This window comes from Hirundo rustica, chromosome 5 (assembly GCF_015227805.2).
Source record: "Hirundo rustica isolate bHirRus1 chromosome 5, bHirRus1.pri.v3, whole genome shotgun sequence".
NCBI classification, from domain to species: domain Eukaryota; kingdom Metazoa; phylum Chordata; class Aves; order Passeriformes; family Hirundinidae; genus Hirundo; species Hirundo rustica.
The window spans coordinates 27096830-27241008 of record NC_053454.1 but is presented as its reverse complement, the minus strand read 5'-3'; the positions used below and the strand labels follow the sequence as shown (position 1 = coordinate 27241008).

The 144179-nt window shown below is 41.2% G+C and overlaps 1 protein-coding gene across 1 annotated transcript; it reads right to left on the bottom strand.

Moving 5' to 3' along the window:
• Positions 1–24191: 24191 nt before the first annotated feature.
• KIT (KIT proto-oncogene, receptor tyrosine kinase) lies at positions 24192–79185 on the bottom strand. Its single transcript, XM_040064210.2, has 21 exons — positions 79070–79185; positions 60738–60977; positions 56890–57168; positions 54185–54321; positions 51345–51504; positions 48380–48569; positions 47585–47700; positions 42236–42350; positions 40832–41025; positions 39649–39755; positions 39431–39557; positions 39081–39185; positions 38883–38993; positions 37138–37288; positions 35248–35336; positions 34772–34899; positions 32093–32215; positions 28340–28451; positions 28147–28246; positions 27408–27513; positions 24192–26289 (listed from the first exon to the last, which is right to left on the bottom strand). Exons 1-21 carry the CDS (start codon positions 79143–79145, stop codon positions 26164–26166), a joined length of 2892 nt encoding a protein of 963 aa, XP_039920144.1. The 5' UTR covers positions 79146–79185; the 3' UTR covers positions 24192–26163.
• Positions 79186–144179: the final 64994 nt, after the last annotated feature.

Here is a 144179-nt window from a genome sequence, read left to right as displayed (position 1 = left end):
TGAACAAATGGGTTCTTAGAAACATAAGCATGCTGTCTCTGGAAGTGACTGACCTGCCACCCTATATATACACATCTACTTGATGATAATGTGACTAGAGAAACAAAATGTAAAGCATACAGGATTGCCAATAAATGTCATTTATGTGTCCTGGTCAGGAAGGAAACCAGCTATTTTTAAAACAGGGTTTTATAAAAATAGCCAAATGCAAGGCATGCTCTGAAGAGGAAAAGGAGGAATCAAAAATGCTCAGTAGCTTTCCTGTAGTACACGGCTTATTCACCATCTCTGCTACAGGCCCAGACCCAAGTAGAACAGAGCTTTCTAACTCCTATTAATGAGGCTTCTCCTCTTCTAGCTAATAGTATGAGAACATGAAATATATATATATATATATCTGTGGAAATATGCAGGACAGGACTTAGGATTTCTGTTCATAAGGGTTGTGAGCAGATGTTTCTGTGTTTCTACCTCATGGTGTCATTAATAGATCTTCACCCTGTTTTGTGGCATACATGAACCTGAAGCTGGTTCTTCGGAAGATGGGCCAAGACAGCAACTCTTCATTTTTCTCTTTCCTTTCTTTCAGGAATGCAAAAAAACCAAAACAAAATCAAAAACTAACTAAAACAAACAAACAAACCAACCCCGAATGAGTTAAATTGTCCTAGCAAAATCCCAAAGCAGGCACCTGTGCCCGGAGGCTCGTTCAGCGTTCCCAAGCCTCCAGCAAAAACTCCCCTGGAAGATCCTGCCCTGCAGCCCCTGGTAAGAAGGATGTCCTGTGGGAAGGTGCATAAGCAGGATGCTTGGATGGGCATCTTTTGGTACCTTTTGGTACCACGTCTGAGATTCAAGAAGCTAGGAAACTCAGTGCCTGGAAAAATCTGTGCTAAAGAACAGGAATGTAAATAGTGTATTAAGATCTTGTATTTGATATCTGTGATCTCAGCAGAGGGGAGGAGAAGGAGGAGGAGGAGGTTGTCATGAAGAAGACATCAATGCATACTACCTGAAGGTTTCTATTTCAAAGATTTTTCAAAATGTTTTATGTGTTATTTGCAAAGTTGTATACTATGTAAACATGAACTGAAATATTCATTAAGGCACCGCATATCCCTCTTGGCTCTCTCTCTCAAGCTTGGAACTGTTATATCAGATTTGGGAGGCTTGTGTACAACAAACAGCCCAGAGGCTTAATTTTGTGCAGCGGTTCCCAAACAGCTACAGCTGCAAGCTCTGCTTCAGCAGAGTGTGAGGTTGGAATATAACAAGATATTGCTGTTTTACTGCTCCTGTCACAGGAGTATATAAGGAATGGGGGGTAAACAGGAGATGGTTATTAAAAATCAATTTACTCTGGTGTGTAGTGGACTCTAAAGTGCAGATATCCACCATTATAAGTAATGTAAAAAATTCCACCAACTTTATTGTGAATCTCCTAGTACTTGAGGTACCTTTTTTCTTTTTCCTTGGTGTTGGATCTCCTGGGAAAAAGGAACTCATTAGTGAATTTACTTGTGCATTTTTAGGTTTTCCAGTTCCACATGCATTGACTTCATGCCATAATTACCAATTAACATGATACTTATGTTTCAAGGTGATTTTTTTCCACTCTTTCAAAATTTGAAGTCTTTATTTTAGTCTCTAAATTCATTCGAGATCATAGCATAAGCTTTTACTGGGGCTATTCAAGAACTGCATTTTTAATATCTGTTTTCAGTAGCTTTAAAGACTGTTGAATTTCAATGAGTTTGGGAATGCTGTTTCCCAGTGTGGGAGTCACTTTCCCTGAACAGTCTGGAGGAAGAGAGGAAGTGTTTGCTTTCCTTACTGCAAAAAGATGACGTCCTTCAATAAAACCTGTTGTCTTCATGCTTTGAAATGACAGCTTACTTTCACATACATAACCCTGCCATGTGTAAATGGCATTATAAAGATGACAGTATCTGACAATGCCTCACGCCATTCACGTGGAAGGTCAGAAATACCAAAATTATATCAACATATATTCTGGGGGGTGTTCTTTGCATGCTATGATGTTGACCCTATGTAGAGGACCATGTGCTATTTCTCTGTAGATGCTGCATCTTGCCCAGCAAGTTTCTTTCACACGACTCAAATACATCTGATTTAGTGATAAATGCTGGAATAGAGGAAGAGAAGCTTCTATCTTTTCTTCTGCGATGCACTGGACACCCCTTTTCATTATTTTTATGAATATCCAGTAGTATTATGTGTCCAGTAGTATTCATGTGTCTCCATTTATTGTGAAATCACAGATGTCCATTTAACAACAATAAGGACATTCAGTATTATAAGACCTGGATCATAGCAAAGTAAGTAAAATTTTTTTCAAAGTTATTCTAGATCCACATTGGTGATAGTTTGGGGAGACACGAGCCTTGGCTACAGGCTCCTTCAAGGCATCCTGAAAGCCTACAGCTTCAGAGGTCCTTTGGCTTGTGTGCTCTCCACAATTTTCCTCTTTAGACAAGGAGCAGGCACTGCAACCAGTGGCCAGATATTCTCCCCCTTCTTCTGCATTCCCAACACACCACCAACCTGTCAGCTGAGCAAGAATTGCTGCTGCACAGGATGGGTTCAGTGGTCACATGCCTGTTTTTTTCTCCAAAAGCAGTCTCAGACTGATCACCAGTCTGAATAGCAAACCCAAAACCTACAAGTTAAGTAGGAATAGCAGGAACTTCACTCAGAGGCAGAGCTCAGATTTTGAAAAGCAGCATGCCCCTGCCTCCAGGTTGTGAGGATTGTATGGCTGCATGTGCACGCTGGTTTTAATTGCACTCCTTCACAGAGGACTTTTTGCTGAGCTTAGTTAAATGGCAAACAAAAGACAAATGAAGTTTCATTGCAAAAGGTACCAAAACCCTACTATTTTCCAGATGCCTTGTGATTAGAACAAGAAGCAGTACCAAAGGAAACAGGAAACTTTTTTCTTCACTTTCTACCCATGCAGTGAAGTACTGTAGTATTAATGTGGGAGGCTGTGGAAATGCCATCCTCTGGAACACTTTTAGGACAGGTTAGAAAATACCTCCCAGAAACAGGTTAGGAATAGCAGATCACACATGAGGGTAGAAGAGCTTTCCTGGACACCTGGGCAATACTGGCTCATGTTCAGCCACTGTGGACCAGCACCTGCAGGTACTTTTCTGACAGGCAGCTTTCCAGCCACTCTGCCCCAAGACTGGCCTGACACTTGGCCTTGGTGAACCTCATACCATTAGCCTTGGTCCATCAACCCAGCCTGCCCAGATCCTTCTGCAAATCATTCCTGCCCTCCAGCAGATCAACACTCTCACCCAAGAGTTCCAGCTCTCCCTGATCAACTTTCTGCTTCATCACCTGTGCCACTGTGGCTGTTACGTGGCACACACAAACAGAGACAATTACACCACACTCAAATGTGTTCAAGCGCATTCGGCATCCCCTGCTCTGCATGGCACCACTGACCCAGCACAGGAAAGACACTCTGGAAGAGTGAGGTAAGTCCATCTCGCTTTGCCTGCAAACTGGACTGGTTGTCTTCCCATAAGAACAACCAAAACTCTCTTTCAGGAACTGAATTTCAACACCTCTTCCACCACACTCCATCATCCCCACAACCACTGAGATAGCTGGTAGTGTAAGGAGGCAGAGAAGCCTTAGTGTAACTACTGTGCCATGCTAGCAGTAGACACAAGTGAAAAAGAATAGCTAACAGATTTTTTAACTCTATTAAGATCTCATTTTAAGATTTCACATCTCAACAGAAAAAACAGTGAGAGTGTGGCTCACACCGTCTTCAGGGGACAAATGAGCTTAGACAACTCGGCAGCCAACGAGCAGAAGATGGGGAGCTACCGAGCAGGACAGCTCGATGCCAAGAGCAAGCAGGGAGCTGATGTGCCACCAGCTTCATCTGAATATTCAGGGAAGTAATTTAAATGGTGACACCTTGTCCTGGCACATATCCTATCCTCTCCTGTAAAACAAACCCTGGCACACAGCACATGTCGTGTCACTTTCTTTTTTCTTTGGGAGGAAAAGTGAAAAAATTCTGCACATTTGTGAGACATCTGCACTTAAAGCCACAAGAGCAGGGTATGTAGATGACTCTGCCCTTCAAAAAAATAAACCTTTGGGTGTATTTTCATGGAGTGCTTTGTGCCCTGCCCTTGCTAGACCATGAAGTCTTAAGATTATGGTCACCAGGATTAATGCAGAAGCATTGCACAGACTGAAGGTATCAACCACACTAGGAAAAGCTTTCTAAGTTGAGTAAAAGTCAGTGGTACCTGAGATGACAGAATGCTCCTAAAATTGGCTATGTGAGTTTCCCGGCTGTTCATGGCATGGAGGGAATGCTTTTGAGGATCAGGGTGGTGTGTGTGAATCAGCAATTCTTCCTGCCAGAGAATTTGAGGGGAGAACTCTGTAAAAGTGGGATGCATTTGGCAAGCTGTGGGGTGAGGTGGGAGGCAGTAAGAGCTGATGGAGGAGTGGTTGGGCAGCACACAGGGAGGCTGGCAGAAGAGAGAGGCTCCTTTTCAGAAACAGCTCTGAGGGGCAGGTCTTGGTGGGGCAAAGAAACCCCTTTGATCATGCAAAGTGAGGGCTACAGGGAAGGTGGTAGCTTTAGAGGAGCTCACCCAGACTTCATCCCCCTTTTGCCTCATCCACCATTTTCTCTTGCAAATCTAGAAAGTGCTTGGCAGTGCCGTGTTGCCCCTCCTCCAACTCACCTGGGAGAAGCCCAGTCAGCAGCCACTGAAATGCCTCCCACAAACCCTCCCTCATCACTCTGTGTGCCCATGCGTGCCCCCAGGGCAGCTCAGCCTGCCCAGTTGGCTTCTGTGGTGGCTGGACCCTGCACGGGTTGCTCAGTCACTGGAGCCCATCAGCTCCACAGCAGCAGCTGCCCAGCCTGTGTGGCCAGCACTAGCAAAGTAGACTGAACTCAGGAGCAAAGTGTTTTCCAGGGTTGTTATTTGGCACTTCGTGGTTTGCTTCTCAGGTAACAATGTTGGTTATGGTATCAGGAGCTGTGAATTAGCTAGTTTCAAACACAACATTCATCTTGCAAGTTAAAAATGAAACCAGCAAAGGTGATCAGAAAGAAAAATTCCTCAAAACTTAAAAGTCATGTCTCTGTCGTGATGAAGAAGTGGATATTTCTCTGATTGTTGGAAATTATTCTTCTGTGGAGTATATATTTTGTGAAACATCATGACACACTGGGTTCAAGCTTCCCCTAGAAATTTATCCCTCTGGCTCTTTGTCCAGGCCAAATCCAGGCTGAATAAGTGCCCACGTCAACCCATTTAAGAGGGAGGATCACAGCAAACATCTCATGACAGCAACTCACCTTACAAGGATGCCCCTTCACTGTGGCAGACACTTGACATACATCCTTGAACTTGCAGAACATTCATTGTTTTGAACAACCACATTGGGACATGGCATTCCCAAGCCTTGTTCTCTATTTGCTCTTCAACCTGAAATTCAGTCTGTTCTGAAGAACTCAAGAGAATGTTTTGCAGTATTTATTTTCAAATATTTGAGCTGGCTTGAGGAAAGCAGGATCGTATCATCTCCACAGTAGCCATTTCTCAATGGAAATACGAGGGAGTTGCTTTTAAGGTAAAGGAATAAATTGGTTTTGGCTGGTTAATAATGAAAAGAAATTACATTCGAGAGTTTGCATTATCAAATCCTTCTATTAAGCATAGAGCGGGAGCACATCTCCAGGCTGGAAAGGTAATATAGCATTATTCCTATTCCCTCTCTATTACAGCTCTTAAAATGGTCTTCAGACTGCACCTCAAGACAGCTTAAGACAAAGAGTTTCACAGAGCCAGAGATAAGCATCATGTTTTATCACTGCAGACTCCTTTGGTTTTCTTGACTTAAACAGATGTAATCTAGACTGGGAGCCTAATGTTCATCTACCTTTTGATATCTTTCTGACTGTATAAAGGGACCACAAATGCAGCATAAGTATAATTTATACATACTATAGCCTCACTTTTTATTGCCCCAGTGGAGACTTGGTAACTGTGGGACTCAGGCCCAGAAAGCTCGCATTAATTCATGCATTTGTTGTTTCTTCAAAGTGTAAAATGGCAGTAGTGTAGCTGAAAATACCCGTGGCTGCACTGTAGCTTCATAATAGGAGACAAAGAAAGCATTAAGTGTTCAGAAAATACCGCAAGGGCCAGTCTTGGTGAATCTGCTGATCACCGCAGCATTCATCAAGGAGAGCCTTTTCAGATAAAAAGCATCTGTGTTTGAGACTTCTCATCCATCTGATAGCTCAGGAGGTGACTCACATACCGTGGGATGGGGGCTGGTGTAGAGTTAAGATGGCCAGCTTTGGTCAAAATCAGCTCTGAGAGCAGAGGCATGAGTGGGAAGAAAAAACAATGGCCCCACTGTTAAGAGTCATGCCCACTCTGAGGCCAGGGCAACAGGAAGGCTATTGCCACTTTTTTTTGCCTCCGCCAAGAAAACTTGGGCTCCCCGTGTTGTGATTTTCCCCACTGAGGAGCAGTCAGTGCCATCGGGCGGGTGAACATCTGAGTCTGCGCATCCAGGGGATCGGCGGTCATCAGAGGCAGCCAGTGATCGCTTACACCCCACAGCCGCTCTGCCAGGTGGTGCCCGGGGTAATGGCACTTGGTGGTTTGGTGTCAGTAGAGTTAGCACGTAATTCAGTCACTGTACCCCACCTGTGCTACCTGAAGCAGGGGCAAGGAAGTCCATGACAAAAGGAGACCCAAGTGGCCAGCACAGAATGAGGGAGCCTTCTTGGGTCTGATTCTGCTCCCCTTAGAGCATCCATCTCACCCTCCTTAGTCCTCTGCACCAGAAATGCTCTCAATTCTTAAGGCTAACTCTGCTGTTTAATAATAGTTAATAGCAACACAACTTCTCTTTATCTTCTTAATCTCGCATTAATCCAGGAATGTGTGTTTACATTTAGGATTTCTAAGTATCATGCTTCCCATGTGTGCCTGATTCTTAATGACCTTCTGAATAATTCATTCTAAAAGCCTCTTTATTTTCTTCTCTCCAGTTTAATTAACCTCTTGGTGCAGTTAGTGGGATTTTACCATAAAAGCATAATGCATTTTGCATTAGTGTGTAACTCCTACTGGAAGAATCTAAGTCCAGCCGCTAAGGAGTTAATAGCAGATTCTGACTTAATACCATTTTATTATGGATGATGAATAATAACAGATGTTTTTCTTTATAGGCCTGAGCACTGCCTTAGGATACCAAGGAAGGAATACTCATCCTGCCCAGCACCTTGGCACACATCTGCTACCTCGCTCTGAGGAAAGGACAGCATCCTGCATTAGTTTTTGATAGAGTTCTTCCTACCCTTGCCAAAAGGCTGAAGAAGGCTCCCAAATCTGTGCTTATCCTCTGCCAGAGCTTCAGGGACTAAATGTTATGGGCAACGCAATTACCAGGTCAGGAGGATCTTGACTGCTACGAGTTCCTAGGTAGTGCCATTTCAGGCTCCTGCCAATAGACTTCATTGACCATCCCATCCCATCCCATCCCATCCCATCCCATCCCATCCCATCCCATCCCATCCCATCCCATCCCATCCCATCCCATCCCATCCCATCCCATCCCATCCCATTCAAGATTTGGAATTCATCAGCAGAAAAGAGTGGTTTTCCTTTGTGTTGTAAGTTGGCAGTGCTTTTCAAGAGCTGTGAGTTACAGCTCCTTGTCCAAGGACTTCGATTACTTTCTTCAGTGAGAAATCTTATTTTAGTTTGCAAATAAAAGTTGCTGTAGCGTGGTAGTGGACAAGTTTTTATAAGTGCCCGTGTGTGAGTTATCTTATTTCCAACTTGTTATCTATTCTAGGCTTTCTAACTGACGTGTGACTACCTGCAAACTCACCTGCCTAATTTCAAGAAATTTGGGGATATTTTTCTCTCTCTTACAGAAGTTGGGATATGGTGATACAACAGTGAACAAAATAAAAATAAAATCGTCTCCAGTTCTGTCATCTGGGCGGGGACTGACAGAGAATCTTTGCTTGCTCATCCTCCTATGGTACTTTACTTGCAAAGTCAGATTTTCTGCAACATGTTCCCTGTGATAATAAATCCTCTTAGCAGCTACAGGGGAGTTGTTCTCTGCAGCTACTTCAAGTGGGAGAAGACCCTCCTGATGCCATTTATCCCATCTCTGGGCGAGTTTCTGTATCTCTTCCTTAGTAAAAAGTTGTACTTGACCAAGTCATGGTTGGGCACCTTTAGTGCAATAATTCACAGTGGGCCAACTAAGCATCACTTTGGTCCTGTAGTAAGGGATGAGACGGGGACACATCGGGCTGTGCTGGGCTAGAACCCAGGAGATGTGCAAGTGGTCACAAGAGCAAGGATCTGTGTTTTCCCTCGGGCTTGCGAAAGGTGACCAACATCGGATAAAGAGGCTAATGATTAAGCCCCAGCTGGTTTGGTCTAGACTAATTAAGGCTGAATCTTTAGTTGGAAAAACTGACATGGGATTTAAATCAGCCGTGCACCATTTCAGGAAACAGGTTCTCTCGTCCTTCTTTATTTTGCCCCAAAATATTGTCCGGGTTCAGATTGTCAAAACACGCAGTGGCAGTTATTAGCTGTTAATTATTTGATCCTTTCTTAAGATCCTCTTATGCAACTGCTCTGTTGTGCAATGAGCAGCAGCAGGTTGCCCCACAGGCGGCGGGGTGCGAGGAAGCGGCCGTACCTTAGATAAGCGGCGGGGGTTGGCGGGCGGCGGTGGGGCCGCTGGCCAGGGGCGCCGGGGGAGCGCAGCGCTTCCTATGCAGGAGCTGCGCCAGCGCTCCGGCTTCCTGAGCATCTGCGGCTCACGGGACAGGCAGCCCCACCGCCTTCCCAACAAGGGCCGTTTGCTTCCTTTCCACCCAGACAAAAATATAATAAACCACCTACGTTTTGCAATGGGGCTAAACTGAAACCGCCTGGTTCGGGAGGTTTCTCTTCTTCCTCTCCCCTTGGGTGTACATGTGTGTATACACACAAATACACTCGAAAGAGTGCAGCGTAGCGGTGATTTTCTCAGTGGTGGGATATATTTTTGAGAAGAGATGGTCCAAATTCTACACTGTTTTTCTCTGTTTGAAATCTTTTGTAATTCTCTTTACCAGACATTTTAGACCTTTATTCTTTCCTCACTGCACAGCACAGCTCAAACTGTAACCAGAGTGGCAACCACTGCCCCCCTGAGAGAAGCAATAACTCTACATTATTTTGCTCGCAAGGGTTTCTGAAGATATTTGAGTGATTTGCATCCTGGCCTTTTCTGAGCATGGATGAAAAGCCAACATTTTTAGAGTCTTTGATATTGAAGGCTGCAAAATGTCCCATGTATGGACCACAGAGACTTAGAAAGGGACAGAAATGGGCTCCATTCCCTGTGATTTAAGGGAGCTCAGAGAGGGGATCAGAGAAGCCAAAGCTGGGTTACCTTTTGGTGCTCAGGCTCTCAACACAGGGCTCTTTGACCTTGCCTTGGAATGAAGATGGCAGTGACACCCCAGCTGGAGATGGGGAGAGCCTGACTGCTTTCTGTCAGGTGCTCATTCCTGGCACATAAAGCCTCGTTTCCAGCTTATTTAAGGAGAAGTTTAAGGGATAGCTTTATCTGTGAAGCCTGAAGTGGTCTCTGGGCTCTTGCCTCGCTCCTCACAGTAGACCGTGGTCGGCCCAGGCGCTCCTGCTGGCAACCAAGTGTTTCACGGGGCCAGCAGGCGGCATCTTCAACAGTCCCTGGCACCTGTTTGTCACACTAATCCACCCCAGCCTGAACTCGTGCCTCTCAGCCCCCTGCCCTTCTGAGAAGAGAGGAGAGCCTAGTGGGCAGGGAGGATGGTTTTAGATATGGGCATTTGCCCAAAAGTTTAATGCCAGCGTTTAGGTTGTTAGGATACCTATATGTTCAAAAGGGCATTTTATTATAATATATTTTAATACTTATCTAAACGCTTACAGCTCTTACGATTTCTCCAAAGACTAACTTAAATTTTTTTTGCATTGTACATGAAGGCAATCATATACTTCATAGAAGGGAAGGTACCCACGAGAATGTTATGATGAGCTGTCTCTTGGGGTCTCTCAAGTTTTGGTAAGACATTTTCTACTAATGCATGTTAGTTAAAAAAAAAACTGGTGTCTTGTACCTGGAGTTTCAAAATTAGGAAAGTATTCAAATACTATTTTCCTCTGAGAGTGTCAGAATGATCTCAAGCAGCAGTTCTCTGAGAAAAGAAACCAGAAATTTGTATTTTTAACATGTTATTTATTATTAAAATTTAAGGAACTGCAAAATTTAAGGGATAAACTCATTGACTCAGAAGCATAAAAGCTGAACTAGGCATAAGAAATATAGATGTTTTCAGTCTTTTTCCTGTGTAATGAAGTAATAATCATGCAGCCATAATTCAGTCTGATTGTGCTTTTGTCTTGTAAGATGCTTTTCTTTCCCCCAACATCCTAGCGTTAGAAACATATACCAAAAGTATTGCTTAAATTCCAGCCAATCTAGATTGCTTGTTGTTTGCTCCAAAGCTGCATTCTCAGTCAAGAAAGCTGGATTTGTGTGTCCTAGTAGATTTTGATTTTTATTATCAAAATTATTTGCACTGAATGAAAACATACAGGAAATGCAAATAGCTTTTGGGCTTTACAGATCAGTATGGGGGAAATTCAACATGCAATCTGTCTGTCCAGCTGTAACTTGCAATGTGTTGAAACCTTTATATGCTAAACATATGGTATATGGTTTAAGTCTCCTCATGCTATGGATAGCACGTCCCTGAAGGTATGACTTTAAAATATTCCTTTGCTTGGGAGACTTACCGATGTGCAGCAGAACTCTGAGCTGATGGTCATCGAGTCTTTACCAGCAAATAAACTGGGGAGGGGAACAGGCTCAGGTACTGCATTATGATTTACATGCTGCAGGGAAAAGCCTATTGCCCAATCAGGGACTGTTTTATAGAAAAACCTCAAAAGCTGAGCAGAGCTGCTGTTTACATACCTAAAGTGTGAATTTTCAAAGGAAAAGACACTCGGAAAGTTTCCATTGCTGAAAAGCAAGCTTTCCTTACTGACGCATGTGTGCCAGCATAAACACTACCGTGTTGTGTATTTAGAGGTTTTCCAGCTCACCCCAACATGAACCTGCTTGCTGAATTTTCTGGCTGTAAATCAGCTTCCAAAATCTCTGACTACCCCATGCACTTCTTTATGAGATAGTGTTGCAACGTTATAAGAAATGTCATTTAAAGAGCATAACGTAATCCTCTACCATAAATTATCTTAGTCAGTCTTCTGTGAAGCTGAATTGCCGAGGGGCAAAACATCACCTCTCTGTGTCTGTCAAACTGGGGTAATAATAATACTTACCTATATCACAAGGGTGCATTTAGGATTAATTACTCCTCTTCATGCCAAGGATAAATTTATCCCATGGCGTTCAGTGCTGCCACCCATTAGTGGTAATTTGTATAACTAATTATTGTGATGCCTGCCTGCCTGCCAATGTTTTCACACACACACACACACACACACACACACACACACCCCTACCTCTACACCAACTTCCTTCTAGAAGACTTCTTGCACTAGCACAAGTTCTGAGCAGATCTTTCCCATCTAGGTCTTATGTTTTCTTTATCTTAAAGCAGTCTCGACAGATGAGTTCCCAACCAACTTGAGCTATTTGACCGTACGGCAAAAAAGTATTTCCTGGTGCCATTTTAGGACACACTTTCAGGCGTCTTTTAGAAAAGGAATTAGAGCAGGATCCAGAGAGAACCTGTCCAAAACCAGGTTGTGAATCTTTCTGTTCTAGCTGGTGACATTAGGTTATGGTACGCAGCTCAATAAGAAGAACGTACTGCTCGGTCATGTCAGGGCTGAGGTAATCCCCAAGCCAATTGGAAAACTAAGTTCTGTTTCCAAAAGTCATTTACAAACTGGCTGAAACTGTTAATGTTTAACGGATTCACCTCCCACAGCCTCAGCAGTATAAATGCTTCCTTTGTAAGCTTGAGTGATTCATCCTGTCACAGGGTAAGCATCCAAGACAGGTGAAACAGCCTCTGCTGGCTGCAGAAATAAATTGGGGTGGGAGCTTGGCTAGGACGCTTAGAAATCAGGCAGCCAAAATTAACTGAAAATAATCCTACTTTAATATGCTTTTGAAGATGGGAATTAGTTTGTAAAGTCATGGCAGCCTAGAACATCAAAGGTCAGGGAGCACTTTTCTTGGGCTCTCCTCCCTGCTCTGAAAATGTTCTCTCTGTATCACATGGAAGTCTGGAGCTCAGTGAAAAATGTCTTCCATGAACATATAAATACAAAGTTCTGTATATAGCACAGCACACTATACTGTTTGCATTTATTAAATCCTTTTCCACTGGAAAATTGGCTCTCTGGCTTTGGGTATGCATGACACATAGGAAGGATGTCTGTAATCACTTACACAAATGTCCATATCCTTCTGCTCTTCCTGCTCCCTCCTTACTGTCTCTCATGTCCAACCGAACTGCACCTTAAACTGGAAAATGAAAAAGCCATGAAGTATTTTCAATCAGCTAGAATTACGTCTGAGTCTTGAGTACCATAAAAGCCAGAGAAACTGCATTTACTGAAACCTTTTTCTATGAAAATGTATTAATAATGTATGATCATACTTTGTAGATAATGCAGTAATTGCTTGCTTGATTATGTAGCCAAAATAATAATTTTCAGAGATGCTTGATTTTTGCCTGGTGACTGCATTTTGTAACATTTTCAGGGTAACAGATGCTCAGCTATTTGTTCTGGTTCAAAAAACAGCCTTAAATTGAAAGTGAATTACTGCAAACCTTCCACAGATATCTAATTTTACTTTAAAAATACATGCAGCCTAAATAGTCTTATATTCAGGAGGGGGAAATCCACACACAAAGCCCATGTTCAAAGAACTCAGCACACTGCAATTAGCATCCCACCCTTCCAAACCAGACAAAATACGCACCCAGGGTGCACCCATTCATACACATACACACACACACACACACACACATATGCAAAAACACGTGCTGTCTTTCAAACCTGGTTTTTAAATGTTGATTCTGCTTCTATGCCCCAACATAAGAGTCACTATTTCATGTATTTTTTTTAAGTATGTGCTTATTTCATAAAATAAATAAAGGTAAATAAATACATATAAGTAAATAAATAACTAAATAAAAGTTAATAAATAAAAGCTGTCATTTTGGCTAGGCTCAAATGCATTTGAAAACCAGTTTGGGTGGGTAATGCTTTGGAAAGTAACAGACGATGCAAAACCTGGCCTCCAAAATAGAACCAGTCCAAAATACATCTAGGGATAAAAAAAATAGTAAAAAAACCCCCAAACTAAAAGAGCAAAACTAATGAAGAAAATGAAACTTCGAACTGACTGTTTCCACCAACTTCGTAGACTCATAGAATCATTTAGATTGAAAAAGACCTTCAAGACTATCTAGTCCAACCATTAAGCCAGCACTGCCAAGATCACCACTAAACTAAATTGTAACCATTCTACATCTCAGCCTATAAGCTTTTCCATCGTGATTTGTTGCCGTTCGCCAGTACCAGTATGACCAAGGCTTTGTGAAGGTCCCAGTTCACAGGTCTGTGCAGACCAGCATTCTTACTAAGGGCATAGGTATCCTTTTACTCTTCAAATTCAAGAGCAAAGCTCTCTGCAGATGGAGCTTTCCCACCTCTGGTGTGGTGCCATGCAGCAAGAGCATCAAAGAGAGCATGCTGCTGGTGGGCAAAACATGAACAGAGAGGGCATCCTCTCTCATACCAAGGCACAGCATGGCTAGTGTGTCACCTGGTGAAACCTCGAACTTAAAGGCATTGCTGCCCCAAGGAGGAGGTTATTTGGAAATCAGATCTCACCATGGACTGCTATTTTTTTTATTGTTTGCCAGATACTTTTTATTAAACACATTAAAGCGCTTTATCTCACTCTTGACAACTTCCTGAAGGGTGGTTGTAGTCAGGTGGGGTTGGTCTCTTTCTCCAGGCAGCAACTGACAGAACGAGAGGACACAGTCTGAAGCTGTGCCAAGGGAAATATAGGTTGGATATAAGGAAAAAAAAATTACAGAAACAGTGATAAAGTACTGGAATGATCTGCCCGGAGAGGTGGTGGAGTCACCATCCCTAGATGTGTTTAAAAAAAGACTGTGGCATTTGGTGCCATGGTTTAGTTGAAGTGTTAGGGCATGGGTTGGACTCAATGATCTTGAAGGTCTCTTCCAACCTAGTGATTCTGTGATTTTTCACAGATATGGGCACTGTCTTCTCCCTTGTTCACATTTTCACTATGGCCAGGCGTGAGGTGGGAGGCAATTGGGAAGTGAGCTGTGACCAGTAGTGTAAATGGGCTCCCTGCTACTCAGTCCCGCATATCAGATCCTCATTCAGGGTGCTGCAATTAGATGAAGTAATGTCTGAGACTAAAAGTGGGAGAATGATCTTCTCTATGGTTAGTTTTGTAAATAAGACATTGAAATAAATGCACAGCAATGTCACACTGAAGAGGAAAACAGAAGAAAGAAGTGGCCAATATGGTTAGTGATAGGCTACTTAAGATCTGTTTCTAAACAGGAACTTGGGCTGGAAAAGCAGAAGAAAATGTCCCATAAGGTACGGCTGGTCATGGCGTGCAGACTAAAGATAAGAGCATCAAAAAGAGAATCTGTGCTCAGTGTAGAAGAGGTCAGTGCTCAGAAATGGCTCCGTACATTTCGTGTGGGAAGAAATGCAGGGACACTCTCACCCCTTCTCCTGTGGGCATCTGTCCCAGCCTGGCAGCATGGTCTCCTCCTTGTGCTGCCTCTGCCCAGTCCACTGAGGACATGGGAAAGATTGCAATAAAAATGCCAAATCTTGGGAGATAAGCTTAAATAAAATAAAAGGTAGAGACAATCTACATGGTTATTAACCAACTCATTTAAGGGGTAATTTCGAAGTCATTATCTATCTGATTTTGAGTCTTAGAATACAATTCATATGGTTAAAAAAATTCCTTGAATGATCTGCCTCCAATCACAGCTGCAGGTAGCTGTTTCCTGAACAACAGGCAAATGCAGATTAGGGAGCAAACTGGGAGGCAAGAGCTGTGATACTTCTTCATTTCAGCTGGTTCTTCATACCATGCAGCACAAAATCCTACCTGCTCAAGCACCAGATGCTGGTTTGTGCGGTCCCTAAGAGTGAACTGAAACCTTCTTTAAACAAAATATAATGAGAACTACCTCTGTTTCAATAAAGCCCTTAATGAAATGGCACAAGCATCAGTATTAGACATGGGCTTATTTAATACATTTCATAATTCATGATGTAGAATTTTACAAAGGAGTAAATTAATTACAGCCGAAGAACAAACAAAACTGGAAGGTACATACCATGTTGCTGCCAGTAGTTAAACTATTTCTCTGGCAGGAAGATTTTTTTTCCTTCCAGCCAAAATTAGCTGTGCAATTACCCCAAATTGGTCTCTCTCCCTGTCCTGGGAGGAACTCCTCCAGGCAGTAGAGCTGGGTGCCATCAACCCTGTGGAGTGCCTCCCAAGGGAGCCGTATGTCTGACAGTGCTGCCTGCGCCAGGCTGTTTCAGGAGCTTGTTCAGATTGCGTGGACAAAATGGCACAGAATCCGTGCCTTCCACACATTTAGCCTATCTACTTTTATCCTTTCTATACACTTCTTCCCACATACTTCTGTGGTAGACACGGAGGAGAAGAGCAGCTGCGCAAGGACTACAGGTGGCTGCTGGAAAGCACTGATAAGGACGTAATGAAGAAGATGCCTTGGCAGGAGCAATCCTAGTAACAATGAGTATCTTCAGAAACAAAGAGTTAGTTTAGCAAATTGCATCTGCAGGTACTTGGTAAAATAGTTTTCTTGACAAACTTGTCAAAAATAATCAGATTTTTTTTCATGACAAAAGGCCTCTTGACAGCAAGAATAAAAATGCTGCACAAAGGATAGGTGAAAGAATAATGCAAATTCCAAAGTATTTCTTCTTCTTGTAAAGTCTCCATGGTTAGTCTGTCATGCATAGTCATGTCATAATATGCATAATATGCATAAGTCATGATGCATAGACGTAGAACTGGCTGTCACAACAGCCCTGTAGAGCCCACTTTCTACACTTGGGGTAAAATGCTAACATCTATTTCAAAAGAATTATATTGAGTCTGTCTGCTTGTAAGTGATAGACTTTCTGAAGCTTTACGGATGTTCAGGAATGCCCTTTTCAAGTTCAGCATATACTTAGCCAGGAGGGAGATTTTGGACATCATTAGACAAAATGAACCATATTCATATGGTGTTTATAAAATACACATGGTTGTTATTTCCCAATGCAGCAGATGGTACCCAAAATAAGAAATGACCTGGAACCTCATTACCAACTGCATCAAGTCTGCAAAGCACTGCTTAGGGAAGTAGGAAAATACTTGACTCATTTTCTTTTGAAAAAGGTTTCTCTTACTTTTGGGCTCTTAAAAAAGAAATTTAGTGGAAGAGATGAATCACAAATATTCACCGTGACACTGGGCAGGATGGAAAATTAGAAGAAATATCCAGCCTTATGGTACAGAGAACCAAATATCAGTCACTGCTTTGGGTTAAGAAGGTACATCCCTGCCATGAGGCAGCTACTACCGAGCTGCAGGTGATGGACCACTTGTTTCCAACCTCCCCTGAAGCAGCTGATGGGGCTGTTGTCCCAAACTGCAACACCAAATACCAGAAATCATTTTTCAGGGAAATAGATGAATCCCTATAGATGATCACCTTTGAGGTTGGATCTCCCCATGTTTGGGGTCTTTGTTGGATGTCTGACACCACATTCTCAGTATGGCTCTTACAACTCAGCCTTACTGCAGGGCTCCTTCATAGCTGCCAAATGCTGCTGTCTTCCCTTCCCTTTGCATGTGAATTTGCAAAAAGTCTGTCCTGGCCTTCCGACTGAAGGAATGACCTCCAGCTACGTGGGATTTCATAGCAGGTACAACTGTCCCCTGAGAGGCACAGCCCAGCCCAGCCAGTCAGCTCTCACATCACAGGCTTTCCTGCCTCCTCTCCTTCCCACTTTTTGATGCATTGAGCAATTTCATATTTCGATATGAATTTGAACCTAGAAATACGTGTGCTAGTGTGCAATTCATGTTTAATAAGCCACCAGAAAAATCACTCTTTCTAATTTAAAATAACCATTTACTTGATGGTTAAGCTCTTTAGTTTTTACTGGAAGAAGACATCCCAGAGAGTAATATTGCTTCAGTATAGGAAAGCTGGTTTAACTTGTTTTCTAAAACTGCACTGAGCCCCAGAGGCTCTTTTTTCGTCATGGCGGAGAAACAAAACAGTTTTTGTTCAAGTTCCTGTGGAGAGGAGTAGATACATTTCCTTCTCCAGCTAATATGCTGTAGATCAGCTTTAACCATATTTGCAGGTATTGCTGTGTTTAGGCTTGTATTTAACCACAGATTACAATTTGGGTGCCGTACAATCTAGATCATATGATTAGATCATATGACATCATATAGATATATGATAGACATATGACATCATATGACTGCAATGGTCTCATAGCACAGCACAAGTGGGGTCTGTGGTTCTCTGTGCCGTCTTTGCTCTAGAACTGGCTGCACACAAGTATGAAACGACAGCTTCTTCCTATCTGTTCTTGACTGGAAAGAGAAGGCTTGGGTAGAAGGCAGGCAAGGGGTCCAGATACTTGTCCACAGTTTTAATTTGTCCATATCCATGGGCTTGGGCATAAATCAGGCTCTGCTTCTGAGAGGCTTTTGATATCAGCAGAAAAAATCTTGAAAAGATGACGAATTTGCATGCGCTCTCTGGGCTAGCGACACCAGCTGTGTGTGTTGCTCTACCAGATGTGTGGACATCAGGCCAGAAAACATCCTTGGTGATTTTACTTCTGAAAATGTTTCTCTTGTGATATAAGTAGTGCCTTGGACTGTCCAGTTATTCAATGGTAAATGAAAGCATTAAAATTCTTACTTTCCAGCTGGTTAACAGATATTTTCTTCATAATTTATAACTACATTACAAATGATCCTGTAATGTATGATGCAAAATACTTTGACCTTCTATCAAGACCTTCATTTTTCTCTCTCTAACTCTGAACTAAGGGCAAAGTGTAACAAAGCAGGTATGTTTTCAGACTGAATTATTTTACTGCCATGAAAAACATGAAAAAACATGGTTCTTCCTTCCCTCCCCTCCTTCTCTTCAGGGGGGAAAGCTCTTTGCTTTGAACAAACGACAAGAGCAGGTCCAAACACAGTCACGTGGTTGTTCACGCAGGCATTGCTTGGGGCAGAGCTGACAGCACCGCTGTGATCCCAAGGAGGTGGATCAATCTATTACTTGTGATTGGAAAAGTGCCGGGGTGGTGATGGGCACACATGACTATCACACGGCCACAGGAGCCTGTGTAATTGCAACAATAGCTTACAAAGATGATTAAAAGATTTGCTCCTAAAGCCGTTTCAAAGAAGAGGCCAGAGGGGCTTGAGTCAAACAATGCTGTCTGCCCTGGCAGTGTGTCTGCCTGGGGAACAGTGCTTGCTGCAGCTACAGCCCTACACAACACACACGCCCCAAAGAGAGAGCTGAGCCTCCTCCTGCTAGAGAGAGGCCTTGAGCAGTTTGCCTAAAACCAAGATCTTCTCCAGTATTGTACTCCTTCACAGAAAAATCAAAAATACTGAACTCAGCAAGAGCTGAGGGGAGCAAGGCAACTTTATAAAAGAGCAAGAAAAAAGCCAAACCAAACCAACCAACCAACCAACCAACCAAACAAACAAACAAACAACGCCCCCCCAAAAAAAACATGAACAAACAAACAAAAACAAAGAAAGAAAACCACCAAAACCAAAGAAGGATAAAAGATCCTAATTTTTTTTTCCCAGCTCTTTGAGGCAGAGGCTGTAAAGAAGCAGGTAATAGGCTTCCTGCTGGAATTAACTGTCAGAGTTACAGAGACTACCTGGGAAGAAAATCCTCTGGGTTAACTCCTCTCAGTGCCAGAGAAATTCCTGCCCCCTCTTAAGTGCTGGTGGCTTCCTCGTGAGGGGCCAATGAGATACAGTGCAGATGTTCTTCTTGACCCTAGAAGTGCCATATGTGGCTCCACAGAGAAGCTGCCTGGTGAGCATTGGTGGGGATGCTCATCCCCATGGTGGAATCCCACTGCTCTTGCTGCCTTGATCCTGCTGGTGCCCCCCAGAAGGAACCACACAGCAGAGCGCAGGCAGCGCAACACTACTTGTGGTCAGTGGAGGAATCTTGAAAGAATGTTTTTTTGATAAAAAAAAAAATTGTGGGTTTTGTTTTTCTTCTACTCAAGTGACCAAAATCAAATCAGCTTGGTTGTTTTTCCTGTAACATTTCATGTGAAACTCAAAACAACTGCTGCCTTTTAAGGGAGTCTGAGAAACGCTAGCTGACAATCAATGGCCAGACAGGATGCAGCAAGGCACTGGTCAGCCATATCCCCTGGCTGCTGCAGGAGCTACCTCCCTGTAACCTAGTGCCCTGCTTCTCCCCATTACCAGGCTCAGGTATTCCTGGTTCTGCCCCAGGTCTCTCCAGTAGTTTAACAATAAATTTCTGAAACGTAATTATAGTCCTTATGTTCTATTAATTTCCTTGGAAGGGAGGGGTTATAAGTACAGCTCATTTTTTATATTTTCTAAATGCCCCCAAATGCTAGAAGCTCTAAAAGGAAAAAAATAAAACTTCAAAATTTAGATAACTACTTGTAGTGAAACTATCTGATTTTATCCTACTTAATTTATTTTATCAATATAGTTCAAAGGATGCTGACAAACATCCTCTATAAACATTTCTTTTCATTATTAAATGAGAAGGTATTGTAAAATACACTTAATTCCCTTTCTAGTGTCAGTGTTTTCAGATTGAACAGCTAAAATGTATGATACCAGTAATTTCTCCCTCTTCCCTCAAAAGGAAAGCTTTGCAAACACCAGGATTAGAGAAGAAACCTTTACAGGCCTGACTTCTGAAGGGATAAAGCCAATATTTCTTCCTCTGCTGCATCCAGGCTTGCCCAGGTCCTGGTATCCAGCCTAAGAAGCTTGACAGGTTCTCTTAGCAATGCAGCAACCCCAGGCTGTCCTCAGACAGCAGGGGTTGTGCAACTACTTACCGCTTTTGGTACAACATTTGCCACTTTTTGTAGATCTGCTGTTTCTAGTACAAGTCCTTCCCTGAGTCCTTTGGCTCAGAGACGTCCTATCAATCAGAGTAGATCAGAGATCAGAGTAGAGTAAAAACCCAAAACATGTTACACAGGAATATGCTAAATTTTAAATAGCGCTAATTTCTGGAAGTAACTAGCTGGTGTTTAGTCCCAGCAAGAGGAGAAAAATGCAAACAGCTTTTGAATGAAAAATGGCTGAAGGGGAAAATACAAATATGCTTTTATCTCATAAAGATGTTTGAATCGGCTTTGCTATTTTAACTCAAAAGAGAAAATGCCAAAACCAGCATCTGTGAGGTTGCCACTGCCCTTTTTTATTGCACTGCTGTGAGGAATTGATTTAATTTTAAAATATTAATGCTTCAACATTGTTTAGTTTTATTTCTTGAACTGTAGGTTATGAATCTGCTATTTTATTATCAAATGGAAAAGTACCAGAAGGACACATGCCTTGGCAGTAACAGCACAAGTAGCACATGCACAGAAAGGCTCTCTTGCCGGGTGACCCCCCTGGAGGGGAGGAGAGAAGCTTTCTCTCTAAGCAGGCACCCTTTAGGCCACAGAGAAGGGGTTCTGATGGCCACACCAGCTCCACCCACAACCACACACTAAGAGCAAGGCCCCCTGCCCAGTAATGGTACTTGAATCAGTCAGAAGTATGTGCAGTATAGTTTGCAGAAGAGCAGCCAGCCACTGGCACTCCTACGTCCCAAAACGCACAAATTTTGCACTTTCTGCAGCTAGAGAAAGTCCTGGGGGATGTTTACTGATCTACAAGGGAAGCTACATGCTGTGCCTTCCCGTGTGGGGACCTGATGGTTGGATAACGCTAAATGTGCCATGCAAAGCCCTTATCTGATGTTACTGGCAGCGCTTAGTGGGGAACACACGCTCAAAGCCCAGCGGGCCCTTTGGGGTATGCTGGTTTCTGCTGCCTGTCACAACCTAGCTAAAATGATTTCTAGGGCACAGACAGAAAAATCAAGTGACTGGAACTACTGCTGCTAGTAAATAATCTCTGCTGCCGGGCTGGCAACTGACAGATAATGATCCTCACCAAGAAGAGTGAATGATAATCAATTTAAGAAATATGGACAATCTTTCAGGAAACATAGCTTCAGAGCAATTTCTGGACAGAAAATTACGAGTTATGGCATAATCTTCTAAGAAATTAGTGTGCAGGAAACATGCCAATTGAAGGTCCGTTACTCATAGTTACAGAAGTTTCTGGAAGCCATGACTGAACTGCAGAGTAGATTATCACATTTTTGTTACAACTTAGGTTCTAAACCAGAAGCCAAGAAGTCTGTGCAACTGTTCCTTCTCCTCTATGGAGACTCAGACCTCCCTACCGGACAAGTAGGAAGTTCCCTAATCCATATACAAGAAGAGGGAAACATTTCACTCTCTGGGTTTCAGCCTACAACGCACTAGAATTAAGGATGCTGCTGTCCAACTTCACCAGCGATCAGTGTGAACATTTTGGTCCAGGGTGTGAATGGTCATTCCCTGGTGACTTGGCCCAGCAACATTATGTCTCCATTTGCCTTCCCAAAGACTTATGCAGAGATGTAAAGAACCATAAACAAAGAAAATGTGGTGGTGATGTATGTGATACTGATCACTAACTCCATGTATACCCCAGTGTTTCCATGATCTTTCCTCTTCTCTCCCACAGAGCCTACAAGTATTTTCTTTTCTAGCTAATAAAGGGAACAGAGGGCAAGTCACTCTCTAATGTTCAGCATAAGGGGGGGATTTTCTTTTTTCCTTCTGACCAAGCGCATGCTACAGCTGAGATTCTCCAAAGTGCCCTTGGCTGACTGCAAAATCACAGAAGGGCTGAGGTTGGAAGGCAGGTCATCTGGCCCAACTCCCCTGCTAAGGAGGAATTCCTAAAGCCCATTGACCAGGACCACGTCCACATGGGTTTTGATTATCTCCAAGCACAGAGACCTCACAATCTCTGGGACAATCTGTGCTAGAATTTAGTCACCCTTACAGTAAAAAAAAAAAATGTTTCCTGATGTTGAGGAACATTTACACATTTCCATTTGTGCCCAGTACCTCTGGTCCTGTCACTGAGCACCACTGTGAAGAGCCTGAACTAATCTTCTCCAGACACTTGGTCCATGATGGTCCATGGTCCCCATGGTCCATGATAATAACATGGGGCTGGTTGCTCTTTATAGCTGGGTACAATAATGCTCTGAAGGGCAGATAAAATACATATTAAATGCCAATATGTGCTTTTCCATGACAGCTATTACTTAAAACTGGCACAATAAAATAATTCAGAAGGAAATGGGCTGTTTGACCACGAACAGGAGTGAAGGTGGTAATCACTGCAAGCCTTGTAATAAGAAAATCGGAGCAAGATTTTTTTTCAGAAAACAGAGACGCAATATCCTAGGGTGTTTCAGAATGGGAAACATTTCAGGAAAATAAAATTAATGATGTGCTAACCAAATAAATACATAAAATAGTCCCTTCGGCTATGCTAAATGAGAATTCACAAATTATTTGTACAATTCAGCTGCAGGAATCCCTCAGTATATGAACTCTACTCTGCTTGAATGTGGGGGTGGACAAGATAGGAAAGAAAAAAAAAGGTTCCATATCAGACACCATCTTGTTATCTTCTGGAACATTATTAAAAACAATGACAATGCCAATTGTAACAAAGCTCGTACCTCATGGCTCCTGACAAAACTAGGTTATAATTTCCTTAATTAGTTTTAACAAGCAAAATGAAGAACTGTGTGGAAGAAAAAAGAAGAAGGAGGAAAAAAAAAACACAAAAGAAAAAAAAAAAAAAGAAAAAAAAAAGAAAAAAAAAAAGGCTGTTGTGCAAAGGAAGCTGAAGGAGGGGAGTTTTTCAAGGTGGCCAACGGACAGAACAGGAATGTTTAAGGACCAAAACAGTTGAGGTCTGTCCCTCATATAAGTTAGCAGGGGTTTTAGTAGGGTAATTCTAGAGACTTATAGTCTATATTAACTACTATTAAACCACATAGCAACCAGGCAAACCCTTGGACAGCACAGGAACAAGTGTGAGCAGGAGAGTCACAGATTTCAAACATGGAGTAACTACATCAGAGGGTCTACCACGAAGACACACAGTACCTGCTCAAGCAAGGGAAGCTTTCCCTTTATGACCCCCTTCCCACCGCAGCAGCCCCAGGTATCCCCTGCTGCTTCCCAGAAGTGCTGCACTTGGCTAGTCCAGCACAAGCTCTCGTGCCAGCCTGAAAGAGGGGCCAAGAGCACGTACATTTGTTTAAGAAAAGGGGAATATTCAGCATCTCTGCAGCCTTTGAGTGGCTCCAACTGCCTCTGCAAGTATACCCTTAGCAACATCAAGATATCTTCATTTTAAAAACTATTCATGATATATAAACTGCACCAACAGTGTACAGGATTGATCTTCTAACTGCAATTTTCTTCCACAACAAAGCTGCATTGAAATTTTCAAGTATTTGTCCCACATATTCACAGGTAAAGAACTTACATAGCAAACAAAATTTTTTGGGATGTATTTGCAAAAGTGTTTCAGAATGCTAGACTTGGCCTGTGTGTGGCCAGCCACTGAGATTTTGCTTCAACCCAGGAATTTATTAAGACGTACATTAAAATATTCCATCTTAACATAATACACTTTGGTAGCATTTTAATACATATTTACAGATTTATTTGAACTTTTCTTAACTGCAATTCTACAACTGAGCAACATATCCATAAGTGTTTCATAAATGTTTCATAAACTTTCAAACACTTACATATTTATACATATATTTTTTGCATATATATATATATAAAAATATTTTTGAGACTCAAGGACTGAGAATAGTCAAAAGGACATTATTGCTACATTTCCATATTTACAAAAACAATGCATAAACCCATTCAAAACACCAAGCCATTGCAAAATAAGTTTCAAACCCCCCCAAATTATAAAAATATAAATTTCAAGAACGAAAAAAACCCAAACCTCTTTCAGCTAAGTGTCTGTAAAGTACCGAGACATCTATAACAACTAGTTTGTCTACAGTTGCTCCAAAAGCCAACACGTTACAAAAGAGCTTTTATAGCATTAAACTGAAAATGCTCAACAACTAGTATGCATAAGAGTGCATCCAAACAAATGGCTAACTTTGGAAAGGTGCAACAGCCTAAGTAAGTTCAGTGCAAATGGCTAATTTTTTATTTAACTCTGAAAGGCGGATTCCTGTAACATTAAACCAAATGCACAGTCATAGAAGGAGCGCGGTATTCTATGTAACCCAAAATATACTACCAGTGTGTGTATTTACAATTACCTTGTATCTGGGCAGTTAGTAACACATTTGAATTGCATGTAAACTCAACCAAAATCCTGGTAACGTAAAAGTTACAGAGTGCTTAAGTGCATTGTAAATAAATAGGTACTCAAATAGGACTCTGCCTCTGAGAAATGCCTCTCTCAATGCTTTTACTGATTTTCAGAGGTCAAAAACAAAGGAAGAAAAGAACCAGAAGTGTTCCTGGTGAGAAGAAAAGGGGTTAGAAAACACTTTTAAGCACAACCCCAGGCTCAACAAAGGCTGACTCCAAAGTTTCACGTCTGTCAAAGAATGAAAGGATTCTTTCCTTTATGCCATTTATAAATTTGGCATTTCTCAGTTAAGACTCTTCTTCATTATCATCTCTGGACTACCACAGAAACCACTTGGGGTAGAGGAAAATAGCCCTTTCCAGTTAGCGCTATCCAAGACCGCCTGTGGGAAAGATTCACCTGGGTAGGACAAGATAAAGAGAGGGCCCCCAGGGGAGCATTTTTTTCCTCTGCTCTCCCTTAGATAAGATGACTCGTTAAACGGCCTCCTCTCCAGCCACAGAGTTTACTGGAAGCAGCCTTCCTCCTTTTTTTGACCAATTTGGCAGGGCCCACCTATCTTCAGTGAACACCTTCAGCTGCAACTATAAGCAAAACAAATGTCAAAGTCTTTAGGCACCCCAGGCAGAGGGCCACAGGAGCAGTTCAGGCTCCATGGTGGAGTGAGACCCAGCAACGGACAGCTTCATCCTGGCAGGGAATGCACTAGTGGGAAGCAGTGCATATATCCATGGAAACCGTGCAACTGGTCTGCAAGGGTGACAGCGCAGGTGGGAAATAAAAATGAGAATCCATGCTCTTCCTCCCTTCTCCTCTGGTTTAAAACCCAGAGCTCCCAGGAGGGTTTCCAGCGGTGCAGATCAACTTTGGAAGGGTCTTGGTTCCTCCATTTCTTTTTCCCAGTTAAATACAGCATCCTTACTGACCTTCAACCTGTGATACCTGCCTGGGAAAGCCTCTCAAGCTTGGCTGGATGTGGAAAGGGGTTTACAAAACTATTAACTTAATACTTGTTTATTTCATAAATTCAGAAAAACAAGATTAACTAGAAAATGACTGTATGCATTCCAGGCACAGATCCAGAGAAGAATCACTGCAGATTTGGTTTGATCTACAGACATCTCATCCCACACTCTGGCTTAGGATTTCTTTTGTCGGTGGTTTTTTTTTTTTTTCCTTCACATCTGGCTCTCTACTGCAAATACACACAATATAGCGAAATATATACAGCTTCAATTAACACTGCAATGATTCCTGTAACCGTGCTCAGCAGATTAAGTTTATGTGTAACAGTGCATGGCAAAGGACAGTATTACAACACATTTCAGCTACACAGTGGTAGTAGTGAGTAAAAGAAAGAGAAATTATTGAAGTTGTCCCTCTCTCAGCCCCTGCACAATACAAACAGCTAACATGTCTGATCCCCTCTTCTTCACATGCCACTCAAACATCTTCGCGTACCAGGAGAGGCTGAGTAGATGAAGCGCTGCTGCCCACCGAGTTAATCCTCACTGAGTGATCTGGAGCATTTCCTTGACTGGAAGGTGGGGTTGAGAAGTTGGCATAAACCTGCAGAAGCCAAAAACTGGTGTCAATACTCTGCAGACTGCTCCCTTCACACATTCTTGGGGAGCATTCCTTTCTTAGCCTTTTCTCACTGTGTATTACACACTGCTGTAAAAGGGTTCCAACTCCGGAGCTTCTTTGCAAATCAAAACAGTTTCAAAAGGTCTTGGGCTTAACTGCTATTTTAAATAATCATGAAGTTCAGTCTCAGTTACTAAAAACCTTGATGTTTCCAACTGCATGCCAAATTTCATCTGAGCTCAAAAAAAAAAAAAAAAAAAAAAAGGCTCAGGTTATTACTAAGCTCCCCAAGAAACCTCACTAATAATTCCTTCAGATTCTTGCTTTTGTTTTAGTAATGCCTGCACCTGCCAAAAATACACAACAGGATGCAATCGAACACCAGCAGCTTTCAGTTTCCTCTTTTCTCAAATTGTCAGGAAGCCATGTACTCTCTGCCCAAACGAGGCATCCAGAAGGTAAAAGGAAGTTTTATTTTTAAATCAGGTTTAAATGGACCTTTGTAAACTCTAGTAGCACACAAAGTTATGGAGAGGGAAAATTCAAGTTTAAGATGTGCCTCCAGTTTTTCTTTGGACTGTTTTGGCCAGTTGCCTGCTCAAAATAAGTTTTCACTATGGAATGGTTGAAAGAGCAGCACATACAATTTGTCACAAGGTACCTTCAAAGTTATGTAAGTGGTATTAGAGGAGGCAAGTGAGAAGACAAAGAAGTGCACCAAAGGCTCCACCCCTTCATCCAATAGCTTTCCTAATAAAAACTAATTATACTTTATTTCTGAGCTATTACCCAGACTAACAGAATTTTTCACAGCTTAGGATAAGTTGAATTTATGCAGTACCATTGCATTTTGTAACATGAAAACTGTGACAGGAATATTCTGAGTGAGAAACATCAGTAATGCAAAAAAATGTTCTGCAGCTAGTAAAATTTAGGTAGGGGGTTCCATAGCTATGTCTAATTGAATAGTCCAAACATCATTCCTACTACCCGACTGATGCTGCAAAGCTACGTAATACTAGAAAAGCAGTGCCTGCACTCTTTGCTTCTCACAGCTCTAGTATAACGTCTTGCTTGAAACTGCTTAATCCGTAACTTACCCGGGGGGCGTTATCTGAAAGCTGCTGCTCTATCATCTGTACAATTTGTTTAAATGTGGGTCTCTGTAAAGGATCAGCATCCCAGCAACTCTTCATTATGTCATACCTGTAAAGATACCAGAATTAAGTACTGCTCATGAGGAAGTCCATAGAGTTCTTACCTCTCTTGCATTATTATTTGAAACTAAAGTGTCACATCTTCTTTAAATAACTTCAAGAACAGGAATGAGGCTGCTAACATCTGTGTTTGTGACAACAGAGAACTCACTACTAATGGGAGGCCCTGGACACAATGTTCTTTGACAGCTTGTTAAATTCCAATCCACCTACAAAATGGTGAATTAGGAATGTCTCATAAAGAAGATTAGTAGCCAGTCCTCTCACTGTCACGAAGTACAGCACAAATGCAGATGCTGTACAGTCTGGTGATACATCTCACTGACTTCTTTATCTGTAGTAAAAATGTTTAATTATGTGATCTGTCAATAATTTATTGACAGAGAGCAGGTGCCATGACAAAGTGATCAGATGGCACAAGGCATGAGCGTATTTCATTGCTTGTAACAACACAGGCGCGTATTCTGCTAGTTAGAGTACATGAATTATTTAAAACATGAAAAGAACTTCAAAAAATTACAATGGAGCAGTGCAATGAGCCTCAGTGCAAGAAGCTTCTACCTCCCTTCATTTGCACCTTTACCGATGTTTGAATGATTGGAGGTACTGGTGGCTCACTTACATTTCGGGCGGTGCACACTCAGGGCTGAACATCCTGTATCCCTCTTTGATCATTTTATAGAACTTGGAGTCCACAGGTATCCCTGGATAGGGGCTGCTTCCTGTTGAGAGAGCAGGTGAGCAACATGATTTCTGCATCTACAGTAAACCCCAAAATGAAGCAGATATGAAGTACACATCTCAAAGGAGCTTACCTAAAGAAAAGAGCTCCCAAAGCAGTATCCCGTAAGACCAGACGTCACTCTCAAAGGTGTAGACACAATTGAAAATACTTTCAGGTGCCATCCACTTCACAGGAAGACGAGCCTTTCCAGGGAAGAGGGAATAAATTAAGACAATGGACATAAGGCATACGGAATTGAGAAGTTTAAAACCACTGCTTGTTCTGTTTTTTTATGTGCTTTAAATACTTTTAAAATCAAGAAGTATCCAACCAAAAATGAAACTTTTAGCATTTTAGTGTCTCAAGGTACTGCACTGCTACTGATCCATCTTTCTGTGGGTCTATCAAGCTAATACAGTTCCTTGCACTCTGATTTTCTGAATACTGTTTGACTCTTTCTGTCTAGTTAATAAAGGATATCAAGAAGTCAGAGGAAAACAATATAAGTGATCATGGCACAGTTCCTTAAGCATGTAAGCAAATCTGCTTTGGTGGACTGGCTGGCACAGGCAGACAACTAAGATTCACACAGTCAAGATGCCTCAAAGCTTTAGTCAATACATCTGCATTAGCTCCTCAGTCTATCAGTAGAAAAAATTAAATTCAAATAAAAGTAATATATATTAATATATATATTTTGGGCAGAAGGGTTGATCTGCTGGAGGGTACAAAGTCTCTGCAGAGGTATCTGGACAAACTGGATTGATAAGCCAAGCCAGTTGTATGAGGTTCAATAAGGCCAAGTGGTGGATCCTGCCCTTGGGTCCCAACAACCCCCTGCAGTGCTACAGGCTGGAGTAAGAATGTCTGGAAAGCTGCCCAGTGGAAAAGGACCTGGGGGTGCTGGTGACAGAAGCTGAACATGAGCCAGCTGTGCCCAGGTGGCCAAGAAGGCCAATGGCACCCTGTCCTGGATCAGCAATGGTGTGGCCAGCAGGAGCAGGGCAGTGACTGTCCCCCTGTGCTGGGCACTGGTGAGGCTGCACCTCAGATCCTGTGTCCAGTTCAGGGCCCTCACTACAAGAAGGACATTGAGATGCTGGAGTGTTTCCAAAGAAAGGAAACGAATGTAATGAAGAGTCTGGAACATAAAGCCCTACAGAGAGCAGCTGATGGAGCTGGGATTGCTTATTCCAAAGAAAAGGAGCTGGGAGGGACCTTAGTGCTCTCTGCAACTACCCAAAAGGAGGATGTAGCAAGTTGGGGATCTGTCTCTTCTACACAACAAGTGACAGGACCACAGAAAATGACCTCAAATTGTGCCAGGGGAGATTTGGATTGGGTATTAGGAAAAATTATTTACCTAAAGGATTGTCAAGCATTGGAACAGGCTGCCTGGGAAAGTGATGGAGTCACCATCCATGGATATATTTAAAAGACATGTAAGTATGGGGGTTAGAGAAATGGTTTAGGGGACTTGGTAGTGCTGGGTTAGCAGCTGGAGTGAATGATCTCAGAGGTCTTTTACCACCTGAACAGTTCTGTGATTCGGTGATTTTTTGTAAGTAAGTGTGGGAATAGAAACATCCCTTATGAATGTTAATGGGAGCAGAAGAAAGGACACAGGAAGCCTTTGCACTTGCTTCTACCTTCCTCTCTCTGGTTTGTCCTTTCCCTGTCTGATTGTAGGAGCTGGTCAGGCCTTGGTCCTAAACATTGGTCCTGCTTTGGAAGAAGCCAGACCTCTTTCTTGCAAAGATCAGAGAGCTTGAACACATCTCATGTGAAGAAAGTTTGAGAGAGCTGGGGTTATTCAGTCTGGAGAAGAGAAGGGAGACCTCACTGTGGCCTTTCAATATATAGAGAGGACTTATAACAAAGATGGAGAGAAACTTCTTACTGGGGCCTGTGATGATGGAACAAGGAGCAGTGGTTTTAAACTGAAAGGGCATGGATTTAGATTGGAAACAAGGAAAAAAATTATGACAAGGGTGTGGAGACGCTAGAACAGGTAGTCCAGAGAAGTTGTGGATACCTCATCTGGGCAACATTTCCAACACTGGAGATGTTCAAGGTCAGGTTGGACGGTGCTCTAAGCAACCTGCTCTAGTGAAAGATGTCCTTGCCCATGGCAGGGCGGTTGGACTAGATGATCTTAGGAGGTCCCTTCCAATCCAAACCATTCTATGATTCTGTGATTCTATGAACTCAGGAAACTTAAAGGATGACCTAGACAAATAAAACTCAATTGCACACTTCCCTCCTAAGCTGCTGGTCTTAACTCCCAGGACCCTTTATGATCAGGCAGCTCTTAGCCTGACCCTGAGCCTGAAAGCAGCATAGTTACACTAAACGCTACTCAGCATTTTGTCACAGCTGTTATCCATGAATTATTTCAACTCCTATTACTCCCTAACCTCAACTTCTAGACAAACAGTGGATGGTACTGACATTGTTTGAAGAAAACCAATAAACATGTCTGTCCCACAGCCTAAAATAAGGATGCTGTAGGTACCTGAGACACCAAGGCCTGCTGAGTGACAGCACAGCAGCAGAGTTATGTCAGATGCTTGAGGTACCATGGGTTGACTGAAGTTAACTGAGTGGCAAACCCCTTCGGTGAGAGATTCTCAGGTGTGGGATTTTCTCTCTTTATCAGCTTGCCAAAGGCAAGACTGGTTAGCTTCAGTTCATGTGTTGTCAAGCCCCTAAGTAATGACCAGCCCCTCATCATTAAGATCATGGAGCCCTCAGCTGAACTGGGGACAAGGGCTGTCTTGCTGAACAGGATCTTCTCCTTTGAAAAACAGTGCAAGTGAAAGCATACCTACTCTGAAGGCAGCAGCTGGCTGCAGCTATCTGACACAGACTTAAAACACTAAGCCAGGCAGCATAAATCAGTTTGAGATGAAAAATACCTATACTTCACAAACAATTCTCCAGCTTAACCACAGAAAAGCTCGGTTTTCTTTTGTAGTAGGGCTCTTTTTACTGCACTGGCACTTTAAAGGGGACTGCAAGTGCTGCCAAGATAATCTGCATCACTTCAAAGCGCCTTTGTACCCCTCCAGAGGTTTAATAGGTACTCGTGAGATTGGTACTCTTCTACATGGGTGGTTTTAAACTTTTCTCATCAAAATATAGAGTCTTGTTCCAACCCTGTTACAGGGTTTGAACTACAGCTGCAAGCTAAAGCTGTGTTTATTACACATACGAGGTTAGGTTGTATATATGGAATCAGAGAAAACAAAGATGTTTTTGCCTCCCATTGATGCTCTAATCAGTAAATTCACACTTCTGTTTTCATTGTCTGAGTGATCCCTTACAGAAAAGGATCGCTGCAGTGATCAGCTGCAATTCCCTGATTATTTAGATATTTTTAAAATAAACTATTTCAATAATGGACAAATTGTGGAATACCTAGGGAAAAAGTCTCCAAATAATTCCAAAATTTAGGACTGGGATACCAGAGTGTTTCCATGACAAAACTAGCAATTACTTACAGAGCAGGAATTTTGAGTACATTCATGTATAATAAGACTGGACATTATATTGGTGTAGCAAAAACATCTTTTCCACTACAATATACATGCAGGTATGAGCACCTGTTTTCCAGTATAACCAGTATAAAACAAGGATTTTGTCAGCACATACATCTATGTCAGAAATTCCCCCTCCTAGCCAACACACACACACACACACACACACACACACACACATATATATACACCAGGACTGGAAAATCCAGATTTTCATCAAACTAAGAAAGACTTTTCTTTGCATGTCAAGACAGTAGGAACTCACTTAACTTAAAACAAATGTATAAAGTATCATGTATACTTACATTTCCTTTGACCACGTAATTTGAGTCATTCCTTATATCTCTTGCCAGGCCAAAGTCACAGATCTTTGTAATTCGACCATGAGTTAGAAGAATATTTCTTGCAGCCAGATCCCTATGTATGCACTAAATAATAGACAAACAAACAAAACCAGTTAATAATGTTCCCAACAGGCTATTGCTTGGTTACATGTTTACTTAGCTATGTAACTTATTGTATTATGCATTTTAAGGCAAGCTATAAATCACTATGAAGCCATGTGCTAACAGCTTTCCCAGATGAGCAAACATTCTGATGTTGTATCTTTACAATAATTACATCAATTCACATTAATAAGGTTGTCAATGCATTTATTTTAGAAAATGCCAGTCGCAGTCATTGAATCTTGCAGTGTTTCACATTCTCAGCTATAATTTATTTTTATCTGATTTATCAAAATCATCACTGGCTTGTTTCCTAATATAGGACAAAGAAAGGGAAAATGTGGTTTGTTTCCAAAACATTTCCAATACTCTATTAAGTAACTACTGTTGTTGATAGAAAAATGCTGAAAATCTGAAAATACGGGAAATTATGGTAACAACTTCAAAGCACACAAACACAGAAAATGAATCCTATAACAGAAATACTCCTCTGGAAAATCTGAATTATACCTATAAGAGCTTAAGCAGACTTAAGTATTTTAAAACAGTGGAAATTCTCACATGCCAGTAACTTTCAACAGTCAGTATTCAGTGACCTAACCACCTTATACTCCAGTTTTTTCTTTATAAGTGGGCATGTGTTGGTAACTGCAGTTCCAGAAGGGTGCTTGAGCTTCCCAGCACCCATGTTTCTTTGTATAAAACTGAGAGCTCATGTGTGTTTGTTAGAGAATGGAGGTGGTTCTCTAACAAAATGATTTCTTTTTCATCTGGAAAGGAGAGTATTAAGCTTCAGCTTTACTGATGGTATTTAGCACACAGGCCACAGCTGTATAAAAAATAACATAGTTCAATTTTCCTTTTTTCCTTGAAATACAGAACTTTTGGAATTTCTAACCAAAAAATTACTTAAAATATCAAAAGTTATGAAAATCAAGCTGAGAAAGTAACTACAGATTGCACAATGTCTGTCCACTTATCATGCTTACATGAGGAATGATTTTTAATAGTTCCACTGTTTTGGTAGGCTCTCATACACCTCTGTATACAATACATTCTGCACATTGCATATGTAAAGCTGTCGTGCAGCACTGAAGCAGTAAGGTGAAGGAAAGGGCAAGAGTCAGTATGACTCTGCCTTGTTCCACCAGAATCAGTGGAGTTTGCATTGAACAGAGACTTTGTCCAAGGGAGGAAGGTCTGTCTTGTGATTAAGGCACCGAGCACTTACGGCAATTGCCCTCCCAGAATAAGCTCCTACCTATGCATTAATTAATTTAACAGCCAGAGCCAAAAGAGTGTAAGTATACAACAACTGAAGAGAACCAGTATCATATTAGTGCACTGCCATTTAATTGTGTGATACAGGTGTTAACTGGGCACTGTCAAAGCAATACTGTGCATTACTTCCCATCCCCAATGTGAGGTGATGTTACATTATTTACTGCCACTGTGTCTGCAAAAATTGAAAGACTATAAAGAAAACGTCACCAGGAATAATACATAGTGGATCCGAGGGCTACTCTTTAGGAAAAGAGAAGAAATACAGAATGTGTGTGCTAAGCACTGGATGTCCTCAACAGTGAATGATGCAGGAATGTGGTGAATCTGTGTATCGTCTGTAATATGATATGTTTGCATGTCAGGCCTGCTTTGAATGTGTTGACAGATGAAAAATAAACCAAAGGGAAACTTACGGTTTGGATTGGAGTAAGGAACAATGGGAGAAAAAAAAAAAAACAACTGTAAAAGGAAGTTTTAATGTGCACTTTCCTCAGAGCAGAGTTCAAGACACATTTCCCAACAGTAACACAGGACACCAGGACTGTCTTCCTCTCCTTAAATTGTCTCAGTTTGGTTTTGCACTTTATTTAAGGTGCACCTGTAGTAGCTACATTAGTTATACTGTTTACGTATTAAATAGCATTTTTGCAATAAAATGTAGGAATAACCAGAGGAAGATAGTAACAGTACTAATAGGAAGATGATATGCTTAAGACTTCTTGGTAAATCCCCTCCTGTTAAGCAATACCTTTCCTATGAAACCAAGAGGAATGCCTATTACGTTCAGTGTAGCCAATGAAGATTTTTTGTGAGTCTCTCAGGTGATTTTATCTTTCCAGAAAATTAAAAATCAAGACATCTCCTGTGAATTAAACCATGCTTACAAAAAAGAGCACAAAATGTGGTATCTCCCCCATTTAAAGCAGTATTTGGCATAAGAGAAGTAGCAAGTGCAGCATTGTTTATAACTCATGCAAATAGATACCTTCACACTGAATCTACTATCCTCAACAGTGGATATACTGACTTCAGTTTTAGGGGATATAAGACATCACTTTTGGCCAGTACACATAAGCACAATACACAACTCCAGCATCAGGTAAAGCTCCAGGTATGAGAGGAAGCCTATCAGTTTGCAGTGCTTGTTGAAAAGAACATAGAAATGCTCAGCATTTAAACACACAGATCATTAAGACAGTGAAAGTGACGAAAAGTCCACTAATTCTGTCCATCTTTGAAAAATTCTTAACTTACATTTTTGGAGGCAAGGAAGCTCATGCCCTTTGCCACTTGGTAAGAAAAACTTAGCAGATCTTCTACATCTAAAGCAAGCTCATCATCTTCCGGCATAGAAAGGGTAACATCTTGATCAGTGTAGGATCCTACACAATATAAACAACAACAGCTTTTGAGTTAAGCAAGTGTCATCACTCAGAAATCATGTAGAGTTGTTTTGACATTAAACAAACCTAGTTTTAGTAAGTACCAGTCTAGAATCACATAAATAGCCCATCACCAAAACGTAAAAAATAATCCTGATACTCCATTTAAGTGTGAAGAAATGCAAGACACTAATTTAGCATACTGTTTTTTCAAGCCTTTTCACATCAATTAATGAGTTTTAAGTGTCCCCATTCACAAAAGAAAAATCTGCTAAAACTGAACAAATCCATGAAGACCATCTTCCTGTACTCCCATCAGCACACAGAATTCCTTGTCACTGAACTCACCAGACTTCACAGGTCGTTTTTTGTCAGCCTTTGGTGGGACTGCATATGACACTCCTGGTTTCATGTCCATGTACTCATTGGCAACATCACTGTAGAGGCAACAACAGAAAATAGTGTAGTGAAAAAGGTTTCAAAAGCTATCCAAACAAAAAGCCAGTATCAGGCCAACCTTCTGAATAATTGCTTTACAAATGATCACTTGACTGGAATTTCATGGATGTGTGGGGAAAAAATGAGGAAATGCCTCAGGAAATGTACAGAGAGAGAGGTTTGTTGGTACAGTTAATGGTACACCTCCAAGTCTGGAGTTTGGCTCAGGCGAGCAAACAAAACCATTTACATGAATACTATTTATACAGACTACTTTCTCTCTAAATTAACATCCAGATGTTTCACAGGATCTGCTAGTGCTTCCTTTTTCTGCTTAGGCCAACTTCTACCAGAATATTTCAGCAGCTCAACTGGCAATTGAAATGCAGAAGACAAACAGTAAAATATGTTAAATTCAGAAATTCCCAAGTTCCATAGGGGATTCATATGTATTTCAAAAAAATCAGCCAAGGCTTGGGACAGCCATCTGCTACATTCTTTTAAGTTTAAATTTTCTTATTGCTATATATAATTCAAATGTACATATTTTCATATCATATGGTTTATAAATATACAGTTAGGCACCTTTAGAAATGATGGATGTACTTTGGCATTTTTCACTTCATTGCCATTAGAATTCATATACTTCCTTAGCCTGAAACATCTGCTTAGTTGAAGAACAATAAATGCAGCCACTGACCTAACATGGGAAGGAGCAATGAGATCACCAATAGCTTTAGCTACCACCAGAAACCCATCTGACACATTCAGCAGCAGTAAATACTAACATGAGAATTTTGTAAATACTCTGCTGTTAACAACTCAATTTATAATCTGTAGTTTGTAAACTCAATTTACAATAACTCAGTATGCTTAAACAGCAAGAGCCCTTCACTGAACAGAGGACACACCTCCAATAGCAAATCAGCCTTACATTCATCACCCCAGTGGTCCCAGCCTCTCTAGGGCATCACCAGGTACCCATTTATTGCTATGGCACAAACAGCTTCACCAGTGCTATGCCTTGCTAGGATAAAGTACTTTTCCAACTCCTTGGGTCTGCCTGGTTCTTTCATGACTGCCAACACAACGTAAAGGGCCCACTGGGGCAATAAGAAGACTAAAATTTAGAATGGGCAGGTATTGTAATAGCCCCCAGGCTTTGGTACGCTGCCTCTCACTTTGCAAATGGAAGGAAATCTGCTTGGAAACGCCCTTGGAAAGAACTCTGGGATGGTATATAAAACACACCAGTTAAAAATATACAGATGAATTAAGTACAAGAGCAATCTCAGAGTCATGACACAGGCTGTTTCACCACAAAACACTGTGAGCTGTCAGTGGCAGCCTACTGCTGACATTTTAAGACACTGGTTTGATATTGTAAAAAGTCATTTCTGAAGGCAGGAATTTGAGAGAACTCAGGGTACTAACAGCCTGACACTGGGGAAAATTGTCATTCAAGCTGCTAAATAAGAACTACCAGAGTTTAATAACAATAAACACAAACATGTACAAAGACTGGAGCCAAGAAGGTGCATGAAATAACTGCAGAAAATTTGATAAAGAAGCAAAACCAAGAGGGCATACAACCCACTCTGTATATAATGACACTCTGATAGAATAAACCACCCTCTGAACAAACAGCCTCTTAATTAAATTGTTTTCTTGTGCAGCAGAGAATCTTCAAAGCCTGCTGCATTAAATGTTTCTCCACACCTCTTACCCCTAATAAACTTTGATTTCTCCTCCTTCCCAATCTTTTAAAAACACAAATACATTTCAGCAGGTCATACTTACGCTGCAGGCTCTGACTGATGCAAAAGGTTCTCATAAACAGCTGCATCTGCATGTTCTTCATGTTTTGGACAAATAAATGAATCTCGTTTCCGTCTCAGAAAATTTAAAAGATCGCCATAACAGCAATATTCTGTAATGACCAGAGTGGGACCTGTAGATGCATGTAAGATTTAGAAAGCTGGTGAATATTTTTTTTAAAGCAGAAAACCTTACATAAAGCTAGCATTCAATGAAGCACACAGGCTGGACTATTAAAAAATCACACTGCCTAGCACTGTCTAGACTTGAAAAGTTATAGAAAAGTAACCCAGCATCTTCCCTTTCATAGATGAACAACTATAGTCCAGCTAAAGCTGCGTCCCAATTAATGTTCTGCCCCTCAATAGCATTGCATTGTACAAAAATTAAACAAATAAGTCTTCTTCTCTTTCTTCACGTGATAATGTTTCTGGCCAGACACATCTGTTTGATTTTGCTCACTTCCTGAAGGAAGTTATTTGTTCCAAACGTTAAGAGTAATTCAAGCTTCAAACATTAATCCTTTTGATTCACTTCTGTTTACAGTAGAGCTTCACACTCCTTCAGTAATGTTTTGGAAATGATGTAGAGTGTTATATTCTGCAGTATAATAGGAAAAATCATTCAAACAGAACAGCCTGCTGCGACAGAAAACTACATCGCACAAGGTCTTAGAGATGAAATAACAAGCAGTGTAATTACATATTCAAGGTCCATAGCTGGAGTCATTCACTCAAAAGACGTACACTTGATCTATAAACATGTATGCTGAAGATGACTTGATTCCCCTTTCTGATTTAATTTTAATATTCTAAGTTTACTCTGTACCATCCTTTCCTAACCTCACTGGCTTATTTCCGTTTTTCTGCAGTTAAAAATTATAGCTTTCACAATAGCAAAAGACATGTTTGTGGTGTGATTTTCTTACAGACACCACATTTCTTCCACTGAGAGAGACATGCACTCAGGCCAATGAGTCTACTTAATTGGCTGCTTGAATAAAATTGTTTAGTCCTATTTTTAAATCATTAATTGTGAGAAATGTTTTGCCTTTGTCTAAAACCATGATTTTTACAAGCTCCTTTTCTTTGAAAAATGTGTAAGAAGCAATACTCTTTTTCATACTAAAATGCATACAAATTAAAAATACAGGTTTCTATCACTCTCTATTGACACTACAGGAGGTTTTGTAGCTTTTATTATAAAGAAAAACTTATGAAGTTAATACGAAATGTGAAACATTAGGGTTGAGCAATACTTTATTTAGAAAAATTACTTTTCTCAACTTTCTGTTGCTTAGAATTTGTACCTTTAGTGGTGCCTTAACAGATATATTTGCAATTTAAACAGAAGGCTGTAAGACTAGACAAGACAAACCTGTTCACCTTGGATAGCAACAAGGAACCAGTTCTCATTAATGAGGAACAGTGTAGTGAAGGTAAAAATTTATACCATACGTTTTTGTCATCTCTCAAGAAGAATGCACCCAATGGTTCACATGAAAGAGAATAAAAGCAACCTTCCTGTTTAGCTGCAGCTACAGTGTTCTTATTACTGTTTTTACAATGATAATCATGATGATCTGTAACCTAAGCATGAAATTTAAGATTTTAAGATGAAATTTATGATTTCTACACTTAGATCTGCATCTTGGATTCTTCTTCACAAAGTTCATCTTCCTGGCAATAAAAAAAGAACAGAAACAAACGATCTGCAGATAACCCCACCTCCAATAGTGCAAGCTCCAAGCAGATTCACAATATTAATGTGGTTTCCAAGGTAACTCAGGACTTTAAGCTCTGACATCAAGGCTTCTCTCTCCGTTAAATGGGCACTTGCTGCAAGGCAAAGCACAGCATTCAGTACGTAACACACCAACCAGATGGAAGAGAGGAAACATTATACAGCGCACTACAGCAACTTACTTTTCAACATCTTTACGGCTACTGTCATAGCAGCATCAGACTTAAATAAACCATAAGCAGTGGCTTCAACAACTTTCCCAAAAGCTCCAGCGCCAAGGGTTTTACCTAATAAAGCAAACAAAATACTCTGTAATGACTTTGAGTACTTCCTCCTGTAGGGCTCAACATTTTATTTTATTGTATCTAGGAAGCTATTGCAGACACGCCTGCTTGCCTTTTGTCCCAAGGCAAGAATGAGCAAGTATCACTATCTGTATTACTGCACAACACCTTTGTGACAAAACCCTGCTGTGTTTGACCGAAGTCTCATATGAGACCTTGCAGATGAAGTTAAATAAATCTAAACTAACCAAAACTCAAACGGTTTCTAGGAAATTCCCATTTGTGATCATAAGGAAGTTGTGTTGGATCTATGTAAACATAGTTGTTTCCATTTATTTCTTCAACAACTTTCCACTGAACTTCATACTTGGGTTTCTGGAAAAGAAAGAGAATGGCTGTTACTTCTGAAGACTCCACAAGTAGCTCATGCACTTTTTAATTCGGGCAAAGGGGCTTCTGATTTTACCTGCAAATATATGTACACCAGGATCACGACTACAATGCACATCAGTCCTGCAGCAACTCCAAATGCAGTTAGTAAAGGGGTGAAAAGGGTATGTGTACGGATTTGCTCTGGAAAGAAACAGAAAATTCTCCTAAAAACACTGAACAAGAAAAACTAAATTAAAAAGATACAGGTGGAAACCTTTCCCTGGTTCTTCTTTGTGAAATACAGTTTGGGGTTTTGACTTTCCCAGATGTGCTCCAGTTGTATCAGAATGTCTTTCCTAATGAGCTGTGGGAGATGGAGCTGGCACAGAAACCATGCAGTTCGATGCCTTCAGAGTCTCAGCTTCATTAATTCAGGAGGTTTGGCACTAAGATCAATTAATGCAAGGGGTTCGCATGATCTCAGTCAAGTTAGGTTAAAGAAACTTCTATCTGAAGTCCCAATTTCTTCTCTTCCCCTTTGCCCCCCCCACCTATGATCACTACAGCACAGTATTTACAAGAAGAGGTTGTACCAAATAGTGAAGAAATACCATTCTACTACAACCCATCTGCCCCAAATCTGGCATATTTGTTTGTATGTTATATCTGGGTGTAACATTAAAAAAAAGAAGCAGAACATTTGGTTTTGCAAAGAGGAGCACAGCTTTACAAACACATTTCAAATCATCTATGTTCTAGTGGGTTTTTCTTCTCCCCCACAAACCTACAAATACCACTACAAAACTCATAAGCCCTTTCGCAGAATGTTGTTGTTGTTGCTTCTTTTATAGCAGCAGGACATTTAGGCTCCAGGGAAGTTGGGGACCGCATTTTTCCTGAGACATTGTAAAAACCTAAAATAAAATGCAATCTTTCTCTGAAGAAAGAAGTGATGGCCTAAATAGTCAAAACAGACAATGATGGGAAAACAGAAGGGAGAGAGAGGGAGAAAGCCAGGGTAATGTTGTAGGTGGTTTTTCTCTGTGCTGCACAGGCAGAAGAAGCCCACCTACCTACTGCACTGCAGAACAGGTGCCATAAAAAGACAGCACCCCAACAGTCATTGAAAAAGTAAAGCAAGACTTTGACAGGCAGAACATGTAACGTAGTATGTTATCACGTGCTCAGCCACAGTACAGTAAACTTTCTTATGGCAAAATCACTTGAAATCCTTTTGCAGAAAGAGCTGAACACCATGCATGTTTTGAGGACATTACCTTTAATAGCAAAGTTGAAGAAAGCAGAGCTCCTGTCCCCATTGCTGGAGGCCTCACAGCACACGGTGCCAGTGCTCCCGAACATGCTGGCGTTAATGGTGCTTTCAACTAAGATTCGTTCAAATGATGGTGCTGATGAATTTGTGTAACCAATTTTGACATCCATGGGGGATATTGTTGGTGAATCAAAACACCTGGAGAAACAATATTGACATTTACCTACAATGGATTGCTACCTGAAGTGCCAGACCAACAGAGAACTGAATGACTCTGGTCTACAAAGGGATGCAGCTGAAGATCTTAACCCTGAAACAGCCTACTTATGGCATGTCATGGTCTTGTACATAGTGGGAGAAACATACATACACCTAGCCTGGCCCAACTGAAGACCATGATGTCTTTGCATTTGCCTTTGGTTAGACATACCTACAGGTCTTTAACTTCTCTCTGGGTTTTATACCATTCGACATGCATTTTCAATTCCACTGTCAAGCAGTTGTGGTCTATTACCCTCTTCTGAAAATACTCCCCAAGCATCATCTTACTACAGCACAAAAGAAGTCCATGATATACATAAACACTATTAATCTTACATGCAATCAGAAAATAGCCAGTTCTTTTCTCTCAAGATGTTGTTTCTCCTTCGTATGTCACATATTTACTACATGAGCACACATTTAAGATTTTAAAAAAGGTACTATTTGAAACCATTACGGAAATAACAATTATTTTAGACATAAACAGATTACACTGGAAGGAAGGATATTGATAGCTAGTATGATAACTATAACCGTTACTTGCTAGTATGGCACCTATAACCATGGAGGAAGTCAAGCAAAACCTTAAAACTTGCTTCACAAATGCTCCCTCACTTCACAGTGAAACTCCACAATCTTCTTATAAACACCTGGTTTTAAAAACATCCGGCTTTATTCACAACAACACTGGACTTGTTTATTTGTCATATGTTTCATGGGAAGAGAAATCTAATTACATTATGTCTGGAAAAATTACTTCATTACACAAAAAACCAAATTTTAACAGCCATATTTTTAAGTGATTCTGTGATTGCCGTTCTGTGAAATTGCATACAGAACATGTCATTTGAGGCCAAGCTGATACAATCCATAGCTAGCTTGCACCAGAAACTTTGGCTTTTACTTTTACACAGCAGAAAGTGTTGGCTATTCCCCTTTCAAGGACAGAATACAGAGGAAAAAATTAAATGTATCCCTGCCTTCTCACAGACTACTACAAATAGTGCAATGCCAAGAAGGATGAAAACCATGATGCAACATTTGAATGTAACTACTACTGAGTCACTTCATGTTCTTAATTTGTAATTAGCAATTGGATGTGTTGCACCTAAAATAACTTTCAGAGACTCTCGTTTACTTAACTTACCTCTGCTCAGTCCCTGGGCAAAAATACCAGTATATGGTAGGGGCTGGGAATCCAGCTGCCACGCACTGGAGAACACCATTGCTAAGTATATCCAGAGTGAGAATCTCAGGCTTTGCTGCAATAAAGAAAAAGATGTAGTCATCAGTTACTGCAATACAGAATTTACACTGCTATTTGCTCTTCACACCAGCAAACTGTGTGCCTCATAATCCATGGAATCACTCAGGTGAGCAAGGATGCTCCTTCTTATGCTCAAGGATGCCTGGGTCTGAACTGGTGAACTTCAAAAATCAAACATCTGTGAAAATACTAGTTCTTACACTGAATGCTTGGGCTGGACCTTAGAAGAATATCTCATCTCACCTGAGGATTTGATTTGATTTGATTTGATTTGATGAAAGATCCTAAATCAGCAAAACTAAGCTTAAATAACCCAAAGAAACGTGTGCTTGGAACAAAAGTAAAGTTCCCATTCCTGCACAGCATGACTTTACCCATCTGCAAAAAGGACAGTTTCTTCCCAGTTAAGAGTGTACTAATTCTGTCAAATCACATCCCTCTTACATCTGCCCTGTGTATTCAATATTACCACTGCAGCCAGGAAAGGAACTACAATGCAAGGCAGCCAGCGCAGACCTCCCAAGAGAGGACACACATCCCTCTAAGACACTGAACTGCCCAACTGCCTGATTCTCTGAAACGCTGCAGGTAGAGGAAGCCAACTCTTGGCTGAACATACTAGCTTTCCAAATGAGAATTTGTGATCGCTCTAGTAGTTTAGAAAGCAATTCATCCAGCCAATGCCTTCAGTCACATCCTGCACAGGAGTTAGTCCTGCAGCTGGTTTAGGGGCCCCTGTTTCAAGAATGGCAGGAAACCAGTGCAGTCGGGTGGACTTCAGAGTCATCAGTCCAATGTCATAGGCTTCAGCCAAGAGTACCACCAACACAGCAAGGTTTTTTCCTGATGAAATTGGAATTAGTTACCTTACTTCCCTTAACAAGATTAACTTCCTTGCAAAATCACCTGAACAGAAGCTAATGAAAGAAACTATGAGGGACTACATTGCAATGATGATGTTTAATGTCTAATAATGATAGATACAAGTTAAGAGCCCATTATCAGTTAATACAGCTTTATGCAAGATGAACTCATAATTCTAGAAAGCAGTGAAGCTGTATAGACTGCAGTGGGAAAACACACATTCATTTCAGATAAAACCCATATATGAAGGCTGCAAAGCGTTAGTTTTTAATGAATATTCTACTCACTGATTAAATTAGAGTTAACAAAGCACACGTATATTCTCAATAACATACCACCTCCTCGTGACTCATGTTACAGGAACGAAACATTCTTTCATGTCTAAATCCGCATGTTGTATTTTATGCAAAACACCAAGAATCAAACACTGTTGCAAAATGTTGAGACTGGCTTTCAGCATTACTCATTTGGTGAGGAACTTCCTGAGAGCACACAGCATCTCACCCAGCCTCAATGCTCAGAGAATACATGTAATTCACATTTCTGAAATTCCAATCAAAATGGCTGGATTGTGAAATTGTAATTAGCTAAATTATAACCCATGTGCTATTTGTTTAGGTATATTCTGTGTTTTAGACAACATTACAGCAAAATGTAACTCAAGAAATTAGAGAACTAAGAAGTCAAATATAAGAGGCATCTGTGCATTAAGCCCTGGAAAAAACACTGTACCAGAGTTGGTCGCCACGTAACAACTGAAGCCGAGTGAGGGAAACAAAAATGCCCATATGAGTTAACCTCTTTCAACTGTAAAAGCCTAGTGAAATAAAAGCATTTCTACATGGCCATGAGCCCACATGGACTCATCCTGCCAGACTGGACGGAGATGACAGGCTATGCAGCCCAGGCAGAGCGGTCCAGCCTTGGCGCCACAGGAACCAAGCTGCAGCAGCCTCTCAGAAGCGCTGACCTAAGAGAGCTCTGCCTGTCACGTGCCTGGTGAAGCACTTTGATGTGGCAATTAGCATGATCAGCCTCTCCCCAGCAGCACTGGGGGCTCCCAAGCCTCCCTGGCTCCGAGATATTAAGGGATGCATTTCACTAGAGGCAGCAAAGAGCTCCCCATGCCAGTACCCAAGGGGACTGAGACGCCTGCTACTGCAGCCCCCACTGGCTGCTCCTCTGCCAGCTCAGGCCACGCACACACCTCAGCACCTGTACCCCTTTCTGGCAGTCAGAGCACCTTCCTCAACTACCAGTGTAGGTACTTCAGGGGATGCTGCAGCAAAGATGGACTGGCTTTCATGAACAGATGCCAGGCTGTCACCATGCATCTTCTTTTTAAAAGGAATTTTACTCTGCTAGATTTTATGACTTGCACTGCCTAATTACCCCTCCTGACAGACTCTTAATGACTAGATGTTGCTAACTGTTCTGACTTTAACCCTTAAATATTTCACATTTTGTAACACTGTTCAGCATATATATACATATATACATACCTCCTTCTGTAATCAGGCATTAAATGTCATAAACTTCTAATTTCACTAAGTTTATTAATTGTTTTTCAGTTTCATTAATGCTGACTCTGACTATATCAACAAAGACTTATAAGAGGTCATTCCTATTTTAATTCAATGTTCTGTATAATGAAATTCTGTGTTTAATTGCTTTCTATTGCCAGTTTCCCTTTCTTCATTGTTAACGAAGTAAATGTCTAAAAAGCAACACTTAACAGGTATTGTCTGTCATCCCAGACAAAGAGAGAGTTTTTTTCCTGCTGGAGCTCCATTTTCTGGATTGGAACAAATCTTTTTACAATATCATGGTGATTCCTCATTGTGTGAGTGAACCACTGTGTAGTTCAATGACAGGAAAACAGCTGAGTTTGGCTTCATGGGATCTATAATACCATGACCAGTTTTCTCTTTGCAGCAGGAGCCCCAACTGCATAGATAATGTTTTGTTGACTATAATTAAGCTGAGATATTATTTTGCACTAAATTCAGTTACTAGTTGGAAGGTTTCTCTGCTAATTGCTAGATACACCATACCTTGCCACTCTGGAGATTTCTACAGTTTCTTAATTGTAACTGTATGCTGCTCGTCAAGCTCTAATTTCCTTTTTGACTCCTGATTTTAGAGCTGCTTATCTCTATACTTTTATTATGAATTACTACACTATTTAAAAAGCAATTTAGTATTGTTTCAGATTAGCATATGCAATTGCTAAATATGTTTAAATACAAGGCAAGTACTACTGCACTGGGTTTTTCATGTCTTTCAGCAAATGCTTCAGTACTGGTATTTGTTTACGCGAAGACATTCTCCTGATTATGAATCCTGTTTTACCTGTTTGGTTATTTTCTGCTGATTACATGCCGAAGCTAGACATATAAACATCACAAGCTACATCCAAGAAATTTATGCAAAATCCCTGACAACAATGTCAAGTGGGGACACACCATTAGATCAGGATCTGACCCACCCATACATGACTCACCCATGGCAGTTACTCTGCTACGTCGTATAATATGGTATGCTGTCATACAGTTTGTGTTTCACAGCCAAATGATAAGCATTTTAAAAGCCAGAGAAACCCCCTTTTCTAGAAAGACCAATCTATTAGTCTCCTTTTTCAAAATGAAAAAATATTTACAGGAGCTTAGTCAAAATGCCGAAAGAAACTTTTTGAGTCAAGTGCATCAAATCCCATTGCTTCAGCAATGGCTGCAATCCACCCAGGGCCACAGTGCATGATAACATGGGCTCTATGAGTGCTTAACTGTCCTCATGGCACCCCAAGACTGATCTTGCTACCTACAAGAAGAAGCAGTTGAAGAAAGAAGGAAGGAGACAGAACTGAATGCTGCTGGTTGTCTGGACAAGCCATTCAGAAGACCAGAAGTGTCTATGCTCCCTCCTGCCTTGTCCTTTCTGCTTCTCTAGTCTCTTCCTGGTCTGTTTTCCTAACCAGGATCCACAGGGATTTTCAGCTTTTATTAAGCAGCACATGCCTCAAAAGCAGCAACATGGAGATCTGCACTGAGATCTGACATGTGATGGTGCCAAAACTGCGAGAGAGTGTTTTTTCAGTTCTTGTGCCCAGACTATAGACAACCTGAAATTTTTCCCATCGCTTCAGAGAAATAAAATTCTGGCTCAACATTTTGCTCCATTAATCTTTAAAACACTAGAATTATTCCTCATGACTGCGACCCACACTCACTCACTGAGATAAAGGGCATCTGAGATCACAGGTACCCTTATCTCAGAAATCAGAGCTAGGAAACAGAAGGCCCAATGCAAATGTCAACATTCACAGATGAAGGAAGAAATACCATGTTCTGAAAGGAGCCCAAGAGACTTTTCTAGATCCAAACTATGTCATCGCTAATAGAGCTGCTGTAAATGTTATCTTCAATGATAAATGAGAAGAATTCAGAAATTAACAGCAAGAACTTGATGCATTTGTGGAAGTCTTGACAGTCCTCTTCATAAAACTATGCCTAAAAAAGGACACACTGCTGCTAAAGCACTGCAGCAACACAAAACTGCACTTGCATCACATTCCTTTACTTTCCATACAGCTCATCCTACTGGGCTCAAAGACCCTCTTGGTTTAGTTTTCCTTAAGTTTAGCCTTTAGCAGCAGCCAGTATTTGTCTGCTGAGTGCAAGCTCTAAGAGGACGGCTCTGCTAAGGATAGGGTTTTCTAAAGGTTTCATTAAATTAATTTTGAAGTTTAGCTTTTGTCTTGAAGAATGGTATTTGGAACTGAGGCCAGTGCTCTTTCTTAAGAAGCATGTCCCAAAGATGACAACCCACACATTTGTAAAGCTATGCAGATTTCTCTAAAAAAATGGTGATTTATACTATTATACAGAAGTATTTAGATGCCAAAAGGAATCTAAATGTGAGTAATTCTCCTGACAAGCTTTCAAACTCTACATCCAACTTAAACAAATTAAGAACAATTATAAGATTAACTTGGTTGCCAAAAATGCAAATTATAATCCCTGTGTATCCTGCTCCACCTCAAATTATAAAAGGTTTATGATACATACTTATTTGTGAGATCATGTTTCCACGTGCTACAGGGTTTTTTTCTGTATAAACAACCTAGCTGCTCTCTGGTAATCTCTGGAATACATTTGCTAGAATATAAGGTCATGCTGGATAGTAGGTGGATTTGTGTGAGTACTCTGCACTTTTATATCTTGACATTTAGTTTTCCAGCATGTGCTTCACTTCAGAAAGCCTCTCATATGCTGAACCACACTGTGACATCTTGTGCATACATTATGTTGTATAAAATACAATGACTGTGATAATGAAATATTTCAGACTGTTCACTTTACTTACTTTTCACATAGACATTAAATGTTACAGAGGAGCTGGCATCTGAGTTGGACACAAAAAATGTGTAAATGCCTCCTTCTGTTCCTTTTAATCGTGTAAGGTGAAGTTCACTTGTGTAACTGTAAAGAAAAAAATTTAAGCATTACTAAGACACACGACTTGCTCTGAGCAGGCAATTGCTGCATGGAAAAGAAGGAATTTTCTTCAGGTATCATCCATGCAAACACTCTTACCTTACATTATGGCTGCCACTGCACTTCCAACATCCCTAAGTTTTGCCACTCCTAACACCCACATGTGTGCCTGGATGGCAGCTGAGCATCAGGCTCAGACTGTGCATGCACCACCACCTGCTCCACCTTTCACTGAGGAGGGAACCCACATTCACAACCTAGGCCACATGTTCTAGGGGCTTCACTGGATTTTTGAAGACAAGGGATCAAGAGAGAACAGTGCCCAGCAGAAACAAAAGCATAAGCTTTTATCCAGAGCACTGGGGTCTGCTGTGACAGTGACAGCAGTTTCTGCATACAACCGATCTTAATTCTCTTCTTTGCTTATTGGACAGGAATGTAGGTGAGTCGTGAGTAAACAGCATGCTGGTCCTCAGATGGTGTGGTTAGCTCGACGCCACTCCAAATGTAGGTCGGCAGACTTTGCACCAGTTACTGTGGCAAGCCACACGTACTATATCTTTTATAGTCACGATTTTCTCACCATCCCCACTCTCCTCTTTCCAGAGCCAACTCTAGTCTGCTGTTCCAAAGTGAAATCGACACCTACAGCCATGCATATTACCTGTTATTGCCCACAGTCTTGAACTTGACATCATGGTCTGAGGAATTCTGTAATGTTTCGTTCATGTACATCCAGACTTCTTCCTTTGGCTTTGGATATGCTTCATATTCAACTGTTAAGTTTCCATTTTGTCCTGCATTTATATCTATTGTGGTATTCATTGTTGCAAACAAACGGACAAATCCTTTAGCTGATGGTCATAAGAGGAGAAGAAACACAATTTCAGGGCCTTTTAGAAGATTGTGAGTACTCTAACCACACTTAGATGCCTTCAAGATCAGTGATCAAACATTCAGCTGTGGAACAGGAAACCTTATCTGCAAAGCAGAACTTAAACCCCTACCTACCAAAACCAAGGCTACCAGCTACATATAATAGCATGAGGCACAGGACTTAAAGCAGCCTTGAGTGCCTCAGCACAAATAATTCCATCTTCTGGTGACAAATACCTTTTATATGCTTTTGGGAAAATGCAAGCATGTGTTTGATTCTACTCAAGTATTTATATTTTTCCAAAAATTTGACTTGCTAACTGCCTGGTGTGAAAGAAACATTATGAAAAAAGCAAACTAAAATAATTTATTACAGTATACTAGAGTATTAAATGTTTCGTTGTCAAGTGTAATTAAAAACAACATTACAAATGAAGCTATTAGAAGCTGTAATTAGAGAAAAATGTGCTAAGTCCACAGGCCTGGATACCAATCATCTTAAACTAAGGCATTTCTGTACATCTGCCGCTGGGACTTAATCTTTCATTTGGCAGATACCATTTATCACTGCACAGTTCCGTTCCAAAATATCATGTCTAACAACATCCTTGCTGTAGTGGTTTTAATTTCATTAATAAACTCATCAGATTGAGGATTCACTTCAAAAAGACAAGTTTTTCAGTCCAATTACAGAAATTCATAAGGGAATTATCAGTTTGACAGGCAGATTGCAATTACAAGGAAACACATTTACTGAGAGCTTGAATTTAGACCTAAAGTCAATCTCAAATCCCTGCTTCTTCCCACTTTCTAGTAATCAAACTGCTGTGGCCAGCTGGGCACCCAAGCTTGGGAAAACCAGAGCCAGTGGGGCTTGGTGAAAGCATATGGATCTGCCAGAGCGCTTGACAGACGCTTTGAAGAAGAAAGGATGAAGTAAATTCACAGCAGGCAAGTATGCTCTAAAATGGTCTCCATCATTAGAAAAGAGGAAAAGATTTCAAATCTGGAAACCGAAGGTTTGCAGTTTCTTTGCAGAAATTTTGTATAAACACAGGATTCCCTTTGCAAGCTATATTCAAAATTAGACCCAACTCTCTTCAAATAAAATCTTATTATAATGCTATTGGTCCCTGTAATGCAGTTACAGTACCTTCTACAGTGAGATAAATTAACTGATAGAAAAAGTAATTAGGAATTTTATAAAAAACACACGTTACTTCTTGTAAAACTTTTGGCTAATGTTAAAAGCACAGTGATTTAGTACCTATTGCAATCTCAGATCTATCTCTCTATGTGCACACCATACACTACTTCCCAGGACCCTGGGAGCTGGCACAGTTCAAGTCAATATAGTCAGTTTGACAATAAATGGTGAAAGGTATCCAAAAGTTGGGAGATAATTTAACTCAAATTTGGAGAGAGAAAACTATCTCAGAAAGAGAAGATTCCACCCTTTCTCTGGCATTTTTATTAAATACAAACTTTGTATTTTACTAAACAAAAATTTTATTTCCCACTTTTTATAATGCCATGCCTTATTTTAAACCCCAGACTTTCCAAAGTCAATCCTTTTTAAAGCTACATTTCCATATGTAGTAGTACTAAGAATTTCTGTAATGAAGAACTTCCCTCCCCTTACAATAAAAGCTTTCACATTGATCCCCTTAGGGAGAGGTTTTTCTTTCATACTTCACACTGTTTCACTCTTTTACATATGAATGTAGTCTCTCCTGTAAAAAAATGAGGAAAACATCCCTGCACTGGAGCCCTACCCCCTCGACTGGCACAGTAAGGTTAAGGGCACTCAAGACTCTGCCTGTTTGCTGAAGATCTGACCCACGCAGGTCAAACACTTCTGTCTTCTTTACGTTACCAGGGAAAGCAAAACAAGCAGTGTGGCCAGAGTGTGTCTCTGTGCAACAAAAAAATGGACTTGAAAAGGAAAAAAATAATCCAGGAATTGAAATGGTTGTAGCAACTACACAGACCAGAATGATCTTATTAACTATACCAACATGTCCTTAATTGTACTCAATTTATCAAATGAGCAGGTTTCAGCAGCTTTAAAATTCAAAAGGCACTATGTGTCACCCAAGCCAATATATAGCAGACTCTAAACACATCTGTTATTAAACAGGAGGAAGAAGGGAGTTTGCTCACTGTTTAGGGACATGATCCATAACATGTAGAAGAGATGGATAGTGGGTTTAACAAGGGGGTGACCTCTGGAACAATTTCATGCCATGTGCACCACAGTGCTGCTCACAGCATCATTTTAAAAAGAGGTACAAATACAGCTTCTGCTTAAGAAACATTGACACACTGTCAGTGAAATTCCCCATGCTTGGAAGCCAGTTATTGGAGATGTGCTTTGCAATTGTGCTGCCAAATTACTTAAGCACAGGGACAGTACCAGGAGATGGTAAATTAGTTGCTTTGTTAAACACAATTTAAATTTTAGATTAAACCAGGAAGGGTGAGACAAACCAGAGGGACAGAAACACTGTTGGGTGGTTGTTCTAGTATCACTTTCCAATAACAAGCAAAGGGTTATAGAAGTTAAAGCAGTCATACACACCACAACTTCCTGAGCCATCCCATACGGTACCAGTCAACAATAACCTTTACAGAAAACCAATTTTACTTGCTGAGGTTTGAGGAAAAGGAGAGAGAAGAAAGGGAAGACTCCCCAGTGTTCTTACTTTTCATCTCCTGCTTTTAGAATTGTTAAGATTTCTACAAGTACTTACCTAGGGCTTTCAAGGTTACTGTGGCATTGGTTTTTCCGAACGGGTTTTCTGCTTGGCATGTGAATTCTCCAGAATCATTAACTCCCACTGAACGGATGTTCAATGTTAATTTCCTTTCGTATCCATAATCACCCAAATTTCTGCTTTTGCTTGTAACAATCTGTCGGTAAAAAACAATTAACATCTAAAACACTGTGTATGCATCATCGTTCCTAGATAAATTAAAAATAGAAGTAATTATAACTTTGCTATATTAATATTCATAACTTTAAAACGGAATTGTAAGCCAGCACGACAAACCTGTCACTAGAATCTCTCCATGCAAAACAAGTGTGTGATCAGATGCCTTTGGTAGATAATGCCCTCTTCTAAGTCCTATTCCCCTCTGCTTTTTTTTTTTTTTTTTTTTTTTTTTTTTTTTTTTTTTTTTTTTTTTTTTTTCCCCTCCTCAAGCTCCCTTCTAAGGCAAGAATGTGGAGGGACATCAAGTGGGGGGAATTTGGGGCTGCGCCCATCTGCCCCAAGAGAGCCAAATGGAGGAGACCAACCCAAGCCAAAAAACTAGACCTCAAGCTTCTTCAAATGATCCCATTACCTGATGACAAGGCTGTTGTGCCCAAGGTCAGACCCCGCTCATTCTGGCTAGATTTCCAATACTAAGGTGAGTATTGGTGAGAGGGTGGGTAACCAATCGAAGGTTTTGTTTGCACAAACAGCATTTCTAACTGTAGGGCTTGATGCAAAATGACCACTGGGTCCTAACTTTCCTAATGCTCAGAAGCTGAAGCTATTGTATGAAGTCACTGCATCTCAGAATGGTGCCTGAAGTTCAGAAACTCTAATGGTTGCAATGCTTCCCAGCAATGACGAGGGAGAAACTAAGGTCCTGGGGCTTCATTTTATCCACGTTACTCTATGTTCCAAGGCCACAGCATCTCCTGATTGCAGGCATGCTGCAGAGAGCCCTGCTGGCAGCAGGCTATACAGAACATACTCCCTCTGGTACCCTCTCTGACTCTTGGTCCATAGCAATCCAAATTTATTAATCTTAAAGGAAACTGGAAACTTCATTCTCTTAAATATGTCATGATTCTACACATATGCATGGAAAAATAAATGCTTTGAGATGCTGACATTAGTCTCTGTGAGAATGTTCGGTATGGCTGGAAAGACTGATAAAATTTACACTGACTAAACCAAATGCAGACCTGGACTTCTTATGATTTTCTAATTGAATTACTGTAATTCTTAGATGTTCCAAGAGCTTCTAGACAAATAAAAGCTTCTGAATGCAATTTTGATTCCTCCTGACTTATAATTATCACAAGAGAAGTATATTTAGTATGGATGTGCTTGCTAATAGCCAGTCTCTTAATTTTCCAAAGTGGTGGTAACTTCAGTCATACATGGAAAAAGCATTTTGGTTTTTTTCCTCTCATATAGTCAAGACAAAATGTAATTCTGAATCTACTTAAATATATGTGTTCTCTTTCAATACAAAATTTAATTTGATAGTCAGTATTCCAAACAGCAGCTCCTACTATTTACTAGAAAGGACAGAAAAGTCAAACTTATTGGGAAAATACTTTCCTTGTGGCTTTTACACATTAAATAAAAGGCTATAAAGCACAAAAAAATGAAGGGAATGCCTCAATTTCATCAATCTGTACTATAGGAAAGGGAGGGGAATGAGAGAAAAAATTAAATTCTCAGATGGACATCCTGCACAGGAACAAAAGCAGATCTGCATGTCCTAAGCCCCTTTCCTGTCACTTAGACCTTCTCAATGGTCAGAGCTGTGGGGTGGGATTTCTGGAAAAGCGAGCACTTAGCAAGAATTGCTTTGCCAGAGCAGGTGGATTAGCTAAGCACAACATGCACAGCCCCAGGGAACAGGACTCCTGTTTGTTATGTGCCTGAGGAGATGTGATTTATCCAAATATCACAGAGTCTTTTCTTCCATATACATGGGCTGAGAATTATGCATTCTGGTCACTACCATTATCAGTAAAAGATCAGTCAATTAGCATGGGAGAGTATATGGTAGGAGTTTCTGAAAGGTCTTTACAAGGGCTTTTGATTAACTTAAATTTCAGGGTACACTCAGAAGATCAAGAAGCATTCTCAAAAACAACCCAATGTCTGTTGTTCATTTCAAAGACAGAGCTGACAGCACACTGGCTTACCAGGGAAGGGGATCTCTCTGCCCCCCTTCTGCAGAATAGTTGTGCTGCCATAATCAAACTCCTGGAGCACTGAGCCTCTCAAGAATTTCATTTGGTGATTCCAGTCAGTAACTATCACCTATCACTGGCAGACAGAAGCCAGTTCACTGGTTCATTTTTCAGAGCTTTTCCAGTTAGTGAGGCACACCATGTAATTTAAATGAATTAATCATTCCTGCGAATGCTTACTACTATTCCTGTCACACACAACCCCATGCTAATTAGTAGGTATTTTACTGTTAATGATAACGACTAGAATATGTAATTTGCAGTCCATGTGTTGATATTTGCAGCTCCCATTGATTGCAATGTGATGTGTAGGCACTCCACGCTTCCATATTTAGGAAGCTCAACAGAGGTCACCTAAACTTAACATTGAAGAGCCTAACTTTAATTTCTTTTTGTGAAGAAAGCCCATGCAGATGTTTTTCCTCCCAGCCATCCTCATGGGCACAGGACAGTTGCTGCCCTCTCACCAGTCTGTGGGACACTGAATCTTTGTAAATGAAACAAATCCAAAGTAACACAGCATCAGGTACCCAAGACAAGCATGTGAATGTCTACAGAGTCTGTGTACCCTGCTGAGGCACACATAATACAACTGAAGGAACTTACCCCACTTTTGTGAGAAATCCAACTAGCTTGTACACTGCTATCCACATCCGTGATTATGCATGTGACTTCAAATTCTTCCCCTTCTTTGAGAAGCTCATAGCTTTTTGATAAGGTGATGACAGGAAGAGTTTTGTGAACTGGAAAACAATTTAGAAGTTTATTACTTTTCATTAGTCTCACCTCTTCCGGGGGGGGATAAAAATCAACAGCCATTAATTAACTTTCCAATAAAATCAAGGCTCTGAGATGTTTTCAAATTTTTTAACATATTACACAGTTGATCTTTTACAACAAGCATATTTCTGCTTCAACCTCACTGAAAATTACACTTAAAAGTTAGATAATACTCGTTAGAGCACAGCAACTTTCTTGAAGAAACCTGAATGATGTTGAACCATCAATGAGATGATTCGGTTTTTGACAGTGATTAAAAAGTAGCACTCTGGAACTGAAAACACCATGAGGATCAGTCACTGAAGAACAGCAGCCCAGCACTAACTGAAGATTTTAATTACAAAACATTACAGCCAACAGAAAGTACTGTCTGACAGGTCCCTGAAAAGCTCCTGATGGACAGACTAGGAAGGACAGGCACAGATCAAGGATTTCTGCACACCCGTGCCTGAAAGCAGCACAACCTCAACAGTGATGGCTCGTAGTTTGTCACCGAAAAACCAGGTGGTGACATGCAGATGTGGGGTACTGTACCCTGTTCTGCTTCAGAATGTCTTTTGTCAACACTCAGGTGTATCGGTGGACTACGTGGCTCCTGCTTCTGCAAAGCTCTTCAGCTCTTCCTCTGTTCCCTTTGTGGTTTGTTTTTCTATTTCCTTCATCCTTTCTTCAAATTTTCCTCTTTTATTACACTCCAGTTATCTTCCCATTCGGGCTTTTACACAGGAAGACAAGCTGTGAATGCAGCATGTATCAGATAAGATCTTTCAGACTCTCTCTGACACAATTTTTGCAGTTGTCTTATATGAATTGTACAAAACTTAGGAAAACCCCACGCTTCTCAGCCACTGGTACTTTAACAATAATGTTTTCCTCATGTTGCCATTAGAAGCTCAAGAAGAGAACAAAGAAACATGTTTGCTCTCTTCACATATAAAGGCTCTCACAAAAATCCCCCTCAGCATTCAGCGGTACGCAAGTGATAGGAGGATGCCAGTGCAGAAGGCATTCTGTGTCCTCATCTGCCAGAAACATCTCTGGACATCCAAAAAAAAGCCGTGAGTCCATAAAGCCCCTCCTTGTTTTGAGAAGGGCTGTACATAAACACTCCCTGTGCTATCACAGCTGTTGTGTGTCGCAGTACTCCTGCATAGCTCCCTGTTACAGAGATGCCTCTTCAGACTTTCTGCACCAGAAGCTCACATCTGAGGGTCTGAGTGCCATGGTTCTAACTACAAAAACATTACCCACCAAAGGTCTCTAATGCATTTAAATGTAGAGCCAAGGAGAAAATGAGAGTTTTACTTGGTGAACTCAGTAAAGACCAAACACTACAGCACAGTAATTACAATACTGAGAGTGACAATGCTGAATTTCCTAATCATCAGGAAAAGAAGAATTAAATTTGCCACAGCAAACTCTACACTTGAGACGGTCCTCACTCCTCAACCTCTTGCCCCACCTCTAAGGAGAATGGGCAGGTCACACAGACCCTGCCATGGAGCAAACACCAGCGTGTGCCCTCATCAGGCCACAGGGCAGCCCTCCTTCACCGGCATAAGGTGACGCGCTGCTGTGGCCTGGCCTCAGCTCCCAGCCCCTGGCACGATGCAGGCAGCGGGGATGAGCACACCAGCCTGCTGGCCCCAGCCGTGCTCCCCCTCTTTCGGCAGCAGCCTCAGCTGCAGCAAGAGGTGGCCTCATTCCCAGTGTCCAGGGCAGTACAGAGAACAAACTCTTCTACTTGCCTCTGAGGAAATGCCAAGCCAGCCTGGCTTGCTGAACTGCTCCCTCCACTTCCCTCCTGGGTACTTACCCGGCCCAATAATGACACACGGGGTAAGCGCAGGCTCCAAACTGCCCCGACAAAACCAGCTTGTAAAGCCCAGCAGACAGACACCAGGCTTCTCCTCCTTCCCAAACTCAAGCATGCAACCCTGAGACACAGGGGTGTGTGAAGGTCAAGCGTATGGTATCACCAACAGGATTGCCAAGTGAAGTGCTGCATTTAGCAGCTCAGCCACAATGCATTCCCCAACATCATCATCTGTGCACATGGCTGCTGTTGTGACCATCTTCACTTAATAAGATGAAGACCTTCTCCTTCCACAAGCTCTGCCTCTCCACCAAATCCTCTTCTTTAATGCCATCAATCAGTTCCTTCTGCTGTCACTTGTGGGTAACAGACACAGGAGTCAGGCACCAAAATAATTTTGCCTGCACAAACCTGTACAAACCTCAGGGTGCTGGTTTACCCTCAGAGTTTAACAGCATAACCCACATTTCTTATAAGGATGAAAAAAATGCTTGGAAATCACCAGGAACAGAAAATAAAGCTCATCATGGCCAAACCTTCTGAGAACAGCCACAAGCTACATGTCACGAGATCAATCTGTGCCCTGACACAACTTGCCCAAAACAAGCTTTCTAAGCTCACCACTTTGCTTTGGACAGCAGCGAGGCTTCACAGCCCTTCTCTACAACTCCTGGGAAACAGGTTCTCTACAAGAAGGCAAAAAATCCTGTGTTACCTGGTATCACATTCAGGAAAATCTTCTCTGATATCTTCTCAACTCCATTGTGCTTGGCCAAGCACTGGTAGCAGCCCTTGAAAGACCTCTGTACGTTCTTTATAACAATGCCTTTCTGGGGATTGGGAATGAATGTCATATTTTTGGGGAGACGTTTGCCATCACATTTTTTCAGCGTGAAATTCGTAACATTTGGATCTGTTAGTGGGCATACTAGCAGGATGTCACTGTCTTCTTTTCCATAGATCAGAGAATCAACAAGGAAGAGCACATTTGGATCTGTGAGGAAACACAAAGATCTGTCAGACAAGCTGGCACAGGAACTTCTGATTACCTTAACTCTACAATTGGGCACCTGTCAAAGAAAGTTTTACTTTCACCCAGTAAAACTGAGTATTGCTTAATTCATGTTTATAAAGAGACATTAAATTTTCTCCTCAAAGAGCAGCACGACATGAGACGTGCACTAGTATTCAATACCAGATACACTAAAGAATCATGTGCACTAAAAATAATATTACCGCTTTTTTATTTGGAGATGGAGGGCATTTTTTGCCTTGTTTAGGTCCAAAATACCCCCACACCAGTAAATAGATTTTCACAGACCACTAGAAGTAATTTGCTTTTAGCTAGTGGTAGGGCTGTAAGGTTTCAGGCCCACGGGAGGATTTGAAAGAAATTTATGAGCAAATGGAAGTTGAAAAGCACCTAAATTATGGTTTTCACTTCTGTAAAATACATAATCTAAATGAAAACACATTGCTACCAGAGGAAGCAGCAAACAACTTCTCTCTTTCTCTCCGCTCCCTGAAAGCATAGATTATTTTTAGCCTCCTTAGAAGAAAAACTGATTGAAAAATCATCATGCAATCTTTCACAAGGTAACTTTCCTATAGCATTTCATCTCAGCAAACCACAGCACACAAACATATAGTACTTTAAACACTTCTACAATGAAAGTTGAAGCCCACGATATGTCATGACCTTGAAATGCAAAGAAGCCACCAAACACAAAAATAGAGGAATGCATGATGACAAACACTCTGTAAAAGTTTATTTCTGATTCCATCTGCCCTCTCTACAGAGTAGAATGAATTAGAACAAAAAAAAACAGAGAGAAAAGTTTTCTTTCTTTTTTGCAAACATGCTTACAACTTGAATGATTAGAGATCAATAAACCATGGCTCACCAAGGAAAACTGAGAGAATTTAAGATGATGGACAATGTGTATTTGGTTTAAGACAAGTACCAGGCTGAAAATGAAGCCTGGGATGTTTATGTAAGCAATTCACTACATCAGGGGTTCCTCATCACCGAACAGAGAAGTTGCTGGCTGGTTTCTAGCTTAAGAGAGAGTGTGTAGCTTTAGCTGAATTTGATATTACCACACAAGAAGCCCCTACAAGCTATAAATTTTGAAGCATCAGACTAGATTTAGAGGATGGAGACTACAAAGAAATGGGGGGAAAAAAGTTAGTAATTTCTGAACAGAACCAAAATGTGACATTTTTCACACAGAAATCTTTAAAGAAATGGTATGACTAGCTGTCACTTCCAAGCCAGAAGAGGATGGTTTAAAAGTGCTCATCTAAATGTCCCTGCTAACAGGTATAACTGATTGCTTCCTGCTCAGTCCCCCTTTCTCCAGTATGGACAGAACCAAGTTATCTTCATTAGGCAGAAAGTATGGCTCCCCACAAATACAATTTTTTTTTTTTTTTTTTTTTTTTTTTTTTTTTTTTTTTTTTTTTTTTTTTTTAATAGCGGGAACGAAGACCTGTTTCACTAATAGCTGAAATTGCAGGGAAGGCCTTGACTGGAGCAAGCAGAATTGCAGAGGTGCTCCCCTTGCATCTTCAATCTCTGTCTGGAAGGGAAGAGCACAGTGAGAAGAGATGAAAGGAATTCCTATAGAGAATCCAGACACAAACAAGGCTGCCCATGGTCATGTTCCTACTTTCATGGCCTTACACCACATGCACATCGTGGGTTGCACTTGCCTTCTGGCCATACCACAGATTTCCAACACAAGTAACGGTAGTGCTTATCAGTGCCTCCATATAAAAAGACTTGAGATCAAAATCAAGAGATTTTTCTCTCTTATGCAGGAGTCTGAGCTAGACTTGCTTGGATCAGGAAAAAAAGTGTTTTTATAGGTACAACACAGGTACTTTCTGCCAAAACAGAAAGATAAGGCAGGTACACATCCACAGTCTGTCAACACTGATTCATTCTTGGTCTCAGAAACAGAAGAAATTGGGATTTAGTAGGTTCAGAAGAATAAAATATATCAACAGATGCCACCATTGTAGATGTCACTATGCAGGATCGAGGTTCTTGGTCCTGTTCTCTCTTCACTCCCATCTTTACAAGCAGAAAAGTATAATGGGGTGTTTGTGGCAACCCCAGAAGCAGCAGAACATATGGCAGCATCTTACAGGTGATGTAAGATGTCATTAAACCACGCCTGATGCAAAATGATGGTCAGCCTCACAAACATACTTATTTCACAGCCAGGAACTTATCGAAGTAAAGGCTGCATGTTTTTCACACAGCTGAGACAAAGAATATAACAACATGTTGCATGAGGACCACACAACTTCCCTGCTGCTTTGGTAAGAATGCTCAGGAGAGCTGCCTGCTCATGTAACAGAAGGCAAAAACATCTCTATGACCATAGCTGTCTGGGATAATTACCGTGACCTTCAGTAAAAAAATCAAGGTAAAGTCAAGATTGTTTACCACATAGAGGTAAAATGCATGTCAGATTCATAGTAATCATAGTCATAGTCTCAAGAGATAAACAGAAGTCAAGAAAACGTATCCATGGTAGCTGTATGGCTATTTGCAGAACTCAGGAGCAGTTAAAGGAGCACTCTCAATTGTGTGGCCAGGTATCTATGTACTATGCCAGGTATCTTCCCTTGAGAAAATAATCTTCACTGTGCTGTGCTGGAATCTCCCTGTCTCGGACAAAAACCTTGCAGTACTTCTCAAAGGACTAGCAAGGTTCAGAGGAGGCTCTTTGAGACAACCCCTATTGGTCAAAGAATGCTGCTTTCAAGAAAGTGGATGCAATAGAACATTTTTCCATCAACAAGTTAGGAAGACCACCAAAGCTATGTGAAGGAGAAGCAAAATAACCGTTTTCCTCAGACAGTAAATTGAATGCCAGGCATGGTAAACTGTGAGCTCGGGGGCAGCTGATATAGACATACATCAGCAGAGAAGAAATCTGAAGAAAACACTGCACAAAGAAGAGTAATAAAGGATTGAGAAATGTGTCAAAGCAGAAGCACTATTTTTCCTGTCTAAGACATTTCTGAGCAGTCACAAGGTAGATAAGAAGCTGAAGGCAGAGGAATCATCACTGTTTGCTGGCTTAGGCCTGGGAGCACAGTCTCAAAAGACCAAATCCCTTAGGCTGACTGCCTCAGTAAATTAAAAGCTTAGGACCAATATATGACTCTATACTGATGGATGGCATAGAATTAAAAAGACATTTCTACATATTTCTTGCTTCTTCAATGTATAACTGACTCATACAACAGAATCAGGTCACTTAGGTAGCATCTAGAAAGGGAACTTGGATAAACTTCACCAGAAAATTAATGGGGATGTAAAGAGGAACTCATCAAGGACTGTGCGCTGCTGACAAAGCCTAATGCAAGCAAAAGAGAGAATGAGATTTCTTCCTACTGGAAGAAACCAGACTGCATTCTCCCGCTGTACTTCAAATTCATTCTGTCCTCCAACATTTATTATCCTATTATTTTGGGAGTGGAGATGGGGGGTAGGGGGGAAGGGAAGGGGTGGGAAGCAAAAATAATGCCTTCATTGATATTTACCTTTAACAAAAACATAGTAAGAGGAGACAATACTCCCTTTGCTTCTGCATGTATATCTGCCTATGTCTCTGACTGTTGCATTTTTGGTGTACCACACTTTCTCATTGGAACTCCTTGCTTTTGCCGATGGGTCTGAGCTCTGGAAATTCCAGGTCACAGGTCCCTCCTTGTTGCACGTCAGCCTTAATTCCTCCCCTTTATTCACAACATGTAAAGACTCTACATGGGACAGTGCACCGCCTGGAAAAAAAAACAAAACACACAAAATAGAACATCTGTCAATATAACATTTTTTTTCTGCAACAAAATTATTCTTTATAGCTGTGTATGTGCAACTAATATTTTGGGAATTATTTCTTAAAAATACCAAGCTGCAACGGCACTGTGCAATTTTACAGACACCTTTTGGCTTGTAAGACCTTTGGCACACAGAGAAAATAACCAGTGCAGGTGGAAACTGGCCTCTAAAAAAGCTTTTAAAGTTTCAGATGCACCACCTTCTGCAATGTTTTGGTTTTTGAATGGGAACAGACCCAAGCTATTTAAAAATTAAATTCAAGAACATATGAGTCTGATCCTACATGGCAGCACTTTTAATCACTCTTTGTCATTTACTCAGTATGTTGCCAAGAACTAAAGTTTCCTTGCTCAACAGTTATCTTTTTATAACTGCTCTCTCATGTATTCATATGCTTCATGCATACTCTTGAATTAGAAGTGTCCAGTTCAGTGAAGGCATCAGTATATGATTTCCATACTTGCTTGTTTCTTTACCTGAAGTGCCAATTCAACATTTCTTACATTAAAAAAAAAAAAAAAAAAAAAAAAAAAAAAAAAAAAAAAAAGAGCAAAATATTCTTCAAGTTTCCATCCCAATGCTACCAAATTAGTTTCACTGAGGCACCAACCAATCTCCCAGCCACCAGAGCTGCTCTAACTGATCATTTGGCTTCTTTTTCACTGAACATGTTTTAAACATTCTCACAAAATAAATCTCTGTAAAATTAGCAGCCCCAGTTCACAGTTCCCAACCACTTCCTTGTAGGCTTCCTTGTCTATACTGTTAGGGCAAGCCGATCAGGAGGTTGCTGAGTTAGCATACCCATGATTTGAAAGTCTTAGTGAGCCTACAAAAACGGAGTTCATAGTCAAAAATCCAAGTAAATTCTCACTGTTTCCAACCTACTTGAATGTCAGAAGAACGTATTCAAATACTGAGGTGATCTTGCAGTAACAAACCCTTCCCCTTTCAGAGCAGCTATTCAGTGCTATGAGTAATCCTTAGATTACAATAACTATTTGCTGTTTGCTCCTGTCACACAGCTGTACAAGACTCTACAGCATCCACGTGTAGTAGCAGAGTCATGCCAGTGAAAATACTACTTGCATGTAAAAACACACTCTGCAGCTCAATTCAGAGGCTGAATTTCCCTACCCACACAGATAACAACAGACGTTCAGGAAAAACAATCGGATAATTACTTGGGATGAGGTTATACACTCCAGACTTAATTCACTCATCTCACAGCTTTACTTGTTCTTAAGGAATATACTGGATTAAGACCAGGTCAGGTAACTGCTTCCCTTCCTGACAAATCCACCATAAAGTAAGAAGCAAAGGATGGTCAGACCACCTGCAGAGACTAATTACTTTGTTCTGTAGTCTGAAAGAAACCCTCCTTGGAATTAGAATTTACCAGCGCTAAAGTCAACTGGCATTCATTCTTCCAGTGTCACCAAGCAATTTTCTACATGAGGTCCACTAATCCTGCATATATGCTTCCATGACTGATCGAATAAACAACCATCCTAGAAATAAAAATTGCCAGAAAAAGGCAGAAAAACCCCAACTTTTAATTTCAAATCTGCTACCTCAAAGTACAGGTGTGTGTCAGAGCTGTGGTACAGTAACTCAAACAAGAAGAGTCAAAGTCCAAGGTCTCAGAAGAACAAGCCCCAGCCAGCAGTGGCATGGTAAACAGAAAGCTGGAAAATTCCCTTGCCCTGAGCAAAGAGGTGCCTGATAATATGGTTGAGGCAAGAAGACCTCTGATTTTCAAACCCCTCAGATCAGAGCCAGGGACTGTTGGCATGTGAGAAGACAGAGGGCGAAGACCTCTGAGAAGGGCTTCTGAAGAACCATGCAGGTCCTTCCTGGGGACCTCTTTGGAAGACTACTCTGCTTGCTTCCCACAGACCACGGGGCAGTTCAAGTGACAAATTACATGAGCTGCATAAAACAGGAAAAGTGTGGCATGGTATAGCTATTCTAGCACTAGCTTAACAGACGGGTCAGGGAGGATTGAGAAAGCCGAAGATGTGGACAACCTTCACCAGCATCACTCCATCTGCAGCCAGCAAGGTCTCAGCTTGGGCCCTGCCAGGGAAGTGCACATGGAGCTGGACTGGGATGGCTCCCACTGCCCACTGTCTCAAGGAGCAGGTCACACAGACCCTGCCATGGAGCAAACACCAGCGTGTGCCCTCATATCAGGCCACAGGGCAGCCCTCCTTCACCGGCACAAGGTGACGCGCTGCTGTGGCCTGGCCTCAGCTCCCAGCCCCTGGCACGATGCAGGCAGCGGGGATGAGCACACCAGCCTGCTGGCCCCAGCCGTGCTCCCCCTCTTTCGGCAGCAGCCTCAGCTGCAGCAAGAGGTGGCCTCATTCCCAGTGTCCAGGGCAGTACAGAGAACAAACTCTTCTACTTGCCTCTGAGGAAATGCCAAGCCAGCCTGGCTTGCTCAACTGCTCCCTCCGCTTCCCCCCTGGGTACTTACCCGGCCCAATAATGACACACGGGGTAAGCGCAGGCTCCAAACTGCCCCGACAAAACCAGCTTGTAAAGCCCAGCAGACAGACACCAGGCGAGTTCTCCTCCTTCCCAAACCAAAGCATGCAACCGTGGGGCACAGGGGTGTGTGAAGGTCAAGTGTAGGGTATCACCAACAGGATTGCAAAAGAAAATGGACCCATAGAGGTAGAAGCATAAAGCTTAATCTCATAACTGACCTGCTACCTGAGGACGGATTTGTCAAACCATACATATCACTGTGTTGTGTATAAATGCTGACAGGCTCTGCAGTAACAAACCCTTCCCCTTATGAAAGGTAGCTCAATGGTCCTACAAATACCGCCATGTCCCTCTGATGCACAGCACAGCTTTGCACAGCTGGACTGGAGGTCTAACAGCCATGCCTGAGCTGGGGGGAACATTTCTCAAAACGCAACGCCACTTGTATGCAAGAACACACTCTGCAGCTCAATTCAGAGGCTGAATTTCCCTACCCACACAGATAACAACAGACGTTCAGGAAAAACAACCGGATAATTACTTGGGATGAGGTTATACACTCCAGACTTAATTCACTCATCTCACAGCTTTACTTGTTCTTAAGGTACATGCTGGATTAAGACCAGGTCAGGTAACTGCTTCCCTTCCGGACAAATCCACCATAGAGTAGGAAGCAAATGATGATCAGACCACCTGCAGAGACTAATTACTTTGTTAGTGGTCTGGGTTTTGGAGGAAGCCTTTGTTCTCCCCCCATCTCCCACATATGAAGATTTACCAAGTGCTAAACCCAAAAGACAAGTCCACCAGCACCACCAGAAATTTTCCATGAGTTCCACTAATTCCCTACATAAGCTCACATGACTGAACAGTTAAAAAAGTATCCCACAAAAAAAAAAACTGCCATGAAGATTAGAAAAACATAATTTCATATTTTTATCGAAGATTTATGACTTTCACCTACTCTTTCCCCTAGATCTCATCCTATCCATTCTGGTTAGGAGTTCAAGTTTTTCCAACACATACTGGCTAGACTATCTAGCAAGTTATTGAAAAATTTTTAAAGGTAGTAAACAACACAGCAGAGCCTGACCTGTCCAGAGGCACATGAAATACATTACACAGCAGAACTGGAAAAGAAAAAAGAGGAAACTAGCACAATGTGGTGAAGTACCACTCATGTTTCAAGATTATTTTGCTATGGTTCCTTTTACGCAGTCTATGAGCTCTCAGCAAAACAATTTACAAATTGAATAATGCCTTGTGCAAAGGACTCCCAGAGTGTAAAATGTTTTTTTTTTTTTCTTTTGCCTTCTGAAAATAATGCCTCTTCAAAAAACCCACGACAGTGTAGGGACAACCAGTTGTAAACACAGTGACTATTAGATTTGCTTCATATTATACACCAAAATATCATCTGTCTTTAAAAACAGAATTAAAATGCTGCTTAGAAAGATGAGAATGACTCTGTATCTTCTTTTTGGAGGAATAATTAAGTGACAGAAATCTGAGTTTAACTATCAACTTGTAATCCGGTGCACTAATCTCCACAGCATGCGTCCATCTGCTCTCTCCTCATCTTTTCTCAGACTCATGTCTAGGACTGCTCCATTTGTACAGAACCCAACTGAAGGGGCTCTTTCCAGGCCCCCCTGTTGCTCTTGGGGACTCCAGTAACACCAACTATGTAATCACAGCCATGACACCAAGACTCTCATAAATGAGGAATCAGTTGTGTTGACAGTATATATGCTAGAGATAGTGAGCGATCTCCAAGTGCCAAACCCCATGGTACAGTGATTGCTGTCACCTCCAGAGCTCTGTGTTCAGCTCAGATGGGATCATGGCTTTACCAGTCACTATCAGGACTGTAAACTTTCTGAGCAATGGGATGGAGGATCCCGCTACTATGTCCCCACTGAAGTTTTCCAAGCGTGGATATGCATCCTTACTTTGGATGCATACCCACCCCTGGGCATGCCTCCACCCTCTCTCCATCTCTTTACAGCTTTGAAAAGGAGATGGGAGTACTACTTCAATATTTAGTTGAGCATCCCCATCTCAGTGAGGCTCACGTGATCATGGGAACAACGTGGGACAATGAAAAGAGAGGAAGCCTGTCTTCTGCCCACATGGGCCCTGTGGTTGCAAGTGGGGCAGATGATCCCACTGCTCATCACAGATTGTGGATCCCACCATGACATTCAGCATTCCCCACACACTGCATAGCCAGAGTACCACACTGGGATTCTGGATGACCCTCTAGAGTTGTCCTCAAAGGCAACTAGAGGGTGTAGTTATTATATGCTAACAAAAATACACTGATAATGGCAAATAAGTCCCAATTAAAAAAAAAAAACCCACAAACAAACAAACAAACAAAAACTAAAATAAACTAATAAGCTCAGAGTTGGACAACCCAAGTTCCATTTTGGATATACTACATTTGAGTCCTACAGCTGAAAAGCTTCACTTCCACAACGCTAACTTCTTGTAACATAACAAACTTGAGTTAAAAACTACGATGCTGGAATCACTTGAGAGCAAGAGAGTGTAACTGAAAAAAAGAATATATGAATATATTAAAATGAAGGGAGAGGGAGGAAGGAGGAGGAGTACAGCAGCTGTGAATTCTGCATGCAGAAGGAACATCTGGGAAAATCAGGCTGGACGAATTAGAAAATCAAACAGCTGTAGATAATACTGATAGGAAATGCAGGTCAAATTGCAGGGATATGATTAAGGACAGCAGAATGTTCCTGTAACAATTAAGGGATGTGCAAACAACAAAAAGTCTGCCGAAGGAGTGAACCATCCTGGGTAAAAAATAGTAAAAAATAGCTGGAGCTTTTCAGCCTCAGCACAACACTCTTGTAGCATGGAAGAGCACATCAGGTGCAAGTACACATTAAGCTCGCAAGCAACTGGAAACCATCTCCAGCTGCCAAGCAAACAAAGGATATGGGACCACCATGGAATAAGATGAAGAGTCAGACACTGTGTATTTTATTCCCAGCTCTGCCACAGATTTCCTGCACAACCTTAGGCTGACAGGTTAGTCTCTCTGTGGCCACTTCCTCTTTCAACTCTTATCTAAGCATTAAAAGGAACAAGAAGTTTGTGACAGCTCTATAACACAACAGATTGCTTCCAAAGAAAAGTAAAACAAAAAACCCTGTGCCTTATCCCATGCCCTTCCACTTTCAAGCTGTATCAAATATCTCCAAGGCAGAAGCACGGTGTGGCTTCACAGCGCAGTCACAACCTGCTCACATCCAGTACCAGCCTCTCTGCCAAGCCCACGGGACCGGCAGTGCCCTGCCACCAGGTTCACTGCTGCTCAGCAAGGCAAATCCCTCGCCCTGCCTCCCCAAGGGCTGGGACACATTGAAAGGGCATGGCAGGCTCTTCTCAGTTTCTGCCTTTTCCCCCTTGCAGTTGTCCATAACCTTCATACTCATCATCATTAAGCTGTACAAACACGGCACAACGAAAACAGTGACCTGACCATGACCTGATCCTGACCATGATTTCTAAAGCAGTTAACGTTCTTCTATCACAAATGTACAGAGGAGCTAAAACTTCAAATGACAAAATGTCCACAACTTTTGTGTAAGATTGTGGGGATTGGATACAAATGGAGAGACTATTTTTTTTTTTCACTGCCTATGCATTCTGGGCACTGGCTTTATTTCAAAGGCTATCACACAGACCTCACTCACCGTGGTTTTTCATCTACAACAACATAAGAGAGCAGAAACAAGAGATATGCTTTATCAGTTAAAGGAGAGGCACTGTTGTAGATGCAATGGTCCAGAGATATCAGCAAGACATGCCTTGCAGGGAAGTAATATTCTCTTTCAGCATACCCAGCACTGCTGGAAAAAATGAACATGTTTTCAGACACACAAGTCCCCTGCAGGTCTGAAAGAAAAGCAGAAGCAAACCTATCTCTTTTACACAAGTGCAGAGGTCCTAGCCAGAAGCCCGCTCAATCTTCTCTAGAGTATTTATACACAGGTCTAATTGAGGAATATCACCTTTCCAACTCTGTCTCTTATTTGTTAAAGCCACTATGACAGTTCACATATGCTATGATGGACATGAATGTAAGATCTTTCCAATTACATTTTCTTTGTCCTGCCATTTCATGCCCCAAGGAAAAATATAAAGTGTCAAACTTGCATGTTAATTGCACTGGAACAACTTGAATTTGCTCTGATGTATAAAATTCTCCCAGATTTTTCAAAGGAGAGATGCCATCATACGCTTACTTGTTTTGTTCCCCTTCACTAAACAGACACTCTCCCTTATGCTAGATGAAAGTTTAGCAATGGCAAATGTCAGTTTTAAATTATTTTATCTGAAAGCTACATGAGATCTCGTTTCAGCCAAGCTGTGGGGGAAAAGGTGGCTAGCAAAAGAAACCATCCACATCAACACCCACACTAGCACCCTCCTCGAAGACATAGACTAAAAAGTACCCAACACATGACTGTCCCTGCAAGTTTCACGGACTCTCAGCATATCTGAAAGACAAATCCTTGCTGACTGTCTCCTCTGCCCCAACTTCTTTTCAGAGACTGAAAAATTATCTGTCACTGGACACATACTTAAGTCTAGGCTGATTACGCCTCCCTGCAGAACTAAGCGGTTTGTTTCTAACCCATCTCCCAGGGTCGGTGCTATCTGCTGACCAACAGACTCTTCAATGCCGTGTTTTCCAAGCAAAAATTAAGATGTCACGAGCTTGTGCTCACTCTGAAGTTTTCCATTCTTGGAAGCAGAAGACCAGCGTAGAGGATTAATGAGAGCTTTGACTTTTACCCAGCTGCATGAGGGCAACCCCTGTCTTCCCACCCAGCCCTACTTGCCCCCTCACCCCAAAAGGGAAGGGGGCAGAGGAAGGGCACTGTGGAGAGCAGGAGGCGGGAGCTCACCAGCACAGCGCTCAAAGGCACAGCCAAGCTGACTCCATCTGCAAACAGCATCAAGGAGAAATGAAGATCTCCCACACAAAGAGCGAGTGTGGAACCAGCCAGCTGACTCCCACCCGTGGCAAACCCAAGAGAGGAAGTGGCAGGAGGTTAGAACAAAGGCTGTCTTTATCATCTGTGGAGGCATGAGCATGGGGAACTACAGAGGCTGTGGCTGTGAGGCACCCCTCTTAGCAGTGAAGGCCCATGGTAACCTTTCAGCTCCACAGTCTGGGGTTGCACCTACATGGACCTGCCTCAGGACATACCTCATGCCCTGGCAGGGCATTTCAAAGAACAAGTAAGAGGCACTTGGTGCTTACCACTTGCAGAGAAAAGAGCTCAGGAGACTGAGGGGACACCCAGCTACATCTGGAGAGAGGTTATGCACCCCTCAGAACAAGATGTGGTAAATCAGGAAGAGCCAGTATCAGACACAGGTAGCAAGAAGACAAATCCAGCCAGCTCTATAGACCCCGTACATCCCACTCTCCAAGAGAAACAATCACAGAATCTTCAGGCAGGATAACCATGAGCATCTGGGACAATCCCTGGCTTGTGGGTGGAAGCCAGCAGATCCTCCTGCAGGGGGTCTTGTCACACCAATTACCGATGTAGCTAACAGCACTTTGCTTCAGTACTTCAGAAGCAGCTTAGCAGAGCAGATTCCTCACATGACCTCCAAACCCATGTGAGAGCCACCCTATGCATGCAAGCACAACACTCCCTCAAGGCCAGGGGCCGGGGGAAGCAACTGCACCTTGCAGAGACACAAACACACCTTCCTCCTCCCCAGCGGCTCTATGTCCCTTGCTGGGGGGAGGAAAATCCAGCCATGCAAACAGGCTGTTCCTGCCTGCTGAGCAGCTTGCCCCTTCTGACAGGCATCCTTCACTCTGCAAATAGAGCCATTTGTCAACGGCAGGCATGTAGCTGAATGTAATTCTAGTTTAGCACACAGACTAAATGGCTACAGCAGGATCAGACACCATGTTTCTCTCCAAGGCTGAGTATGGTACCTCCCTGAATCCTCCTTTTTTGAGAAGTCATGGCTTTGGGGCTTTTTCTGTGGTTTTAGGGTCTGTTTTTTTGAAGGAGTACCATGTGCACTACAGTAGCCCAGTCACTTACCTTGAAGCACTATGTGTGACAACCTACACTAGGTGATTAATTAATTTCATTATATTACATTGACACACTGTGGTCTCTTATACCTAAACTTCCCACTATGGAAGGAATCTACAGGCAATGTATTAATGAATAAAACCAAAGCCAATGCATGACTGACCTGCCAGGTTGTTTAGCTTTTTTTTTTTAAAACTAGAATGATCTGTGCTTACGACATCTACCTGATAATTCTTATTCAAAGAGAAATACAGAGTACAACTAAATATGCATGTATGTACACATACAAGCAGATTTGGAAAAAAAAAATGCAACTATGCCACAGCACTTGTCAGTATTGAGATTTATACTTTTAGACTGATCCTTACTCTTACTGAATAATTGCCTTCTTCCCTCTAATTTCCAAAATTACTTATTAACCAGCTGTTCCCACGGTTAGTTTTGTCAGCTGTTAGACACATAAATAAACAAATTATGAAGCAAGCATAGAGAATGATTTAGAAGGAATGAAAAAGCACACTAATGCATAGTGTATTCATATTCAGCTGTCATGCATCCCATCTATTCCTTTAATGGCTTTCTTCTCACTTCTCTTTACTGACATTTACATTAAAAGGTGCAGTGTCTTTCAACTTCCATTTTGAACGAATGTTCCTTGTAATGAGCAACATAGGCTTAAAAGCATGTTTTCTGAAATGCAGTGAAAAGGTAATTTTAATGAAGAGAAATGAAAAAACTGGAGAACAGTAAATCGTTTTGCAATCTGAATTGATGCCTATTTGGAAAAGGCTCAACTGAGGAAGGAGATGTAAGACTTTTGGCAATGCGAATTCTAATTATTTCAAGACTTGGCAGTAATTTTATCAAATAGTAGCAATTTCATTAAAAGGTGCACTGGTAATCATCTACACAAGGCCTCCAGAGGGAAAATATACCAATAATTGCGTAATTATGTTATCACTGCTCGTATGATGGACCACATTAAATACCACAAAGAGGAACATTGCTTTTTTCTTTCTCTAGATATTTAGTTCAGTACATTTTCCTAGAAGATTACAGCAATAAACAAGACTTTTGGATTAACACGGTCACCAAATTTTGCAGAAAAGACACAGCTATCTTTTATGTCCATAATACTTCGTATTCTTTTCCTTCACTGAAAGAACTGACAGATTAATGAGAAAAAATCTAGGTTTAGTAATAAGATGGATTATTTATATAGTTGCATTACCAAAATACAATGATACGTTGCATCATGTCATGCAGGCACATGGCACAGGATCCATTTAAGAGGCAGGTTTTAGGATATTTCCACATGTGTCCATAACAATTAAGTGTATCTTTTCAGAGATTTTTGATAAGCCTGCAAGAAGTTAGATTTCCCTTGTCTAAACAACACTTAAACTTTTCTATTAAGATGTTGGCAAAAAAATCTTGTAAAAGCCTTGTTTTACAGACAAGAACAAATCTATTATGTTGTTTTTTTAGTGAGGTACCCAGTATATTAGATAACTGGTACCCAGCAGATTAGATGTATTTTCATATGCCTTCTCAAACCAGGACTAGAGCAGTTTCTGGGGGAGTCATTGGCACATTTTTCAGAATATCCCTGGGTGAAAAATTTCACCTCAGACAATCACACCAACAGCCAGCAATATCTGTCACTGATGGTGTCTTAGACAGAAGTTCTTTGAATACAGAGCTTGGCTATATTTCTGACAATTCAGCTTCGCTTCCTCAGTCTTCTGGCAATGAGATAAATAACTCGGCTGTCGAACTTCATCTCCAATATCACAGAAGTCCAACTTGTCGTTTTTGCTTTAAAATTGTACTTTATTTTCTAATATACTTATAAGCCTTATCAGTAACTGCATGTATGTCACACATATATATATATAGAGGTAGCTGCTTACTGAAAAGCAGTCCTTGTTCCTGCTCAGGAGATGCACAGGGGACTACTTAATGTGAGTGCAGCCTGAATGCCTGCTTAAACAGGGAATTCCATTTCAGCATCTCTTCTGAATATATGTACCTTGCAGGAGACCAGAAACACAGGGCTTACTCCTCTCCTTTCATTTGACCTCTTTTATTGTGCTGCATACCTGAAATCCTAGGTATGATAACATTAATATTACTGCAAAGTCAGCAATTGTATGTATAATACCTGGAAGTCACACATGCTATGGAATAGGAAACTTTAACAGCTTGTGTTTAACTGAACACTACTGGGAGGAAGCTTTTATTTTGAGGAAGATAACATAATTACTGTTCAAAGTACAAAAGTTATGCTCATCCAGGCATAGAAAGCACTTCCATGACACAGAAAATAGTAAACAAGCAACAAAAGTGAAGAAGATAATCAGCCAGCCACTAAGTGGCAGAAAATGAACGCCTCAAGATCAGGTCCTGGCATGGAATTGTACCTAAGGCATACAAACAGAACCATTTCAGGTAAAAATACCCTATTAAGCTGCATATTTAATTTAGTATTACATGAAAAATACAATCACAGCATTTTTATAATGCACATTTTCCTTTGAAAAGGTAAAAATACTCAGCAGTGATTCTGAAAATGCAACGTAAATTTAAACTTACAGCTCCTCTAATCATTAAAAAAATAAAAGCAAAAATTTATTCAAGCTGTACATTTGCTGTCAACATTTTAAAGATAATACAACTGCTGGATTCATCAAAGTCAGTCCCTGAGCACCTTTAGGCAGGTTGTGCTACAGCAATAAACCAGCCTTTGGCATCTGGAGTTTCCTAGCAGGTGCAGAGAAAATATTTTCTTTATCTCAGTTCATTCAGTACAACTCAATTAAGCAACTAGTCCATTCAAAGAGGAGCTACTGATCTGGAGCTGAAAGAAACCATGAATGTTTCTTTCCATTGCTATTCCAAGAATAAGGAGAGAATGACATGGACTTGTTCTAAAATTTTTGTAGCACAGTGATTAGAAGCCACCAGTTTTGACTACAGATAGGCCTTTCAGGCATTAATTCTTTATTTCAAAACATTTCTCAATGAGTTTTTTCTTCTGAATTGGCTGACTTCTATGTGGTGCTATTTTTTATCTAACGGAAGAACATTTCAGAATTCTTGTTTCCTTCATTGTAATCGATGCAAATCTTCAATAAAAATCAATTAGCTAATACAAGAAATGTCAACGTTTTCTATTTTCATACTAAAACATACACATGAAGAATCAGGATCAGTGTATATATAACAAGGCACATAATTGCTTAAATACAGGCACAGTGATTAATCAAAGTAAGTATAACATTAACTGCAAAGGCTATATTTAATTAAAACTCTATCTCAATGGTAATAAAGGAGGTTAAACCTTTCTTTGCAAAATGATTAAGTACAAATGCAAAACAGTTAAAATGAGGCTTACTGTTGGCTGATTTAAATCATGATTAAAATCAGATTTAGAGTGCTTTGAATCAAATTGAAGCACATAGTACAGGGGAGGTAACTATTTTATTGAACCTGGAAACACTGCATTTCTCATCTGCAGTCAGATGTAAATTTTACACATCCTATCTGGATGAAATGCAACCAAGTCTGAGAGGGCTGAGAAGCGCAGGAGGAGAAGGAGTTACAGAAGACACTCCAAAAGAAAATGTTGGAAAAGCTTTATCATAGAAAAGAGAAGCTGAAGGGTTTATATTGCCGATGTGTAAAATATTATAATAAAAAGGACGGTGATGAGTAGTTCATTATATCCAAAAGACCACGAGAATAAAAGGATGGAATTAAGCAACCAGCAAGGGAGATTAGGTATCAGAAGCAGCTTTTGACCTTTAATAACTATTTACAAGAAAAAACAGGTGGTAAGAGTCTGCAGCACAAATCTGCCTTAGAGCAGGTTAGAACAGAAGTCTGTGTGGGGAGATCTGCTCCATCTCACTCCAAGGAAGAGCTGGGGGCAGAGCAGACCCCTGCAGGTCTCCTCCAGCCCTACCCTTAGCGTTCTGTGGGAGCTTCCTAAGACTTGACATGTCTCTTAGAGACCCAGCTGCAGGAAGAAGATGAATGCATGAGAAAGTCAGATTTCATTCAGCAAAGAATGAAGTTCTTAGTCCTGAGGCTGCACACAAAACACTCAACATGTGACATCCAGTGCAGCCATTAACTCCTGAAGAAAAAAACAGATTAAGTAAGAGAGAGAGGTGCAAGTTTTAAATCTCACGATACCTGTCAGCAGGAATCTATTTAGTTCTGAATGGCCTAGGTATGTGAACACCCAAAACAGTTCCATTACACAGATCACTGGCATTTTATGCCCCTTCAAAGCATGCAGGCTCTGAATGACAGGTTATAACCAACAAGCTTGATTTCTTTTTCCTGTGTGGCTTTTGCATAATGCCTTTCTGTAAAACAAATCCACTCCAGCCTTCTCTTCTCCAGACTGAACAACCTCAGCTCTCTCAGCCTGTCTTCACAGGAGACTTCCTCCAGCCCTCTGGTCCCCCATGAGGACCACGGTCACCCAGTATGAGCAGAGGAGCACTGCCTAGCTTAACACAGTGACTGAGGGGAGGAAATAGATGTAGGAGAAACCTGGCACTTGCCATGCCTCCAAAGAACCTCTAAGAGATGCATCTCTCTGATTTTCACATTTGCTTGCCACAGTTTCCATCTCTTCTTAACTTAAATCAGCCCATGCATCCTCTTTATCACTTAGATTTACAACTGCCAGTGCCTAGTTGACCAGAGAATTCTTCCCCATATCAGATATTTCATTGCGCTATGCGATTACAGATTCAACTGCCAAGATGACATCTAAAATTATAGACGTTTAATGCAGTCAGCCTCCCCAGTGACAAAAAAGCCCTGTAGCTCCTAATGCTACCCAGTGATGCATCATTTTAGTTCAATTTCCAGAAATGAACCCTATGGAGCAGCCAAGAAGTTGCCTAGCATGGTAGCAACATTAGAAACTTTTCTGATATTTACATGCTTCTTTGCTGTCAAAGTCCAGAGCCTTACATACTGTAAAAAAAAAAAAAAAAAAAAAAAAAAAAAAAAAAAAAAAAAAAAAGTCTTTTGCAACATGAAAAATATCATTAAAAATCCATTAAATCTGAAAACCTATGTTTTCAGAATAAATCAATATAATCCCCAAGAGGAAATCCACTGAGAGAATAACATTTACTGAGCTTTCTAATTGGTATCCCCTAGAAAACAGGAGTCACATTCTATCCTCAAACACAGATGTTTACACTCTCCTTATGCTTTTATCACAACGGCAGCAATCTTGGCGAGTGGACAAACAATACACTTCAGTTGTCATTAAGTTTGGCAGCCAGCCAAGGAGACTGCTCACACACGTAAAATTACATTCGCTTATGACTGTTTGCAGGATTCATTGTCAAACAAGGTCCTATTGAAAAAAAAAACCCAAACTTCTAGTTTACAAAAAGTCACTGAAAAAGCCAGACACAATACTACAGAATATAGTAATATAGAAGAATATTAGTAATTTAAAAATTCCTTTTATGTCAAGGTCTCATAATTTCTGTATGCATTCTCTTCAGACTTTTTTAAATAAATGACCAAAAGATGTGACACACTTTCCTTAGATGCTGCAGCATCAGCTCTTCTCTCCCACCTAAAGTACAATGAACACTTTAAACTCTGTTACAGCTGAGAAGCCCCAATCAGGGAAGCTGAGTTTCTAAGGGACAGAAACATCGGCAAGTTGTTTCTTGGGCATGGGAACAGCCAGAGAGACACTCAGAAATTTTAAAAAGGTAAAGCTTTGTACTTAAAGTGAGAGGGTACTTACAGTAAATGCAATGCATTAGGATATCAGACCTCATTTCCTCCAGCCATTCTCTGAACAGCTGAAAGAGACTTAAGGAAATGAGTCAAAATCCTGGAAGATGTTTGTACTAGATGAAAAAGAAAACAACATCTGTAAAATCATGTGCCACATCCATAGAGCAAGACAATGTGTAACACTTGATCTCTGTAATGGCATTCATCTTCGTGGACAGGGAAAAAAAAAAGCTCAAAAGTGACTTAACCTTGAGCAATTACTGCCTCTCTTCTACAAGACTGTTATGAGATTGTATCAGTCATTGTGTATTGTAGATAAACATATATGTTGTTGAAACTCTTTGATGCTGTGTGGCTCTTGTTCTATCCAGAATTTGTTGTTCCTTACCTTCAGATTCCATCAGGCTGTTTACTGTTCAGACTGGAAAGCAGCTTTCCTTCAAACTACAAATGCCTAGTATTTGGTATTTAGTTTGGCAGCTCCAGATATGCCTTAAAAATCTTTCTAATAGCTTGCAGTAACAATAAATTACAGTTCAGACAGAAATCCAAATGCCATAGAGATACCGTTAGTCTCTGAGAACAGACCAGAGAGTGAAAAGGAGAAGCTTCACTAGGAGAACCTCCTACTGGCATATGACTCAGATGTTCCTCCCAAGACCTGTCCTAGCTCATGTTTACACATGCTAAAGACATATCCCTTCCAACTCCACCTGTATCCTGGTGCAGCACGTCCCTTCTGGAGGTGACTCAGGATCCTTTGCTTAATGCAGGCACCTGCAAAGAAGCGTTACTGTTTGAACAATCACTGGGAGAGCTGAAACGAGCTGGAAAACCCACAGAGTCAATACAACCCAACAGTACTACCAGCTGCAGTCATCTGTTGACAAGAGGCTCTCTCTGGCAAAATAACCATATGGAAATGCCTTCAGTCTCTATGAATGGTATTTAAACAGGATGTAAATGGGAGTCTCACTTCTTGCCAAATTTGTCACATTCTTTATTATAAAGCCCGAACACAAATCACTTACGCACTTGCAGGGAGAGGGTTCCCAGTGGCAGTGCAAGGAAGAAGAGTTGAATATTGAGCAATCTTTGACATTTCCATTCTGCTCCTGGCAGTGGCCTTAGGCCACATTTCTGCACAGGAGACTATGTACTGCCAAAGGGGAGGAAGGAAAAGGAGAAGGAGGGAGCAGAGATGGAAACGGGAGCAGGAAGGGCAGGATACTCAGATGGCTTGAGGGGGGTCAAGGCAGTGACTGAATGACAGCAATGAGAATCCTCATCAAATTCCTCCTTCAAGCTTCCTCCCTCATGGCTGACAGGTAGCAGGGAGCATCATGAAAACAGACATTCTTCCCTCTGGGCACAGGGAAAATCTCCCATTACTCTGCAGCTGATTGGAAGAAAAAAAAAAAAAAATAAAAAAGGTTGCATTGATGGATGGATGCTGAAAGGAACTATGTCCAGTCTTCCATGACCACAGGATGGAAATGCAGTACTCTGGCAGAGTATTGGATGGTGGGGGACAGAGAAGCAGAGAGAAAAGATTGTTCCAGAATATTGCATCAAAATGAGGACAAGGCAAGTCCCAAATGGAAGGAAGTATGGAAGCATATTAGTTTGCAAGAAAAAACAAAAAGTAGGAAGGGACTATGAACAGAAAAGATGAATGGTTTACCCTTTGAGAGGCTACATTAAGCTGTTTTCTACATCCTCCTTTCCAGTTTGCAACAGAAGGAAGAAGCTCTTGACCAACAGCCAAAAAAAGATACTTATAAATCTGCATACTGATAAACAGGATAGGTCTCAACAGGGACTGTGGGAGATCATCCCAGACAAGTGCCTACGCAGAGGCAAAACCAAATGTAGCACAGGGTCAAACTAGCTCTAGAGCAATCCAGAACAGCGCGTCAGCTCTGTCCTGCCTGCCACTTCTGATGTTCCTACGCCGCTGCCAGGACTCGAACCATCATGCTGATACCTCCCCCAGCACCACAAAACTAGCCCAGAATACTCCTACATCTGTGTGATACACAGATGATGCACATACATATCCAAGGACAGCTGTCTTTTGCAGTAGCAAGTTATTTCTTACAACATGGTGTGTTTTTGTTCACACGAGTTTTTGCTGATGTGTCCCTGAAGTCTCCCAGAAGTAAGTGTACAAACCCAGAATGAGAAGAAGGATAATGAGAAAGGTTCTCTCCTTGCTTCTCCAATACTCTGGAAACTGCACCTCTGTCTTCCAGGACATGCTGCCAGTGTGAACTCTTTCCCAAGCTTTCCCTAAGGAGAGTCTAACTATATGATGAAGGATAACCTTAAAGTGCAGGCAAGAAATACATGAAGTAAAAAAAGTTGGCAGGTACTAATCATTTTTGAAGTTTCTTTCTAGGAATAACTCATTGGTAGGAGACTTTCCCACTCCTGTGGCCACAACATTTTGCAGCCTTATGTGGGTACTTTAAAGAGGAAAGGCCAAATTGCCAGACACCACACTTACTCAGATTACCAAGAAGCAAAAGGCAGCAAACATAAAAAATTACCTACACAAAATCATTAACGCATCCTGAAGTAGGGTGTTCTACAATGAAGAAGTGTAAATTGTCACTCCTGTTGGTTTCTGGTGTTTTGGTGGCATTTGCTCCCATGGGCAGAGGCTGGCAGACCCCCCGGCCCCCGTCTGTGTCACACAGGGTGCTCTGCAAGGCTCCTCTCTGGTGGTGGCAGCAGACGTCAAACACCCATCGCCGTGCATCGCTTCCCTGCATCCTCAGCTCGCTCTTAGACCAGCAGCGAAAGAACCTTTCCCGTTATGTCCTATCAGACTTCAGCGCCCGTGGCCAAATTCCTTCCCAAGTCCAGCACCGACCTCCTTCCACCACCTTTCCCCGGACATCGCCAAACGCCTCCTAAGCCTTACAAACCACGCAAGGAGACGTACGACGGCTCTGAAAGCCATGTGCGAAGTTGCCCAGCTCTGCAGCCAGATGCAGTATCTAAAATCATTAGACCTGTGCTCCGGGGCTGTGAGGTCAAGCGAGTAAACCCCTTCTTTAAAAAGGAGTGGAAGGGAACCTACAAGACACCGAAGTTTTTGAACCAGCTGACCCCCCGAAGGCCTGAAAGGCACCGATCGCCCTTCTCTTCACCGCGAAGGTCCGTCAGTGCCGGAACAGGGCAGCCCCGCTGCCCCGTCCCGCGGCGAGCCCTGCACCCGGGGCACGGAGCCCGCCTGCCCCCCGGGAGGCTGCGCCCCGCCGCACAGCGCCGGACACCTGACGCCGGCCGCTCGTTCCTGCCCATTGTTAACGAGCACTTTAACCGCGGGGACATTTCGTACCGATCCCCGGATAGTTTATTGTCAAAACAGCCCGGCCGGGGAGGTGGAGGGGGGTGCAGGGGTTTCCTCTCCCAGCCCCGGCTAGTCGCGCACGGGAAACAAAGGACTTTATTTCCCCCGGCGGGGCGTCCCACAAGGGCAGCGCGGGGCGATGCCGGGCAACACCGCGGGCTGCCGCCCGACCCCCGGGCGCGCCGATGCCCCGCGGAAGGGGCCGCCGGCGCCGAAGTTTTCCCCGCCGCCGCCCGTGCCGACCCCGGCCCCGCGGAGCTCCGCGCCCGCCCGCTCCCGCGGCTCCCACCTGCGGGGAAGAGGCTCAGCAGCAGCAGCAGCAGCACGGTGTGCGCCAGCTCCCGGGCGAGCATCGCGCCCTCCATCCCGGCGCCGCCGCCGCTCGCAGCGCCCGGCGCGGAGATGCCCGAGCCCCGCGGCAGGGAGCGGAGTAGAGGCGGCCCCGCCCCGCGCCGCGCCGCGCCCCCGCCCCGCCGCCGCGGGGATGGGCGCAGGTGAGGAGCTCCCCCCCCGGGAAGGGCCGCGCTCCGGGGCGCCTCGGTTGGGGCTCGCCAGAAAGCCCCTAAGCGGAATGATTAAAGGAAAAGGGACGGAGCCCGGTGGCTGGCTGTGCGCGCAGTGCTGTCGTGCTCGCCCGCCTCTCGGGCAGCGTTCTGCCGTGCCGAGCGCCCCAGGGAGCGGGGCCGCGGGGCTGCGAAAGCCCGAGTGGAACCTGGACCGGAGAAAGGTGGGGGGGAGCACGGGAGCTGGAAACGGAGAGAGCGTCCCTTAAAGGGCAGGTACAAAGCCATTTGCCTAGCTTTGAAATCCTCACTGATCGCTCCTGAGTAGGTTAGAGTAGGCTCTGGTGGCACCAAAGGTATCGCCTCCGCCCTGGCTCGCCCTGCTGAGATCGACTGAGCCCGCTGTGGGCCACCACCTGTTCAAGGCCAGAGCGCCTGGAGTTAGACTTAAAAGTGTACACAAAGGGAGGACTTGAAAGAAGTGGTTGGTTTGGTATGGAAGAGAGAAAACTGACAGGGAGCTTAAACATGGAAAAGGTCCTTAAGAAAAGGATTGTGAGCGATTGTTTTTCGGGTCCCTCAAGGGCAAGATAAAAAGTTATCCATTTAGTTCTCTGCGGAAAAAAAAAAAAAAAAATCGCTTAAATGTAAGGAAGGCAATTGCAAAGAGCAAGGGGGATTTAGATTACGAATGCGTTGCGAGAAGGAGTTGTGGAATCCCACACAGGGAGTTTTTAATGCACTGATGAGACCACTGACAAGGATCTGGGGGCACTCGCTTCGGTAGCTGCAGAACTGGAGCGGAGCTGCTCTGCAGGCAAACATAAGACAAACTGCACAAATGCCTAGCTTTAATACTGCTTTGGCAGTCAGTGTCGCACACTGCTGAGGTGAAAGAAAGGCATTCAGGTGACCCAGGCTAAGGAGTCATGCATGCATTCACCAGCCATGCTCTGCCCAAGGTATCCACAGGCAGCGCCTGAACAGGCAGGAGAGCGAAGGACACACAGACTGTCAGAAAACCCGTAACAACACTTCTGGAGGTACAGAAAGGTGTAGAGGACACATGGCAAAACTTTCACCTCTGGAAAAGCATAAATGTAGACTTCTTGAAATGTGTCGGTACAGATCAGAAAAATTATTGAAGGTAAAAAAAATTATTTTTCTTCATCTTCCTTTCTTTTTCACTCCTGTCAGATTTTTTCCCAAGGTTAATAGCACTGTCCCACATGGTCCAGCATGAGATGAAAGTCTTGTCTTATATTTTTAAAATGGCTCTCTCCACTTCTTTACTCTCTTTCATCTCTGACAGCCAGTCTCTTTTGATAGGTGAATCCTTCCTCTGCTGCAAAACGGAATACTTTTTTGTTAGCACACCAACAATTTCTAAATCAAATAATGTTTTAAAATCATATTTCTTACTAGGTGCTAGCCTCATCAAAATAATCCTAGGGAGGGCAAAATAACTGGAAGACTTAATTTATTCGTGTCCCCCCGATTTTCCAGGTGTCTCTGGATTTTGTTTCTGTAGGAGAAAAAAAAGTGAGCTGGAATTTTTTTATGTAAGCACTTGGAGCATTTAATTTCTTAAAGATGCAAAGGCAGGGCAGAGTACACTATAAGAGGTTTTCACTGAAGCATTATCAAGGAACATGTGATGTTGTTATTGTGGCAGGTTTTTCCCTGTTCTCCTTGATTAGTGCTCTTTCAGTTAGTGGCCTGCCTTTAGGTCCTGCACATCCCTGATCACATGAAGCCAAATTCCGCGTGGCTCTGCATCATATGCCCCATTTTCATGAGCATTAGCTCAATGCTGGAACTCAAAATCAAAGTGGCAACAGTATTCTCCACGTGCTTTGACTGACTATAAATAGCAACAGTAAGTGGGAAACAAAGGTGAATTGCTTTTAACCTTGCCCCTTCATTTATTTTTAATAATTATAATGATAAATGCAATTGCCCTTTCCAGTGCATTGAATGCTGTAAGTTCTTCTGTTTATATCATATTTGCATTATGGAATCAAAAGAAAGTTTCTTAAGCAGTAGAGGTTTCTCTTAGGTCTTTTTCCTACCTTTGTCCAAAATATGTGAGCATAGACCAGAAAGATTCTTCTTTGTCTTTGCAGCCAGCCTCACGTGTTCCTCTCTTCAGTTGTCACTGTGGTACTGTGGCAGTATGTTAGGACAGGTGATGCCATCTCTCCTCATCATCTGCTGGAGACAACTTGCAGTAGGTTGGCATTTGGGGGAGTGCAGAATGAAGAGAGAGACAAGAGAGATCTACAGACTTTGGACACAGTACCAGTTTGGAGATAAGAATGATAAGCTTGGAGAAATACATGAAATTATATTTGAAAAGTTCACTTCAGCTTGAAAGCCTGAAAGTGATTTAAAATTTGTGGACGAGCTCCTTTGAAAAGTCAATTCAAAAGATTGCTTTTAGACATCCATGGGACTGCTTGCTGAAGTAAACATTCAATAGATCAATAATATTGGTAAGATTAAGCTAATGTCAAAAAAAGAAAAAAAAATGGTGCTCTAATGTCATTTCTGTATCTAAATGGAAATGCATCTGGAAATTAGCGAGTTTGATGGTTTCAAACTATTTATTTGCCAGAGCTATGAAAACCTTTTTTACAGCATAAATTATCTTAGAATCTATTTTATCTATGATAAAATGTATCTATTGAGAAGAGAGGAGAATACTGTTCTGATACAGCCAATCAATGCTGGCTAGAATCCCTCCTGATAACCCATGATAACAACTTTATAGAAAAAGTTGTACTTTCCTTTTTCTAAATTGCAGATTGACAGACTTTAGGCTGGAGTGTGGCTCTTTCATATAAACTGACAGCCCCAGCAAGCCAGACAGCTCCAGAATTAACTCCTCTGTGATTCCTGAAGGCTTTGAGAAATTATGAGTTTGAAACACATATTGATTTACCAATGTTGCTGTAAAAGCTATCTAATCACGGACATAAAAGTTTGGTAAGCTTTTTAAAAGTAAAAAATGGTTACATTTCTGCCTTGTGCATTCATCTAAAATAGCATTTCTGAAGAGTGGCTGTTACGAATGTCATATGACCACTGTGCAAAAATATATACTCAGCACTCTGCTGTACCTTGATCCTAATCGACAAAACTGTAGCTGTGAATTTTGTCAGCCTCCTGTTTTTTGGGGTTTTTTTTTGTTTGTTTGTTTTGTTTTTTTTTTTAAGAGTGTGAAGTCTGCTGGTCTAAATTGTTGGTACAGGAAGGTATAATCCAGATGGACCTGTTTTCTAGAAACCTTGAGATTTTGGGACATCCCATTGCATTTTTTAATTAGTCTCTAGTCTTCCATTCTTCACGCTGACATGTTAAGGGGGGTAAGTGGAGAAAACTGGATGCATTTGATAGGCATATGTCTTAAGACTTCATCTGTAGATGGCAGGATTATAATGTCTTCACGCAGTTTAACTGATGAAACGTCCGCTGTTTTTAGAGGGATAACACTACAATAAATTCAGATAAGGTGGACACCTTTATCTCATTCCCCCTGGAATGTGAATCTTGAGACTGAATCCATTCAGTATTACTAAAGTGAGAGGTGTGTCTTATTCCCTTTCAATTCAATTGTGTGGATTACTCACTAAATCCCATTGTGCCTGTGATCTTAAACCAGCATTGCCATCCTAGTTAATTAAAGATTTTTTCCAGCATTCAATGTCAAGAGCCTAGATATACTCATCATTGAAGCTTGAAATATATGCTGGTTTTGAAGACATCTTGTATTATCACATGCACAGCACGCTATTGTAAAAACTGTTTTATCAGCCTAAGCTTAAGTGGAAAATAAAGGCTCTAATCTTCTTGATAGCATTTTTTTGTTAGTTTATAGCCTGCAATCTTACTGAGAAAAGAGATTTGTCTTTATGAACTGCCAAGTGAAGTTCTTGCCTTTATCGCTTGCAGCTTTATTTGCACAGGCCACTGTTGATAATTGACTCCATGCAGCAACCTTGCTCTTTTCAAGTGTTGTTTTGTCTTCCTTGATTTTGTTGCTGGGTTGTTATTGGGTTGTTTTTCATTAGTTAAGCGCATCAAAATAATTGTGGAGAAGCAGCTGATGTGGCTTCCTCAAATGCATTCTCCTTTCCCAGCTTGCTGCCCTACCCATTCTTCCCTGGCCTTCACATATACAGCAGCTTTGGGCTGCAGACCCAGAGAGCCTTGTCCTTCCCTTCTCCGCCTGCTCCCCACAGGATATTCATGCCTCAGTTGCTGAAACCATATCCAGGCTCTGAATCTCGTGACAAGACCTAACTTTGTTTTGCAGTTTATAAAGAGTCCTTCTTTGTTTTCTTATAGTGCTTTGCCATATCTGCGATCTAAATTAATGGCTAGAGAGGGGCTTGTCAGGCATTTTCCTCTGAGATGATTAAAGCCACGTGAAATCCAGTTGACTCCTTTGACATATTTGCTAAATTGCACTATTTTGCTTGTAAATCTGTGGATCAAATAAGAAGAAAATTAAAACAAAAGCAAAGGAACGGCCTTGATTGAGATAGTGTATGTCAAAAGCATAATGTGGAGAAAAGGGTGTTTCTCTTGCTTGTGTTCCCTGAGTAGATGAACTAAAAAGCTTGGATTTTTTGTTATGTCTTGTTTGTCACCTCGCCTCTCTTAAGTATCTTCCTTTAACCTATTTTAATTTAGCATTCTTTAGGTGTATCATAAATTGCTTGGCTCCTTTTTAGCTTTGCAAGGTATCTTCAAAGCTCTTTCAGTACCATTTTGTTTATTGCTTTGTGTCTTTTGTAGAAATGTGTCAGTTTCCCCATATTCAGCTTTAAAATTTGTTACTAACTTGGGTTGTGCTTTCTGGGCAAGCTGCCTGTTTTGACTGTTAGTGCTGCTCTCACACGCCTTTGTCAGAAGAGCATCATATGAACCCCCGCTTTATCCTCATCCCATCTGCAGCGCCCGCTCTGCCTGTCTCCTTGTGCAAAGCAAGGTGGATTTGTCACAACACTACCACCTTGTCTGGAACAAGGATATCAGTGTTTGGCCTTAAAAGCAGCTGGTATTTATTAGAGAGAAGACAGTTCTGAGAATAGTAAACAGACTGCACATGTGACCCATTCACTGTTTCTCATTGAATGACCCAGAAGCCTGGTCTTCTTGGCTGCCTCTCCACAAAGCTTGTCTGAGTTTTGTTCAATTCCCAGGATGACTGTGGGCAGCTGAACTAATTAGACAGCCAGACACTTATTAGTTAGCATTTCCATCTTTGAGCAGGTAAGTCCCATCATTGGGAAAATTAGCCTTGCAGCTTGCTACAGCTGGATGAAGTATCCACAGAGCTAACTTTACCTCTCACTTCTGCCCCTGCAACCTTTTTGAGTAATGCCCATTAAATTCAACTGCTGTAAATGCTGTTGCCCCTCTCTCTGGAGTAGGTGACTCTTACCAAGGGGTATGGGTCATACATACACACAGCAGGTATGCATGTATTTAGGCTTTCATTGCTATCTGGCTTCACAGTTCATGGTAACCAAAAGTCTCTAAGAGATTATTTTCCTATCAGTCTTATCCCATTTTCCTATGGCTATCTTGTACAGCCAGAGGCTTTGAAGTCTTTAATTTGTTGAGCTCTATGTATTTGTGAATTCAGTATATATTACATACTCCATGCCCACAGTGTTGGTAGATACACACTTAAGGGTTGTCAAAAATGCCTCCTCATTAGGAAGATCATGCCCATCACATTGATCATACAGTCCTCTCTTTTTTCACCTGTAGAAGGTTTTTCAGTCCTTTTGATAAGAGTTTTCAAAATGGGATGGTGCAATGAGATGGAAATTTCGGTCAGCAGCCTGTTATGTAGCATAAGTGAGCTTCTGCAGACACTTCCCTTCACAATGAATGCTTGCTGCCCAGCAGCTGGAAAGGCCTGCACCAAGAGATTGCGCCCTGATAAATTTTCATCCTGATAACTTAGTTTGTCTGGATAACCAGAAGGAAAAAAACAGTAAGTGGAGATGCTCAGCATTAAAAATGGTATTTGTCCCTGTGAGACAGGTATTGTACAGCTTGCTGATACTAATAAAACCATCTAGATTTAGAAGATTTGTGAATTTGGATATTCTGTTAAATAGAATGGCTACTTACCATTTTTTCTCCTCCTCTTCTGAGTTTAAGGATATTTACTGAGATTATATCAATTCAGTATGCTCAAATTCAGACAAATGAGTTTCAGGTTATGTTTTCTGTGATCCTTTTCCTATTTTATCTCAGTTCTATTGGGAAGTTGATATTAAAATGTTGGTTACTTAGGTGTGCAATTTATCTAGATGTTTCTAAACATTTTTCCCTACAAATCTGTCTGATATGCAAAATCAACAACTGCATTAGTGTAAAAAAAAAACTTAAAGACCATATCTGTTTTTGTCATGGTACGTTAAGTTGGTTCCCTCTTGTGTGTTGTTTCTACTTCTGAATTTGAGAGCACTGCTGGAAAGCCCCTGATCCCGGTTGTGGTGACCATAGCAGGCTACAAATTGTGTACAGGTTCCCACGCTCACCTCTTCGGAGGTGACCTTCAGCATCTGTACCAAGCTGTGTTTTCAGAGCTCACCAGCATTTTGTACCTGCAGTGGAAAAGCCATGATTTTGCTTTTGCCTGTTATAAATCTTACAGACATTTATATCTGAAAGTCAGGGTCCCTAATTAACTGCCTGTACAGCCATCCCCTGCTGAAAGGCAGCTGCCTTTGAGGAGGGAGCTCTTGTCACCTGGCAGCACTGGAGCACTGATTTTGCACCTGAAAGTGCCCAACTGAAATGGAGATTATGGATTCTTTAGGGTTCAGATGGAAATTACAGAGCATCCCTTTGCCATCTGCTCCCTGTTGGAAATAATGCAGATGTAAATGTCAGCTTTGCATCCTATGAGCCCATTACCCCTCCAGGCCTTTCTTGCTGAGGGGAGGTGCCTCTGCTGGGACTGGATTCTCACAGCTGATGTCATGGTTTCTGTGTCTGTGTCCATCCCAAACTACTCCTGTGTCATTCAGGCCTGTGTTTGTGAGACACTGGCCATAAAATGGGCTTAGGAAGTTCCTGACCTTTCTTGCCCTATTTCTGTCCCCTTTTAAAGCACTTTAACTTGCTAGCTCTTTGTTTTGCTGTCACAGATATTTTGAGGAACCACAGAAAAGGCTACTTTTCACCCTAATCTAATTTGTCATCTGGTTTACTGTGTGGCTTTGTGAACAGGTCTACTGCCAAACCGAGGGAGGAAAAGCAATGAGAACAAGCAGTGAGAAGGAAATTACACTGGCTTGCTGCTAAAGGTAGCATTTGGTAAAGCAAACACTTTTTTTCTACAGGAGCCAAAATTCCATTGTAAATGCCATAATGCCTCTATCTGAAGCCAGGTGTGAAGGTACTTGCCCACTGTGAGGTGATTTCCCCGCTGTAGGTGCACTCATAAATTGCCAGGGTGGTTGATACGATGGAAGGCAGCAGTCAGCTCCTCCTAGGAGCCGTTATTTTGGTTATCTTGGAGCTGTTTCCCTTCCTTCAGGTTGGCTGGCTGATTGTTTAGTGCCCAGTCCAAGTAGCTCTATTTATCCTTATATCAAATGTAATACAAGATGTCACTAATAGGTACAATCTGTGAAATGCATGATCTCGGGTGTGTTACCAGCTCTCTCTGTACAGCCTGCATATGGCCCATTGTTAACACAGATGTCAGCCCAGGAACAGCTTGCTTTTCTTGATACACCTCAGAGAGCAGGCAGCAATTCCCTCCCAGATTTTGCTCAATTTCCTGTGTCAGAAGTGGATCATTTGGTTTGGGGCTTTGGAGATGAAATTAGTATAGCAATTAGGGTGTGGCTGTGGCAAATGCCCACTCAGTAGTCTATGACAGCATGCACTGGATTTATGACAGTGACAAGAAATCAAAATAACACGGTAGGGTAGCTCCTTTCAAAGGCAAATTTAAGAGGTGCTGTTAGCTGAATCTGAGTCAGTCTCAACCTGCGGTTAAGTGTTGGGCCATTTTTATCTGTAGAACTTTGATGCCATGTTAATAATCCTCACTGCACAGCTACTGTTCAACTGATAAGCAGAAACATGCACAAAATGTAAACAATATTTAGAAGTTTTCTTTCATCTTCTTTAGCAGATGATTTCTCAGTTACTCTAATATAATCATATCATCAAGGATGTGTCATTTTGACCCTTAAAAGCCTGGAAGAACATGAACATGTCAAGTTCCTTTCCAATCACTTCAGACATCCTGCAAACAAACACTAGGTATATCCAGAACTAGCAACACATCACAGTCCTTGGGTTAGTTTGGCTAAGCCAAGAATAACCAAAGTATGTATCATATGTATTACTGCAGCCTATGTTCGCAGCAATAACACGGTCCTGGATCAGCAAATCATTGTCCATTTGATGCCTTTTTGCTGGTCCTAAAATCATGAGCCAGACATGGTTAGGTGATAAAAAGGGGTTACCTTTATAAGGATCCTTGGGTGCGCAATTCACCGGATGGTAAACCCCAAAGATGCACCCGTAGCATCATGCGTATACAATTTTTATATGTTATGCACATTAGCATATCTGACAAAAATCCCCAGTTAAAGACATAAATGATGAGGTAATTCCTCCCCAGTTCATTCCTCTTTGAACTCCCCCTCTTTTTAGATAGGAATTAATTTTTGTTAATGAAAATGTGTCTCGGAGAGCTAGTTTCAGCCTTGAGTTCCCTGAGAATCTAACCTTGGACCCCCAGCTTGGAGCCACTGGGGAATTTATTATGTCATTTTGTCTAACAGAGTAGGTAAAATGTTAGCTGTGAATACTATGATAGACTACAGAGATACGTATATATGTATAAAAAATATAGAAAATATATAAAAGAAAAAAGGCAAAAATCAATTCGGCATCACATTTGTTTTGTATTCATGTCATATTGCTCTGTGGTCAGCTACAGTGGATAAAATGTCATTGATTGAAGGCTCATTGAGTTTGGCTTCTCTTAGTTACTTAATGAAGACAGGATCTCTATTGAAATTAGCCAGCTGAGGCTAAGATTCACCTGTGTCTAAGCTAGACAACTAGTTGATGTCTATATCTAGTGCAGAAAGGCGGGCACCTCTGGAGTGACACTCACTGTTGCAGGTGGGATGAACTGTCCTCTGGAGATGTCTTTCTCCTCCTCAAAGGGAATGTAGACAACTGGTTTAGACAGGTATCTCAGTTTTAGGTGGCTGAAATGAAGTGAAAGTTGCATATGCTCTTTAGTCTCAGAGGTTAACAGGCATTTCCTTTAAATATCTAAAAAACAGTGAGATGGACAAATACAATGAGTTTTCCCTGTAAATAAATCCAAAGCAAAACTAACCAAATATTTGGACAAGGAGACTCAGTTACAAGTGCAGATCTGTACAGATCTTTATCACCCCCAGCTATGTTTCATATCTCTTTCTGTTTTCAGCTGTGACCAGCACAGCCTTAAACAGGTCTGCAAGTCTCCTTGCTCAGCGGGAAAAAAAAGGAACCTGCAGCTGCCATATGGTAGTGGGATTTTGGACTCCCCTTGCCCTGCCCCGCTGGAGAAATTTGGTGAAGTTTCTCTGTGCCACGCTGTGTCCAGCTATAAAGAGCACTGACCTTATTTGTGTTCTGTGGCTAGTGAGGGTGATGCAGAGCTAGGTGTTAGCCTCCCAGAACATTTTTTGAGTATCTCCAGTGTGCTACATTCGTTTCCAGTACGCCTCGTAGCATTTTCGGAGGGCCTCCTCAGCTGGGTGATACATGCTCCTCTCTGAAGCTGCTCTGCTTTCTATGCATCAAAACCAACCTAGCACAAAGACTGCGGGTTGCAGACGCCCTCTCCCACTGAAACATCCCACTGTACCTTGCCTGAGCAGAGGTCCTTCCGTTAACAGTGCATTGAATAGAATGTCCTGATGGAGGCAGCAAGCCTAGCAACTCTGTTTGTAGGTAAATTCCTCCACTGGTGCACTGTCACAGTTCTCTAGGAGTGCTGGTAACCCAGTGGGACAGGGTGTAGCTGGGTGTCGGTAAGCTGCTGCTACCTTGTCTGTGACTTGGCTATCTCCCCTCCATTGTGCTAGGCAGAGCTCTGTGGGGCCACACTGTGGATTTAGGCAGGGAACTAGCTGAGCTGAAGTACTACAGTAATACAAAAAGGGAGGTAGACAACCAGGTTGATTAAATTTATATCACTGTCAATGAGAAACATTGTGGACTGCAGCCCCAGCAGTTGAATTCTAGGTCTTTGTTGTTTCCTAGTGCTCGCAAATTCTGGCCACTGCCTCTGTTTTTAGTTCCTTTAGCTAGGCTGTGGTTTCATAAAGATTTAATTTCCTTCTACAGAAGATATTTGAGATAAATTGCATCTTCTTTTTCACAGACAAACTAAAGGATAGACAGGGAATGCTCTTCTGAGTTCATCTGCACTGAATCTACTGTGCAGTTGTGGAGCATCACCAAGCAGTATGCACTTTGGGGCAGGAGAAGGTGAGGGAGTGGAGATGGCTCCCCAAGCAGAGATGGTGTGGAATTACCTTTCCTGCAGTGGCAGCAAGGGTCTGAACTCAGGAAGCTCTGCACTCTTAACGTTTCAAAAAGGGATTTCCTCCTGGCACTAGCTCTTGAGTGCACTCTGACTTACACCCAAAGCTCTCTCACTGGCAGGCTGGGAGCAGAGGATCAGGGCTACTTGTGCCTTATCCACGTGATCCCCTTTGCAAGGGGCACTACCAGAAAGCTGGGACCCCCAGTTTGTGACATCACTGATGGCACTACATTGAACAGCATTGGCAGAAGAGTGCCTATGTTGAAAGGACCATGGAAACAAACTGTTTGTGTATAAGTTGCTGGTAGACCTGGGTACGTTCTCAGGTATAATGTTTCTGAAAATGCTCAACTTACATGTTACATTTCACACAAACAACTTTAATTCACATTGCTTCATAGCCTGCTTGCACTATTGGATTGACTGCAGCTGGATAAAAAGGAGAATGTTTGCTAACTCCTTTTTAGACAAGTATGCAACAGTATCTCAGTTTTAACAGCAAGCGTATCTTTAGAGGGCATCTTTTTGTTACGCAAATTATAGATTTTGCCCAATCTATAAAAGAGCACTTTCAGTTTTCTTCTGATTCTCTTTTATGATAATCTGAACATTTATAAGACCAGACATAGTTTAGATGTTCAAAATAGAATAGTATTTTTGGACCGTGACATCAGTTTTTATGCCATTTCACTCTATTTTGAGCTACAATTAAAAGTTCTTTTTTAAACAAACTGTATCTAATTTCTGCACTATATCAAACCAGGCAACAAGAAATGTTTTTGCTTTTAACTAGAATGTCATTAGAGTCAAGAAATGCAAATACAACGTGGAATTGTAAGACATCTCTGCCAAAAAATAAAAAAATAAACTACAAAGTATTTTTCAATGCTAGAAAAGGGCTTTTATTTCTAAAGAAATCCTGGCAAACCCTCATGAAGAATCACTGTTTGCACCAAAAGAAAGTGATTTCCCACTAGAGCTTGTTCCAGTTTTCTGAACAGAAGCAGCAATACCGAAAACAATTTTGCTGTCCCAACATGACTGTGTTTCTGAGAGCTGTGTATTATCGACTCCTCCTTGACATCATTATTCCAGCAAAAATTTTGGACCCAGCTAATGCTGAGATTAGCATAAACCAAGAGAACTAGCGCAGAAGTGACATTCAGTTTTACACATGGAAACAGTATGCAGAAAATATGTAACAAGTATTGTTTCCGTATAGAATATTAAGTTTGTAAATAGACAAATGATCCAACTACATGCTGGGCCTAAATTCTGCTGCAGTATACCTTTGAAGGGACACACACTGCATATAGGCATATACACGTGCTATATATACATTTGCCTTCAAACATGACCTTGTTCTCTGAGAATAAAGCCCATGGCAGAATATGAAGTTTTTTAAAGCAAAATTTTTTAAAAAATTTTCTAGACATAGAAATAGGATATGACCAGTAGCTCTTGCTGCAACCAGCACTGCAGTTTTTACACCTAGCTGGCACAGAAAGGTTAAAATGCATTAACTAAAGTCCTCAAGAAATTGTGCAGGTTTTTTAGCCGCTGATGGCTCGGGACAGAATTGCAGTCCCTGGAGATGTGTTGTCTTCAGAATGTTGCTTAGTCTTCTGCATCCAAGAAGACTAAGTGTAAAATTCCTCTCCCAGATGATAATAAAGAACTGGAGCATTACCTGTGACCCAGGGGAAGGCTGTAGTATCTGGAACTTTGATGTCAGTGTTGATTAAAGTATGGCTTTGAGCTATATGAGAGGCATATGAGTATGCTTGGTTAGCTGTAGAAAGTGTCAAATATTCAAAGCCTAAAACTACAGTCTTAGATCTCTACCTTTAATACTATCCATGACTCATGGGGAGACTCACAAGTTCATTCAGCTCTCTCTTGCATTGCACTGGGTCTCCACAGCTCCTGCTGCAGGAAGATGTCTTTTCCCACATCTGTCCTGGAGAGCCATGCTCCATGGTGGGGCATGACCTGAGCTCAGACTTTCATGTCACTGATGATTAGGAGCTATGAATTCCTCTCCTCCACCCACTGCCTCATGTTATTGTGATTTTTTTTTGTTTGTTTGTTTTGTTTCTCATTCCTACCTCCCATCCAGCTCTCCAGCCCCTTCTCCTGTCACACGGCCTCACTGAGAGTAACGACTTTTGAAGGCTAGAAGTGGTGAGTAGTCATTTCAACTTCTGATAATTAGGAACATCTCTGCAGGTGTTCAGGATGGGATGCTACACTAAGCTGAATGTGAGATACTTCTCCCCATCCAGACTGTGAACATCCAAGTAGGAGAAAGTAAATCCCACTTTTTCTAATATGCCAAGGAAATCTGCATCTCTGCTAACCCTAGGAAATCTCTCCCAGACATACACAAATTGCCTTCTTTGTTTGACCTCTTTCCTATCTATTAAGCAGACTTACTGGGACTTTCCCCAGTTTCCTTTTGGTCTCTTTCATCTTTTCTTTTTTTCTTCTTCTTCTTCTTTTTTTTTTTTCCCTTTGGCTTCTATACTCCATTATAAATAAAAATTTCCTAATTATTTCTGATCTAACCCTTTAAGACTTTCACATGATGATGACACAGTAAGGAAATGAAAGAAGAAAGATGTATTTGTGAATTGATCTGGTCACCCTCAGGCTTTGAAGTGGGAAAAATTTAGGTCTAGGCAATCCATTTCTGATGTAAATGTTTCAGTCATATATCTGGAGCCCCCATTAGTGAAGGGGCAATCTGTCATAGGCTCTCCCTATATGAGATGTTTTGTGCCCTTGTTCTGTGAAGAAAGAGTTGTCAACACAGGAGGTGACTATTAAATTGGGAAACTGAAAACATTACTAATAATGTTCATTAACAGGAAGGGAATTACGTTTGTTTTTTTTTTTTAAATTGACCTAGAAGAGAAACAGAGAGATTTGGTTTTATTGATATCTGCAAGATAAAAAGAAGCAAAACCCCAGTCTCCAAATAGGCATATTTCTGTGCAACATGAAATGTGTAATTCCATGGAAACAAATACACAGATATAAACTAAAAATGCTTGAGGGCATCTTTAACTTACCAACACAGGAAAAAGAGAAAGTAAATATAAATGTCACAGAAGATATAACCAAACTTAAGAGAGTATGCATTGTGTTTAAATCTTATGGATAATGTGCTAAAGATTAAGTTGCATACTAATAACTCACATTTTAAAGCAGTAACACACAAATTGGATGAAAAGAACCCAAACCAATTTATTAACATAATATAAATTACAATCATACTAATACAGACCTGTATCTGGTGCAATTTCTGCTCACATATTTAGGAGGCTGTTAATTAGAAAAATACTACATTAGTCCCACTTTTTTTTTAATTGCAAGCAAAACCCAAGGCTGCAGTTTTGTGTGAGAAGGGTTTAACCTCTGTAAAATCCCACTGGACACATTAGACAGACAAAGTTTACTAAAACTGATGTCAGATTATAGAAATCACTATTCTAGCAGCTGCTATTCTTGCTGATGCACTGCAGCAGCTTTTGTTTCATTGTTACTATCATATGACAGAGCCGAGGGAGCTTCCCCGTGGGAATTCTGCTGCAACCCCAAATATTAGCATAGACAGCTGAGCTTCTGCCAGGTTTGGTGACCCTGCAAAGAGCTGCTGCAAGCTCACTCAAGCTTGGAAAGCAGCGCTGTCCTGTAGATGACTTGCTGATCATTTGTCCTGGCCTTTGATACCCCTGGTGAAAGGTTGGAATAAAGGAAGCTAATAATTGCATTTTTTTCTCCAGATGTGATAGTGGAGCCTGTGGGCAGGCACGTTACTTGTATCTCAGTTGTTCAAATTGATTTAAATTTTACAGTGTCTCTTCAACGAGACGAGCCAGTGGCTGCTGCCAGTGGTAGAGGTGCATACATGGGAAGGTGGCAATACTTTGTACATGTGAACCATGTAGGGTCTTCCCTCATTTTTCTAATAACTCCTGCACCAAAAAAGGCCATGTTTTGTTGGCCTTTTCATAATTCCTAGATAGAAAAAAGTGGGGAGAAACTATCTCCAAAGGCCCTTCTTGGAGCTTCAGCTCTGGTAGATACCTGTGATGCTGTGCAACTGACCTCTGGCCCTCTGGGTCTTTTCAGCTTGGTAGCAAGCCCCAAGTCCATCATAACACAGGACCTGAGAAAAGCTTGGTTAGCTTCCTATATTTTCTATATAGCTTCCTGTAGTTTTCTGTCCTATATTTTCCTGCCCATTAAGAGATCATACATCTGGAGCAGCTTGATTCTGCGCATCTAACTCCTCCAGAAATATTCTTAAAGAAACTTAAAGTTACCTTTCTTCTCCACTTGTCTGGAAAAGGCACTGAACTTCTGATTTAAACATGTCCAGCATGGACGTGCTGGGGGAGATCCTGCTGGCACCTCACAGCTCCTTCAGGCACTATCTGCTGTATTTGGATTCAGATTGTAATGTTTAATTTTCCCTCTGCATATGTTGTATGTCTCCAGCAAACCTAGTCTGATAGGAAAACTTTATAATATGGTTTTTCAGAATGCTTTTTGCAGGCATCTCTAAAATATCAAGAGTTTCAATCAAAGAGAATGGATCATCAAGGAGAAGGTGGGGGGAAAGTGAAATTACCAAAAAGTTCAAAATGTTTCCTGCAATTACCAGCAGTTTTCAAAGTACCTAAGTGTTGCAGTATGAACTGTGTCTTCAAGCGTTTCTTGAACCTTCACAATACTGATTTCAGATATATTTGTTTATGACCGAGGCTTACTGCTTAATGCAAATAATGTAGCAATACAGCAGGCGTGAAGCATGACATGAAAAATACGATTAATGTCAAGCTCACAGATCTAGTCTCTCTGTGATACATCCTCAAAGCACCCTTCGCCTCTGAGTTACACATTTGAAATCAGGAAGACATAGCCTAATTTTCATTATCTTTGGATGCTCACAAGTGTTTAATAGGAATGAAACTTATGCATGCGTTTTCTCATAAAGATCATATCTTGCTTGAGAAACCTGATAGCTTTTCTTTGTTGGCTTTAATTCTTTTGATAAAATAGCAACTGAAAAAAATATGGTAGGGGCAATTTAAATTAAAAACAGCAACAACATTTGATACAGTGCCTTGAAAATACTTGCTCTTAAAATTAATTTATAATAGCTTGGCCATAAAAATTGCTATGCCATTTGAAAAATGTGAGCCTTAAGCATAACCAAACCAGACATCTATAAAGTTTTTGCAACCAAAAAGCCTTTCGTCCTCCATGGGAAAAACTTTCCAAAACACAGTAAATCTTTGTTCGTAGAGCTGTGGCCCAGACATGAGAACTTAAGTCTTCTTAGAAAATGTTATAGGCTCTGTAACTGTTCAAGACATACAGCACAGTAAGGTTTCCTGTATGATGAAATTCGGCCAGTTCAATATTGCCTGACCCCTTGGGAGTTCTAGGCTTGCCAGGATTCTGTTATTTGGAGTGTCTTCAGCTCTCTGACAGACACACAGCTTTTTTTTTTTTTTTTTTTTCCATTAGTTTTCCTTGCTGCTTCAAAATCCACTACATCAGATTCCTTTGCTTGATCCTGTTCTAACCGCATAGAATTATTTTTGATATCATTTATGATTAGTATAAATAAATATGTTTTATGCATAAGATGCCAATTGTTTAGACATGCTGCCCTCTATTCCAGTCTGCATGATGGAAGAGGAGCCTTAATTTTCAAAGGAAGAGCCTTTGCAGCAACCCCCTTCAAAGTATGCTAAAGGTACTTTAGAAATGGAGTTATTATTAATCAATATCATATCACTGGACTGTTGAGCATTTTCTGCATTTCTAGAGCCTGTGGCAATAAGGCTCAGATGTTATTCCATTAGCAAATAGACCCTCAGACACATATATTTTTGTCATTAAATACACTTTATTATGAACATATATCAAATTAGATATGTGTTTCAGGTGTCATTGTTTTGGACAGTGATACATCGCAGCACAGTAGTCACAACTTAAGCAGATAAAAGGGATATTCCTCATCTTTGAAATGTTTTCAGAATTGTTCAGTCCCTTCTGTAATGTAAATAAGTAAGGCAGGAGGTTATATGGATTGTGAGCACTCCAGTCTTGTACAGGCTGTAACAGGACAGACATTCCCAATGCCAGGTAAAGGCCAGGTGGCTTCTAACAGCGTTACAATGATTGATTAACTGCTTCCAATTAAAGAGGCTTTACCTTGGGAAGGATAATTGCCTTGTCTTGGGAGGCAAGAAAACAAACTGTGTTCTTAGACAAGTTCTTCTTAGAAAAAAAGAATAAAGAGGAAAGGAAGCTGTCAGGTGGACAATACCTTTGCCCTTGTGTTATAAGGCCCAGAGAGCAAAAGGGTCAGCACTTCCTGAGTCTGGGGACTGACTTTTTGACCTCCAGAAGCAGCTCAGTTTTTTAAGCTTGTCTGAGAGCCCACCATTTAGATATAGGACAAATGTGGTGGGGCTGGACATGAAGCTGCATTCATCCCCTCTGCCCACCTGGAAACCTCACTGTGAGCCCACTCAGTCTGCTTAGATTAGGGATGTTGCTCAGGACCATCTCAGGGAGTAGTCATGTCTCAGGAAATGAGAGTTTGCCGTGACCAATGGATTTTCAAATGTGGCCAGACATTTATTAGTAGCCCTGTTTGAAGTTTGTCCAGCAGTGAGATCTCATGTCAATAAAAGCCAACCATGAGAAGAGTAACCAACATGCTTTATGCCTGTTTTATGAAGTCTAAGACTTGTTCTAATCGTGGTTCCACAAATGTGCAGCCTTGGGTGCTTCCTATTTTGATTACCATTGATACAGGGCTTGGAGGAGAGCTTTGCAGTTGGACTTTTCCATGCCTCTAGCATTTATCAAAAGGATCTCATTATGGAGATGCCTGTGGGCTTGCCGGCTTGCTGGGGGCAGTCACACACTAGCTGTTTCTGCACCCAGGGCTGGCAGGACAGAGCCCAACAGCTACAGAGGTCATTCAGCCATTTGCTAGACTTTCAGATAGTTTCATTTGCTCTGGTGCAGTCCTGGGTGTGCTTCTGGGGCTCAGCCACCTCTATGGCTACAAGTAAGCAGCTCATGGGCTGAACCAGCAGGTATGACTGCAGCCTGGCTGGAGGAGAAGCTTGTTACGATGTGCAAGACAAAATCCAAAGACACTTCTTGCCACTTTGCTTTCCACATCTTTGGTGCTGTTAATTTGTAGGTCTTTCCATAAACATTTTAATCACACTCCACTGATTCTGGCTGATGGTTTTCAGCTCAATAATATGCAGCCGTTTTGATATGACGTATGATTGAGTGACTTGCAAACATGGACAAGGGATGCATTGCTGCTTTGTTGTAGGTGACAAACATTCCTTGACATGGCAAATTTCTCTAGACAGCATGGGGACAACAACTTATCCATGGGATAGGCTCAGTAGTACCCTAACTAGACTTCAGCTGTGAGACCCACAAATTTACCCTCTGCTGATCAGCAACATCTAAAGCCAATTTTATGCTGAAAAACTTTCCATCTGATACTTCAACTGCCATTTTCAAGCACTGAATGAGCCCTTGACTGCCTGGGTGTGCAGCACTGACTTGGAGCCTGCACTGACTGCCTGAGAATATCTACTGCCTGGGATACACTTGAGAACACTACCTGAAAGACATTCATCCCTCCCATCCCAGCCAACAGTTCAACTGTTGTGGGAGTCTCCCTGTACCCCACAATGTATCCTCACTCTAAGCTGTCTTCTTGCCTCATGTGTTTCCATGAAAATTTTCCATGTTTATGAATCCACATTTTCTCATGAGAAACTGTTTCATCAAAGCATTCCCTGTCAGCTGCAGTTTTCTTTCATTTCAAAGGCAAACACTGTGCCAAAGACCTGCATGCTGGGAAATTTCTAAGTCAGATGTCTTGTCTCAAATGTTAAAAGGAGTCATTGGAGGGTGGTGGCGGGGGGAGATTGTACACAGCTCATAATGCCCAGCATTAAGTATTTGAGGTAAACCACATTAAACTAGAAAAGCATGAACAGCATGTAAGATTTAGCACTGCCTGAACTGTGACCCAGAGCCATCTTTTTTTTTCTTATCATAAACTGTGATGTCATCAAAGTGTTGACTGTCTAGAGCAGTGTTTAAACACATATACTTATTAAACTCCCTGTAGTTGCTTGCATATAAAACAGAGTGTGTGTGTTTGTGGTGGAGCTGTTGACATGCTGGATTGTTAGTGTGCTTATCTCAGCCTAGAAACCTGGACATGTCTTGTTCTGGACATGTGCCGACTCCAGTGTTATGTTGGAGATAGAGGTCTGGCCCCTGGAGAGGCAAAGAGCCATGTGCAATTTTCTGCATTCTCTTGTAGGAAAATACACTGCATCCTGATTCAGGAACGGCACTCCCCAGTTTAGTGGTCCCACTGACACACTCCAAACCATGCACTGCTCACTTGCTGCCTTCTCCCCACCTCCTGTGGTGGGATGAAAAGGGGAATTGGAGGCACAAAAGGTAAAGATCTTGGGCTGAGATAAGAAAAATTTACTGGAAACAGCAATGAGATAAGAAAATAAAAAGTTATAGCAACAATACTAATAAAAGCGCGTACAAGAAATGAACGGCTCGCACGTGAGTTCTCACCCCCGACAATCACTGACTGCTCCTTCCACCAGGCTACCCTGTCCCCTGTCCCCAGAACATGAGTGAGGTGATACAGAATAACCTCCAGATCCTACCTGTGCCCCCTCCTGCCTACTGCAAAAATTTGCACTGTCCTGGCCAGAACTAGGACAACCTGCCAAGGCAAGCAGGAAGAGAAGGTGAAAATACACCACCATCAAAAATAGTTTATGACAGTGAGGTATCCTCTCCAAATCAAGACATTTGAAATTCAGCTATGTCTGCTCAAAGTCACTGCTTTGCTGGTAGGCTGCTGGAGAATGTGCCAGGGGAGACAGGGCTTTGTGTCAGGTACACTTGGGGACAAAATTCTTACATGATTATCTTCATGGAAAGGACTGCCGAGAAAGTTCTTAATAATACTGACAGAAATCAAGTAGGCTTTCCTCTTCCAGAGCAAGCTCATTATACATGCTGAGATAAGGATTAGGGTCCTTCACCATTATACTTCACATTTTATGACAAAAAATACCTCCAGCTTCTCCAAGTAGTTATCCAAGGCTTCCTTTAGCTTCAGGTACACAACCATTTTGTGTTCACAAGATTTTTTTTTCAGCTCTTACAGCAAAAGCCTTACTTATTTATAAAAATTAAAGACCAGCTAGGTTTTGAGATGTGTATATATATATATATATATATATATATGTGTGTATATATATATATATATATATTCTGTAAGTCAGTGTACCAGCCCAGTCTAAGCTCTTAGGAGTACCACTAAGCCCTTTATCTTGAAACCAGGCTGCCTCTAGTAAAACCTTTTGGGCCAATGTGTGTGCAAATTTGTGCTACTTAAAATCTGATTATATCACAGCTCCCTGTGTAGACTGTAATTCCAAGCATGGATCTAGATGATGTTAAACAGCATCTACAAAAGTTAAACATTTTAAATCAGCAGGTCTGGATAACCTGCACCTGTGATTTTTAAGACAGCTAACCAAGGTGCAAAAATGGTCATTTTCAGTGTACCGGAAAACTTCCAGCAGTGTCCAGAAGACTGGAAGAAAGTCAATGGCATGTCAGTATTTTAAAAACCCCATGGCAGGAAGCTTGGATATTACAAGCATATCAGAACTATTTGAAAGCGAAACAAAGTGTTGAATTGTGAGTTTAGGACTTGATTTTAAGGATAGAAAGAAAGCTGTTTCAAATCAAAATTGGTTTATGGAAAACAAGTCCTGTCAAACTAAAATGTATTTTTGTAATGAGACTGACCATTGCTGGAGACAAGTCATTAAAGTAAAGGGAGACAACATGGTACTACTACTTTTGCGCAAACTCTACACCATCAGAAATTTTATGTTTAGATTGAGGCTGTAAAATTTAAAGGAATATTGAAATTGCTTAGCCAAAAACTATAGAAAGGGTGCCAGAAAGACTAAACACTTCTGACGAAACCTTCTCTCCTCTGCTAATAATTTTGAAACACAGGAAAAGGTAAGACTCATATTGCTCACCCATGCCAATGGATATTTGCATAAATGACGCAGAAACTAATGATAGCAGGATAGTGATGGCTTTGATTGCTGCTGAGCAGCCCAAGTTATGCAAATATACAAATACTGTTCCAACAAATGAGTAAAGGGCAGTGGCAGGTAAGTTCACCAATAAGCCTTTCTTTGGGATGTTCTTTCTCATATATTCTCTGTTAAATAGTTCATGGCATTATGCTCCAAAGTAAATACAAGTTAGTCCTCTGCTGCACACCAGCAGTATGCACCAGATGTTTGAAAGCTGTGAATACATTTAAAATGCCATTTTACAGTGTCTGATTATTAAACAGGATGAAAATTTTGGGCTCTATGCAGGAAGCTGCAATGACTATCTTATCTGTGAAGGATTCATTTAATTTGTGGCAGAATGGCCTGCATTTCCCCACTGCCAGAGAAAGCAGAGGAAATTAGCATGATCACATTCTCACTGAAGAGGGTGGGAGAAAGCCTGTGTGCATGCATTCATAGAGATATTGGTTTTACATCGATCCAAACTCACCAGACCTGTAAAATGAGAAAAGTAGATGAATTCTAGTTCATCCTGTGTAGACTTCCCCATGTGGAATGAAATTTGTTTTATTGCATTTGTATTTAATTCACTGGTGGGTGTAGCAATCACCCCTCAGTCTCAGCTGAGAGTTTTCACTAGCTGATACCTTTGTTTCCTGTTGTGGACGACTCCATGAAATACAACCACAGTCAAATGGCCACAAAGGATCAAGTAATCACAGTCTAAAAAGGCACTGCTCCTTCCTTGACTGAGCATTGCCACCATGAAGGTGGAAGATGTGGAGTTTATTTTACTTTTCATGGGTCTGAAAAGCCCAGGTTTAGGGTTACATCTCTAGCTCTCTAACCACTGCCTGCCACCATCTAACACCAGCCAAAGGGTGCATGTCTGAGAGCTACAAAGGTACCTGGGCACCTACCTGATACCAGCTTCCCATGGAGATGGAGACAAACCACTGCTGAGGAACTTTCCTTACATAAGAAAGTGGCCACTTAATGGAACTATACATCCAAGACGTGTATTAATGAACTCTTGAAGAGAGGCACAGCTTAATTTGGAAGAGAGAGTGCTTTTTTCCAGGATCACTCAAATGAATAAAATTATCTATTGTAGACACCAGACTCCTCTGGTGGTCCCAGGAGTTCTGCATTGAGGTATAACCCAGGGCAGCTCAGGAGGCATCTTCACCAGTGTTTCTATTTGTGTCAGGAGTGTCCTTTTCAACTGCATGTCACAGTTTAGCATGCTTTGTGAAGCACTGTTGGAAAACACAAACTAGGTTCTTCTGGGATTAACCCAAACCAGACACTGCAGATCCGGAGCTGCTGTTCCATCCACAAAAGGGATGGTACTACTACAGCTAGTCTGAAGTAAAACCTTCAAAAACTTGCATATCACAAGCATTGGGTCCTCTGCACCAGAACTGGTTTGCTTTGCAGTTCACTCTTACTGTGTTGCATGGCTGCAGCTGCAGATGTACTCCCTGGCCAAACACCAGCTTAGGGCGTTCATCATGTCTGAACGTCTCTGTGTTAAACAAAATGGCATCTTCTGTCTTCCAGCTAAAAAATAATAATAATAATAATAATAATAATAATAATAATAATAATAATAATAATCTATTTGGGACTAAAGCATCCTCTTCAAATAAATCTTGAAATAAAATGAGGGAGGTACAGTGTAGAGATAGAGAAGACAGCAACATAACACCATAAAGCGTTCCTCAGAGAAAAGTCTTGGGCCCCAGCACATTGAGTGTGTTCTGCAATGGGATTGCTTATTCCTGTCCCAAACCCTCAGTGTTTCTCTCTAAAGGGAATAATTTTCTAATGTGCCTGAGGAGCTAGATAAGCATGTGAAAGCATAACTTCCAAGCCTTCTTCATCAGGAAAATGGAGTTTTACATAGGGGTTTTTTTATTTTTTTTTTTTCCCAAAAGTGGCTGCTTCAAAAAAATGTCAGCATTTTTTGGAAGGCTGTAAATTGGATAAAACTCCTGAGATTTTCATTTTTCATAAGTTTCCAGGCTATAAACACTTTAGTGCTTAAAATCTGAGGAAAATTTTAACCAAAAATCTAGCATGATTTTCTTTTTAGCCTCTGCATAAATCTTACTGGGAACAGGATTCATGTTAAAAGAAAACACAGAAGGTCTTCTCTAAAGTGCTACAGTTTACTACAACTGCCACAAAATAAATTTATGGATTTTTTTTAAGAGCAAAAGAGGAATGTGTGAATTTAGATCCAGGGGTGAAAAATAAATGTAGAAGAATTTTTATTTCACTTGTAATGTAAAAAATGAGTGATTTTTAATGTACCTAGTTTTCTAAAAATATACCTGTTGAAAAACAGACAAAAGCTATGATGTACTTCCAATGTGACAGAGGTGAGTAAAACCTAGGTGCATAAATAGAAGAAGAAATACTATAATGTTTAGAAAAACAAACTGGTGGAAACCTATAAAAAATATTCAGATGACATTTGCGTTCAACTACATGTTATTAGTTAATAGATATGCAGTAAAAATTCAGGTGAGAAGATGGCACTAAAAATCCAAAGCTATCATTTACTGACGCTGCTGTCTACCTTTTTAGCAGCCAGGATTTTGTGCATGGACTGTTCCCTTGGCAGACAGAGAGATACTTTCTGTTGTATTTTCTTTCTCGCCTGCTTGCTGCTTCCTGTCTGCATGTGATGATGAGATGTCATTTCAGCACACAGCGTGGAGACATCTGACAACAGCCACTACACCAGCCCAGTCTAAGCTACCTTCACCGCCAGAACCAGGACACCTGGAAGATGAAAACATCCAACCTGCAGTCTAACGCGGAAAAATGTTAGCATAGATGCTGCAGGTGTGGGAAAGCACCGCACTCAGTCAGGAATGGAGAGGGTGCCTGGCTGCCAGCTGATGTTGTCCATGAGGCTGTGCCAATGCCATCAGCCGCAGGAGTGCTGAGGTCTCCCCAGCTGTAAAGTGGAGTGAAAAATTCAGAATGAGTTCTGGCTGCCTCAGAGGGCCAGGATGGTCCACTGCAGAAAGCAACATTTCTCTGTCTTTCAGACCACAGAGATAATGACTTCTACTAGATTCCTTGTCCAGTGTCTGTGGAAGTCAGTGACAAAATACCAGAGTGCCCACCAAAATGGGAAGCAAAGTGGCTGCTTTGAAGGTCTAGAACAAGTGGTCACAATCCTGCACTTGGGGGTGTGGGGGGTGGGACACAGAGTGCAGAGGTGCCGTGGAAGGAGCAGGTTGTCCGCAGGAAGGGAGAGGCTGGGAGGCCTGTAAAAATTCTTGCCCACATGTCATGCTCTCTGACTGCCACCAGTGCTGCTGGGTGCTGTAGCCATCAGTAGTGGCGCCTCAGCAAAATTAATTTGATCGCAGGTGATGAAAGTGAGTCATGTCCATTTTGACACAAACTTGTAGTGGAACCTTGGGAGAGTCTAAGGGTGAGGTCTGTCTTCCGCTGGACACCAGTGCTTGGAAGAAAGCTGAAAGGTCATTTCGACCATTCTTCTATGCTAAGACTAGAGCTTTCTCTAAACAATTTACCAATGGAACTTGTCCAACTGCATTTTTAGGGATCCCTTGCCTCCTTCAGCAATGTATTCTAATGCTTCATCACTGAGAACAGCTTTCCTGTTGCCTAACATAAATCACTTTTGTTTCTGTTTAAGCCCTAAACTCTTGCTCTGTCCACCTGGGAGGAGAGGAAGAATTTGCTCTGTCCTCTTCCCACCTACTTTTCACATATCTGAAGACTGTTATTTCGTCTCCCTTACATCTTTGCTTGTTGAAGCAACTCTGACCATAGCAATGCTCTTTAAGGTTTGTTATCAGTAGATACTGAAAGGAAAATCAATCAGATTGACAACTTGAGGGAAGCGAGTTCTTTGGCCTACTTGTAGCAATGAGATTTCCTGGCTGACCAGAGTATTGCTGTGCGTGCAGGGGGCAGGGAGGGGGGAATAGCTATGAGCTGCACAAATTGGGAGGGCAAGTGAACACTGGTATGAACTTTATCTGTGGGGCATTTTTTGTGGTACTTTTATATGGCAGCTGAGGAGACAATTTTCAGAAGTACTTAGCCAGTAGATGTAAAAAGAAAGACAAAGCCAGTAAGCCAGTCCTTCAGTAAGGACTTAGAAGTGCTCCATTGTTTCTGAAAGTCTTTCCCTACATGCTTTTATCAGAGACTCTAGAGTGGAGCCATGAGTCCTGCTTGTGCAGGACAGTGCTTGAAGGAAGGATATGGCAATAGACTCTTTCAAAATATCATATTCCCTTGAATGAAGCCATCAAAGCAGACTTAGTGTCACCCAGGCCAAGCTTCTGGTGGAGTGGAGATTCCCTGCATTTTATACACCACAGCAGAGGCTCTGACACTGTCACCCCATATGCTAAGAGGCAATTTTTCAATGTGAACAAGGTAAGCAGCACAAAGTAATTATTATGTAGTTTTAGTTCACTCATCATCTGATGTTTAAAATAAAAGCTTAAGTGGAAGAGGGTCATAATGCAACAAAAGCCAGAATGACAAGTGTCATGAAGGGCTACAGTATAATTAGTGTTAGGTTGTATTTGATTCAATAGTTTTTTTTGTAAAATGGTTATTCAATAAAACGCTCAGACATTTTTATTGAATTAAAGCTTCAAAGTCTCACTTCAGTATTAGTTTTATTTTTTAAGTCAATAATTTATGAATAAGGCATATGCTGCCATGTTAATTCATTATTTCATGCAAATACCAGCAAACAGATTTAAATATGATTAATTGAATTATGTTATTACTAGCACAGATGCATACACTTCCATTACTTGAAACAAGGTATGATCTAGTATTTCTGAAATAGCCTTAGGATACTGGGAAATTTTTAAGGAACACAAAGATGGTAAAATTCTGGGAACTGAGTGACAACTGTACACTTCACAAGTGCAGCAGATCCATTAACAAAACAACCAGCTTTTCAACTTATTTTTGGCTACAACCAGTGTGTTTCTCAACTGTGATGCAAGATAAAAAGATGGCAGTTATTAATTTCAATGACTCATTAAATAATAGAGAACAAGTGCATATAGCTTTAGCTCATCTCATAACAACCATAATCAGTGTGCCCACAACTTGAAGGAACACTCCGTTGGCATTGACTGTCAAAATAAGCTACAGCTGAGAACTGGCTAGGTTTCTGATTAAAATAATCTGTCAAACAGAAGCAAATTAACCCTGCAGTAAAACTGATGCCGTCACTTTGATGGGTAAAATTTGTTTACCATATGAAATTCTGTGGTCAGTGCTGTGATAATATTCTCCAAAGCGATGCAAGGAGAGGTGTCACAGTCTGTCACTTTCCTGATGCTCTGAGGAATTGCAGGGGATGAGATTTTGTTTGCTATTGCACACATGCATACACTTGCACAAATAATCCGAGAAGTCCTCACTGAATATATTTTGAAATTGCTTTTTCTTGGTGCCATAACATAGTTTTCATTCTTTTCATTGGAAAATACAAATATGCCATAGCACAGCAAATTCTATTTGCAAAGCTTATGGCCTGGTGAAGCAGTATGTTAGTATGATTTGTCACAACAATAGCCTAATTTGCTTGTTTTAGGAAGGAAAACATAATCCTCTGGCAATGTGCAAAGTATTTTATTTTCCCCATGAAAATTAAGGCTGTATATTGAAGAAGAAATGTATCCCTATAACTAGGGCTCTAAAAAAACAACAGTGTCAGATTTTTCCTCAGTTTCCCCTTTAACAAATTTTTCCTTTATCTTGCTGTATCTGTAAAATTGTGGTAGTGCTACTTTCTACTACTTTGTCTTGTGTGTAGACTGTGGCTCTGTAAGACAGGAGCTGTTTCTTTTTATGTGTAGTTCTGCCAACTTAAGATGTTTTTCAGATGTCTCATGATATTTGATGCTTTCCGCAGCTCTTGTCATTATGTGAGAATCTCAGCATTCATTAAAAAAGAAAAGTTCCAGTCCTAATGGTCGTAGATAAAAGCTCAGATGTGGGCTGTGCATATACAGTAATCCTCAAAGAGTGGAAAAGAAGAGGATAACAAACAGGAGCCCTAATTTTATAGCTCCTGGTGGATCAGTGTTTGCTTGTCATTTTTTAGCTGATTATTTGCAATCCCTCTGTTTGGGGTTTGCTTCCTCAGTATGCACGGCACAGAAAATGAGGCCGTTCTCACCTTCTGGGGCTGATGGATCAACTGGAGGAGTACTCCTGGTGGGGCCTCAGTCCTGCCTCTGGACACGTGAGTGAACCCCTTCTTCTGGGCCAAAGGCTGCTGGAGTCAGTTTGGTGCTCATGTCTCTGTAGCACTTGGGAATGGGTAATGTTTGTCTTAGCACACCGTTGGTCAAAAACATGTCACTGCTTTGCTGGTACTGAGGACTCAAAGACAGCATCCTCTTAACACCTTTTTCTTTTTCATTTTTTCCTTTTTTCTTTTTTCTTTTTTCTTTTTCCTTTTTTCTTTTTCCTTTTTTTCTTTTTTCTTTTTTCTTTTTTCTTTTTTCTTTTTTCTTTTTTCTTTTTTCTTTTTTCTTTTTTCTTTTTTCTTTTTTCTTTTTTCTTTTTTCTTTTTCTCAACTGTTTTTCTCTCAGAATGTGGACTGTTTTATTTTTTTAAATAAGGTTTGACACCATACTGTTTGCAAGCACCTGCTTCTGCTGCTGGTTCATTCTAGACAAGTAAGTAAGTCGTGTTCAGCTGATAGGAGACCTGTTTGTTCACCATCTGAAGTGAGTTTTGCCAAGACTCCCTGACAATATTGTTCTTGCAGCATCTCTTTCCTAACTGGTGATCTGAACTTTCAGGTGGTGCCATCCCACCTGTACAAAAAATCCCACTTTTCTTTCTGCACTTAATGTTTCAAACTGAGGGCACGTCTCCAATATCGCTGTGTTTTGCAGAAATATACCCTGAAATGTGGTGGAAATCCCGGAAAAAATGTAAACAAGGGAAGGGAAGGAAAGCACATGCTCAAAGACAAGTATCTTTCATTACTTGCTGCACTTATAACAAATGAGAAACAAAAAACCTGTTTTCTCTTATTTTTATTCACAGTATAGTAGCTTCCTTTACCCTGTGCCCAAATCATGTATGTGTAGGTACCATTTGGACCCGTTCAGCTGTAGCCAGTATTTTTTGGTACAGATTTCTCTTGCACTTAATGACATTGCTTTTGTTAGGACATGTGTGTTCTTTTTCCTCTGCTACTTTATGGAGCGAGGCACTACAAATCCCAAGCAGTTGTAATACCTGTGATACCTGTGGTTTTGGACTTCAATGTAATAGTGCTGAACACTGTAACTATTTCTGTGATTTCTGCTGCAGGATAGTAACTTGATCTTTCCCTGCAAGTTTTATGGTAGATCTGCAGTGACACCACAGCCCATGAACCTGTGACCCCAAGTGCAGGACTTTCTCTCCATGCAGTACTCAACCTGACATACTGTGGAATCACACCTTTAACCTCAGTTTCCTTAAATTAAATTACACCTAATACACTGTTTTTAAAAAGCATGAAATCCTTTGACAAATCCACATCTTAAATGTGAAATACTGTTGATCTGGTTTGATTTCAAGCAGCATAAACTAATTTTTGCCTTTCCCATATTGCCTTTTCCTTTTGCCACAATGCAAAAATTACATTACTTTCTTAATGAGTGATGGAAAAGTGTGTTGGGTGCAATGCACTAATAAATTAGGTCATGGTATTTGATGACTTGTAGCTCATCAGTCCTTTTGCAGGAGAAGCAGAAACTGTGGAAGGAGCTTGCACACATCCTGTGGTCATACTATTCACTAAGCAGACAGTGCAGATTACCTCTAGAACAGCAATAACTATTTTAGGTTATTGAGGTGCAGGCATGAGGGTGAGCTGATCTCATGTATCTTTTATATCTACAGTACAGATGTGTTTGTTCCCTCTGGCCACCAGTCTAGGAACCCTAAGAGTTGACTGGGAAAACGAGAGATTTTTAGGAGAATTAACCAGAAACATTGTATACATCTGCTTAAATATGAAAAAAAATTCGTATACCTGAAGTGATTCTTTTCTTCCAACAACCACCGCATCCACAGGTGTTTTCATCATAGCCATCTACATCTGATCACATAAAATCCTCACCAGTGGACTCATTTCTGATCTGGAAGGTACTCTAGACACCATAGATGGGCCTTTCCATGCATAAGCTCCTTGCAAAATGGCCTTCCTGTCAAATTCATTATCATTAACTCTTGCTTGGCATTGCTTCAGGTGGAAGGCATTGTAATTTCTGTTTGGTCATTTGTGTCTATATAATGGCTGGATAAATAAAAGATACTGTAAAAACAGCAGCTATTCCTTTGAGATTTGTGCTTTGGGTTGTGGCTGCTTAGGCTGTCATTTACTGAGATTTATTCTAAAGAAACTCAAGCTTATCTTTTTCATCGGTGTTTTGCAACCTTCACCATGTGTGCCGTTAACTACAAGTTACTCTCTTGTTTTGCACTGGTACATCAGCTAGATCTGACTTTCCCTTGACTTGCACTAGGATTGGACTGGATTCCCGAGGCTTGCTCTAAATAACATTCATAGAAGAGATGCTGAACATTTTCCAAAGTTTAATAACGGTTTCCTTCATTTTTAAAGAACTGAAACATCTTGTCTCTTCAGAACACGGCAGCAAAACAGCAGGAGCAAGGGAGGATGATAACAGGAAATCTTCTCAAACATATTTGAGCAACCAAGTATCTATCACTTGCAGCCCCAGGGGCACTGCCATGGGATTTTAACAGGCACAGCATGCAGGCACTACATGCATGTGAACACTCCCAGAGCAAATGAGGTGCCTGGTCAACCTCTGTGAACAGGCAGCAGGACTTAGTCCATGCAAACAGTGTCCTCATTGCTAGTGTCTTACAGTCAAGAACCTCCTCCTGTTTCTTAGTCTAAGGACAGAATTCATCTCCAAAGTCCCCCACAGGCATACACAATGGCAGGTTGAGTATCAGCACAACTTCTAAAATAACCTGCAGATCCTGATACTACATCCTGTTCAGTTCTTCCTGGTCTTGTGTTGGAACCTGTCTAGGTACACGTGGCTTGATAGCATTCTGAGTAAAGGGATTCCGATTCTTCCCATGAGTTTGCAATTCCCCTTGAGAAAGTTAAGTGAAACCTGGTTGACCTCTACAGTTTCCCATAACAGGTATTTTTTAGTCCTAAAAAGAAACTCCTCTTGGAGTTACATTAGGACCTAAAGCCACAAGCGTAGGTGAATGACATGACTGCTCAAATCCAGATGGACAGGAGGTTTTCACTGAGGAAGGATGCTTGCAAGTGCAGGAGATGGATGTTCTGGTGGAGCTACATGTTTAGCACATTAGGAGCTAATAATCAAGGAACACTTGCAAAAAGCCCCCCAAACAACATTTGCTGTGCAATCCAAAGGAGAAAAAAAAAAAAAAAAAAAAATCATCAGGAGACACAACTGCACCGGCTGGAAGAAGAACTGGATTAACCATCACAGAAACTTTATTCTGTTGTGTGATTCCTCCATGTGCAGCTCCAGGAAATGGGAACTGTGTTTGATTTTTGTGAGAGATGAAGCCACAATATGGAAACATCATATTCCATGGTGAGCTTCTCTGGAGGCTGGGTTCAGCTCTTAAGACTAGATTACTGGTGGGTGATGTGTGTGAAAGGATCTAACTCACTGATTGCACACTTTGTGCTTACACCTCATGCCACTCCTGATTAAATGGCTGGGCATGGAAAAACAAAACTTTCAGGGTAAAGAGACTGAGAAAAAAGGTCCTGGGTTTTTAGGCAATCGCAGGATGAAAATCAATCAATCAATCAATCAATGTAATGCAGTCAGGAAAATAAAGACATAATTGTGAGGTACATCATCTCAGTATTTCTTGAAGTTGGGAACGTGCGCAGGCCATTGTAAAGGGACTGTTAGAATCCCATCTACTCTGTACAAGCTTATACTCAAAAATGTGAATTCCAGGTGGAAGAAGGGCAAAAAAGGGTCATCAAAAAGAAAGAAGTGGAGCTCTTATTTCACAAGAACAGAAAAACAAGAGCGTGGTTAGTTTAGACTAGAATACAGAGGTAGGATTGCTCTGTATACATCTGTTAAATGGCTAATCACCAGGTAGTCATTAAAGAATTAAAAGTTATTTAAGTAACATGACAACACTAGTATGAGAACAAACGAGATGAAAGTGACAATGAATAATTTGGAATAGGAATTAAAAGTAAGTTCTCATCCTCCAATGCCCTATCTGATTAGAGTAAGGAAGCAAATTGGCCAAGGTTTTTTAAATGAGCTTGTTGTGACGAAGTGACAGTAGTCAGCTCGTCAGTGTATCCTGCACTTGTTTTTTAAGATAATACAGGCAAAAAGAAAAGCTTAATATTTTGTTGACAAGAAGGTCTTTGTCAATGATGGAATAACTAACCCAAAAGAGCAGCCTTATTTACTTAGAACGTCAAGACACCTTTCTTTACCTAAACCCCAAATTCTGGAGGGTTTCTTGGCTCAAAGATCATTGAAGAAAAACTTGAAGCCAGTTCTTTTCTGGCTTGTCATGGCTTGTATTTGTCATTTGTAAAATTTGCAGAAACCAATACAAAGCAATTAGTTGATGGCAGAAACACCCAGGGTACATGAAAGATTGTGCTGTGTTCAACAGTCGTACTCTGGATGAAATCTTGGCTTCAGAGAAGTTAAGGTGAGTACTGTCCTTGATTTCAAGGGTTTTTTCCCAATGTTCTAACTTTTATACATTCATGATTGTTGTTAATCAACACATCTCAGAGAAAGAGGCAGAACCTGGAAGGATGGCCAAGGCGTACTTATGCTCTAAAAAATGTAAAAAATTCCAAAGCAAAAATGATGGCATTAGAATGGAGCTCAAGGATTATATTTTTAGCCTCTAAAAAAATTTCTCTCTCTACCCATGACACTGTAAATGTAATTTCTCTGTGACAGACTAAGACACTCACTGAGCAATGCTTTCTCTCATAGTTTTTTTTTTTTTACTTTGTAGTTCTTCAATCTTCATTTATGCCACTTCTCCTTCAAATGTTCTGGGTTTTGTTTATGTGTTTTACCTTCCCCTCTCCTCCATTTCTTTCATGCAGCTGGATTTAGATGCCCCTGAAAAGATAAAATATAAAGAAAATCACCTAGAAATTCAGATGAGTTTGAATAGTTTAATGTCCTTTCTAGTTTTAAATTCTTTAGGGTTGAGTCTCTTTTTTAAAAGACATTTTTGATTCACTTACCTGAGATTATGCAAATCTCTGCTGAACTCAGAGCAGCAAGGGTTATTTCCCTGAATAAAATTAGCAGACACTTAATAAGACACATCTACATTTGTACAGCATGTTTTATCTCACTGGATCCCAAAGCACTGCTGAAATAGTAGGATGTTGAAACTGAAAAACGTTTTTGAGGTGTTAATTCTCCCTTTCTCACTAATGTATCACACTGACATTTGTGCAGTAATTCTTACTTCATAACAGTGGAAACCAGAGATGAGCCGAACCATAATTTCTTCCTATCATTTACCAGAATTAATTCATCCTGGACCATTTATTACCTGATCATGAAAGATTCACGCATGTTTTCTCCAAATGCCTTCTTCAATATACTCACAAAAACTTAGGATCAAAAAAAAAAAAAAAAAAAATACCGGAACCAAACTTTTTTACAAAGCTACATTCATTTTACATAGAGCTGGCAGGACATAACTGCCAGCTCTGGACTTCATTTGCCTCTCTCCTAAAGCGTGTCCTTCAAAAGTCTTTATTTCCTACTGCCTCTTAAGATTTTGAATGTGTCTGCCTAGTAGTTTTTTTATCTTTCCTTTTTATCTATCTTTTAACAATAGATGGGGCCCTTATTACCTAGCCACTTATTTGGTGGCTATGCTTTTCGTGGTCTTCATGTGTTTAAAATTATTAACAAGTACTACTATTCCACTTTTTGAGTTCAGCCTGTCTTGTACCTCTCTGTTTATTCTCCACTTTCATGAGCACAGGCTCATCTGAAACTGTCCTCATCCTATCCTGATAGTAGATATCCCTGTGGTGTGTTTTTTCACACTTCGAAATGAGCTGTAGGGAGATTTATGTCCAACACACAACAGCACACCCACCCTTACACACACGCACCCTACATCTGCTAGTTTCATGTTTGATCCCATCCTATGGGTACTTTATGTATGTATGTACATGATTATGATACAGTAAACTTGTGATATGATTCAAAAATGAAGGCAACAGAAGTGTCAGAAGCTGTTGGGCACTTCCCAATGGAGATAACTTCCACCAAACTGAGAAGAAAACATTGCATCCTGAATACCTATCGCCATTTCTTGGTAAGACCTTGCTTTTATTTTCTAACACCTCACTTCAGACCAAGTAACATCACACAAATTTTTAAAGAATTTTCTTAAATGCAACAACATTAGTCTCTAGCCTGAAAATAAATTATCATTTTGTCATGAAAATTGGCCAGATTTTAAATATGTTTTCCAGATATTTCAAAGAAAAGGCTAAAATCTGTGGTGTCAGATATTCGGGTTTAAAGACTGAAGCTGGGTTATGGATGTACCTGTCTGGTTTCACTAGCAGGGTTCTCACAGCTGTCCCTGCTTTTGGCTGTATTTGTGCATTAGGCTCAAAAATGCTGGCAGAGAGCAAAGCCTTCTGATAAAGATGTAGGTCTTGAGCTCCAGCCAAATGTCAGCAGGGGCCTTTTTATGGATGCCAGTAAGAATTGGCTCATGCATGAAAACCTAAAATATATTACACAGTAAACATGGAGCTTGGCTATTAGAAGCCCTGACAGAAAAATTACCAAATGGACTTTGTTCTGTGCATCAAATAATAGTTCTGGATTTGTGGCCTTTGTTTCTTTATGTTCACAAGAGACACCTAATTAGATTAGGATGGCTTTGAATAAGACAGTGGTAACCAGCTGGGAGAGCCCGGTGCAGACCAGTCGGCAGTGAGGAAAGGCAATGTCCCCTGCAGTTACCAAGACTACAAGGAGCTTTAGCAGCTGGAACACAAGACATTAAATTGTTCAGTGCAAAGTTTAGCACGGAGGTGGGAGTCAATGCCTTGGACAGAGCAGGCTGTATTCAGGCACTTGGAGATGCTCTCCTTTGGTACACTCCATGAGGCCATCCAGTGGCACTGGCGCCGCATGAGCAGGCAGTGGCTGTGGAGCAGAAGAAGCCCTTGCACCTGGTGCCACTGGATGGAAAGTAACAAGAAAGGAGAGCATGTCAGAAAAGTTTAAAGCACTATTCATCATAAACAGCCTTCATGTTCAGTCATGAAATTAGGCAGCAGCTCTGAGACGAGAAACTAGAAATGCTGATGCCATTTATACACCATGAGAAAAATAAATACGCTGCTATTTGACTGCACCTAATATCAGCTCACACACGTCCAATTAATTAACACGGCAGCTAATTAACAGGACAGTTTTGATCTGCCATAGCAAAGCTTTGATATATAGTATCTCGCTAAGTCATTTATTTCAGTAAAAATTAAAACCAAATACATTATATTGGCCATTTGCAGATCTCCGTATTACCCTAATGGCATCAGTGTGACATCTGAATCTGGACAGAATTAATCTGAGATGACAAAAGGTAAATAAAGGTTGATGTAACCAAGGATCAAAAAAAGGCCATGAAACACCACCAGATAGTCTGGGTCCCTGGTAAAGTGCAATTGGTCTCTCACAGACTCTTGTTTGCTGGCTTTGGTTATTTCCCTCTCAGAAATCAGAGCACAACTGAGCAAATGATCAAGAAGAATGGCCAAGAAGACATTTGAAGCTGTTCCTCCCTTAGCATATAACTTAGGATCATGTATTTTGAAGGAAACACTGCTAGTGCAGCTGCAACCCTTTCCTAGCCCAAGCTCCCACAGCCCTGCATGCTAGAGTGACTAGACAAGTACGGGAAGGTCTCGTCCTGCTGATTGCACCTCCAGGACAAGTTTACTGCAGCTGTTAAAGTATCCATTCAGTAGTGAAGATCTGGTCTCCTACAGACCTGGGGTCTGACCCCTATTGGCATCCAGAAGAGAGAAAGAAATGCACATCACCATGGGATCTGTGAGCCATCAGGATTTAAAGACAGATCCAGGGTAGGCCACAAAAAAAAAAAAAAAAAAAAAAAAAAAAAAAAAAAAAAAAAAAAAAAAAAAAAAAAAAAGGTTTAAGAATTCTTCTGCCCTTTCTGCCCTTTTAAGGTTTTCATGTTGCACCCGCCAGAAGCAGAAAACGGAAGCTCACCTTACATTTTAATCAGTCTTTCTCTCACTTAATTTTAATCTGACCCTGAGTAATACCCCCTAAGAAGATTCATTTAGAAGCAGATTATAGCATCTAATTTGCTAATGATGAGACATCATCCTCAGAATCACAATCTTCCGTCGGGACTTAGTAAATGCATCGGGGAATAAGATAAAAATGTCCTGAACCCTCAGCATTGTCTTACAGCTGGAGTGCTTGTCCTCAATTCTTCCCAGCCCTGGCTCCAGTCCTGCCTCAGAGCTGTACCTGGCCATACTGGACTGGACTACAGTAAACAAGCAGAAAAAGCCAGGTTAAGGGTATGTTTGTGTTGGAGACCGGCAGGGAGGAACAAGGCAGCTCCCCTAGCTCAGTGCTCCAGGACCGAGGGGCTCAGGTCTGCAGGCAGGTGTGGATTGCACCTGGGAAATGTGTTATGGAGAGACATCAGACAGATGAGAGATCTCACAGTTCACAGCTAGGGGAAGAACAGCTGGTTTTTTATCAGGATTTGTGGTCAGGTGTATAGGCAGGATTTTCTGTGAAAAGCAAAGTATCACATGGGAGCCTGGACCACTTGCAATGGAACAAGGAAGGGAGAAAAGGGACTCTGGAGTATTTCGCTCAGGAAAGCTGCTTATATAATACAGAAGCTCTCAGAAAAAAAAAATAAAAATAGAGTACTCTCTGGTTATAAAATTGTTATTACAACCTGATTCTGCTTTAATTCACTGGAAGACTGAAGTTTTTCAATTTCTAAAGGGTAATTTTGTGTAATGAAATTCATTCTAGCAGCTGAAGAAATAGAAAACATGAATGGAAAGAAATGTATTAAAGCCAAAAGTGCCATAGTATCTTCAACTTATACCCCAAGCAGAAATAGAAAATCTGTCAGAAAGGTCTCCAGACTAAGCAAACTGAGTCAGCATCTCAGAAGCCACATTAAGAGTAGCAGAGAGCTCAGAAGTATTGCGAAAGTATTTGATCAGCAAAGAAATCTGTGTTCAATAAAAGGAGTATTGCCAAAAGTCAAGCTGAGTCAGACTTGCGAAGGATATTAAAAGACGCAGCAAAAGATTCCCCAGCTGCATGAAAGAAAGAGGAACATGTATGGAAGAAAACTGTAACAGTAAAGATCAAGAACTAGCTTCTCAAAGTTGGCTAGAACACAATCTGTGCACCCATCCTGCGTGCAAAAACAGAAGACCGTTGAGAAGTGAGAGTGGCCTTCTTGTCCAATTTTCACTACATTCATGAATGCTTAAACAGAACAACTCAGTACCCTGGGCACCACTGTAGTCCAAAGTTCCTAAGGTCAGGGAGACCATCTGAGAGGGCAACATAGGCTATAAACCAAGAAACAGGGGAAGAGCTGCTCCCCGCACCCCTCTCCAGGCTTTTTCTGGTCAGTCACCAGGCAGGCAGGAGGTGCTGTTAGCCCTACAGAAACAAGATCCTTTTCTACCTCAGTTGCCCTATCCTCTCTCCTCCAGCTTCTTCTCCTCTAAAACACCTCTCACTTCAGCAGTGCTCTCTCCAGGATGGACTTCTAGATGTACCTGTGTCATGCCTACGGCAGCATAGGGGGTAGAGGGGCTGAAGAGTTTTTGCCGACTGCTCAGAGAGGTGGAAGAGTTTTTGCAGCCTGCTCTTCGTCGTAGAGGATGGACAGACAGACAAACTCAGCAGTCCTGCCCCTGTATGATGCCCTGGCCAGCCCCAGTGTATCTGTACGTGGTGAAGGACAGAGTTTTCTGTAGGATTACTGGGAAAACATTTTTTGTTTGCTGGGGGGGAAGTCCAAATGAAGAGGGCAATTCTCTAGGAACTGAGAAATATTCTTTCTGTACCATGATGACCAAATTCTCTTCTGCAACCTCCTCTGTTTGGCAGGGAATTCAGGGTGGGATATGTAAGGAAGGGTTGCTCAGGGTTGTCCAAGGAAGGCAGGAAAGGAGATCTGAGGCTACATAGGAAGGATAGAGAGAGGCCTCCTTGGCAATATTGATCCTTTTCTTTTGCACTTAGTAAGAAGTCAAGAATCTCCTGTTGATTCTCATGCTGCAGTGCAGTGGATCGAGTCTCCAGGCACAGCAGGAACATCCCTCTCGTATCTGCTGTGCATCTCAACCATGCTGTGTTGCTGGCCTGAGGGCAGGGAAAGGTAACAACATCTCACCATACGCAACAGCCGGCCCCATTACTGGATAGCCAGCTGGAATTTGTTGATTTAAATATGCCTATGTGCCATTTTACCCCACACAACAATATGGCATGGTGCAGAACAGATATTCTCTTAGGTGCAATGTTTGTTTGGAATGTGACAGAGAGAGCCCAGTTTCAGTAAAGAGTTGATGTCTGGCTGTCAGCAGCATGTAAACTGCCTGTGGCTCTTGGTCTTCGTGGTATCAGCTGTCATAGGAACTTGCAAAGACTTACCTCCTAGAGGATGTCATGATGCTGTATGTTCATATTTGCACCTTGGACCAATGATGAATAAGTGTTACAATACATTTGTAACAGAGTTTGTTGTTTAAGTTCCTTCTCACTCATCACTTCCTCCTCATGCTTTTGGTTCCTTCGAGGAACCAAAGTGACACAAAGTAAATGGGGAAAATCAGAGTATTCGCATTGAATTGTACTACCACTTCAGACCAACCCACTAAGGCAAACATGGCCAGTGGAGATGCTAAAAGAAGTAAGAAAAGCTGATCATTGGCAGAGACAGGTTCTCCAACAGCCTCTACCAGCAACTGAGTTGATGCAAGAGAGGAAAGTGGTTTTAAGATGGAACTTCGTACATTTCTGAATGCAATTTCATGACTGCAAGAAAACTAATCAAATGATTCAGACATTCCTTCCTATTGTGTGTCCTGCATTGGGGTGTACACCAACACCAAACAGAACCAGTATGATCCCCTGATTGTGCTAGTACTGCCTGCTGGGATTTTGCACTTTCTTTTGACAAGCCATGATGGCCAGTTATTAGCCAGGGGATATCATCTGTTTCCTAAACTGTGTTTTAACATGTGCTACATTTGTTTTTTAACCATTTGGTTCAAGTAAATAGCAGTCCTACAGAAAACTAAAGATGTTGCCTTTATGGAACCTTAATGGAAATTTATCACGTGGCTTGGTACTGTACTGGATGTAGTGTAGAAAACCTGGCTGGACAGTTTCTAATGTGAGAGAAGGCGTGGTCTGGGGAATTTAACAGATTAACAGGTATAGTGCTGTTCATAAGTGCCATGAAAAATGTCTCACAAAGTTATGGGATTTTGCTTTAATTTTATAGACGGAACTACAAATATACAGTGCAATTTTGCTAAGTAACAGAGATTGTGCATGTGCAGTAATCCATTACTTGAACTAAAGGAGGAAGGGAAAAGGAAAATAAAAATTTATCTGTTCACTTGCAAATAAAAATGACATTTCATATAATGAACTTCAGGACTACATTATTTAAAAAAAAAAACAAACAAACAAACAAAAAAAACCCCCAGTATCTAAATAGATCACACTTATTTTACACCAAAATAATAAATGTGGGTTGATATAGTATCTTTCATACTCAGGAAGTTCCTCATGGTTTCACATGATGACACATGGATGTCTAATCAGTTGATCTGCAGCAAATTTAGCTATTACACATTCATCTTTGCTCACAGAGATATTTCAGTTTTGCAATCTAAGGAAGAATTACAAAGTTGGGGAACATATCAGATTTAGAAATCTGTCTGCTCTTTTTTTACCTAAACTCATGAGCTCTCCAATATCAGGTGTTTGTGACTTTCTTTTGAGAAAGAAATCCTCATCTATTGTCATTAACTGAGATGGACTTTGACTATCAAGAACTGAGTGGAATTTACATGTTGAGTGGCAGCTGACAGCCCTTTGCCTTAAGGGAAAGACATTCAAAAGGAAGTTTTAAATAATTTCCAGGAAAACACAAGTACAGTTTTGCATACTTGTATTCAAATCACTCTCTGAGTTCACACAGCAACATTTAAGGTGCCAAGAACAGCTAGTCTGTAACCCAGCAGAGATACTAAAGTATGCAGTGTGCATTCCTGAAATAATCATAGGGTAACAAAGATCAGTTCTGATCACCTGACCTGGTGTCGTGTGGAACCTACCAGAGCAAACTGCCAGATGTTCTCAAGTAACTTTTGGTTTAGAACTAGAGAATCCCTTTCAGGAAACAGGTAAAAAACTAAAAATTAAATTAAAATCTTATGCTTGGTTTCACCAATCCTCTGACAATGTTTTCTAGTGATTAATCCCTTTCACCTTTAAAAATTCCCACATTTCAAGACCACAAATTTCAAGACCCAAGTAGACCACAAATTTCCTTCCACTGGATTTTATTGCCTATTTATCTACTAGCTTAAATGTCAAAAGCCACATTCAGCTTTTGCCAGTGCCAATTTTCCCATTGGTCTTGTATAAATTGCCAGAAGTTGCCTATAACCCTAGTTCACAGGAAAGGCACAAAAAAAGAGATTCTACAGAGCCTCTGCCACCTTATCTTTTAGATGTAATTGATCCATAATTGACAGCAAGGAATGGAACTTTATTTGCACCGCTGGGTCAGTGAATCTCTATCTTCAAACCCCCACCCTATTTTGGTTGAGAAATGTACATCCCTCTCTCCACACTAACCATGATCATAGGGTGACTGGAGCAGGCTTTGCTCGGCCTCCTCCACCAAAAAGACTGTCATTTGATCCAGAGGGATGTGCAGCCTCATGGTGAGGCTGCAGCCTCTGGTGAGGAAGCTGGCTCAGGTCCTAACATCAAGGGTTCCACAACTGCTCAGGGATATGTGTGCCAAGCCTTGCAGCTGCAGCTATCATTTCATATATACTGTGATGCTGAGGCAAGCACTGGGGGGTGGTTTAGCTCAAAGGTCCTCTTGGCAGTAGCCCTGGAGGTCCTCAGCAGTCACTGAAGTACATGGCCAAGTGAAAAATTGCCAAGGCAGGTATCAAACACTATGCGCAGTAGCTTTAAAGAACTCGTTTGCTCTTTAAGCTTCTAAAGAAGAGCCTGATAAAAGCCCATCAGGAAATACATCTCCAGCACTATCCTTTTCTTAAAGCAGAAAGCAGCATGAACATTTCCAGGACCAATCTGTGATGTCTCTCTCTGTCTGCACAGTTACTGGTGGTGCAAATGGCCCTGACACCTTGCAAAGCCTCCAGCCCTCCTGCCTCTGAGGTGTGCAGATGGCAGACAGTACCCTTCACCTTAATGTAAAAACAGAAGGGGACTTGCTACAGACCTAAAAAGGTCCCAGCCACACTGGTAAGAGTAAAGTCTGAGTCACGTAATGGATTTTTGTTTTGCTTTGTTTTGCTGTGGTTTGTCTGGATTTGGTTTCGAGTGACAGTAGGACAGGGATTTTTTTTCTTTCAAATACCACTGTGCTGGCTTGAAGGCAAAACCAGCGAGAGACTCCAAGTCAGAAAAAACAATTTAATAGGAGAGAAAAAAAAAAAAAAAAAGTAAAATAAATAAAATAAGATAAAATAAAATAAAATAAAATAAAATAAAACATATGCAATAGTACAAAAGATCACTTGCAGAGTCAGAATACAGCCTGAGACTGTGGTGGCAGCAGTCCAGATGAAGTGGTCTTGTTGAAGCAGTGTTCCTGCAGAAAGGTCTGGTAGCTCTTGTCCTCTGGGAATCCAGTGGGTAAGGCTGCCTGTGTTGTCCCAAATCCCAGATTATATCCAGGTGGGAATGCTTGGCTCCTCCCCCTGGGCAGAGCAGCTCACAATGGGCTGATATCATTTTATCAGTCTTGCAATGGGTCCTTGATTGCCCATTAAACAGAGATAGCTCCTGGAGGGAGTTACCTTTGGGTCATGCAGCAGGGCATTGATGGGCCATTAACAGAATATAGTCTGGAGGCAGGGGGCAAGGGAAACACTGCCCAACCTAGCTTCAACAGCTCATGTAGATGGTGATAGAATACATACTTTGGGCACATCTTACATTGTAACTTAGGACAACAACCTTATGAAAAAATGAAGAAATTAAGAAATGGGAAAATGAGGAGTTCCTATGCAGCCTAATCATGAAGGAGTCAGTGGTTTACAGGCACACAGGACAGGCTTATAGTTGTGACACTTGAATGTGTCCCTAGAGGACTGGGACTGAGTCTACAAAGGATTTAAGACTTGTGTGTACTAAGCTTGTCTGTCAAGCTTGGACTCTATGGCGCATCTCGGGGTTCACTCAGGGCTCTGCAGAGCATCTCCAGGCCTCATGCAGGTGGCAGAAAGACAACACAGGAACACCCACCCTAGGCAGGATTTCCTGTTCTGCCAGGAATGAACACTTCAGGTTCCCTCTCTGCTGATTCATTGCTGGTGCTGTGAGATCTCACCTCAATGTCTCCAGTTTCCCTGAGGATCATCCTGCCTATTAAGTATAGGACAAATTTTGGACCTAAGGCTAGGCTTTTAGGACTAATTATTTTAATATTGGAAACAGAGATTCCAATCAGAGGTTAAACAGAACACTGTTCTACGCTTAAGAACCTTCTCTCTGTACCGTTTCAGTATGTGTCACCACTAAGTCCTCCAGTGTGTCCAGGCTGCGGAGATGGGCAGTAAGCATTCCCACAGCAGTGTATCTGCTGTCCTCCCCTTCCCCTACCCACCTCCTCTCATTTTTCCTGGATCATTTTTCCTCCTCCTTACACCTGCATCACACTATTTTGTCTTCTCACTCCTAATTTGCTTACACTGCAAGTGTAAATGTAATGACCTGGATTTTAGCATCCCCTTTCACCAGTGCCCCTCTCTAGGATAAGGTGACATAACACATCTTTTGAAAACACTATTAAGTTGTAATAGCATGTGGCATACAACTGTGTATCATGTGAACTGGACAAGCTTTAATATTAAGTATTAATCTATGTATTAATCCAGTATTAATCTACGAACCCCAGTGTATTCTGAGCGAGACCCTTGTGGACACAACACAGGTGGAGCATCAAGGTGTTTTGCCCACGCTGCCTGTCCCCTTTCTCACTTTAAAAATTTTGACATCGTATCTACCGCAGTAAACTGGGAACTGAGGTAATTTTTTCTTCAGGGAAAGGCACTGTAAAGTTGTGTTCATTAGTATTCATTAATAGTTTGCCACGAGGAAATTAATAATTTCATATTCACTTCAGAGTCTGAAAGGTACACAGTAATTAAAAGGTGAGAAGTTTTGCGTAAGTATCGACCTTCTGAAAACTGAATGCAATGTGGGTTTTACAGAAAAAATTATCCAATATCCTACGGACTGTGTCAAGATGCGTACTTGCAAGAAGACAGGTTGAGACTGCCTGAGGCCCCTTCTTTCAGTAATTTTCTGTTCTGTATTTGATTACACAACTGTACCATTCCTGTAACTTAGACGTAGCATTGAATGGATGCTAAAACACTTACTTCCAAGAAAGGAACATTTAAAGAGATTCAGGTGCCTAAATATAAGAAGAGCTGTCTAATGTCATTTTAGATGCTCCAAGAAGCCCGTCTGGCTTGCAGCTGCTGCTCCAGCAGGGCACAAATCCTGCCATAAATCCTGTGTCAAAGCTGCCAACACATTATATGACTGCAGCAACTGCCGCCATCTCCAAAAGCATTATGTTTAGGTACCTGCATTTCCCCATTTAAATTACGTTTGAACACTGAAAACAGAGAGGCATCAGATAAACTCAGGTCTAACTTCAGCCAGGATTTCCTAGCCACAGTGCGTGATTACCCTCATTTCTCTGTTTCAGGCCTTCCTGCTCAGTTTAGAGTTTATTGTCTCTTGAGGCGTCCGGGCAATTTTGGTGAAATGGCTGACAAATCAGATGTTGCTTCAGGAGCCCAGTCTGAGGAAATGCTTGTCTGCATTCAGAAATCAGCAGAGGAGGCATTTTCACTCAGCACAGTAATCCTCGTGTAGCTGGACTTAAAGTTACAAGCATGCAAGCACTGCCTCTTCTTACCCTGTTTGCTGGTTTATGCTGGTTTGGGGGTGGGGGTCTGTGGTGCTTTCACAGGATGCAAAGAAGTGTACATGGATCCTGCAAGGATCAAAAAATAGATGTTGTTAGAAGATTTAAGGTCTCCTAATGAATGTCCTTAAACTTGTATGCATGCTGCAATCTTTAATTTGCCAGTATTTTCTGGTTGGAGAAATAACCTTTGACATGCCTTCTTCAGCTTCTTTGCAGATAGAAACTTGGCTAAACAATTTTCCCACCTAATTTCAGTGGAGTTGAGTACCTAGACATCTTCATGCATTTGACCTCCAAACCTTGTTTGTGTTAGAAAATGTTTAATTTTGTTTTATAAGAGCAGTACATCTTCCTTGCTGTAGGTCAGCTTATGTTCCAAAAGAAGCCTTTCTATCAATCTGGGTCATACTATTTTGCCAATTAAAATAAGCTTCACTAGCAAAAGAACTGTTTTAATGTGGACTTATAAGTACTGTAGAGTTTTCAGCACTATTCCTAAGTTAGGATAGGATTTTTTTTCACATTACTGACATCAGCTTGCAAGTGTAGTTTAGACCAAACAAGGGGAATTTTGCCCAGCCCAGTAAAATATTAATACTGTAAGTATGAACAGGCATGGGAGAAATACACTCAGAGCTGGTAGACATCAAAATGCTGGTGGGACAAGCTGAACTATTCCAGATGCTCAACCTGGAGATTTATTTAAGTTACTCTGAGAGTTGCTACCTTGTGAAAACCAGTTTTACTTAAAGTGTCACTCCATTGGTACTCCACAGGATCAACAGAGACTGAGGAGAAACATCCCACATTTCCAACTACTTTGCAAAATATGGGTCAAATATATCTTAGAACAAGAAAATGTTCTGACATTTCACTGATTTAACAATGTATCCTTCAGAAATATTCATATATGCTGTGAGTAACAGGGATGCGTTCTTCCACCCAAGTCTGCTTGTGTTGTGCATTTAGACCACAGGATTCTCAGGTAAGGTTGGATTTTTCTGGTTTTGTTTTTTGGTAGGGTTTTTTGGTTGGGTTTTTTTTTGTTTGTTTGTTTGGGTTTGGGGGGGGGGTGTTTGTTGGTTTGGTTTTTTGTTTGTTTGTTTGTTTGGTGGTTTTTTTGGTTGGTTTTTTGTTGTTTTTTTGTTTTGTTTTTGCTTTTTGTTTGTTTGGTTGTTGTTTTTTGTGGGTTTTTTTGGGGGGGAGGTTTGGGGGTTTTTTTTGGGGGGGTTTTTTTGGGCAGAGTTACCTTTAACTTTAACTGTTGCTGTCGCACCCCAGGGTAAAGCGAACTGCAGACAAGAATATCAGTGTGAACGTGACAGACAATCCTACCATGTAGGGGCTGCAATCTCCCCTTCCCCATCTCAAAAGCTCAGTGCATATCCCAGCACACATAGGCACCAAAGCTGAAAAAGAAAACGGTGCTCATTTCCAGATTACATGCATCAAAAACTTTCATTTGTGGCCACTGTAGTAATTATACACTTAACAGGGTAAGTTATAGTCTGGAAAGTTATGCTGGGAATGAAAAAAAGCAGCAGCCCAAGGTCACAGAATATAGTGTTCAAAGAGACAGGCATGAAGCTCTGTGAAGCTTTAATTTCTTTTTATTCCTTTGCTCTGTGATATGTTTTCTCACTGGTTGTAAAAGCTCCCTATTAAGACTATCAAACCACATTATGACCCTTTCCTTTGCCTGTCATTGTACTGTTGCTGCTGGAGCTGAGAAATTAGGGGAAGGACTTAGGAGCTCAAACATCCTCTTTCCTACTCTGGTGGCAAGAGGACAGGAGAAGAAGTAGCTCAGCTCCTCTGGCTGCCTTCAAAGTGCCTCCTGGGACCTCTAAGATACCTCATTCTGCTGCATGAAGCTTAGGTTATTCTGAGAAATGATACAAGAGATAATTTTCTATGTCTGTGCATCAGATAGTGTTATTTGTATATCCCTTATCTGGTGTGTTTTCCCCAGTTACTCTGTGTGAGTCTTTCACAGAACAGAAAAGGCAGCTGAAAAGAGACTTTAAGAAAGGAAAATAGAGAGCTTCATAATGTAACAGAGGGGTTCAAAAGGAGGTGAGAAGCTAATGAGCTTAAAATCTGTTTGTTTTCATCTCCCTACTGCTTTCATGACAGAGATCTTGTAATAACAGTAGACTTGACATTTTTTTCCAAGATAAGAGCCACAATTTGGTGACTCGCTATAAACAGGGCAGAAACCATTGCACCAAGAATCATCTTTCTTCTTGTGTGATCTTGAACCTTATGTGTCCTAATCCAAACATTTACAGTATTTTGCCAGAATTTCCTTATTGCACCCATATCTCCTTTCTTTCAGGTCCTGAATTTCAAAGATCAGAGTTAGGTTTCCTAAGAAAAGCTTTAAACTTCCAGGACATGCCCAACCACATGACAAAACAGAGCCTTCTTAACAGTGATTGACTTCTCTTCTCAGAAGAGAGACAGCAAAAAAGGGACAGATGTATTTCAGGGTCCAAATCTGTCCACATAATGTTCTTTTTTACTTCAATCATACCTCACTGAAGGAGGACTTGAATTTTTCTTTTTTGTAACTGTTCTCAAAGTGTATGCCTTGTATCATAATTCCATGTTACCTACACTGTAAACTCTTGGGAACAAGTCCTGTTAGATCACATGCCTGTACTGCATCCAGCTGAGGTCTAGCGCAGTATTGCTATGAAAAAAAAAAAAAAAAGTTAGAGGAAAAGATCACTGAAACTGATAAGACAGAGGAGAAGTTCAGAGGAGCCTCTTTTTATACTAAGGACAAAGGGAAGCATAGCTTACAGAATCTATGTTTGACCTTTATGAATAAGAAAAAATCTGAGATTGTTTACATGAAGAATCAATGCTGATCAAGAGTAAACTGTTAGAAATCGAGGATTTGACCTCTATCTGACATGCCATGCAGAAATTTGCAACACTTACAGTCATTTGATTCTTTTAACACACCATGCTGCGTTCACACAATCAGCCCAGATAAGAGCAGACTACCCCATCTTGTTTCTTCCTTTTAATTCTTTCCTTTCATCTTGTTTTTTGCAAACCTCTCTAGCACTCTTGCATATTCCACGCTAAATGAGCTTTGAGCTTTCATGAAATGGGAAAGAAAGTTGCAAGAAACTGGGACTGGCCTGAAGATGCTGTTTCAATTACACTGTTTTAGCCTTTCTAGGACTGAATGGAATATTCCTATGGCAATGTGCTCTTTAATCTGCATTAATTTCTTCAGTTACATGGTAACGGCTGATGCATTGTAGTAATCACTGACAAATAGACTTGGTTGGAGTAGGCAAATCGGATCTGTTGCAGGAGGAGAATAGAAATCTCAAATCCCAGGAATATAAAAGGTTTATTTCTGTCTATGCATTGACATGATGAACCTCAGCTCAGATCAAAGGAATTTCTCTGAATAAGCCACTTTTGCAAGCGCACAGAACTCGAGACGGAATAGAGGAAACCAACTACAAAAGGTTTCCAGAATCAAAAATTCCAGAATACCAAAGGTATTTTAAATGAAAAATAAAACTTCTCTCCCCAACAGGACTTACATCACCTGCTCAAGTACAGAACTGTACTTCTTGAGCTGCTGCTCTCTGAAAATTTTGTGTCTTTTTCTTTTGATAGTTATCGTATTAAAGAGGAGGAAAATTGAGAGCTAACTGAAATGGACCGTATGAAAATGTGAAACAAACATCTCCATTGTACTTGTCATTGCAAATACTTCTCTTCATTTGGCTATTGCAAGTGATTTTGAAAAAATATCTTTGTATCATCGACGCATTATTTTTCATAAAAGTAAGAATAGAATTTCCTTAAACCCTCAGGAATAAGGTCTCCCAGATTCCACCAGATTAACCTAACATCACGAAGCATGCTTAAAGTAACACATTTTAGGTTCTTTCTATTTGCCTTTTAGATCTGATCTCCTAGGTAATATCTCTTCAAGTTTTACATTTTAAAAAAGCTGGAAATGTTATAGAATCTTTATTCCAAGAATGTTAAATTTTAAGAAATGCATCAAAAATCATGAAACTTGAAATTAAAACATGAGACTTGGCAGCAGCGGTGAGCAGTAATTCACTCTTCCAAGTACTTCCTCACCCTTTCAAATAGAAATTGCTAATCATGAGAAAAAATTCATAAAAGCACATTTGTAAAGCACAGATCAAGCCAGCAACATATAATTACATTTAAACCAAATATAACCTTAATTTTACTCATCTATTTCCAGTTTCCCAGCACTGATCTGAAAACACATGCAGAGAACCAGGCCAGCCTAGCACTACGGCTCCCTCATCTTGACCAGTTCTGTGGAAGTTCAGCAGCAGCAGCAGATTGCCAAGACGTTTGCATGCAAAGTGATCCAAGTCTATTGACTTCCTTTCCTGTAGTTCTCTCCCATGTATTATGCAAAATTCAGTGGGCAGATATTATGATCAGGACATTAGTCATGGAGCAGATACCTCCAATTTCCTTGTAGTTTCTCAAAGTCATATTCTGCTGCTACTCTGAATGTTCTCAAGTATTTCATTCAGCATCTTAATGTGGCTATGAAGAACCAGGACAAAATGAACATGATGAAATACTACAATGGATAACTTCTGTTCCATCCTCAAGTGCACAGGGGTTTATTTTGACCCTTGGCTGTCTGCATAAGAGGAGAAATTACAGGGGCCCTGCAAAGGTTGAAATTATTGTTTACAGAAACACATCCTCTCATGGCCAGTGCAATTCTGACAGTCTAATGGAAATCTGTCTTGCATTGGAAAGTCTGGACTGTGCCAAGTAACTCCTAGACTTGCTGGCAATGTGAAAACTCAGAGACTACCCACAATTTCCACTGAAGGTTTTTGTTCTGACAGAGCTTAGGAGTGGTGCTAACTAAAACTGAGGTGCTTTTGCTACTGCATGATGCCAGCGCAGCATTCATTGGTGGCTTCCACACCACATGCTGCTTCAATAATTTCCTGGAGTAGCCAGGAGAACAGCATGCTTGGTGAAGGAGGGTACAACACCACAGGGTCTGGGCTGAGCCCTCTGGGAATGTGGTAACTTCTCTTCCTGCCTTTTGGCATCAGCTGCTGATCCCTCTCACTGGCATGGCAGAAAACCTCACCCCATCAGGTGCTTCTAGTACCCACCCAGGCGTTATCATGACCAATCCTGCCAAGGGAAAAAGAAGAGCAGAACACTCCCCTCCTCTCTGCTTAAAGAAATATCCTGGAAATGGTGCCATATGCCGGAATTGGAAGGATTTCCCTGGAGGATTCTGGGAGTGTGACTAAGCCCCTCAGGGTGTCTAGAAACACCTCAGTTTTCTTTTAAATGTTGCAAAAGCTGCTGTACTTTGAGATCTGCGCTTGGGGTGTTGGGTAGTCTGGGGATGGGGTGGTTGCCCCTGTTTCAGCAGTGATGCTGTGCCTCTGGCTTGGGGGCTTACAGGGACAGGTGGGAGGGCCAGCAGCCCCCCAGACCAGCTGACACCTGAGCAGCTACAATGTGAGCTTACTTTTCTCACTAACATGAGAATATTATGTTCTGCATTTGAAACCAATTGAATTATTTTGACATTCTTCTATGCACAAGCAGAGATCTTAGGAAATATTTGTATAATTGCAACAAATTACCCCTTCATGATAATTTATGCAACAAAGAGATTTTTACAGTTGTTATTCTCCAGTTTAGAGTCCAATCCAAAACACCAAAACACTTAATTAAATTTTAAAGGTAGGGGATTTTTAAGACAATCTTACCTTAAGGTTAGCCACACTGATCTGAAGCTTTGAGCTTGAAAAATCTGTCTGGAAATCTCTTATATTCAGAAATTTTTTTTTTTTTTTTTTTTAAGTCTAGAAATCTAATTCTTCCTGGTCTGTTCTGAGCAAAATACCAAAAAAACCACTTCTCTTACCAAGAAGTGTAGAAATGAGAAGATTGCAGTGTGGGGACAGTGAAAGGTGAACTTCTTTTGGCTACATTCTCATCAGAGGTTCAGATTTATTGCTCCATTTAGTTTTTTGCTATGATTTACAAATTTGCAGAAACTTGTCCTCAAGAAAACTTGTCCTCAAAAATTATCAGATGCCATGTTAAAATGATGTGCTGGTATCTTCTGTGTAAGCAAGTTAAATCCCAAAAACCTAAGGATGTGTGAGCTGTTTTCCAATGTGGATTCCACTGAACTGTAATTACTCCAAAACATTTTAAATCCTGATAAAGACTTACATATTTTCTTTGGACTTCTGCTCTAATTTGATAGCATAGATGTCAAAATGTTTTACTGTAGATAAATGCAACTGTGGGTTTATGACTTTACTAATAATCATGAGTCAATATGTCTCATGATACCTACCATAGCTTGCTAGATAAAGCAATATACAGATACTAATGTTTGCAGAAAGATATAATAGTAGAAAGGCTCAGCAACACTGACTGTCCTTCAGTTCTGCATTGCTTAAGCTCATTGCAGGTCAGTTTAAAGCTAAATCCAAGTCCAGTTACCAATATCTGCAATTTGTTCTGCATTCTCTGCCCCCCACAAAAAAATCCTTTCTAAAATGTCTCATGCTACTTTCTAATGAGACCAAATATTGTCTGCTACTTTAGTCCTGGAGAGAAGCAGAAAAGGAGTGCAAAACTGTGGTTTTAAAGCCTGTTCCGTTTTGATCGTCACTCTTCAGAGGCAAAGTGTTCACTCTGGAAATCTGCAAAATGGACTGCTGAAGAACTACAAATGTGCTTTGTTTTATGGATTATCATGAAAAGCATTATATTTTAGCTCAGAGAGTTTGAAGGAAGCTGGGAGGAGGAGGTATGGGCAATTAAATAAATCTAAGAAGCTTATACTACCTTTCATTTATTTAGGCATGGATGGGATTAACTTCAGGCTGATTAAAGGAGACTACAGAGAAGGAGGCAATAGGGGTTAGTATGAGGTAGAGGAGGAGGTGCTGCAGATCCAGTCATGCTGCAGGAGGGCTGAGCAACACGTTGCTGTGGCAAAAGGCTTGTGCGTTAATAATCCTGCAATATTGTGTGGAAACCTGGAGTGGGGCTGAGGCACTTGGCACTGCTTGGCTTTGATAATTGCAGCTGAGACGCTCTTCCATGGGGCGAGGAGACACCCAGGCTCATCTAGCGTGTGAACCAACTGTGCCTCGGGGAGCAATCTGAGGTTCCTTGGTATTTCCTAGACAGTGTGATGGCTAGGGCCAGCCAGGCAGCAGAAAGCTGGAGAATTGGTGGCCTGTAGCTGCACCACCTTAAAATAACGCACAGGCAACATACCCCTACAAAAACAGATGTGAAGGAGTTACTCAAATCTCTTCTCTGGAACTGGTTCCCAAGGCTGCCGTCCTCCCACAGTATAAGAATTTGCATATGGCCCATGTTTTTCCACAATAGCCAACTCTCTAGTTATTATGCAAATCAGATACCCTGAAGCAAAGTGTACACGACTGCTGTTGTGGAGTTACAGCTATTGTTACAACCCAGGAAAAGAGCCTTCTCTGCATTCAGTGGAGCAACTCCATTGCAGTATGAGGGCAGGGTTTGATTGAAGTATATAATTCAACCTGTGCAGAAGAAGCAGCTTGATAGCTTTCTGATCTGCAGAGCCTGAGCAGGAATAGTCCCCATTCTGCTGGACCAAACTGTGAATCACCCAGGAAATTTGGCTGGAGTGCTCTGCCAATCAAATCACATAAAATTATTAAGGAGAGAGAAAAGCAAGAAACTTTGATTCTGAGCTGACTAGAAAGAAAACCATCTGGCTTTAAATGGAGATTTTTAAATGAAATTTTAAAAGTATTTCCTGGGAAGTCCTTATTATTGAAAACACTTTCGTGTTGTTTATTTAAACTGCTCTATTTCAGCACTATTCAAAATGCTCAGACTGAAGTACTGGAAGCAAAGTGCCATGGTTTCCTGTTTCCAGAGCTGTAAATTTATTTCCTTCTTAAGAAATATGGTTGAAACATGTCAGACTTGAGAAACATGACTGGCAGCTGAGCTGTTGCACGTTTTCTAGGAGCTCTGTTAGTGGCTGCCAAAGAGAAGTCACCTGTGAGCCAGAGAAAGTGAGCAGAGGGCAACTGTCAGCAGTTTCAGAAAGATCTTTGGAAGGCCCCAAGGACAACTTTTTCTCATGCAATTTCTTTGGATTCTGCTTTCTACAGGCTTGCCTTTGTTAGGGCAGTTAAAGGGGGATAAGACTGGCTTGGATGCTTTTGCTTCTGTCTATAAATCCAGAGACATTTTCATTTTGAATGTCACACCTTGGTGCATTTCTGAGGAGCTTCGAAAGCATCTCCTCCTGGCCACTACTTCTGAATGTGGAACAGGGGGTTTCAGTTGCTGATCCTGGTAAATCTTCAAGGGGAAATTCAGATCTCTTAACAAGCCAAGCATACCCAGCAGAGTTTGTTCCTTTGCCTGCTCATCTTGGAAGTATTTACCGATGTCCTGCAGTTCACAGATCTGAGCAAGACCCACTGCTACCGAAGGAGCTCCTCGGCACAGGAGCACCGCGGTTCTGGCCGCGCTCACCCGTGTGCGAGCGCCCGAATCCAGCGCAGCGCCGCCGACCGCTGCCCGCTCTGCAGAGCTTCTGCTTGCTCCTCGAGGACATAGAAACCCGGCGACATTTTCGGGGCAGGGTGGGTCTCGGGGAGTAACCTGTTTCCCAAACACTAGATGGAGCTGGGTAATTGAGGCTCGTTTCCAGCCTCTGCAGGCTGTGGTTTGTGGGGGAGCTGAGGGAGGCGGTGGGGTTGGCAGTCATTCACCCTGCCGCCTTCTAGAAGCTGGTTCCAGCGCTCAGTAATAGGCTTTGCCTTTTTTTTTTTTTTTTTTTTTCTTTCTTTTTTTTCACGTGCCACAATAGCCTTATAGAGCAAGACCAGCCTCATCCTGACATTACATGAAATAGGTCAGTATTTGGATAGACAAATTTATTGTGCGGTTTGCATTTAGGCTTAGCTAAAATAAATAGTTCTTTTCTTCCCTTAGGAGCTGATGAGCCAGACTCACTTCCAAACAACTGAAGACTTCTGTACTTTTCGACAAACACAGTTCTCCAATTAGGAACAGTAAATAGGATTATACAGCTTGAAAAGGCTCTTTATTGCCAGAAAGTTTGTATGTGGGAAGTGGGGGTCTCTAGCATTCACTGTAATTCTTTTAAAATACTAATGATTTTGTCACATCCAGAGTTCAGGGCTTTCAAAGGGAAAAGCTGCTTAAAGGAAGCCAGCCTTCTGATGGAAGGGATCTGCATCCATATGATTAATTTTGTATAATATATGCAGTTGTTTTTTTTTTTTTTAATCAAAGTGCCTAAGATGCAATCTTTGCTTTAAAGTCACCCGAAGAAATCAGCCATATATATTTTTCTTTCAGGAGAGATTTTTTTTTATTATGTGAGGTTGATACATGTACACATATTTGACTTTAATTCAGTGTGGAATAAATGACACAGGTCAGAAAAGGCCAAACAGTGTAACACATCAGGAACTCAGTGTTACAGCTCTCTTGCCAGTTGCTTTAAATATAATGGAAGCCCAGTGCAGCAGAGATAGGAAATAGCCTGTTAGCAAGAGAAGTTTGATCCAAAACTCCGTCAGTAAGTACCTGGGTGATGCTGTACAACATGAAGGCTTCCATCCTATATCACACGGCTGCAGATGTTCATATTATGCATACAATCATCTAATCTCTCTTGACTCTAGAACATCTGTGACACAGATTAATTATGCATTGTGTAAAGACAAAGCATGGTGATTTAATTAGTTTTCTGATTACTGATTTCTAGTTCCATTGGCCCCCTTTCTTTTCCTTATAATATGAAACGGGATTTACCAGTTTATTTTCATTTTTTTTTCCTTCCTCGGCAATCCAGCTCTCTCATCAGGGCAGTTTTCCCTGTACTCTTCTCATTTTTTTTCCACTTTCCTATCGCCCTTCCATTTCTGGTGTTTCTTTGAGATTAGGTGCCTAGAAATGTAAATGTTAATCTAGGTGGAGGGAATGCCAGCTGTTTCCAGTTTGGTATCCTTAGGTTTTTTTGCATTCCAGATGCAGAATGATGAAATGAACGGAAATATGCAGAGAATACCGTTATGCTGATATTGTAAGACAGACAAATGATGCCATGGACTCGCTGCAGTATAATTTATACTGATGTCAATTACATATATGTCCTTTTTATTGGTATCAAATATATCCTTTTTTTTTTTTTTTTTTTTTTTTTTTTTTTTTTTTTTTTTTTCTTAGACACTCCTTAAAAGCTCAAGTAGTATCTGCCATTTTGTCACTTAGCCAAAATTTTGCAAGATTTCTTTTGTCCCTGAGTTCTGTTTTTCTCCAGGGACAGGTACACCTCTTAGAGCCTTCTCCTAGCTGATTTTACAGCCTCCCACACTTCTAATTTACAGGCAAATTTGAACTGCTTTCTTCTGCTTGTGGTGTGCCTCAGGTCTGCTGGGCACTGAGATGGCATGGTAATTCCTATCTTTTCCTTACAGCTTGATGCTGAGCTGGCTCATCTTCCCTCCTGCTCCCAGCTTCTCCTCTCAAATTGTTTTGGGGACCATCACTCTCGTCAAATGATGAGAAATAAAAAGTGAAAAAATGGGGCTTAAAATAAACAATTTAAATCTCATCACTGTTTAATTTTTGGTGTTTTTGTATTACTCTTTGCATTCTTTGAACTCGTGCACAAACAGGGAGAGATCTTACGAAAGATGCAACAAAGAAAGAATTTGCACATGCTTTAAAGGAAATTATCTTTTCATTTTTTCTGTAATTCCCCAACTTGCTTGCACTTGAAACATGCCCTCTCTTTCTTACACCAAGAGGAAGCCAGCCAGCCAGGGTAGGAGAGTGGAGCTCAGTGTGGAGTAAGGCACATTGCAGCTGCAGTTGTTGGAAATAGTCTTTTCACGTCCTGGCTTGCTGCCCCTGCTTTCTTGGTGCCCAAGGCAGTTTCACACATTCCCTAGCAATCCATCTGTGAACGATAGAAATGCAGCAACAATGCTCAATGCACAAGCATCAGCGAAGATAGAGGAAGAGCCTTTGCTCTCAATGGCTGAGCCCAGTAAAACACAGAAATTCATTCAGTTCAGTTGACACATGCTGCAGAGCAAAAGGATGCTCAGGAAAAAAAAAAATCTTTGCAACACACTATAAAACACGCATCTGCAAGTGACTGTACCTCTTCCCCAACACAGATGTATAGAATATTAAGATTTTGGTGGTGACTGTCTGCAGGACAGGTTTTTATTAAGAGGGAACTTGGGATTATAAAATTACAAAATTGCATTCTGACATCATGAGAAGTCACTGATACTCTCTTGGAAGGTGAATTTTCAATAAAAATGTTCTCAGAGACTTTCAAATAGAGTATTTCAATTTTACCTGAAGTGTGTGAGGTAAAATATTATCACTGTCAGGAACATAGGATCTTCCTATTTTAAGTAAATAAAAAACATACCTGGTTTGCTTAGCATTCAATACTATATCTCTCCTTTTCATCTCTAATTAATTCCTTTAATGCCTTTCATTTTTGAGACGCGTCATCTGTAGACCTGGATGCTTAGTTAAGCCGGGTGGTTTTCATGGAAGCAGGAGATAGATTTACCAGTGCAGGAATGATTTGAAACTAAATGTGTAGGCCATCCATACATGAAGGCCAGCCTTTGCATTTTTTCTATATAAGTCTTCTTAAGTTCTGCCTCAAAAGTCACTCAAGGTACACCTCTCTTTTAAGTGGTATTGACTGTTCATCCAGAATGTGGTGTATTCTAGCGGATGCCTGCTGAGGATAAGATCCTGTGCAAGAGCTTCAATGCTTACGTTGAGTGTTTTTGCCACGTGCAACGTGAAATGACATCCAAAATCCTTTGGCTTCTGCTCACAAAGGAAAAGCTTTGCCAGGAGGTGAATGCTGCATGAACCACCAGAGCTGTTACAGTGCACAGTTTTGTGGTAGATCATGCTCTATGGTGTAACCCTGCAGAGAGGTGCTTTCTGGTGTAGCTCAGAAGGGAGAGGATGCACGGCGACCAGTAACCAGCCTCCCCAGCCCTGCCAAGCAGTGCAAGGCCTGGCCTCCTGCCCTCTGAAGGCTCTGGCTCCCCAGGCTCTGCAAGGACCTGCTGTGTTTCCTGCTGTGATTGAGCAAAGGGACACCCCGCTGCAGAGGTGTGGGCACCACCAGCTCTTCCTGGATCACGCTGCTGACTACACCAGGTTAGGCAGACCTGAGTGTGGAAAGAGGACACATGGCTGGACGAAAGGCAGAGAAGCAGCCCTGCAACCCAAAAGTAGAATTGTTTGCTATAAATCCCAGTGCCAGTTTCTAGAACTAAAAAAAAAAAAAAGCCCCCCCCCCCCAAAAAAAAAAACACCCAAAAAAAACCAACCCCAAAAAAAAACAAACAAACAAACAAACAAACAAACAAAACAAAACAAAAAACAACAACAACAACAACAAAAAAAAAAAAAAAAAAACACACCACAACAACAACACCCCACACACAAAAAAATCCCCACCCCCAAAAAAAACCACCAACACTTTTTGTCTGAAATAAACTCGCTGCTACACTTCTAGGCTGAGTGGAAGTGAACACAAAGTGCCTTCTGAACTCCAAGAGTGTACCCTCACCCTTGCTACTTTTTCAAATCTGAGCAATGTTAACAAAGAGGTGTATCAGAAAACTAACACTGTCAGGATTAAGCACTCAAAATTCACAAATGTTTCATTTGTTTTAATTAACGCAAAAGCTGAAAAGATCATCTTTCGACAAGCCAGAAGCTTTGTGCTGAAAGAGTGCAGCAGTTCAGCCAGTGTGGACAAAGGCTCTTATTGCAGTGTCCGGTGTGAAAATGTGACCGAGACTTCCTGGCCATAAGTGAGAGGTGGTATAATTATTGGTGCATAGAATGCATTTTAATATTGCTTCACATCAAAGGGCCTTGGCTAGATATTTGCTACTTGACCATGTAGATTCAGAAATGAGCAGAACATTCAAGATTATTAACTCCAGTGAACCCTGAAATGAGAAGATATTACCTAGTTTACAATCTCTTTCTGAGATGGTAGCATGGCTTTCCCTTATAGCACTTTCCCTTTCCTTTTGAGTTTCTTTTTCCTTTTTGTTGGCTAAGGTTTGTCTCATTTTAGGAATATCATTGTGCCAGTAATTAACACTGTACTTGACAAAGGTATTTGCTTACCAATGTGGATTTATTGATTTTAACTGTCTGCATTCATATTTTTATATTTGCCACAACAAGATGCTTTGAAGCAGAAATGATAAAGTCATTCACATTAACACCTGGACTTCCTGAAAGACCTATTTGTCTCCCAGTTCAAAACTGCTGCCTTCTGGGGAAGGGAAAAAGGGAGGAACTTTTTTTTTCTCATTTGTGTTTTTAATGGCCTAGGAAACCCAATGGATTTATTGTAATTATGATGCATTTAGTTTCACAGAATTAATGCTAATGCTACAAAGGATAAAGTTGATTTAAATTAGAGCTGTATGACTGGGCTTTTTATGCATTTCAGACCAGGAGTGTATGCAGGTACAGAGCCCCATCAGAAATGCTGAAACATTTTAAATTCTAAGTTAATTTGACTGTGAGGAGAAATATTGGGCAATAATGTATGGTACAGGTTCCCTGAGCTGGTTTGTGTGTACCTGAGTGTGTTGCTGGCTATCTTCACCAAAAGATTTGACAATGAAGTCAGGGAGGGTTGCCAAACTAGAAGCTAACACTGTCATTAACTTGTGCATTTGCTGTGATTTCTTCGTTGACAAACATGTTTGTTAGAACACATATCAGGCAGTGTCATCCTAGGAGGGAAGCAAGAGGAAATTGAGACGGTTGGCTTGACATGCAAATTATCATCTCAACTCCAATCAGCTTGTGAAAAAGATACACTTTACAAGAATGACACACACAAGAGAATACACATCAGCATAATTTTATTTTCAGGAAGCTGCTTTTCTATTTTTTCATAGTACTTAAGGTAAGCCCCTCCTTTCCTAAGTATATTTTTCTGGATTCTCTTTAGAGAGAGAAGCTTTTTGCTCTGGCTGCAAGTTTCCATCTTATTCTCCTTTCTTCTCTCAGGCTGTAAATGAATCTGTAAGGCATGCTTCTTATGGTTCTGTAATCCGGTGTCATGGAAACTTTGGAGTCAGCCAAAAGGAAAGCGATTCAGAGGCTGGCAATCATTAAATAGTGCAAAGGATAATTTCTGAAAACAAGGGCTTCAAAATTTCAGACTTCCACAAAGACAGAGAAACAAGTCTCTTTTGAGCAACACCCAGCACATACACAAGCTCACATACTGACATCTTTCCTTAGAGTACTGCAATAATGGAGACCTGGATCAAAGCTACCAGCACCAGTCAAAAGGTTCTCATGAACTGAATTTTTCAAATACCTAACGTTTAACATCTTAAAAACTCTTCAGGCCTAACAAGAATAGTCTGAAAAAATATTTGGTTGGGGGGGGGGTACACTCTTCATTGCTAAAAAATAAAAACAAAAATTAAAATTTAAAAAAAAAGGATTTGAAGTAACCTATAAGTTGATTTTTTTAAGGTAAATCTATATCTTTGATGAACCAGTAATAAAAATGCTGTGCACGTGTATAAAAGCTATTGTTTCACTTGATTAGCATTAATGCAATAGATGAGACTGCAGCAGAAGAAAAGAGTCACAAATCAATGGCTGTACTTCTCAACAAATTGAATCTTCCATAGCAGCACTTTTCGTACATACATATTACGTATAGAGACTTCAAGTGAAACTGAACGCAGAGGAGGAAAAATCCTATACCTTTGCACTATAATATCAGTATTACATAGTAATACAACTGCACAAATATAGCAGCAAACATGTCCCTTCAAGAATAAGAATAAATAACACCAATTTGAAGTGTAACATTATTACAAAAGAAATAATTTTTTGTCATGAAAAAGTACACTGAAAGGATATCAAAGCTAGACTGATCTACATTGAATAAAATGTCTATTAAAGGCATTTTCTAGCTAACAGAAAGCATTCACAGTTCTCTGTTCTGAAGACAGCTGAGCCCAGAAATGCAAGTCAGAAATAAATCTTAATGCAGCATTTCAACTGCTGGACATAAAGCAACTTAGTAAAAAACTTTCACCAGTCTCACAGTGAGGTAACAGGGTGGGAGGAACCCAGATTTACTCTGGAAATGGCCTTATCTTCACCTGTTTCCAGCACACTGGACCACTGAAAAGGCACCATGGCCTAATAGCTGAGGAACAAAAGGGCAAAAGCAAATTTTTGTTTTTTTCAGTTTGCCTTAAACAAAGATTTTGCATTTAATAATGAGAAAGACATTGCAAACAGACGGGAATCAAATCTGAATCGTTTGGTAGTGCTAATAACAGTCTACTGGAAAGCCTATGTCTACTCCTGTGGTTCTAATTTTTGAGAAGCCTCATTTTGTTTGTGGATAAAATGAAAAGACCAGCTATTCAAACTAGTATTGCACAGGCAGTCTCATGAAAATAGGGTTAGCCCAGCAGATGAGTAAAAGCTTCCCTGCTAATCAGAGCCAGCCCTCCCGAAGGAGGGCAATGCTCCCAGCTGGGAGCGCGGGGCACTTAGAGGGTTTGGAGAGCATCCCTAGATCTAAGAGCTCACTCTTCACTACTTTCAAATTGCCATCACTACCTGTGGCCACATTTTTTGGATCTGATTCTTCCCTCAATGATCTTGGTGGGAGTTTTAACCACATCTCAGAGGACGTGTCAGGTTTTATGTGATGTTTTTGGCAGAAGATACAACTTTAAAACTCCAGCCCGCATTTGGATGCTTCCATTTACAGCATTTACTCTTCAGTGTGATGACTGGACCCAAGTCCACTATGAGCAAGAAACACTGGCACTGATGGGGTTTTTCTCACTTGTAATTCTTTGAAAGAAAAGAGGCATGCTATTTGGGCTGCCCTGATGTTAGCATCTGATTTGCTTTTGGGATTTTAAACAGTGAGATAATCTGCACAGCCAGTGTTTATGATCAGGTGTGATGGGTACAAGTAGCCATCAATCATCTGCTGGTGCCCCATATATCAAGCACTGAAGGACCTAAGTGGAATCAGCTCCCTAACACTTAATTGTGAGCATAACATTTTTGCCTGCAACTTGTTTACCTGCAAATACTATGCAGGAGGTATATTCAAGGACTTGAATATCTGGCCTTCAGGTTTTTGTCTTTTGTTGTTTTTCTTCCTTTTTCTTCTCTCAGCTTGTATTTCTGCTTTTTTTCGGTTCATGTTCAGGAGTGTGTTCATAAGAACAAAACTGACTTTTCAATCTCTGCTCAAGTTGGTAATTTCTATGCAGTGTTCCATTTATTTAAGTATTACTCACAAGTGGGAAACCTTGCAGGTTTGGACTCCTTTTCAACAGAAGAGAAGGTACAGACAGCAGTAATCTATTTTCCAGCACATAGAAAACGCCAAACACTGTGAGGAAGAATGTGCTTACTTTGGAATATGAAAAACAACTAAATGAAATGAATAGGCATGAGGCATCTGTGAGGCAACAGCAGGTGAATGTTGTTTTCTTCTCCTCTCTTTCAAAACAAAAGGATGATGTCCAGGAGAAACAAAATCATGATGCCAAATGTTGTCTCAAGAAGCTGTACTTGCCTGATGCTGTGGCCAGCACGAAGGATGACTTGCTGTAGCAGTGGCCTATGTTTTCTCACTGATGTTTTATTAGAAGCAGTCATATAAAAGAAGAAAAATACCTGTAGCAAAATTTTTGATAAAATAAAAGTTTCTCTCTCTTACTTAAACTATTAAACTTACACTCTAAGAAAGACACAGTAGCATGCTCTCTATTTTTGACATGTATAAAATGTAAATATTTTAACCAAATTGACACAGCTGCATGGCAGAGATATGCTTGATATGGTTACCTTGCTTGTCAGTGGATTCACAGCTCCTTTTAAATTTGTTTTCTGCTGTGGCACCATGCACATCCTCTCTCATTTCCCTGGCAAGCAAAACAGAGCCTTAGGGCTCTTAGGGACCGTCCCAGTTCCACGGAACCTGGGTTGACTTTCTTGTCCATGTGTGATGACTGAAAATTGTTCTGATAACATTGCTGTGGAGAGTTTCAGAACAATGTCACCATATCACTGCATTTGAAAGTAATTGAATCTGCAAAGGCAAGCCTCTGCAACATGCAAGCTAAAGCATACTTTATTTAATATGTTTTCTTTAATTACTTTGCATGGTCAAAACTGAGTTACAGATGCTGAAAAGTCTGTGTTCATTCCTGCAGTCCATCTACAAACAAAATTAACCATTTACTCGTAAGGATGGAATTATTCAGTGCAAATAAATTTAGTGTGTGCAGCAAATTCCAACTTAAATAAATGAATAGCTTGAAAACTGATTCCCTGCTTTTCTTAAAGGCATTCTGGCACATAAGGATTTGCTGGGCACAGCGTCTTGGCTGGCAGGCAGCTAAGCCACAGACCCCTTCCAATACCAACCAGCTCAGCCAAGCTACCAGCACCTCAACTCCTGGTGCATGGAGTGTGAAAGCTGTAAATGGCAAACTGCAATCATAATCATGGACCTTCAGCACCTGCAAGTGCAAAGAATTCAGGGGCTATGCCCATGTCCCACACCCAAGGTCAAACTGAAAGGACTGTCCAAATTTTCACCTCTGCCCATGGAAAATATCCCCAAACTGGCTCATCTTCTACTTCATTAGCTGATCTGCTTCACCTGTGCATGTGTGGGGAGACAGAGAGGAAAGGAATGGCAGCCAGATCACTGAGGAGGTGAAATTATTGAAAGCAAATTTGTGCCTACAAGGCTCTGCACTTGCAGACCATAGCCACGTACTGCAGGCCACTGACCACCCCAGCACTAACCTGTCTTCTCAGTAATTAGAAAAGCTCACTATCACCTTTTTGATTAAGTTCTCAGTCCTCAGTATAACACTAACAGTAGTAGCATTCTATTATTTTAAGAAGAAAGATTTTTCACCAGTGATTAAGGAATCTCTGATACATTCATATTTGCTTCTTAACCAGTAACTTGTCCCAAAGGATAATTAGCTGCCCACTTTCCTTGGACTTCATGTTGTCGGTGACAATTCTGTATTGTACAGGAAAATGGCTTCAGACTGACTGTGTTAGAGGCAGAAATGCTGCTGGGGACACAGGTGCAGAATGAATACATTTGTATTTTGTGTATGCTTGGATAAATGGCTTAAAAATAAGTGATGAATAACAAACCACCGATTCAAGTCAGCCTCTCTAGATGCATCCAACTAACTTTAAAAAGTGCCGTGTGGAAAAAAAGTTAAACACCAAATACACTTTCCAAGTGAGTCTCTCTGGTATATCTGGCTTTTTTGCATACACTAAATCATTTGGGGTTTGTTAGGCAGTATTATTTTTACTAAAATGATACTTTGCATTCCACAGCTTCCCATTTCCTGTAAAGGAAAACAGTCTTAAAATACATGGCTAAGCCACAGGAAGACAGGAACAAGCTAATGCATAGATTGGCTCCACCTGTATAAGCCAGAGTTTAAGGGGAAAAAAAACCCCCAGCAAATAAAGTAAAAGTTACAAAGGTGAAGTTAAATTAGACAGCCTACCTTCTTAAACTTTGCAATTGTATTCAATTTCAGGCATTGAGAAGCACAGGACAATGCACTGTATAGGCTTTTGAGCTCACACCTTATTAGAGACAGCCTTTTATTCCTTCCACAGGCTTCCTGACTCTGAAATGACTTCTCCCAGAAAAGTGGTGTCTCTCACAAGGGTGCAGGACTGAGGGAAGCTGCTAATTGCAGGTTACCTGGCAGCTGCTTTAGGGAAGCAATGTGCAGGGATATAGGGCAGCTGGTCTGGGCAGCTTTGAATAAACACTACAAGTGACCTTGCTTCACCCCAGTTTTCACAGCGAGGTGGCTTTACCTCTTCCCCTGCTGACACGTATTTTTTAGTTCCTCCATGCATCACAGACTCTGTGTGGGCACAAGCAGATAAGAAGGCAGAGAAAAACTTTTTGCCAGAGCCTGTAGCCACAGGACTCTGCAGTTTTAAACTAAAAGAGGATAAGTTTTGCTCGGATATAAGGAAGGAAACTTGACAATGAGGGCGGTAAGACACGGGAGTAAATTGTTCAGAGAAATTGTGGATGCCCATTCCCTGTAAGTGTTCAAGACCAGGCTGATTGGGACTTTGAATAACCTGATCTTGTGGAAGGTGTTCCTGTCTACGGCAGGGAGTTGGACTAGATGATTTAAGGCCCCTTCCAAACCATACTATTCCATGATTCTATGTAGGATGAAGGACAAAGGCCACCCTGACAATGAAACCAGTGCAGATGGCTCTTAATATTTTGGCTGTGCTTGGAGGCTCCTGCTTCCCAGATGGATAGATACTCAGTGCAAAAAAAAGTTAGCAATCCTGCCTAAAGTTAAAAATAGTGCCATTACAATGCAATCCCTAATTCCCTGAAAAAACTATGGACAAAGCCACACCAACACATGGAGGAGCTAGGCTAGTAAAGTGGCACAGCCTTGAAGTTCCCTCCTCGCTAGGAGCCAAACTGTGGCTCCCAACAAAGTTGGCAGAATGTGGAGGATGTGCACCACGTGATGGAGGCACGTCCGAGCCTTTCCACGCTGTGCTGGGAGCAGCACTGTGCTCCGTGAGTCACGCTTCTCACCAGCTGCTGCAGACATCCAGCTACACATCAGCAGCCTCTGAAAGATTGCTTCTGACTTCTGCTGGTGCTTGGGGTTATTAGTGTTGAACTGAAAGTCCTGCCAAGGCTGGAACTGGGGTGTGTCAGACATCTCCTCCCCATCCGTGGTAACTGAGCTCCTTGATGCCGTGATCCACACTGGTAACCAGGAGAATGGTGTTTTCAGTGCTAGACTGTAGGAAAGGAGAAGTCCTTGTAGAGAAATTGAGAAGCTAGAAGGAAAAAAAAAAAACTTGAGACCAGGCAAATTCCAGAGCACAGGAGTCTGGTTTTGTCCCATGCCTTTGATTTTGCTGTGTCTTTTGCCTCCATTGATTATGGAATCAGCTTCTTGATTTTTCTGACATTTAGTTGTTATTTTCCTTCTTTGTGGCTTCTTACACATAGTTTCCAGTTCTGAATTTCTCAAGCAAAGCATCTCAGAAATCTTTTTTAATGTCAGTTGCAATTTCTTATTTATTGACAATTCTCTTCTGGGTTTCCTTACTCACTGCTTTTGCCCGTGGCCCAGGATGACAAGAATCTGCAGTGTTCTCATTTCCCTTCTCTCTGATACTCATTTATGAGGGATCTATCCGGGTGCTAACATTTTTCTCATAACAGCAAGACAAAAATGTAGCATTATGTTTTCAGAAAGCTGTGAATGCAACAAAAAGGTTTCCATATCAATTGAAAATCCAGAGTAGTAGATTCTGCGAGGTCTCCGAGCCCTTTCTTGTGAGGACAGTTACCTTGGTAACTGCTGTGCTGGGGCTGCAGCTTGCATGAGGGCTGAGGAGAACAGCTGGAATCCCTAGAAGCACGTGAAACCCAGAAAGCAAGCACCTCTACAACTCTGTTTAATCCGGTGTCCTCCAAAGTCAATGAGGAATGTGAAAAACCAACTGGCTTTGGATCAGGCCCCTGGTACCTTCCTGTTGTGTTTACAAGAAACAATGAGGGCCAAGTGGTTACATGAAACGCATCGCTCTTGGTGGGGATCTACACACAAGAAACAGAGCTGCACACAGATATGTGTGTGTGTGTGAAAGTACCATTCTGCCATGGGAAATTAGCTTAAACTGTTGCTTTTTCTAACTGAATTAAAACCAGAAGGTTTTTCAAACTTCAAATATTTATACGAACAGGAGTACTGTACTATATCAATCAAACACTTGTGGACTGAAGACACACTGAAACCTATGTACCTGCTCTCTCAGAGAGCTCTGTGAGCTGCTTGGAGCTAGTTTATGTTAAAAAAAAAAAAAAAAAAAAATCCCTAGCCCAAATGACAATACCAGAGCTTGTTAGTTCTCTGTTTACACTGTATGAACTTAAGTTACCAACACGACAGGAGAGGATGTATATTTTAGATAACACAATCTGGTTTCTATCTTTTGTATTTTTAGGTTTTAATCCTATCAGTCTCTTAGCCAAACAACTGAGTATCAGATTTAACTATTGTTGTATAGAGGGAAAAATCCCAGCTTACCTTAAAAAAAAAAAACAAACAATAGGTTTGAGTATATATATATATATTTTAAAAAGTTAAACCAAATAATTCCCCTTGGAAACTGAGTCAAATTGCTCAGACTCCTCTTTTAGTTTATGAACTTAGCAGCGATTAAAAAAAAAGGAAATGGATTTGCAGAATTTTTGATTCTGGTGCACGCCTTTCATGAACAGAAATAGAGTCTGAGAACTGCCTTCTGCAGGCATTATTTCTGAACGATTTCCATAACATTTCAAGTAAAACATCCATTTTTCCTCTGCCTGCCTTGTAAACACCAATCTGAGAGTCAAGCCAGATACTCTGCTCTTTCCATGCAGTTGCAGAGCCCAGCCCCACACCCAGAGCAGTTCCAGCAGCTAGTGGACCTCCTGGGAACATCCGTGCTGCATGAACAGGCCACCTTCATTTTCTACTCAG

What these genes read in the sequence shown, in the direction of transcription:
- KIT (XM_040064210.2), bottom strand. Translation starts at nt 79,145, where the DNA reads ATGGAGGGCGCGATGCTCGCCCGGGAGCTGGCGCACACCGTGCTGCTG. An exon ending in GCTGAGCCTCTTCCCCGCAG is followed by an intron (nt 60,978 to 79,069) that starts GTGGGAGCCGCG and finishes TTTTTTTTCCAG; the next exon opens with GCGGTGCACTGTCCCATGTA. An exon ending in AGCCGTAAAGATGTTGAAAA is followed by an intron (nt 38,994 to 39,080) that starts GTAAGTTGCTGT and finishes TTTGCCTTGCAG; the next exon opens with CAAGTGCCCATTTAACGGAG.